Source organism: Dromiciops gliroides, chromosome 1 (genome assembly GCF_019393635.1).
Source record: "Dromiciops gliroides isolate mDroGli1 chromosome 1, mDroGli1.pri, whole genome shotgun sequence".
NCBI lineage: Eukaryota > Metazoa > Chordata > Mammalia > Microbiotheria > Microbiotheriidae > Dromiciops > Dromiciops gliroides.
This window is the reverse complement of record NC_057861.1, coordinates 180,708,825-180,853,003: the sequence shown is the minus strand read 5'-3', so window position 1 is coordinate 180,853,003 and position 144,179 is coordinate 180,708,825. Positions and strand designations below refer to the sequence as shown.

Genomic DNA, 144,179 nt, shown 5'->3' with positions numbered 1-144,179 from the left:
CCGGCTATAGCTTCTTGGAGTAGATGAGTAGCCCTGAAAAGAATTAGGAAAGCTCTTATACCAGAGGTGCTCATTGTCTCTGAACACCCTATACAACCATTTTGGAAAGCAGTTTGGAATTTTAAAAATACACTAAGATGGAACAGTGTGTCCTGGAAGCAGCATTACACTTTAAGAAGGAGTTAAAAGCCAAGAAATAGTAAGCCAGGATGAGTAGGCAGAGAAAGCAGAAGACCATCAAAAACTTCTTTGGGAGAAAGACCACAATACACCCTCAGAAGAAGATAATAACAGGGTCAAAGCTCCAAAATCCAAAGCTTCCAAGAAAAATATGAACTGGTCTCAGGTTCTAAAAGTTCTCAAAAGCAACTTTGAAGAGAAAATAAGAGAGATAGAAGGAAGATGTAGAGACTGGGATGAAAGAATGGAAAGAGAAATGAGAGCGATGCAAGACAGTCATGAGAAAAAAGTCAACAGTTTGAAAAGCCAAATGGAAAAGAAGATTAAAAAACTGTCTAATGAAAATAATTGCCTAAGAATTAGGATTGAACAAATGGAAGCTAGTGACCTTATGAGAAAGCAAGACACAGTAAAGCAAATCCAATTGAATGAAAAAACAGAGGGCAATGTGAAACATCTCCTTGGAAAAACAGCTGACCTGGAAAAGAAATCTAGGAGAGATAATTTGAAAATCATTGGACTGCCTGAAAACCATGACCAAAACAAGAGCTTAGACACCATCTTCTGAGAGATTGTGAGGGAAAATTGCCCTGGTATTCTAGAAACAGAAGCTAAAATAGAAATTGAAAGAATCCACCAATCACCTCCTGAAAGAGATCCCAACAGAAAACCTCCAGGAATATTACAGCCAAATTCCAGAACTCCCAGGTCAAGGAGAAAATATTGCAAGCAGCTAGAAAAACGGAATTCAAATACTGTGGAGCTCCAATAAGGATAAATCAAGATCTAGCAGCTTCTACATTAAAGGACCAGAGGGCATGGGATATGATATTCCAAAGGGCAAAGGAGCTGGGACTACAGCCAAAAATCACATACCCAGCAAAACTAATCATAATCTTTCAGAGGAAAAAATGGAATTTCAATGACAAAGAGGACTTTCAGTCCTCTGAATGGAAAATTTTACTTTCAAATACAAGACCCTGGAGAGGCATAAAAATGTAAAGAGGAAAAAGACTTCATGAGGGATATTAAAAAAAAATCAAACTGTGTACATTCCTACATGGGAAGATAATACTTCGAACTCATAAGAACTATCTCAGTAAGGAATTCACAGAAGACACAGGTCTGAACTGAATATGAAGGGATGATATCTGTAAAGAATTTATGTTTTGTTCTTTGTGGGGCAGACAGGGTGGGGTGTCTTATGTCTGGGGCCAGATTTGGGCTTGGGGCCTCCTGGGTCCAGGGTTGGTGCTTTGTCCACTGTGCCACCTAACTAACCCATGATGATATCTTTAAAATAGGGTTGAGGTGTAGGAGGAATAGACTGGGGGAGGGGGAAGGGGAGAGATGGTCTGGAGAGAGGTAGTCAACATGAAGGAAACAAAAAAGCTTATGGAGGGGAGGGGAAGAGGGGGAAGGAGTTGGGGAGTGAGTGAACCTTAATATCATCAGAATTGGCTCAAAGAAGGACTAACATACATACTCAAGTAGGTATAGTATTATGTTTTTGCCCTGAGGGAGGGGAGGGAGATAAAGGGTGGGAGAGGGGAAGGAGGGAAGGGCAGATTGGGGGAGAGAGCAGTAAAAAGCAAAACACTTTTGAGGAAGGTGAAGATGTTCTGCATTATTGCACCAGTATGACATATTGAATTGCTTGATTTCATAGGGAGGGTTGAGAAGGGAGCGAGGAAGAAAAATTTAGAACACAGAATTAGCTCAAAGACCTTAATCTCATCAGAGTTGGCTCATGGAGAGAATAACTGTTCATATCCAATTGGGAGGAGTAATCTATTTAACCCTACAGGAAAGTAGGAGGGGAAGAGGATAAGGAAGGGTGAAAAAAGGGAGTGCAGAGCGGGACAGAGGACAGTCAGAAGTAAAACACTTTTGAGGAGGAATGGGTTAAAAGATAGAAAATAGTTTCAATATCATGGGAAGAGAATAGAATGGAGGGAAATAGTTATGATGATTGATTATAATGGCAAAACGTATGGTACCTACTTTGCTGGGCTATTATGAAGAAAATTCTCTGTCAAGTTTAAGGTACTATATACAGGTTATGATGAACAGGATACTATCAAAAACCTGGAAAGACCTACATGAACTGAAGCAGAGTGAAATGTACTGTATACAAAATAACAGCAACAGTGTAAGATGATCTGCTAGGAAGCATGTGGTTATTTTCAGCAAGGCAATGATCCAATATAACCCTGAAGGACTTATGAAAATTGCAGCCCATCTACAGAGAAAGAACTGATGGTATCTGAAAACAGATGGAAACACATTTTTTAAAAAGTTTTTTCCCCTTTGACAATTCCTTAATTTGAAATTTGGGGGGGGGGTTGACTGTTTTCTCTCACAACGTAGCTAATGTGGGAATATTTTCCATGACTACTCATGTATAACTTATTTTGAATTGCTTGAGTTCTTGTGGGTGGGGGGTGGGAAGGGAGGGAGGAAGAGAAGTTGGAACACAAAGTTTTAAAAAACTGATGTTAACATTTGTTTTTACATATATTTTGGAAACTAAAATTCTATTCAAGAATAAAAAAAAAAATACACTACAATGGCCATACCCTTTGAACCAGAAACTCCCTTCCTAGTACCCTGAGGAAGCCACTGATAAGAAGAAAGTCCCCATATACACCAAAATATTTATAACAGCACTTATTGTGATAGCAAAGAATTGGAAATACAGTAATGATGATTGGGGAAATGGCTATTCAAATTGTGGCACATAAATGTAATGGAAAACTATTGTGCTGTAAGAAATGATGTATGCGATGAATATAGAGAAGCATGGATCTACATGAACTGATGTAGAATGAAGTAAGCAGAACCAAGAAAACAATACACACAACTACAATCATGTAAATATAAAGAACAACACCCAAAAAATCAATTTAACAAAATTATAAATATCAAGCATGACTTGAATGAAGAGATATGAGAGGACATACCTTAACACACCCTTTGTAGATGTGAGAAGTCTACAGGTTATTATGCATTGCATATGTTTTCAGACTTTTTAAAATGTATTGATCAATTGTGCTGATTTTTTTCCTTTAAAAAATACTGTTTGTGGGGGCAGCTAGGTGGCGCAGTGGATAGAGCACCAGCCCTGGAGTCAGGAGTCCCTGAGTTAAAATCTGGCGTCAGACACTTAACACTTACTAGCTGTGTGACCCTGGGCAAGTCACTTAACCCCAATTGCCTCACTAAAAAAACAAAAAACAAAAAAAACCCTGTTTCTTATATATGAGATGGGTTGATAGGAGGAAATGAGGAAGGGATGCTAAAGATAACTATGATGATGTAAAAAAGCAAAAGACATCAATAAAAACTCATTTTTAAAATAACTAGAAGGGAGCTTGGAGGTCATCTAGATCAACCCCCTACATTTTACAGATGAGGAAACTGAAGCCCAGAGAGGCCATTTGTCCTTGTAATAAGTGTCAAAGCCAGGATCTGAGCCCAGGTCCTCTGTTTTAAAATTTAATGAATGCTATTTCCATTACATCATGTTATTTTACCTAACAAGTGGTTTCATCTAAGCCTTTTTTGAAGTCCCAAGTGAAGAAGTGGCTACACTGTCCCAAGGCAGCCCACTGAAATAATAAATAGCTCTCATACATTTAATAATAGCTCATATTAGATTTACAAAGTGCTTTCCAGTATTAGGTTTGGCAGGATCTTATTGGATCCTGGTAGGTGGTGTTGATCCTCATTCTACAGATTAAGAAACTGAAACCCAAAGGAGTTAATTGAGTTGCGCAGGGTCATATGGCTGATCAATGTCTGAGGCAGAATTTGATTTCATCTTCCTGAAGCCAAGTCCAGTGATGTCTCTCCTACAATACACAGCTACTTCAAGCATGTATATGTTCCCTGATGTATTTTATATGCTCTGGGTCCACTCTTGAAGGGCCAGGCCTGTCCCATCTGCCTCTCAGGATTCCAAGGTTTCCTAAAAGGCTTAGGGAGGCTCTTCCTCTACTACTATCAGCTTGAGTCCTTACTGGCTGTATTCCCATTTGGTTAGGAAGCTCATGATGAACAGCCCAGGTCCATTTAACCATTTAATATCAAGTAGATTTTACAAAGGACTATTTGCTTTCAAGATATACAAAGAAGGGGGCAGCTAGGTGGCGCAGTGGATAGAGCACTGGCCCTGGAGTCACGAGTACCTGAGTTCAAATCCAGCCTCAGACACTTAACACTTACTAGCTGTGTGACCCTGGGCAAGTCACTTAACCCCAATTGCCTCACTAAAAAAAATAAAAATAATAATAAAAAAAAGATATATAAAGAATAAAGTATACACATCATCACCAATTCTTGCAGGGCAGACTCTCCCCTCTACCACTCCCTTGATCTCAGGAGAGTAGGTTCAATATTTAGCTCAGTTCCTACAGTGTTCCCATTTCTTTCCGATGATCTTCCTATGGCATGATCTCCACTCACCTCACCATTCTAAATGTCTCTTCTGGATATTAGCTTGTCCATGTGCCTCTTTTTTTTTTTGGTGGGGCAGGGGTGAGGCAATTGGGGTTAAGTGACTTGTCCAGGGTCACGTAGCTAGTGTCAAGTGTCTGAGGCTAGATTTGAACTCAGGTCCTCCTGAATCCAGGGCCAGTGCCTATCCACTGCTCCACCTAGCTGCCTCCCATGTGCCTCTTAAAATGTGGTCCTCAGAAATTGAAAACATTGACCAGGACACCTATAAGAATACTATGCCTTTATGAACACAGCCCAAGACTGCATTTGCTTTTTGGTTGCTATGATACATTTTTTATTTTCATTTCATTTATACATTTTATAATACACAAAATGGCAGTTACTTTATTTATTTGTTGAGGAGGCAGACAATCAGGGATAAGTGACTAGCTCAAGGTCACACAGCTAGTAAGCATCTGAGGCTGGATTTGAACTCAGGTCCTCCTGACTGTAGGCCCAATGCTCTATTCACTGCGAAACAACAGTTATTTTAAAATGAAATGCTAACCAGCCACGCTTCCCCAATCTTATACTTATGAAGTTGCTTTTCTTTAATGTAAGTATAGGCAAAGGTGATAAAGCTGCCAGGTGGCACCTCTTCCTTTGTGATGCTCTGGGTTGTTGCTTAGTTGTGTCTGACTCTGTCATCCCATGGACTTTGTCCATAGGGTTTTCTTGGCAAAGATCCAGGAGGGATTTTCCATTTCCTTCTCCAATGTGTCCCTATTTTAGATGAGGAACTGCAGCAAAGAGAGGATAGGTGACTTGCTCAGGGTCACATAGGTAGTAAGTGTCTGAGACCAGATTCGAACTCAGATCTTCGTGTCTCCAAGCCCAGCGTTGTATCCACCTAGCTACCTAAGTCTCAAGGTACCCTTGTATAGATCTGAGACTTCATCTTGCACTGGAACACATCCTATTTCTGAGTGCTAGAATACACCATGTGGTAAGCTCCTGGCCTCACCCTGTCCCCAGTGTCTGCAGACCTCTTTGTCTGTCTTCCTGTGTCAACCTGGGTTAGGCATACTGTAACCTTTTTCTGGATTTTTCCATCAAGATTCAGTCTAGGGGCAGCTAGATGGCGCAGTAGATAGAGCACTGGCCCTGGAGTCAGGAGGACCTGAGTTCAAATGCGGCCTCAGACACTTAACACTTACTAGCTGTGTGACCCTGGGCAGGTCACTTAGCCCCAATTGCCTCACTAAAAAAAACAAACAAAAAAAGATTCAGTCTAGTGCATTTTCTAAGTCTGTCTGAAGGAGTTTTGTGGCCATCTTGGCTCCTTTACTTCATTCACTCTTTTTTTTGGTGGGGGAAGGAGTTTTGCAATGCAATTGGGGTTAAGTGACTTGCCCTGGTCACAAAGCTAGTGTTAAATATCTAAGGCCAGATTTTAATTCAGGTCTTCCTGATTCCAGGCCTGGTGTTCCATCTACTGGACCACTCAGCTGCCCCTATTCATTAATTCTTTTTGTTTGTTTGTTTGTTTGTTTTTGTTTGGGTTTTTTTGCAGGCAATGGGGGTTAAGTGACTTGCCCAGGGTCACACAGCTAGTAAGTGTTAAGTGTCTGAGGCCGGATTTGAACTCAGGTACTCCTGAATCCAGGGTTGGTGCTTTAACCACTGTGCCATCTAACTGCCCCCATTCATTAATTCTTGATCTAACCCTAGAACCCTACCAGTAAATCAGTCAGGGTCCGGTAGCACTTAGGTGGGTTTGAAGATAGAATTAGTTAATTGAAGGGCTGTAGTATCTCAGTTATACTATTAAAAAAAAAAAACAACCACAATTCACATAGAGCTTTGTGTTTTATAAAGCAATTTCCCTAAAACAGGCCTGTGAGGTAGGTCATAAGATCACAGAGAGCAGAACTATGCTGGTAAATGTTTAACAACCAGTACTCTGGAAAAAGAATGTAAATGCCACCCGCTTTTAAATTGCATCTGCATTATTAACCTTTTTTCTATCACCTTAATTCTAGAGAATCTACAAAACAATCAATCGAGTTTTGATGAGTAGTTTGCTGATTTCTGAGGTGTAAATGCTTACACTAAAAATCTAGCAGTGTACACATGGGCTCCAACACAACCCTGAATGTAAGAGACCATACAGTTCAATCCGCTTATTTTATAGATGAAAAAAATGAGGCTTTGGATGTTCAGCTTCGGGGATTTTCCATGATGACACAGCTAATAAATGTAAGAGTCGGGTTTTTTTTAACCACTGTTTTCTGACTCACCTAGGACCATATTTCTTAGTTTTCTCCTTGATCTCTGAACACTAAGATTTCAGATGTTTCAGTGATTTCTGGAACCCAACTAGATCCTTCCAATCTATTCTTAATTCTGTCTAAATCTAGGATATTTTACCCCTCTGAAAACTAGTCAATAAGCATTTATTAAGCACTTCCTATGTCCTGGGCACTGTGCTAAGTACTGGGGATACTAAGTGGTATGGGGATGGGTAAGGAAGGAGCACTTTATATGACACAGTCTATGCCACGCTGTGTTAAGCACTTTACAAAATGTTATCATTCCCATTTTACAGTTGAGAAAACTGAGGTAAAAAAACAAAGATTAAAGGACTTGCCCAACTAATCCCTGAGGCCAGATTTGGAATCAGGTTTTCTTCCTTCCAGGGCTAGCACTCCACCCACTGTGCCATCCAGCTGCCTCAGAAGTGAAAGACACTCCTTACTCTGAGAGCTCTAACAGTCTACTGAGGAACACAAGAAGAACATAATAGTCAACATTTATATAGTGCCTGTCATCTGCCAGCCCCTGGACTAAGTGCTTTATAATTGTCATCTCATTGGAGCCTCACAACAGCCCTGGGAGGGAGGTGCTCCTGTTATTCCCATTTTACAGATGAGGAAATTGAGGCAAACAGGGGTTAAAGGACTTGCATAGAGTCACACAGCTAGTAAGTGTCTGAGACCACATTTGAACTCAGATCTTCCTGACTCCAGGCCCAGAGCTCTTTCCACTGCATCACCTAGCTACTTCTGTCAACAATTATGTTCAAATAAGATACATACAGGATAAATCGGATACAATCAATGGAAGGAAGGCACTAGAATTAAGAGAGATTTGGGAGGGGCGGCTAGGTGGCAGAGTGGATTAAGCACTGGCCCTGGATTCAGGAAGACCTGAGTTCAAATTTGACCTCAGACACTTGGCACTTACTAGATGTGTGACCCTGGGCAAGTCACTTAACCCTAATTGCCCTCAAAAACAAAAACAGAGATTTGGGAAAGCTTTTTGTAGAAAGTAGGAGTTTAGCTGGGATTCTTACATGAGAACATTTATTCCCAAGTATTAAAGATCAGACCACTCACTAAAGAATAACCACACTAAATTTACTGCCTGCAACACTCATGGTACTGCTTGGTGTTGTCTTAAAAAAGTAGTTCTAACCTACTTACTTAGTTGTAGAGATGTCACAGTACTGGTTTCTATTAAGTTTACCTAATTAAAACAATCATTAAAATGGAAAACAAGGGGCAGCTAGATGGTGCAGTGGATAGAGCACTGGCCCTGGATTCAGGAGTACCTGAGTTCAAATCCGGCCTCAGACACTTAACATTTACTAGCTGTGTGACCCTGGGCAAGTCACTTAACCCCAATTGCCTCACTTAAAAAACAAACAAACAAACAAAAATGGAAAACATATGTTGAGAGCCATCTGTCCAATACACAAACAATGCATTTGTATCAAAGAGAATTTCTTGGAAAAAGAGCCTTTTTTTAAAAAACGGGAGCCAGGGAAGGGAGGAATGAATTGACCTTTCCATAATCACTCCTCTTAGAAGGGTGCTATTAGGTATCAGTTTTTTATGTAAAAAACCCTTCCCCTTCTCTTCATCAGCTCCTACTCTGAAATAATCCTTCAGGAAAAACAGTCTTGACATAGTCCATATAAACTACGATTAAGGCTACAAATTCAGTATTCTACCTCAGACCCTGACTCTAGTAGAAGAAACAGATGGTCTTCGGCAAATAGCATGTGTTTAAATAGGTGAAGACCTGGATAGGTGTGGGAAAGGTAAAACAAAAGTAATTCTCCAATACACTATATCTGAATGTAGTTTACAATCTATAGAAACATTACCAAGCTATAATAAAAAGCATCTACTTTGCAGGTCTCAGAGAAAAACAAATGACTTAATGATGACAGCTTTTGCAAATGAAAAATGCTATGCAAACATTACCTAGTAACAGTGAGCATCTGTGTTTTACTTCCAATGGATTATTTATTATTCTGTTCATTATTTATTATGCTAGTAAGCAATACTCATGTAGCTTGTTTCATCCAATGTATTAGCTTTTCTTTCCTTCTTTTATTTCACCTCTTTTGAATCCTAGACACTGTGAAGGTAGCCTGAGTTCAGGAGACAGAGCAATGGAGTCTGGATACAGGAAGGGTGAGTTCTGTGTCTGGCATAAAGCAACTGATAGAATTCTGGTTGGGATCTTTTTCAGGGGTTTTACTGAAAGCAATTTGTTGGAATTTTGTTTACCTTCTTGCATTTCGCAGCCTTCCTCTGTTTCCTCTCATACCATTCCTTTTCAAACTTTTGCCTTGCTCTTTTCTCTTATGTCTGATTTGACTATGTCTAAGTACTAAAGGAGGTCTTCAGGTGCTTAAGAAATTTCACTAATGAACAAATAAATAATCTCATTTTGATACAAATGATCTATAATGTGAAACTGGTCACTGTTTTTCCTTTGTGAAGCTGCAATAAAATGTCAACCTACTTCACAAAGTTGTAAGAAACTGCATTATTTTGTTCTAATTGTGCTAATTGTTCAATGTGTTTAAAAGGCCCTGTCTAAAAAATGACTTTACTATGAGAAATAATCATTTTGATCTAGGAAAATCAGAGCAATTTGGGTATCTAAGGAAGCATAACTGTAAAGGACAGCCATCTTTTTTATTAAAGGTAGGTTGGATGATTGAGGAAAAGGTAACAGAGCAGCCCAGCTGGAGTCCATTTGTAATGCCAATATAAAACAGTGCACTTTCTCTCCTGTCATCCAGTCATTTACTCAAAGGGCTCCTTTGGAAGGTTTTAACTTATCACTGTTTCTATCTTCAAGGCCTTGTCCTATAGGTCATTATTGGAGTAAACTGGGTCCTTGGTAATGGTGAAGCTAAAATCTGTCAATGGCTCTGGCTACTACTGTTTAGTTGAAAGGCAATAAGCAGGTACTTCTTGTCTGAGTGCTCAGGAGCTACTGTGATGATTCACAGAAGAGTAATGCCCATAATGACCTGCAAAAGAGGTGGTTAATAGTTTCAAGAACTGTGCCTTTTATTCATAGCTTTGGTTTAAATTAAGATTGAGAGGAAGCTATTCATTACTTTAAGCTATTGTGAGATAATCTTTGTTTATAATTTTTAAAAATTATCTGCCTCATCATGGTAGCTGAAGTTATTCTAGGAGGGTGTATCTACATATGGTAGTGTCCTTCAGCAATTTTCACCATTGGATGTTAATTTCCTGGTCAGTGTTTTAAGTCTACAAAGTTATTCTTTTGAATCTTACACATACATTTTTGTTTGGTGGTGTTTTAATGTTGTATTTACTACTATATGGTTTAATTTGCTCAAATCCACTCATAATCAACTTGTAGAGATCATCTCTATAGATGAAGAGAACTATTTCTTTCTATCACATCTCCAACCTCTGATAGACATTTCTTTTGATGAAACAAAACAAACAAAAAGGCTCAAAACTAGAAAACTGAATTAAGGTCCAAGATTGTTGTACATTAACCAACTACATAATAATGCTAGTAGTTTTGTTCAGTCAATTTAAAATGAACTACATCTCAAGTTACATTCCAGGCAACATATTCAAACTTTTTCCTATCAAGTCTCTGAACAGAACTGCCAATGAAATTTGTTTCATCTCCTCTCCTCCTGATCACTTTGGAGATTTTTAAATGGCTCCCAAATCAAGACAAGGGCAAGTCAGGATCCTTAATTTGTTATTCAGCCCGTAGGCAACTGACCAGTGATCATGGAATGACTATCTAGCAAAGATCTCAAGGCTGTCCCTGGCCTAGAATTTGTTACCTCACCTTGATACTAGAGTTTACATGAGTAAACATGATTGTTTGGCTTGGGGGAGGAGACATGGATGTGAGTCTTCTTTAATGGAGAGCTGCATAATTATGACTCAACTTTCAGGCATCTTAGTTATAGGATTCAATAAAGAGCTTAAACTATCCTGATAAAAGTGCTTTCTGTAACTCCAACTTGCTTTTAGCAAATCTCTAATTCATTGGTCAAATGCATTCTTTTCAAAGTACTTTTTGGACAAAATGCCACTTGTCACAAACCTTTCTCAAAACTCTGGTTGTTTCATGATTAATTTGTTTAATTTTTGCCACGGCTTACAAAATTAGAAACTGCTATTATACTCATGTTATAGATGAGGAAACTCTAGGCTTTGTGTAAAGAAGAAATCCCAAATCTTTTGACTCCTTGACAAATGCTATATACTTGACAATATCACTCCTTCTTATCCTTCCTCATAGTACTTCCCTGTCTTTGTCAAAGTTTTTATTTGAGGACCTCCAGAAGATACATTATGTTTGTTCCAATATTACAAAATTCTTTATGCACAGGTTCACAGGACTATGGGATATTCTATCTGACTCATGCTCACCTTTTTCTATCATCTCAAAAGGTGACTTATTAAACAGATGGCATATTATGAATTAGTTACAAAATAAATAGATATGTCTTTAAAGCAATTATTCTTAACTATTAAGTTGAGGGGTTTTTTGGTTTTTGTGTGTGTGTGAGGCAATTGGGGTTAAGTGACTTGCCCAGGGTCACACAGCTAGTGAGTGTTAAGTGTCTGAGGCCAGATTTGAACTCAGGTACTCCTGACTACAGGGCTGGTACTCTATCCAATGCGCCACCTAGCTGCCCCATGTATTCTAAATAACTTTAAAATAGCCCCTTTTCCCTTTTATATAGTGAACTTTGCAAACATTATTAAGACTAAAATTTTTGTGTATTAAATGTGTAGTGAATCTAGTCTTCTAATTTGAAGTCTAGAAGAATCAATGAAAAAATCAATGAAACAGGACTTGGGAAATCCAAATCTGGTAGAGAAAAAAAAAATTGCAACAAGGGAGAGAAACAAAGGAGGGTGTCTGCATATGTAAGTGCTTAGAGTATAATTTATAGCAATTTGTGAATTAGAAGTACAACTGAGATATCAAATGTAAAGTTTGAGGGAATTAAGGAGGAAAGAAAATAGTAATGCTTACCACCTCCCATTTGGTAATATTTCAAATGCTGAATGGAGGGTGAACTTTTTGTGTAATCGAATTAGACATTTGCAAAGATTGTGGAATTTGATGACTGCTGTGAAAACTCCACCTCAAAATACTATCCCATAGATGCTGAAAATTCTGTTAGTCATATCTCAGAATTGTCATTTATTCATATTTCTTTTTAAAAAGTTTTATTTGTTGTTTTTTTCTTCACCTTCATTTCCAAATACATCACTCATTCATCTGTCCCTTAGCAAGTCATTCTTTATACTGAAGAATTTTTTAAAAACTCAATCAAGTAGGGCAGCTAGGTGGTGCAGTGGATAAAGCACCAGCCCTGGATTCAGGAGGACCTTGAGTTCAAATCTGATCTCAGACACTTGACACTTACTAGCTGTGTGACCCTGGGTAAGTCACTTATCTCTCACTGCCCCATCAAAAAACAAGAAAAAGAAGGAAAATCTTTTTTTAAAAATCAAGTATTGGGGCAGCTAGGTGGTGCAGTGAATAGAGCACCGGCCCTGGAGTCAGGAGTACCTGAGTTCAAATCCAGCCTCAGACACTTGACACTTGCTAGCTGTGTGACCCTGGGCAAGTCACTTAACCCCAGTTGCCTTACTTAAAAAAAAATAAAATAAAATAAAATAAAATAAAAATCAAGTATTGGGGGCAGCTAGGTGGCACAGTAGATAAAGCACTGGCCTTGGATTCAGGAGTACCCGAGTTCAAATCCAGCCTCAGATACTTGACACTTAACTAGCTGTGTGACCCTGGGCAAGTCACTTAACCATCATTGCCCTGCAAAAATTAAAAACAAAACAAAACAAAAAAATTAAGTATTTTCTTGTGTTCACTATGGCACTATGTCAGGTTAGGTGATAGGAGAAAATAAAGGCAAAAATTGCCCCTCTCTTCCAGAAGCTTACATTCCAATGGAAGACTCTATGTGTAAATAAGTATTACAGGAAAGATACAAAGTAGGTGGAAGATAACCTTAGAGGGTGAGGTTCCAGAGTCTAGGGTCAAGCAAGAAGTATAACAGGGATGGCTGGGCCTTTTCCTAAAGCAGTCTAGATGAGGGATTCACCAGTCAGGAGACCTGAATCTTACAGTAGAGGTTTCTCCTGAGTGGGAAGATGATTAATAAGTGAAGAAGTCTGGAGAATGAGTCAGGCTTTGAGTATAGAAATCTTAATGTTTGGAGATGCACCCTTAGAGATGATGTCTACTTGGAAAACCAAGGTCTGGTCCAAGGTGTAAAGGACATCTACCATGATAAAACCCCACATTCAGAGAAGGGGTACTTCCTTTGGTTAACAAATGGACATTTCATCTTTAATTTCTCTCCACTGAATTCTCCTTCAATTATAGTAAAAATTTAACAAAATGGTTTTTAATAGAATTATTAAAGGGCATCTAGTTACTATCCCAATCACTCGAGTAGAGGATCAGAACTCTCTCAGTAGTTAAGAATTTTTTAATATTGCCTCAAGTAATCTCCCTCTTCTCACTTGTTTTGTCCTTCTAGAAACATGACAGTAAAGCAGCAATGACTTACGCTTGAAAAATATCACTGTGAAATCCTCATGAAGAAATATAAACTCCCCCCCCCCCAAAAAAAAGAACAAACAAAAAACAAACCAACTATATCATTGGAAATGGACCTGAGCCATCTCCAGAATGTTCATTTCCTTCCTCCTGTTATTAGAAAGATGATGACAGTTGAGGAGGTCAAATCAGTCAAGACTTCAATAAATTAATTTAGCCTATTCTCTGGAAGGTCAACTACTGACTCAGAAGCTTAAATACTTTGGCCACATAATGACAAGAAGTGACTTATTAGAAAAGACCCTCATATTGGAAGAGATTGAAGGCAAAAGGAAAAGGGGACAGAAAAGGATGAGATGGAGAGATAGTGTCATGGAAATAACAAACATGAGCCTGGACAAAGAGAGAGTGGAGAATAAAAGGGCCTGGCTTGCTATGGTCCGTGGGGTCATGAAGAGTTGGACACAACTGAACAACAGGATATGAACGCTACAATAAAGAAGTTGTACAATGAAGATTTGTACTGAGAGTCTATATGAATCATTAATTTATAGAACTTTGGTTAAATGCTGGAACACACACGTTAGAACACATGGGTATACATAATTTTTATACATTTCTCCTGAGAATTTTCACTGGTTTCAATGAATGACAGAATCAAAGAATTCCAGACTTGGAAAGGATCTTATCTGCTATTTAATCCAACTCATACCTGACAATGAATCCCCAACATAACATACCCAACAAATGATCACCTACCTGGCCATTGTGTGAAGTCTCTGAATTAAGAGGAACCCACTATCTCCTGAGGCAGCTCATTCCAATTTTAGATAGTTCTAATTATCAGGAAGTTTCCTGACATCAAATCTATATTCATCTCTTTTCAAGGTTTACCATTGCTTCTGGCCCTGATAACATGGGTCAAACAAAAGAAATCTAATTTGTCTTCCACAGCATTTTGAATACTTCTAGATATCTACCTTCTCTCCCCATCTTCCCTTTTCAAGGATAAATATTCTAAATTCTTCCAACCTATCCTCATATTCTCCAGCTTATCAGTGTTGCTCTTAAAATGCAGTGTCCAGAACCGAATGCAATACACCAGATGTAGTTTGACTGGGGCAGATACAGCTTCTCCAGTCTACCCCACCCAATGCCCCCAAGATTCTCTCTCAGGGGGCTTGGCTGATTAGCTTCCACCAGCAGGCTGACCTGCCATTGGAATTCCAGGTTCAAACTTTCTTGGTATTTTATCTAAGCCCCACGGAGTATGCCTGAGTCTCTTTAACTAATTCCAACACACTCCCTGTGTCATTTCATTTAATCCAATGGCTTTTGTTCCTTCCAAATTATTAATTTTTTTTTCAGGGCAATGAGGGTTAAGTGATTTGCCCAGAGTCACACAGCTAGTAAGTGTTAAGTGTCTGAGGCTGGATTTGAACTCAGGTACTCCTGAATTCAGGGCCGGTGCTCTATCCACTGTGCCATCTAGCTGCCCCCACCAAATTAATTTTTGATAAAGGTTATCAGGACATCTCTCCCACCATGGGGTGGGAGGAAATTGGTTTATTGATTTAATCAATTCCCACTCTAAGGTATATGTTAGCTCATTTTAGCTTCACAACAAAATATGTTGAATAAGTATTACTATCCACATTTTACCAGATAAAAGCAATTTAGAGAGGTTAAATGATTTGCCCAAGGTCATACAACCATTAGGTATTAGAGGCAGGATATGAACACAGGTCGTCTTGATTCCAGGGCTAGCCCTCTTTCTCCCGATGTTTACCTTTCTTTCCTTAAGATATTATGATACGTTTTTCATTTGCATGCTTTATTCCAGGTCTTTTAAAAAATAACTTTTTATTCATGGATTGTTTTAATATAGCACCATAATTTTTTTTTATTATTGTGGAGGGACTGCAGTAGTCTTATATCTGAAACTCAAGGGGACATAATTGCGGTCCAAAACAGCTAAATACGCAGATCCAAAATAAGAATTATATATTTTTTTAAACTGCTACATTCACTCCAAAGCCCATTTATCTCCTTCAGCATCCCAAAGATTAAGCACATGTTCTGCTCAGCTATATAAGAAAGTGGTAAACATGCTACACCACTGACATCATAGGACAGTTGCCTATAAAACTAGAATTCTGATGCTGGGCTCTAGCTTCAATCTCTTACAGGTCATCATCTTCATTGGGGAGCGCAGTTGTCTGAGCAATCTGTAAATCCTGATCATACTATGCAGCTAGTGTTGTCCATGACAACCTCTGGAGGAGCAAGAGCGGGCGCGGCAACAAACTCCAAATTAGGGTCTCCAATAAGTTTTCTAGCAAGCCAAAGGAAGGGCTTCTCAAAGTTGTAGTTACTTTTGGCTGAAATGTCAGTGTGCCATTATAATGTTTGATGTTACATCAAGAGTTACTTACAAAAATGTACCTAACTGGCATAGAGATCTGCTACAAGCATGTGAAAGTTTCTCCATAGTGTTGTGTGGCAACAAAGTGGATATTATGGACAGAAAAGTCAAGGCAAAATTGTCTTCCATGGGAAGAAGAATCTCCAGTAGCAACATAATTTTCAGTGTCTTTCCCATCTCCCCTCTGAGAGCCATCCCATATAACAAATGGTATTTTTCTTTCTTTTTTTTTTTCTACCCAGGGCAATGGGGGTTAAGTGACTCGCCCAGGGTCACACAGCTAGTGTCAAGTGTCTGAGGCCACATTTGAACTCAGTTCCTCCTGAATCTAGGGCTGACGCTTTATCCACTGCACCACCTAGCTGCCCCAACAAATAGTATTCTTAAAGCCAAAAAGAAAAAAAGAAAATCAGCATAATTGATCAATACATCAAAAAAGTCTGAACATATGTGCAATGTACAATGCTTGTGAATGTCCCACCTCTGCAAAGATGTACAACTATATTTTCATATTTCTTTTTTGAGCCATATTTACTCTTTATAATTTTGCAACATTCATTTTTGATTTCTTTTGGTGGTTGTTCTTTCCATTTTCATTGTTGTAGTAATCATGTATATTGTTTTCTTGGTTCTGCTTACTTCCCTCTTCATCACTTCATACAGATCTTTCCACGATTCTCTGTATTTAACATATCCATCATTTCTTTTCTTTTTTTCCAGGGCAATGAGGGTTAGGTGACTTGCTCAGGGTCACGCTAGCTTGTGTCAAGTGTCTGAGGTCAAATTTGAACTCAGGTCCTCCTGAATCCAGGGCAGGTGCTTTATCCACTTCGCCACCTAACTGCCCCTATATCCATCATTTCTTACAGCATTGTGAGATTGCATTACGTTCGGGTACCACAATTCATATAGTGATTCCCTAATCAATGTTCATTTACTTTGTTTCTAATTTTGTTATTATAAATATTTTGGAGTATATAGGGACTTTTTTCTTATCAGTGGCCATTTTGGGGTATAAGCCTAGTAATAGAATCTCTGGTTGAAAAGATGTGGAAATTTTAGTCATTTTATTTACACAATTCCAAACTGCTTTGCAAAATGGTTGTACCAATTCACAAAAATGCCACCCAAAATACCCTAGTGTGCCTATCTTCTCATAATCCCTCCCATGATGACTATTACTATCTTTTGGCATCTTTGCCAATTTGCTGGGTGTGAGGTTGGAACCTCAGGGTTGTTTCTCTTTTCAGTGATTGGGAGCATTCTTTCATATAACTTAATAATCTGTAATTTTTTTCTGTATTCCATTTCTATTGGTTATATTTTAGGTCAGGAGGCAGCACACTACAGCCTACAAGCCAAACCCAGCTTACTGACTTTTTCTGTACATCTTGTGAGTTGAGTAGTTTTTACATTTTAAAATTAGGATGTATTGGAACACAGTGGTGTCATACTGTCTGGGCTGTTTTCATGCTACAATTGCAGAGCTGAGCAGTTAGAAAAGAGACTATGGTGCTCTCATCACTTTTGCACTGCTCAACTTACTACCAATTGCATTGATAATTACTATTCAACAGTGTTTTGAGTATCATGAATGTCATCTTATGATAACTTTTTTTTTTTTATTACCAGTGCATACCCATCAAGTCAAAACAAGAAAAGATTTGGGGGGAGAAAAGTTTTGTTACAGTTTTTTGAACCTAGGGCTGAGATCAAAATATTTCTGAATAGGGCAGCTAGGTGGCACAGTGGATAAAGCACAGGCCCTGGATTCAGGAGGACCCGAGTTCAAATATGACCCCAGACACTTGACACTTACTAGCTGTGTGACCCCAGGCAAGTCACTTAACCCTCCTTGCCCCACCCAAAAAACCAAAGCCAAAACCAACCAAACAAAATATTTCTGAATAAGAAAAACTGACCTTGACTACTACTATTGAACATTGAATGGCTTTGGAAATTAGCTTTTGCTACAGACTTTTGTGTAATTTAAAATTCTAAATGTGGGTTCTAATCTATTCCCCCAGTTTTGGGGGAAACTTACTAAAATCACTGATAAAACGAGTTTAGGTTTTTAAGGGTTTATTGAAAGATAGAAAGAGAAAGATTGAGAATAGAATTCCAACAGCATGGTAATCCTATCTTTCCTCAATTTTCCTGTGAAGTCCTCTGCCACCGCCACCACCACCACCACCATGAAGTCAGGAATCAAAAAGCAACAGAGCTCTCCACGCAGGCTCTCCTTCCTCCTTCCTGTCCCCTCCCAGAAAATGGGAGGCTCCTCAAGTTGATTGGCTGGTAGCCTTGATAGACACTACCCATGAGCAAACATCACTTCCTGATGCCAAGGAAAAGCCGCATAGCCTTGCCCTCTGAGGCATTCTCCTCATGGTGGAGCTTTCCTATAGTAAGTCTCCAGCAGGTGGCGTCATTCAAATCATTACACTTTATAAAGTTTATTAATGAATTCAAACTAAAATTACAAGGCAAAATAGAGCTTGCAGGTGAAACTTATATTCTTTTAAGGTCAATTTAATGAAAACTGATATTGTCACAAGGAATGTCAAGTTTTTTTATATACTTCCTATTCTGTCAAAAGTTAAAACAAGAAGTGAGATCTCTATTTCCACACAAGTTTAGAGTGGTTCTATTTTCCCTAGCTCAGACTACAGTTCCAACAGTGCTTCTCAGACTCAATGCAATTGCAAAAGCAATTTCCTTATTTTAAAATCCATTTATCTAACTGAGCAGTTGAGGAGTTTCCCCCAACCTTCAATTGAAATGATTATAATGTAATGACATAATAAAATTCTATAAATTCCTTTCAAGTGATGAATATACTCAATCAAAATCATATGTTTGTGGATTAATATCAGTATTTAGTGTGGAAAGATATTTTCAAGATGAAATAAATGAAATCTCATTATATATCAGGAATCAATTTTGATGATAGGATACACTATGAACTCCAACTAAACTAAATGTTATTTACCTTCAGCCCCCAAAAAGGAATCCCATTCTTCTTATTAGTAGACCTGTATTATTATTTTTTTTAATTGTACTTAGTTTTTATTAGACATGTCCAAAACTGAACTCTTTCTTCTTAAACCCTCCCTACCTCCAACCTTCCCTATTAACATAGAGGGCAACATCACCCTCTCAGGCCTTCAGACTTACAACTTAGATGTTATTCTCAACTCCTTAATATCTTTCATCCTCCACATCCAATTTGTTGCCAAGGCCTGTCAATCTCACCTTTGTAATTTCTCTCTAATGATCTCCCTTCTCTCCTGCAACACTGACACCATTCTAGTAAAGGCCCTCATTACCTCATGTCTGGACTCTTGCAATAGTCTATTGGTGGGTCAGCTTGCCTGAAGTCTTTCTCCACTCCAATCCATTCTTTTTTTTTTTTTTTTTGGCAGGACAATGAGGGTTAAGTGACTTGCCCAAGGTCACACAGCTAGTGTCAAGTACCTGAGGTCGGATTTGAACTCAGGTCTTCCTGAATCCAGGGCCAGTTCTTTATCCACTGCACCACCTAGCAGCCCCCCAATCTATTCTTTGTGGTTTGATTTTTTTGTTTGTTTGTTTTGCGGGGCAATGGGGGTTAAGTGACTTGCCCAGGGTCACACATCTAGTAAGTATCAAGTGTCTGAGGCCGGATTTGGACTCAGGTACTCCTGAATCCAGGGCCGGTGCTTTATCCACTGCACCACCTAGCTGCCCCCAATCTATTCTTTAACCACCAAAGTGATTTTCCTAAAGCCCAGGTACATCCACATCGCCCCTCTACTCAATAGTTCCTTATTACTCCCAGGATTCCATACAAAATGCTCTGTTTGGCATTCAAAGTCCTTCATAACCTGGTCCTCTCCTACCTTTCCACTCTTCTTATACCTTACTCCTCCTCTACATGTACTCTTCCATAAAGTAACACTGGCCTTTTTGCTGTTCCACAAACAAGACAGCATCTCTTAGCTCCGTGGATTTTCCCTGTCCCCCATGCTTGGAATGCTCTTCCTCCTAATTTCTACCTCCTGGTTTCTGTGATTTTGTTTAATTCCCATCTAAAATACCATCTTCTAGATGAAGCTTCTCTCATTCTCTCTTATAATTCTGGTGCCTTCCCTCAAAATATAGTTAGTTTGTATTTGTTATCCCTTCCATTAGATGGTGAGCTCCTTGAGGGCAAGTATTGTCTTTTGTCTCTTCTTATATCCCCAGTGCTTAGCACTGTGCCTGGAGCATAGTAGGAACTTAGTAAGTTTTTACTGACTATATATTTAATATGCATGTGTGTGTGTGGGGGGGTGGCAGGCAGACCTGATATCACATCCTTTATACATGGCAGCCTCATTGGAGGGATCCGTTTCTTTATTTCTTTTGGTGGGGCAATGAGAATTAAGTGACTTGCCCAGGGTCACATAGCTAGTGTCAAATGTCTGAGGCCCAATTTAAACTCAGGTCCTCCTGAATCCAGGGCTGGTGTTTTATCCACTGAGCCACCAAGCTGCCCCTGGAGGGGTCCCTTTCTGCTACCACTTGAGTAGCTCATTCCCCATGTTAGCTTGTGTGATGTTTAAAATCTAATTGTGATGTCTACAAAATCTTATGTGTGATCGCCTTAAATTAGAAGCTTTAGCACCAGTCTTTGGGCATTAAGCATTTATTAAAGCATACTAGGTATTAGAATAAAGAGAACACATGGAGTTAAGAAAAAAGGCCTAACTAGCTTAGAGTTCCAGCCTGGTCTGGTTCTTCCTCAAGTCCTCCGACAAGAGCCTGCTTCAACCACAAACTCCCTCAAACTGAGTGTGCAAGCATTTTATAGGTCTGGAGCAAAGGCGGTCCTCACACACTGCTTCAAGTTGATTGGTAGGCGTCATAGAAATCCATTGGTTCACTGGACTTGAAGGTGGTCTCTTGCTGATGTGAGTAGTATATGCCTCTGAGAACAATGTTACTCAGGGCCAGCCAGGTGTGGCCTCCATCCAATCACCCTTAATTAGGTACTTAGTTTCTCATTCTCACCCAATTCAAGCAATACTAAATCAATCAGGTGGGACCCATGGGCATATGCCAAATTCCATTATTTTATCACATTCGAATTATACTAAGGGATCTTATGAAAGATATTTTGGGGTAGAATCTTCCCAATATCTAAAATACTTGAATATTTTCTCCCTAGGAGGTGGGGAAATTTTCCCAAGGTCTAAAGTTCTGAGTTGGAACTCCTACCATTTTTCTATAGAAACAATGTTACAAACTGTGGTCAGATGACCAGTCCACAAAAGACCATTTAGCTGACAATGTAACTGGATACTATTTAAGTAACACACTTACAATTCCATTTCCTTCTACTATGCTGTGACTTTGATACTAAATAGAACATCTGCCTGCAAATTATTAATTATACTGTATTACACTCAAGAGTTAAATAGATGAATTTCCCTTTAGTTGTAAACTAAATGAATTTCCTCTCTAAAATGGAGATAATTTTTCTTAGAAAGAGAGAAGACAGTATTTATCATTAAGGATAAATTTTCATAACATAAAATTCCTACTGTAGGCAGTGCCCAATTTACAAACAGATTGTGTTCCAAAAGTCTGTAAATCAGCTGTTTGGTGCTAAGAATTCAGTACCAGATTAACTCACAAAAACCTATTTGAATCATAATGTTGCAGGTAACTCATAGAAAATTGTTTTTGAAACAATAAGTTGTTTTCCCCCATACCCCACAAATTTTACCTCTTTGCCTTTGTTTTTACTAATACTGACAAAGAATAAAAAAGGGCTTAAAGATATTACATCTTCATAGTATTTCCTTTTCATAACTTCAAGAAATGGTATTAATGAAGGAAATTCAATGGTTCAGGAAGTAACTTCTCTGAGATTTTCAAATCATATTCCTTCATTCACTTAAAAATTTCTCTACTTAAAAAAGAATCGTTACATGTCAGCCCTGTTACTTTCCCTTCCTTCCAGAAAAACGATATAAATTTGCTACTTCAAAAATTGGATTTCTCCTCACATTTCAACATTTAAATAAAATTGCTTCTCAAAATTAGTAACCTAATGGGATTGCCTAACATTTAAGATGCTTAGAGTAGAAATTTTGGTGTGTGATATAGAAGAGAAAGAGGTAGTCTAGGAGTTTAGTATACTTTCAGAAATGGGGGTGGGTGGAATAAACTGATATAGGGATACCCAAAAATCTTTTAACTGCCTAATGATACTTGGTACATACACCTAAAGTCGTAGGAGAGCAACATTCACTTTTCGATTTTGTCTAGCTTTCGAGAAGCTGTTCCATGTGTGATACTGAAAATCAGCTTCTCCTACGGTATCAATGAATGCTAATAAATGTAAAAGTTGGTTATACATTGAATTACTGAGAAATGCCTTAGAGACTGAAGTTGAACGCCCGTAATTACCAGTCTTCCCGCCTACCCCTCCTACAATAAACAAGTGGTCAACTTTTAGTAAATATCAAAAGTAAAATGCGAAAGTCATCTTGATGACGATCATTATTACCTATCAAGTTGGAAAAGACTATCTGGTACAAAGGTATTTAACCTAGGGCCCCGAGAAACTTTTTAAAACATTATCTCTATTTCAATAGAATTCGTGTCCTTTAAAAACCTATGCTTTTTATATTATGCGTTTAAGATTAGTCTTAAGTATCCCTAGGCCCGCTAGAGAGCCAAAGGAGTCCAAAACACCAAAAGAACTCCCCCCCAATCCCAAAACCATCCCCCCCCCCACCGCCCCAACCTCTGATCTCATCCATCCCCCTCATTTTATAAAGGAGGCCAAAAGAGGGAAGGTTACCAGACTAAGGGGTAACAGAGGCTTCAGTCGGCTAACCCAGGGGCTGCTTCCTTCCACCGCCCTTTAAGCCACATGCCCAGAAGTGAGGCGGCCCCAGGCGGTAACGTGTCGGGGAAGTCCACGCCTTTGTTCCCCAGTGGGCAAAGAGACAGTCTGAGAGGGTGGGAGGAAGGGAGGACCCTGCTCTAAGTTAAAAGCACGTGCGTGCTTCTGCTGAGTCGGAGCCACATGGAGAAGACACAGGAAGGTGGCGCCTTATTTTGTCCCAATAAGCCCAGCCCCTTCCCTCTCCGTTTCCCAACTCGGCGTTCCTCCGCCGAACTCTATTTCCCGTCAGGCCTACGCCGCGCGCGGGCTAGTTCAACCTTCTTTCCCTTCTCCTCAGTCACCCCGCCCCTCGGGTTTGGGCGCGGATCGATGATGCGCCGTGGCCGGCGCGGAAGAGTGACGCCACCTTGGCTCGCGACGGCGGCGGTCGCTGCAGCAGCAATAGGAGCAAAAGCGGCAGCGGCGGCAGCGACGACGGTGGCTGAAAAGACTACGACGGCGGCGGCGGCGGCGGCAGCGGAGCGGGCGCTAGGCGCGGGGGGGAGGGGTGGGCGGAAGGCCCAGGCCGCAGTGGCTGAGGCGGCGAGAGCAGCGCAAGGATCACCGCCCGGCGGTCGCGTTAGGCCCTAGCGGCGCCGGGAGCTGCGCGAGAGTCGGGCGCCCGCGCGCGCGCCGGCTTTCCCCCGGAGATCTCCATAGAGACCGTGACACGCACAGAGGCGGGTGCCCGCGGGCGGGCGGGCAGGCGGGCGGGCTGCGGGGCCCGGAGCAGGCGCCGCGGCCCCTTCTCCTCCTCCTCCTTCTCCTTTCCCCCTTCTCTTCCTCCTCTTCCTCCTTCCCCCTCCCCCCTCCCTCCTCCCGCGCGTTCTCTCTCTCTCTCTCTCTCTCTCTCTCTCTCTCTCTCTCTCTCTCTCTCTCTCTCTCTCTCTCTCTCTCTCTCTCTCTCTCTCTCTCGCTTCCCCCTCGCCGGCCGGGCCTCGCGCTCCCTCTGGTGCCCGTGCCCCGGTGAGCGGGCCGGGCGGGCTCTTGGGCCGGGGCCGGGGGGTGGGGGGGCCGCTGAGGCCGCCGCCGCCGCCGCCGCCTCTCCCGCCCCTCCCCGCCCTCCCTCCTTCCCTTCCCCGCCCCGGAGCGGGAAGCGGCCGAGGCTCCGCCATGGCCTCGGGAGCTGGAGGAGGGGGCGGCGGCGGCAAGATCCGGACGCGGCGCTGCCACCAGGGCCCGACCAAGCCCTACCCGCGGGGACGGCAGCAGCAGCAGCAACAGCAGGTAAGGACGGGGTTCGGGGCAGGCCCGGCCTGGGCCGCCGAGCGGCCGCGGCCTAGCCGAGCCCGGGGCCGGGCCGAGGGGCCACGACTCGGCCCCGACATCCACGTTGAGCGCCCCCAGCCTTGCCCCGTCACCACACAAACCGCTGGCTCCCCCCGCCCCCCCCCCCGTCACCCAGGACCCACTCACTGTCCCCACCAACGCCATCCCCGCAACATTCTTCCTTACTCTCTCTCGACACGTTGTGCCCACCTCCTCCCACACGTCTCCACACATGCCATGACCACCGTAGCATCCACGCTGACCATCCAACGCACAGCCCATTGTGCCTCACACACCCCGTGCTCCCCTCTTTACGTCTTCCACAATAGGCACCCCCATTCCCCTCTTCCCCGGGACACTTATGTTTTCCCAGCCTCCTCTTCTCCAGTACATTTCTGTCTTGTTCAACACACACACACTCCCATTGTGCCCCCATTCCCTAATACACCCCACCACTACACAATATACTCCCACTGTGCCCACTTCTCCATACATTTATCTTCCCTAACACGTGCCTGACTTCACCCACCACAGGCCCCCCCCCCAAAACACTTCCCCCTGTACTCCACCCTAAGTTCTCCTCTTGGGACATTTCTGTCCTCCCCCAACACAACCCCATTATGCCCCCCTCTTCCCCAGTGCACTTCTGTTTTCTACAACACTTACTCCCACTCTGACCCCTTCTTTCCCAGGACACTTCTGTCTTCCCCAACACCCTTCCAGTATGTACAAAACTACCCCCAGCACAACACACACAGGCACTGTCACCCATCTTCCCCAATACACATTTATCTGTCTTCCTCAAGATACATAGACACATACCTGACTTCACTCACATATCCCCGACCAAACCCATCTATCTTCCCTTACATACCCATCTTTCCTTAAACACATTTACTTTGCCTTACACACTCACACACTAACACTCTGTCTCTCTCTCTGTACCTTACACAGGCTAGTTTCACTGACTGCCTAGACACTATAACTGCCCCACACACATCTTCCACTTCACACATGCCTCTTCCCTTACACACCCACCTACATCTACCACTGTGCACATCTTCCCTCACTTGTGCACACATCCCCACACTTGTATAACCGGGACATGTATGGGGACCTCTAAAGCCGAGATGGGATGAGCTCATCAGGCTACTGGTGAAATGCACGTGTGTTAGGGCTAAGTCACACCATTTCCTGATATCTATCCTGGTCTGGGTTTTTTCTTAGTGAATAAAGGAATAGTTAATGACTGTATTTCCAGATCTTTTCTTTTTCCTTTTTTGGGGGGGAGGGATGAGGGAAGAGGAGTGTGTGTGGGAGGGTAAGATATTGGGGTGAAATGAGAAGTTTTATCAGGCTTATTATGTCTTTTGTCCTCCTGGCATGGGGAGGGAAGTGGAGGAAAGAACTGGATATATTTGGAGGGATGGTTTTGTTTCATATGTTTGTTTTCTTTGTATTTCTGTCCCCATTCTTTTAAAAGTTCATATTAGAGCTCACAAGAACCCTGGTCCACGTGGCTTACCTTCTGGGGGAAGGGTTATAGTCAACACTGGCTGTGGGTGTATTTTGAAAATCCCTCTTTTTTTATGTGTCCTGTATGGGTTGGCCATTGCTCTGCCTTTACTTTCTTTGGAGATTGGACTTGGCAGTTCTCCAGAGGTGATCAGGACATGTGGTTTTGATTTCCGGTATTCAGATTTTTGTTGGAGATGTTCTCAAACCTTAGGTACTTTGCCGTGTGTGTGTGTGTGTGTGTGTGTGTGTGTGTGTGTGTGTGTGTGTGTGTGTGTGTGTGAGAGAGAGAGAGAGAGAGAGAGAGAGAGAGAGAGAGAGAGAGAGAGAGAGAGAGGCATGTTTTAGAGGCTAAATAATATAACTACTTTGTATACAGTTGCCAGTATTAGGCAACCTTTGTAAAAGAAAATATTATGGTAGCTAAGCTATAGAAATGGCAGCTAGTCGATCCATGAAAAGTTTCAAGATAAGATTCTTTCTTTTTTTTTTTACTGAGAGGAAGTTAATTTGATTTAGTAAGTATTCCACTATTTAAGATAGAAGTGAGTTAACCACATGAAATTTTAAAGGACTTGAGGTATCAGTACCTACTGTTGAAATGATCAGAGAACTATTGGATCACCTTATTCCAAATAATAAAAGTAATTGGTATTTATATATTGCTTGAAAGTTTTCAAAGAAATTTATGTACATTATCCACTTTGTCTCATAACAACCCAGTGAGAGTAGTACAGTAGATTTTTTCCCATCTTACAGAGAAAAATGAGGTTCATAGGTTGTGACTTGCTGAATTCCATCCAAGTCTAGTACTACATAGTATCTTCTCAAATGATTTGGAATATTAAACAGGTTTAAAAGCTACAGATTATGTTCCTAAATATAGGTTTGAAGAAACCATAAATTTGGGTGTATTATCAACTGGAATTTTAGATTATTGCTTCTTTCTAATTAAATATTCACAGGTCTTGGAATTCCTCTTACCTCTAGTTTTTTTCCCCTCAAGCATTTACAGAAAATGCTTGATTGCCAAATATCTTTTGGAAAACCAATGTGCTTGGTCAGGGAGTCTGAATTTTAATCCTCACTCAGAGGCCTCTGACTCACAGTATGAGCATAGACAAATCACTGAAATTTAGCTTTAGTCTCCTGTTCTATAGATCCCATCTTCTTAAACTATGGGTTGGGACCAGAGGTCGTGAAAAATTTGGCAACAATAAAAGGGTATGTATACCTATATACCTTGGGTGATGTAAATATTTATCTGGTGAAAAAGAGGTCATAAGTGAAAAAAGTTTAAGAAGCTCTGCTATAGACTAGGGAAGGGAATGTTTAGATTGTGTTTTGGCCAGAAGGACTGCTGGGGGGACAAAATTAAGCTTCTGCATAGATAAAATACTCATTAATCTGTATTAATATTAATTTAATCAGACTTTTAGGGGAGAAATGACACTACTGTGGCATCAATCTCAAATAGAAATGGAGACCACTAGCCTATTCATAAGGAAACCTGAGGTTACATCCTGATTTAGAAAACCAAATGTGTTTATAGATTTTTTTTAATTGACACATCAACATACTTAAAATCAGATAGGAATTCCTTTTTTAAAAAAATTTTCTGATAAAAGTATTTTATTTTTTTCCAGTTACATGTAAAAATAGTTCTCAACATTTGTTTATACAAGCTTTGCAATTTCAGATTTTTCTCCCTCCCCCCTACCCTAGACAGCCGGTAATCTGATATAGATTATATATATACATAACATTAAACATATTTCTGCATTAGTCATATTATAAGAGAATAAGAGTAATGAGGAAAAACCTCAAAAATAGAAAAACAACACCACCAAAAGCAAAAGAAATAGTATGGTTCAATCAGAATCTCTACTCCACAGTTCTTTTTTTTTTTTTTCCCCTCTGGATTTGGAGATCCCCTTCCATCATGGGTCCCCTGGAACTCTTCTGTACCATTGAATTGGTGAGAAGAATCTAGTCCATCACAGTAGATTAACATATAATGTTGATGATACTGTGTACAATGTTCTTCTGGTTCTGCTCATCGCACTCATCATCAGTTCATGCAAGTCCTTCCAGGTTTCTAGGAATTACTTTTTGAGTTTCATGCACATCGTGTTTGACAACCTCTGCTCTACAACACCAAAACCAAAGATTTTTTATTAGTAAATTTTGTCTTAAAATTGACAAAACCAAACACTTTTATAACTCTGAAAAACAACACAAGATGTGATTGTATAATACTATTGTTCATTTTCGTTATTTAACATTTGTTAAAAGAAAAGGCCGTGTTCTTTTATTCTGACTAGGTAGTACCAGTCTACATACACTGCGTTAAACCTGAGTTTTGTTGTTTTTATTTCTGTAGTTGTAGTCAGTTGATTTTTTTTTTTGGTTTAGTTTTGTTTTATATCAATCCATGTGTCTTTCAATTGTCATAGTGATATTCTAATATATCCCTATACCACAATTTATTTGGCCAGTCCCCAGTTGTTGGGCAAGTTTCCAACTTTTGTTGTTATAAATAGTGCTGCTGTTAATATTTTAATCCAAAGAAAGCATCTTTTCTTCCTTTCATTAACCTAACCTTAAGATAACACCTACTATTGGAATTGCTGTGTCAGATACCTTATTTTAAGGACATTTCAATAAAAATTACAATTCATGGTATTTTGGTACTAGAACAAATATGCATGTACCATGCTGCTTTCGGACAGATCAATTTAAAAAAGTAGCCTTTTTGAAGAATCATGAGTTTAGAGATGGCAGGGACAATTAGGGGTCATCTAATCCAGCCCTTCCTTTTACAGAGGAGGAAACTGGTCTAGAGCAGTTTAATGACTTGTTAAAGGTCACATACGTAGTAGGTGGCAGACCAGGATTCCACCCCAGGTTCTATAATACCATATCTGTACTCTTTTTACTGTACCAAACTACCTCATTTTGAAATCAGATTTTGACTGAAAAATTTGTTTTGTCCAAAAGAAAGGCATATAAGTAATTACTAACAAGACGTGTGTGTGTATACATATATACATATATATGTGTGTGTGTGTGTGTGTATGTATATATATATATATATATACATACACGTATATATACATACACACACATATATATATGATTAAATGAGTTGCTATATAAAATGTCTCGTGCCCCCTCTTTCTCCTCCCCCCCCTTTTCCCCTGAGGTTTTGAATAAAGATAGAGGTAATCTGAGTACTTGGAAAGAGACTTGGGCAAGACCTGAGTTCACATCCTATAGAAACCACTTAATAGCCCTGTGATAGTGACCCAAGTTACTTAACTGAGTGATTTCTTTGTTATGCCCTCATTTGTAAAATGTTAATTTGCCTGCCTTTTAACTGCTTGGGGGTTAAATGAGACTATATATATAAAAGTTTTCTGAAAAAGAATGTGATATTATTAACCAGCTTTACAGAGAAGAAAACATAGTTGCTTAGTATTAAAAATTGGAAGTTCCCAACTTAAAACTCATGGAGTGCAGAAAATGAACAGTGAAGAAATTAGTCGTTCTTCCCCTTTTAGATTATTTGGTACTAAGTGGTAAGTGCTGAATAGTGATTGAAGAAAGGTCATGGGTATTGAATGATTATGTCCATTTTGCCTTAAATTTAGAACACCTGAAGATATTGAGTAGCTTCTTTCTTTGGTCCTAGCTGGGATTTTGTGGATGTGTAAACTACCTGCACTATCTTTTGGGGGCCGGAAACTGTGAATGTGTGGCAGCTGCTGCTGAGTCATCATGAATAGCAAGATGCTTCATGACATGGCATGATTTGTGGAAATTTTTACTCAGTGATGAAATCTAGTTAGGAGTTTGGGGGTTTCTAGGTAGATATGGTTAAGTTTAGTAAATGTCCTGAGTTGAGGTGATGGGATGTCCTGTGAATTCAGTCCATTTAAAGGATATTGTTACTCATTTTCAGTTGTCCTATTAGTTTAGCCCAGTGAATTTCATTCTTATGTTCAGTAGGCACAGCCCAACTACTGTAGAGAATGTGGGGCATTCTTAACACATTTATTTGTAATTTTATTAATTTAAACCATGTCAAAACACCAACCTTTTGCCTAGTCCTACACATATAAACCTTTTTCATTTTGATATTTTCTTCACCACATTTATATAATATTATATTTGTGGGGGGTGGGGCAGTGAGGGTTAAGTGACTTGCCCAGGGTCACACAGCTAGTAAAGCGTCAAGTGTCTGAGGCCAGATTTGAACTCAGGTCCTCCTCAATCCAGGGCCAGTGCTTTATCCACTGGGCCACCTAGCTGCTCCCTAATACTATGATTATTCTATCTTTGATTAAATTGACATTCCCAAGCACTGTCTTTGTTCATTCATGAGCTGAACAAAGTAACTCACATTTTAGGAGCAGAGGTGAGTACAAATTAGTGGACACTTTGTCTACTCTTAAGCATTTGACCACTTCCACGTAAAAGGTGGTGGTGGGTTTTTTTTTTTAATCTCATAAGTTTTTATGAAATGTGTGGTCCATTTTTTCCAAGGTCGTTTTGGTGCAAACTATCAGGTCCCAAAGAGTCCAAACTCAGAACAGTTATTTTTGGATGCCAGGGTACCAAACTATTTAATAATAACTCTAGTACATCTGTAATCTCATTGACATTGTTGCTCCATTGAGGCATATCTAAACCTCTCATGTCTACCCATTCTGTATTATTCTTAAATAAATTCTCCCATAAATCCCTTTTAGGGTGGGGAGGGGTATTTTCTTTGAGGTTTTTTGACATCACCTAGTTGCCCATGGAACTATCCATAGGTTTTCTAAAAGCTATCTCTTAATCTGTTGCTACTTAAAGACCAATTTAATAACAAAATAGTATAGTATAGCAAAACTAGTATTGTACAGCTAAAATTGGAGACCCTAAGGAACAGGGAGGGGGACCCAATTACGTGGTGGTAGAAGGGTGAAATTTGAGTTATTGTCCTTCCTCTGTCATGTTTCAAAGGTCTCATACTACTGCTATTGGGACATCGTGTTCTGGAAGACTTTCTTATCATTTGTGGTTCTAGGATCCCACATATCTCACTAAAAAAAGTCAAGCAGTTAAAGATGGCAGAATTCCAAAGGGGGTGGTCGTAGATTGCTATTATTCTTATGATGCCTCGTATATAAAAAATTAGTATATCCTATATAAATAATATTCCTAGTAGGTAAACATTATTTTTTTAATCTCCAAAGTGAAAAGTTAAGTTGTTTTATGAAGGCAATGTGTGAGGATTGGGAAAACCAAAACTTTTCAGTTCTTACTAAGCAATACAGACAACCCAACATTCTTCTCAGTGAGATATTATCTTAGGGGCAGCTAGCTAGTGCAGTGGATAAAACACCAGCCCTGGATTCAGGAGGACCTGAGTTCAAATCTGTGCTCAGACACTTGACACTTACTAGCTGTGTGACCTTGGGCAAGTCACTTAACCCCCATTGCCCTGGGTGGGGGGGAGATGTTATCTTAAATTTGTCGTCTCTGGTTTTCTTGTTCTTAGATATTAGTAGTTCCTTGGGTAGGAATTGATTTGTCTGTATTTCCTGCACCTACCACTGTGCCTTATGAATAGGTGTTCAATAATTGATTGCTGAATTGCTTTCAGTGGTTACTGAGGAATAACTTAGAAGAGGTTAACATAAAATTGAACTACTTCTGGCCAAATTTGGCTTCCTATTTTTAAAAAGATGCTGTACTAAGCAGATGAGATTTTTGAATTATTTTCTAGATAATCCTTCAAGTTAGTTATGTTGTTTTGTTTTTGTTTCTCTTAAAAGCAGTGTGTTGGAGTTTTAAAGTAGAGGATTCCAGAGTAACTCTCTCATTTGGCAAATACTATTCTAGGTTTGGAGTTTATAAATATATCATACATCCTCCATAACCAACTCTGCTGCTTCACCCAAGCTAGAGAGACCAGGCTCTAATCAAGTGTCTGTTGTCAGAATACTAACCTACCTAATTTTGGGAGACCTTACCTTAAGACTTGAGGGGAGGGGGTCGACACATCAACTCTTGAAGGTTACCTATCTCCTTATGGGAAGGTTGCGGTGAAGGACCCACATTGATGAAATTATAGATTGTTTAAGTATATTTTATGTATACATCCAACATCTGGGTGAAACCCTAAAACACTTGAGCATTAGTAGTTACTTTTCAGCATAAAAATAATTTTTTAAAAATAGCATTCTGAAAATGAACATGACTGTTTTGAAAATGTGTGTGTTTATATATATATGTACATGTATATGTATATATTTTAAAATTAGAAATGCTTCACAGGTTAGAGTGAAGTGGGGAATTCTGATTATTTAATTTTTGTTTTAGAACTTATTTTTAAAGTCTTATATACTTTAAGGGCTTACCATTTGAGTACTAAATTAGGTCATTATATAAATGTAGATATTTGAGAAGATGCTCAAATTCTAGTTTCTTAGTCTTTTTTGTAATTTTCTATCTTTGTGATAGATGTGAGAAAAGACAAGGCTGTAGGGAAAGAAAAGGATGTGATTAAAAATTCTTGGCATAAGGAGACCTTCAAAAATGTAATCTGGGTGAAGAGTAGGGGAGATTTATTTGAAGTTTAGAAGATAGTGAGAAGAGAAGGCTTAGAAAGGACTAAGAAATAAAGGGAGCAGGTAGGGTCTACAGGCCTGGAGAACAAAGGCTGTAAAATGAGTAGAAAGAAATTAGAGCAGCATTGAAGTCCAGGGCATACTGCCCCAAAACCATAAGATGAAGCTAGTATTTGATATGACAGATTGGCTGAATAAATGAAATTATTTGAAAAAAGAGATTTTGTCCCCCCCCAAACAATGATGCCATTTAGTGTAGATGAAATCAAAGAAAAAGGTTTTAAGTAGGAGAAAGTCAAGTGGAGAGAACTGATGATGGACAGAGTAAGCTTTGTATTTAAATATTGGGGAAACTGAGAATAGTATCAAGTTACACCAAGGTTGTAAATTGGGAAACAATTAAAAGGAAACTTATTTCTCATTTCTTACTATATTTAAAGTTGATTTTAGTCTTGGATTTATAGGTAAAGGAAAGTAGGAACAGAAGTAGAACATAGTTAATTAGGGAGTTTCTGGTTCACTCTTTTAAAATTGTCCTTAGTTACTTTATAATTCTTTTTTTTAATTGCTTTTTTATTTTTCAAGTTATAAGGATTTTTTCATTAATTTGTCCTTTCTACTGCCTCTCTACCTCCCAGTCAAACAATTTAAAACAAAAATACCCCCAAACAAATCCCTAAATACATATCTACATAGTCCAACAAAACATTCCCACATTAATTGTCTGAAAATGTCTTTCTGTATTTAAAATATATCACCTTAGTTTATTTAAATATGAAATTCTGGCATTATATATGAAAGTTAAATGACTTTTTTTTTTTGGTAAGGCAATCGGGGTTAAGTGACTTGCCCAGGGTCACACAGCTAGTGTTAAGTGTCTGAGGCCGGATTTGAACTCAGGTACTCCTGAATCCAGGGCCGGTGCTTTATCCACTGCGCCACCTAACTGCCCCAAATGACTATTTTTAAAAATAGTTACTAGTTCATTTTTATTAAGTAATATCAAGAACAAGAGCTAAATACTGTTAATTTAATGGAAAAATTATTCCATTCCTAAAATTTATGCTGGTGAATATTTTAAAAGTTAAGGTATTACTTAAATTTTACCCAAAATGTAGTTTTCCTTGAGAATCTCCAAGAAGTCCTTAAACATTTGAAACCCCTTTTGACAACATAGATGTGCTTTGTAAATAACTAGAATTTAAATAAAGTTGTTAAAATGTTTTGTATAGTGAAGCAACAAAGATAATTTTAAAAATGAAAAAGTTTCAGTGCTATTGTGCTTCGTGTTAGAGTTACCTAGTAAATCTTGTTAAGCAAATGTATTCATGTATTTCTATTTAAGGGATAGATTTGTCCACTGATGACCATTTCTAATTCCTCAAGGTACTTTCAGGACTTTCCTTCATACTTACTCTCTTAGTCTTTGTCAGTTCTTATGCAGTTGTTTTTATTTTATAATTTATGTTGTTATTTGTATCTCTAGCTTATCTCTCTTACTAGATTTTTTTTTCCTGAGGCAATGAGGGTTAAGTGACTTGCCCAGGGTCACACACCTAGTAAGTGTCAAGTGTCTGAGGCTGGATTTGAACTCAGGTCCTCCTGAATCCAAGGCCAGTGCTTTATCCACTGTACCACCTAGCTGCTCCCTCTCTTACTAGATTTTAAAGTCCTTGACGGCACTATTTGTGTTTCGTTCATATGTGTATCCCTGGCACCGAGTTCTGTGACTTCTTTTTAGTAGGTACTTAATACTTATTCGTTGAATGAAATGGTTTCAGACTGATGTGGAGCAGAAAACTGTGAGAAAATAATGGGGTTTGGGGACTCCCCAGAGGGCCCCCCACCCCAGCCAGGCCTGACATTTCTTAAGGTCAGCTCAGAGTCCGGAAGTTACCTCACTTAAAGACCACTCCTACCTGAAAGCCTTGTTCCCGCCAGGGGGTGTGTTCTCTGAACTCTGACCTCTGCAGGGTCTATTCACTGGACTGCCATCAAATCCAGTGAACCAGTAGATTTCAGTGATGCTAGCCAATTAGCTTTGAACTACGTGTGTGGATGGGCTCTGCTCCTGCCCTCAGTGAGCTTGCACAGACACTAGCTCTCTTTGATTCAGAACAGCCGCAGCTCATTAGGGTTCCCCACTTTCTCTCTTCTCTCCCTTCTATTTCCTAGCTAGGCTTTCCTGTCTTTCAGAGCCATGTGCACTCTCTTTACAAATACTTAATATGCTTTAATAGATGCTTAATGCCCCCAAACTGGTGCAGTAGCCCCTTATTTCTAAGTAACAAATATATGATAGACCCCAGCTAAAATTCCCTACACTTGGGACAGAAAAAGGCAACCACATATAGTTTTGCTCACCACAAAACATTGAATTTGGAATGAGAATATCGGAGTTTGAGTTTCAAGTTTAGACATTTCCTAGTTGTGGAACAATGGGCATGCCTTGCATGTATATTAATATGTCACTAGATTTTTATAAGGAAAGCATTTGTAAATCTAAAAGCACTATATACATGTGAACCATATGTTAATCAACAGTCAATCCATAAGCATTTCTTCTCTCCCCCCTCCCCCCACATACACACACATCAGGCATTTTGGATACAAAGATACTAATAACATGTTATGTTATTTTAATTTAGGTCATGCATTGGAAGTCTATTTAATTTTTAACTAATAATAACTGGCATTTAAGTTTGTAAAAGTACGTTACATATAATCTCCTTTGAACAAAAGTCTTGGGAGGCAAGTACACTGGATATTATTCTCCTTTTATAAATGAGGAAATTGAGGCTCGTGTTAAGAGACTTATCTGTAGCCACATAGTTGAAAATTTTCAGGAGCCATATTTGAACCAAGGTTTTCCTGATTTCAGATTCAATACTGTGTAGCCACTCTACTATATAGTATTAGTAACCTGGGCTTAAAGTCTTGAACTTTGAGATCACTTGGGCAGAGTTTTATGAAGTTCACTTGTGATCCCCAGCCCACTTGAACCCCCCCTACAGACTAAAGTTAGTGAGTATTCAGTAATAAACATTTGTTGGTGTATATTTCCAACTGAATTTTTAAAAATCATAATCCCTAATTAGGATCATAGTATCCATTACCTAGTGTAGACTTTGCTTTTATAACTATTGCATATTTTAAATAGTATTTTATTTTTTTCCCAATTACATATACAATTTTTAATGTCCATTTAAAAAAAATTTTGAGTTCCAAATTCTTTTCCCTTTTCTCCTCCCTCTCTGAAACAGCAAGCAATTTGATATAGGTTATATACATGTGCAAACCATTTATACAAAACATTTCCATATTAGTCATATTGTGAAAGGAGATATAGACGAAACAAACCCTAAGGCCCCCCCCCCAAATGATAAAAAATAAAGTTAAAAACTATGCTTCAGTCTGTAATAAGACTCTAAAAGTTCTTTCTCTGGATGTGTAAAGCATTTATCATGAGTCCTTTGGAATTGTCTTATATTGTTGTATTGCTGAGAATAGCTAAGTCATTCACTGTGTTTTTGTTTTTACAGAGCAGTGAGGGTTAAGTGACTTGCACAGAGTCACACAGCTAGTGTCAAGTGTTTGAGGCTGGATTTCAACTCAGGTCCTTCTGAATCTAGGGTTGGTGCTTTATCCACTGCACTATTCACTGCTGATCATCGTACAACATCATTGTTATCATGTATGATGTTCTCTTGGTTCTGCTCACTTCATTTTGTATCACTTTGTGTAAGTTTTTCCAGGTTTTTCTGAAATCAACCTGCTCCTCATTTCTTATAGCACAATAGTATGCCATTACAATCATATGCCCAGGCCAGCGCCCTGGAGAGGACACTCCAGCTACTCCTCATGGGGTAGATACAACAGGGGATGCAGCAGTTACTGGTTATAAGTCACTCAGGAGCTGTGGCTCCCATATCGGACTGCACAGCCACACTGTGGCCTGTGGCTCTTCAAGGCTCTGATCCGTGGTTGTCTGAGACTACTACTACTACTACTACTACTACTACTACTACTACTACTACTACTACTACTACTACTACTACTACTACTACTACTACTACTACTACAACAACCATATGCAGCTATTCCAAATTGATGAGCATCCTTTTATTTTGTATTTCTTAGCCACTACAAAAGACTGCTATAAATATTTTTGTACAAATAAATCCCTCTATATCTGTCTATCTGTCTCTGTCCCTCCCTCACCTCCCCCAATCTCTTTGGGATGTGGACCTAGTAGTGGTTACTGGATCAAAATATTTACTCAGTTTTGTAGCTTTGGGGGCATAGTTCCAAATTGCTTTCCAGAATGGTTATATCAGTCCACAATTCCACCAACAATTGGGGAGTGGCTCTTATAAATTTGACTCAGTTCTCTATATTTTTGAGTAATGAGATCTTTATCAGGGCCACTTGCTGTAAAAATTGTTTCCCAGCTTTCTCCTTTCCTTCTAATCTTGGTTGTATTGGGGTTTTTTGTGAAAATATGATCAAAATTATCCGTTTTACATTTTGTAATGCTCTCTGTCTCTTCTTTGCTCATAAATTCTTCCCTTCTACATAGATCTGACTTGTAAACTATTACTTGCTCTCCTAATTTGTTTATGTTATCCCTCTTTATATTTAAATCATGTACCCATTTTGACTTTATCTTGTTGTACAATGTAAGATGTTGGTCTGTATCTAGTTTCTGTCATATTGTTTTCCAGTTTTCCCAGCAATTTTGGTAAAATAGTGAGTTCTTTTTAGGTTTGGGGGTTTATCAAACACTAGACTACTATGGTCATTTGCTAATGGGTATTGTGTACCTAATCTCTTCCATTCATCCACCACTCTGTTTCTTAGTACCAGATTGTTTTTGATGATTATTGCTTTATAGTACAGGGTTTTTTTTCTCATTAATCCCCTTAATATTCTTGACCTTATATTCTTCCAGATGAATTTTGTTGTTATTTTTTTCTAGCTCTATAAAATTTTTTTGGTAGTTTGTTGGCTCAGCCTACTCATGAGTAATTGATGTTTTTTCCAGTTGTTTAGTTCTGACTTTATTTGTGTGAAAAGTATTTTGTAATTGTGTTTATGGAGTTCCTGGATTTGTCATGGCAGGTAGACTCCCAAGTATTTTGTATTGTCTACGTTTATTTTAAGTGGAATTTCTCTTTCTGTCCCTTGCTGTTGGGCTTTGTTGGTTATATATAGAAATGGTAAAAGTTTATGTGGGTTTATTTTATATCCTGCAACTTTGCTAAAGTTAATTATTTCAAGAAGGTTTTTATTTGATTCTCTAGCATTCTCTACCATCTTTAAAGAGTGATAATGTTTGTTTCTTCATTACTTATTCTAATTTTTGTAATTTCTTCTGTTATTGCTAAAGCTAACATTTCTAGTACAGTATTGAATAATAGTGGTGATGATGGGTATCCTTGTGTCATCCCTGATCTTATTGAGAAGGCTTCTAGTTTATCCCCAGCATTGCTTTTTAATTTTTAAGGCTAAAGCCATGGCAAGCTTTTCATTACTTTTCTTGATCCTCTGACTTTCATTGCTTATAATGTCTGAAATTTTACACATCTGTTGAAAGTATGAGAGTCTTATTTTTCAGCTTTATACCTTATAGTCCTTTTTGGGACCCAGTATTCACTGTATGGCAAATATCATTACCCCTATGGTGAAACTTACTGAAGATGACAAAGATTAATTCTTTTATTTTTGTTTTCTTAGTGCATTCCTTTTTTGCTTGAGTTGTTTCTTTAGCTATCCCTTCCTGCTCTCTTTAGGGTTAAGTAATTTATCTGACAGAAAAAATTGGTTAAGTTGATGTTGCTTGTATTGAACAGCTTTGCATTTTGGGGGGGGCGGTGTTGAGGGATGAGTGGGAGACAGTGTTGTAACCATTAGGACAACAGAAAATGAAGTAGTGCTAAGGTGAAATAACAATAATTTAGTCAGACATTCTACTTCCTACATTCCTAAATGCTTATTTCAGAAATCCATGTCTTATTTTCCATAGAAATAATGTCACAAAAATATTTATCTAAGGGAAACCAATGTGAGTTGAATGTAATATAGATACATATAATAAAAGTATATTGTCATGACAGGTGATTGATCTAACAGATTTGAGTCTTCTATTGATTCTGGTGTGTTCTTGGCCACTCAGAATTTCCCAAGAGTATTTAAATTCTAAAATAATGTTCTCACTTTAGGTTTTTGCTTCATCACTTGCTGTAATAACCTAAAGTGGGATGTGGAACCTTAAACCTTTTATTTTTATCTTTCCTTACTTTCCTGAGCTAAGTATCCTCCCAGGGTGGGATTTCTTTCCCTTATTTTTCAGAGTTTTGTTTTGTTTTGTTTTGTTTTGTTTTTTGGTTCCCTCAGAAGGGAAAGAAGTTGGAAAAATTATTCTCTGACAGTTGGTGGGGGTGGGGCAAGGTGGTAAATAATTCTCACAGAATGCCTAGGCTTTGTTTTCTTCTTTCCTCCTTTTACTTTGACTTCAGGTGCCAACTCTACGCCTGACTTCAGAAGAAGGTTGTGTGGAAGAAGGGACAGGAGAAAGACTTGAGCTCAGTAAGAAAGAGAATGAATTAAAAAAATGATTTGGAAAGCTTTGGAATAGTGAAGAACACCAGATATTGAATTTGTTAATAAGAAATTGGGGAAGATTTAAAGCTAATGCAACTCAGAAGAAAGGAGGATTGGGTGGGGGATTCAGCTTCACAAGCCAAACTCAAATCAAAGTTGTTAGATTTATTGTCATTGTGGCAGGAGGTTCACTAGTGCAGTAGTAGCCCATGAATTTGTACCTGTCCCTGTACTGTTCAACATTTTTGTTGTCTGTGACTTTGGATAAAAGCATAGATGTGATCACATTTACAGATAACATAAAGCTTCAAGAAATAGTTGATATACTGGGTCATAGAGTCAACAGCCAAAAAATTCTATTTAATAAGATAGATTAGGCGTTCTTAACCCAGGTCTGTGAACTTTTTTTTTGGTAGTATTTTTGATAACTGTATTTCAGTGTAATTGTTTTTATTTATAATCCTCTATTTTATTTTATGCACTTAAAAACATTTTGAGGAGTCCATAGGTTCCAAGAGACTGCCAGAGATCCATGACATGAAAAAGATTAAGAATCTCTGTACTAGAGCATTGCACTTCATGTAATAAAATGAAATACAATAGAAATGATTGTAATGAATTTCACAAGTAAAGGATAGACAGCAGTTCTGAAAGAGTTGGAGTATTTTACTGGGAATTGGAAGCATGATGTAGAAGCCAAAAAAAGCTAATACTATACTAAACTTCATGAAGAGAGATGTCTCTTTCTGCCTTTGTCAGACCACCTCTGGAAAATTGTGTTTTGTTTTGGACACCACAGTTTAAGCAGGGCTTTGATAAACTGGGGAAGAGCTGGTTGTGTATAGCCTGAGAAAGAAAAGACTCAGAGGGAACAAAATATCTCTGTTCAAGTATTTGGAGGGCTGTCATATGGAGTAGGGATTAGGCTTCCTTGTTTAGACTCCACGTACAGAACCAGAAGCAATGAATGGAAGTTGCAAAGAGACTCGGTCAGTTTTTTAAAAAAACAACTTTCTAGCAGTTATACTTTTCTGTGGAATGAGTTCCCTTGAGAAGTAGGAGTAGGTTCTTCCCCCTTGGAGGAAGGTTAGATGATCACTTGTTAGGTATGTTTTAGTGGGAATTTCTTTCATATTTGTTTTGGACAAGGGTTTGAGATCCCTTCCAACTCCCAAATTCTATGATTTTGTGACTTAATCCAAAGTAGTAGGGAGAGAAGAGGGAATTTATGGGGTGTGGTTGTCAATGTGCTAGGTAGTGATAGTCTGAGTGTTAGTGGGGTACTAATGTGAGGAAAATAACAACTCCAGAGTTGTAATCACCCAGAAGTATTTTGCTAGCAGTTCTGGGTGGCAGTGCTATTAGAAGGAAATATGAAGACTGAGAATTGTTATCCCCCATTAAGTATGAATATCGGAGTGTGCAGTGACTTGCTTTAAGCTTGCAGTGCTTGTCTTTTTTTCTTAGTTAAGACTGCTTTTTATGCTCAGCATAGGCAGATTTCTTTCCTGTAAGAAAAAGTGAAGGGGATCCAGTTGTACCATCTTCACACATTGTTTATTATCAGGAACAATGAAATGTTTTATTTAAAATAAACAAAGATTGTGGAAACCTAGGAAAAAGGAATCTGAAACCCGAGGTGTGATAGGTCTGTAATTCACAAGGTTGAAGGGTAGAAGGATGTCATGCAGACATTCAGTAAACACTGAACACTTGGGAGCTAAAAAAAAACAAATTTGAGACTTCTGAAGAGTGAATTGGATACTTAAGGGAGCATCAGTTTGTCTTCTAAGGACAAAGGAGATTCATGAGTGCTGTTTGGTAATCCTCCAGTAAAGAGCGGAGGAAAAATAAAGAAAAGTTTATGGAAGTCTCTGATTGACTGGTTAAAGCTACTGAGGTACATATTTGTTAACAACAGTGGGATAAGTCTCTTGTACCCAAGAAATGAAATATGCCTTTCAAGACTTGTCAGGTAGTGAACATTTATTGACTTACTCTGTGTTAGACACTGAACTAAACACTGTCAATACAAATAAAGGCAAAACAGTACCTGCTCTTGAGGGCTCACAGTCTAGTGGAGGACACAACATAAGGCTTCCTAAAGGTGATAAGATTTTAGCTAGGACTTGAAGCTGGGGGTGAAGAGAAGGGGGAAGAGTATTCCAGATATGGAGGACAGCCAGTACAAATGCCTACCTGGGCTTGGTACATGGAGTGTGATCTTTAAGTGTCACTGGATCACAGAGTGGGGTAGGGGTAGGGCCTGGGGAAATTTAAGAAGATGTAAGAAGACTGAAAAGGTAAGAGGAGGCCGGATTAGGAAGGGCTCTGAGTGCCAGAAATGGGTGACAAACTACCCATTTTTAATGAATCATATGGGCACATATACTTTGGTCAGAATGAACATTAGAAAGCCCTGCTAAAGATTATTAATTTTTATTTATTTTTTTTTTTTTGCAGGGCAATGGGGTTAAGTGACTTGCCCAGGGTCACACAGCTAGTGTCAAGTGTCTGAAGCTGAATTTGAACTCAGGTCCTCCTGAATCCAGGGCCGGTGCTTTATCCACTGAGCCACCTAGCTGCCCCCCCTATTTTTTTATTTTTTAAAATCTGACCTCTTCCCTTTTAAAAAATTTATTTATTTATTTATTTTTAGTGAGGCAATTGGGGTTAAGTGACTTGCCCAGGGTCATACAGCTAGTAAGTGTTAAGTATCTGAGGCCAGATTTGAACTCAGGTACTCCTGACTCCAGGGCCGGTGCTCTATCAACTGTGCCACCTAGCTGCCCCGATTATGAATTTTAAAACAAAACAAAACTTTGGAGACCATGGAGGAATGGCTAGTGTTTTCTTCAGAACTGTTAATTGAAGGCACTGAATTTGGACATAAAAAGCACATTTAGGAAATGAACAGCCAATTAATTTAGAAGATAATGTCTGAGAATAAGAATTGAATTTCTGCATGATAGCTATTTTAAGCCATATGAATGACAGGTTTCCTAAGGCAAGAATGTAGTGCACCTAACAGGGACTGGTAAATAGGTGTTTTCATGTCTTTCAAACCATTTAAAAAGGTTTTTTTTTTAATGTTTTTGTTTTTACAACACAGTCATCTTCAACTCCACTCATTTCAGAATGTCTTGCAGATCAAATCAGAAAGCATGTAAACTGAAAAAGGAAGAAAGCTGTCTGTGTATGTCTACCAAGCTAGATAACAAAAAAGTAGCTACAATGTAGAAAGAGGAATAGTAGTTGACACATCCAGGAGCTCATAGAAAACATCTAAAAAAGAAGCCAGCCATTAATATCCCTACCTTCAAATTTCAGTAGAAATGCACAAAGTATGACTAACAAGCAAGATAAACTAGATATCTTAAAGCAGGGAGGCAAATTTGAACTCATGTATATGACTGAACTTTAGTGGGATGAAATAAACAATTAGAAAAATAGTTCTGGAATGCTGTAACTTATTCAGAGTAAACAGAATGGGTAAAAGGATAGGATGGCGGAGTAACACTGTTAAGAAGGTTTACCCATCTGAGAAAATCCAGGAGCCAAAGAAGGATGAAGTATTTGGGTGAAGATTACAGGAAATAAACAAAAATACTATTGTTTTCTGGGTACCCTCCACCTAGAGAGAATAGGAAATAGATGGTTCAGTGAACATCACATTGCTGGCACAAGGGCAATAGAATGTAAGCTCTTTGAGGATAAAGACTATCTTTTGTCAGACACTGGGGTGTTTACTAGATATTTGTTGATTAATGATATAGTAGTGCTTTGATGTGTGTGTGGGGGGTTTTTTTGGTTTTTTTTGTTTTTTTTTAGTGAGGCAATTGGGGTAAGTGACTTGCCCACGGTCACACAGCTAGTAAGTGTCAAGTGTCTGAGGCTGGATTTGAACTCAGGTACTCCTGAATCCAGGGCCGGTGCTTTAACCACTGGACTATCTAGCTGCCCCTGTAGTAGTGCTTTGGGACTGAAAATCTCTTCTCTTTTTTTTCTTTCTTTTTTTCTTTTTTTTTTGGTGGGGCAGTGAGGGTTAAGTGTCTTGCCCATGGTCACACACAGTAAGTGTCAAGTATCTGACTTGGGATTTGAACTCAGGTCCTCCTGAATCCAGGACCAGTGCTTTATCCACTGAGCCACCTAGCTGCCCCCTAGGGACTGGAAATATAATGATAGTTTCTTCATAAAGTACGGAAATCAGCATTGGAAAGTAATTTTTTGAAAGAAGTTTATTTTTTATTCGAAAAAGGACTGTATACAAAACTGAATTTGTTATATACAGCTTGTTTTTCTTTTTAAAATTTAACATGTACTTTTCTTTTTCTTTTCTTTTCTCTTCTCTTCTCTTCTCTTCTCTTCTCTTCTCTTCTCTTCTCTTCTCTTCTCTTCTCTTCTCTTCTCTTCTCTTCTTTTCTTTTCTTTTCTTTTCTTTTCTTTTCTTTTCTAGTGAGGCAATTGGGGTTAAGTGACTTGCCCAGGGTCACACAGCTAGTGTCAAGTGTCTGAGCCCAGATTTGAACTCAGGTACTCCTGACTCCAGGGCCGGTGCTCTATCCACTGCACCACCTAGCTGCCCCAACATGTACTTTTCAAAGCTATTTGGATCTAATTTTTAACTAGAGGGAAGAACTGGGTTCTAATTCTTAACAGAAGAGCAGAAAAAGGAAGAAGTTGGGATGAGGTTCATGAAGAAAGCAGTAGCCCAGGGTGGAGCTTTTACATATATATAGAAAGGTCTTTTACTACTTTCTGTTGGCTATAATGTTCTTATTGTTTCCCCACTTCCAAAATTCATACATAGTGCTCAGGGAGTTAGAGACATATTTAAATCTTAGCTTTCTTAAATTATTTTTTATAGTTCTTGGGCCTGGGTCTGTGTTCATATTCTTCAGACTGGATATCTTATCTTTGGGTTCATTTTGAATTAAGAGGCCAAGTGCAGGAGGTCAAATAAGATAACAATATACCAGATTTGGGGGGGGGGGGTTGAGGCAGTTGGGGTTAAGTGACTTGCCTAGGATCACACAGCTAGTAAGTGTCAAGTGTCTGAGGCCAGATTTGAACTCAGGTCCTCCTAAATCCAGGGCTGGTGCTCTATGCACTGTGCCACCTAGCCACCCCACCAATATACCAGATTCAACTTAATAATTCTTTTTTGAAGGGTTATTAAACTGCGAGATAAAGGGAATGTTCTAGATCTAGTTTTTGTTTTTTTTAGTGAGGCAATTTGGGTCAAGTGACCTGCCCAGGGTCACACAGCTAGCAAGTGTTAAGTGTCTGAGGCCGGATCCGAACTCAGGTACTCCTGACTCCAGGGCCAGTGCTCCATCCACTGTGCCACCCGGCTGCCCCTAGATCTAGTTTTAAGCATTTAAATAGTGCCTATTCTGTGCCAGACATTGTTCTAAGCACTTTTTACCAATTCTCACTTGTTCCTCCTAACAACCCTGGGAGCTAGGTGCTAATAATAGTTAATAATAGCACCTACCTTTCAGTTGTTGTGGGGAACAAATGATATGATATTTGTAAAGTGCTTTGTAAACCTCGATAAGCTTTGTAAGTGCTAGTTATTATTAAGCTAGCCCCAAATTAATGCTTTCTTGTGTTACATTAAGAGAATTAGATTCCAAAAATAAGGCAGTAGTCCTTCTGTATTCTGCCCTGATCACACTAAATCTGGAAAATTTTGTTAGATCCTGGGCATTTTATTTTAGAAGGAATAATCTAAAATGTAGGTCATTCAGGATGGTGAATGACTAAGTTTATGGCATATGAAAATTGGTCAAAGGAACTGCAGTTGCTTAGCTTCAAGAACAGGAACTGGGGGAAGAACAGGCTAGCTGTCAGTATTTGAATGGCTGTTTTGTGGAGGAAGGATTAAATTTGTTTCTGTTTGATCTGAGAAGGCAGAACTAGCAGCAGGTGGAAGTTTCCAAAGGGATGGATTTAGGCCTAGAGTAAAGTGTAACCAGCTGAGTATTAGATTCTTCCTCATCCAGTGTCTCTAAGCAAAGGCCAGATCACCACTTCTAAACTGTGTTTGTAGAAGGGATTCTTTTTCAAGTATGAGTTAGACGAGATGGCCACTGAGGACCTTTCCAATGCTAAAAATCTGTGTTTATATGATTTATTTATATGATTCTCTGATTTTTCTTACATAAGTACATTCTGAGTTACAGCTGGTGTTTGGCAGCCTTCATCACTTTTGGACAGAGGATACTCCTTAATTTTCCGATCTTACATAAGTGCATTTTTTTCTCCCAGTTTAATTTCTACCTCTTTCCTCTCCCTGGAAAATGGGGATAGTACCTTTTTTTCTTCCATAAGAGGGATCCCTACCTTACTCCCTCATTCATCTTAAAGTGGTTGTAGTCTGTCTTTGGCTGTGCCAAACCTTTTCTCTGTTATTAAATTAGAAGATAAGCAAGGTGAGGAACTGAACAATATAGTTTCATCCTGAACTATACAAAGGAATAGGTAGTGGAAAATGGAGAAAAAGGCAAAGATACCTTGATTATAATCTCCTGTGAGAATTGAACTCATTTTAAAGTTGCCACAACTGAGAGATCAAGGCAGTTCAGAAGTCATCCTAGCTAACAAGCACTTGAACTCCTTATCAGATAGAGGGAACCCGCAGCTCAGGGATCACACTAGTTTGGGATACAAATTCATGTGTTAAATACCAGAAAGGAAGGTTGCGAAAAGTAGTGCCTTATGAAACGGTGGAAGCAAACAAATTTTTACAGGCTTGCCACAGTATAAATAAGCAATATTGGCACAATATTTATGAATGAAACTTATCAAGATTAACAACAAATGTCTAGAAATAAAATGAACGAGTTATAATTATTTCTGGAATGCTTTAAAAAGCTTTTTAACATTCTTTTTAAAAATTTTTGAGTTTCAAATTCTCTTCCTCACTTCTAGCCCCACCCCACCCCCCACACCCATTGAGAAGGCAAGTAATATATCAATGATACATGTGAAGTCAGGCAAATTATATTTCTATATTAGCCATGTTGCAAGAGCAGGATGGCAAGAGAAATAAAGGAAGTAAAAAAAAAGTATGCTTCAATCTGCACCCAGAATTCATGAGTTCTCTCTCTGGAAGTAGATAGCAATTTTCATCATGGGTCCTTTGGAATTGTTTTGGAACATTGTATTGTAAAACACTTACTTTTTATAAGCTCCAGAGGAACATTTATTACCTTAACATCTCTGTGCCTTTTATTCAAATTACACATATACATGCATACCAAAAAAGGGTAGAAATGGCACTTCAAAAGATGATAATAATAGTGCTTTAAGATTTGGAAATCATTTTACAATTATTTTCTTATTTTATCCTCATAACAAGCTTGGAAAATAAGCTAATTCAGAGAGATTGTGTCTAGACTAGACAAAGTATGTCCTGAAGTACTATAATCTCTTAAAAGCATAGGGTAGTTTTACATGATTTCCCATGGGAAAGGGAAAAATAGAATTAGGAAAAAATAGCAGTATTACTAACCAAAAAAGGTGATTGAGAGGACAACACTATTGATTTCATCTACTTTCTCAAAATTGGGTGGAATGACATATTTTAATGGTGTCCTTGATAAAAAATGAGAAGGGAACATTTTCTGTTTCAGTCATTTCAATCATGTCCAACTCTTTAGTGACACTGTTTCAGGTTTTCTTTGCAAAGATACTAGAGTGGTTTGCCATTTTCTTCCCTAGATCATTTTACAGATGAGGAAACTGAAGCAAACAGGGTTAAGTGACTTGCCCAGGGTCACCCATCTAGTAAGTGTCTGAGGCCAGCTTTGAATAAGTCTTTCTGACTCCAGGCCCAGCATTCTATCACTATGCCACCTAGCTGCCCACATATTTTCTTGTATAGGTACTAGTAGTACCAAAATTCGTAGTATAAGGACAAGATAAGCTCATATTGCACTGAAGACCATGCTGAAATGCATTGTAGCTAGCCGCATAAGTGTCATAACTCATATTAAGGCCTTTTGGGGATAAGCCCTTTTTATTTTTACTTGGTAAGGATTTATGGCTTGTGTATGATTTGGTTACAAAATAAGATTAATTATTTGTAATACCATAGAGATTTTAAATACACACACACACACACACACACACACACACATACATTTTACCATTTATCAAGATGTAGTTGTGTTTCTCAGCGTTATATTTCCTATTTTTTCATGCTTCTTATGTAGTATTGGAACTAGTTCTTAAAATGTTTGGTAGAATTCACTTAGTCCTGGATTTGTTTTTCTTTGGAAGTTGATTTGTTTAATTTCTTTTTCTTAGAATTATTTAAGTATCCTATTTCCTGTTCTGTTAATCTGGGTATAATCCTGAAATCATGATAAACCTCACTTTATCACAGAAATTTCTACTTAAAATTGCTGATACCTCTCCTTTCCCAAAATTTACTTCCCGCTAATTTTCCTTTGGAATAAAGGAAGCATCAGCATCTCCTTTTTCCCTTTGGGAATTTATTATTGGTTATATTCAGCTCCTGTTCTCTACTTTTCTTTCTTTTTCTTTGCAGGCAGATATACCATTTTAACAAAATTATTTCCTAGCTCTTTCATATGGTCTACTTTTTCTAAGTAGCACTTGTTAACAATTCTTGCCATCAGAAAATAATTCCTTGTATTTGACCTTTAATTTGTTTTTTAAGTCTTGCCTTTTCCACAGTATTTTAAATTTCTCTCTATTCTCAGAATTTAACTTCTAGTTCTTCTTTAAAAATAATTTTTTTTAAAATTCTGAACTTAAACCCCGCTCCTCAAAAGAGCATTTCTATATACACAATAATACAAAAAAAGAGAGAATTGTTTATGAAATTATGAATCTCCACCTAGTACACTGTAATTCATTTTTGTTTTGTTTTGGTTTTTTTGGTGAGGCAATTAGGGTTAAGTGACTTGCCCAGGGTCACACAGCTAGTAAGTGTCAAGTGTCTGAGGTCAAATTTGAACTCAGGTCCTCCTGAATCCAGGGCCAATGCTTTATCCACTGCGCCAACTAGCTGCCCCACTGTAATTCATTTTTATACCATTTTTACCACCTCTTAATAATTGACATGTGGTTTGTGAGAAAAAAGCATACTTATTTCTTCGGAATTATCTTCTGTCAAAGGCTAATAATAATAACATAGTATGACTGTGTATGCACTAACATACTATGACAAATATTTTCCTAAGTTTGACTGTTTCTGTTTAGTCATTTTTAATTAGAAGCTAAGGGGATTAGAGGAAAATGTTAATGGTTTTCTTGTATGTGTACTATATGTGAAGGAGGATGGCTTTATAATAGAACATGTTTTATCTTTATCATGGTTCCGTTAAAAGAAAATGTACTTCAGTGCTTTGGAAAGCACACAGCATTTGAGTCAAAAGACTTGAATCCTTACTCTGCTACTTACTAGCTATGTGATATGGGCTGTCTGTGAGACTTAGCTGCATGTAGACAGCCCCTAAACAAAATATCTAGCCAAGGTCTCTCTGTTGAATTACATTCTTATATTTCAACACATTCAGAATGGAACTAATTATATTTTCTTCCAAACTTATCCTGCCTTCAAACTTCCCCAATTCTTTTGAAGGCACCATCATTCTTTGAGTCATGCTGGTTTCAGCCTTGACTCTATTCTTTCACCTTCTCCACTTTGAGATTCGATAAGTTGGTTTGTCGTTAGTCTCATCTCAACGATTTCTTTTGCATCTGTCCCCTTTCCTTTACTCATATTATTTTTACCTTACCTGTTTTAGGCATCATCATCTATTCACCTCTTTCCAATTTATTCTCTATATAATTGCCAAATTGATATTCCTAAAGCACAAATATAACTTTTGTCTCTCACTTTTCCCTTTATCTACTCTACTCCCTTCTCTCTCATACATGAGCATGCATACACAATCTCATACATCTTCATTAGCCCCCTTTGCTTCTAGGATAAAATACAAACTGCTTAGCCTGGCTTTTAAAACCCCTTTACAGTCTGTGGGCAGCAAGGTGGCATGGTGGACAGTGTGCTGAGTCTGGAGTCAGGAAGATTCATCCTCCCAAGTTCAAATCTGGCCTCAGACATTTACTAGCTTTGTGACCCTGGCAAATCATTTAACCCTATTTGCTGCAGTTTCCTCATCTGTAAAATGAGCTGGAGAAGGAAACAGCAAACCAAACTCCAAATAGGGTCACAAAGAGTCAGACATAACTGAACAATTACAGTCTATAGTTCCCATGTACCTTTCTAGTCATTTCAGTATTAAAGATCCTTCCCTTGCTCTGTTCTATTTAAATTGGCTTATTAGCTGTCCCTAATTCATGACCAATGTTCTAACTCCTGCCTTCATGCCTTCTTAGTATCAGTTTCATGCATGAAATACACTGTCTTCACCTGCTTTGTTGAATCCCTAGCTTTCTTCAAAACACAGCTCAGACATAAGGCTCTTTCCGAGCCATTGTATTTACTTAAGTATATGTTGGATGCTCCCAGTAGCATGTGAGCTTCTTGGGGTCTAGGATGCTTTAATTTTTTTTTCTTAGCATCTCCAGTAGTAGTTTTGCACTTTGCATATAATAGCTGCTTAATAATTGTTTGTGGAATTGAACCTGTAAACTAGAAATAATATGCTCTGTCCTATTTCACACAATGGTTTTGAGAATCTGAATTTTGCCTGGCAATCTGAATTAATGCCTAGCACAATCTGTGGTACATAGTAGAAGTTTAGTACATTTTTATTGATGGCTATTATTGTTTATAAAACATATATAGCTAAGACCCAGAAATTATTGATTTTATGAAACAATATAGGTTGATTTTTAAAATACTTGTAAAAGCTGAAATTTTTAAAATTACATAGTAATTACACAGTAGTGATCATATTAAGGAATTCGATTATTCCTCAGTAGCTTCTTATTGTATATCTGTCTTTAAGATCTATTTGGTGTTGCTATTTTTTTTGAAAATTAAGTTGAAATATATTTTTAATAGCTTTTGGCATTGGTAAACAGCAGTTTTTTGCTTGCTTGTTTTTTGTTTTTTACCTCCAACAGGGGATCCTTAGTAGAGTTACAGAATCTGTTAAGAACATTGTCCCAGCATGGCTACAGAAGTATTTCAACAGAAACGAAACTGCTTATGTATGTTCAGATGACAACAGGGAATCAAGACATTGGCAAGAGAATACACAAAATGATCATCTTTTATATACAGAGGAGGAAAACCCAATTATTAATGATGGGAGAATTACTCCTGACCCAACAGTCAGTCATGCAGAAGGTAAGTGAAGGCATGGGTTATCAGTGCTAACATTCCATTTGTTTTGATTTTTAAATTCTTTATTTAGCCTAATTATTGTTAAAAACCTAACTAATTATTAAAGGAATGGTACCTATGAAAAAAAGAATTATACATAATAGATATACGGGTACAATGACTTTCATAGGTTCTTTTTTATTTGGGTTATTTCATGGGAAATTTCATTTCTTTCTTGGGGAATGGTATTTTGGGGGGGGTCATCCTTTTTTCTTTTCTTTTCTTTCTTTCTTTTTTTTTTTTTTTGGTGAGGCAATTGGGGTTAAGTGATTTGCCCAAGGTCAGACAGATAGTAAGTGTCAAGTGTCTGAGGTCGGATTGGGTCATCTTTTGATTTACAATTAGAGCACTAATAAAATACATTTTCTTTTTGGAATCTTAGCTTGAAAGCTCTAACTATATAAATGCAAAATCAACTGGCTACAATAATTAGCGTTATTATCTGTTCATTTTGGGTGTTCAATGGTGTGGATTCCTATAAAAGTTTGAAAAAGGCCAGAGTGAATAGAACTAATTTCCTTGTAAGAGAAGAAATGCTAAATCTAACCTTTTATTAAGTAACATTAATTCATTTTATAGTTTTTTTAGTATATTTTTATCCTTACTGGAAATAGCAGAATAGATATTATGTACTGTACTTGCTGGGACTTTTATGCCATGAGTGAAAACCTGCTAAAATAGAACAGTTACCTTGCTATCCCAAGGTATAAGGTAAAAAAGTTTACAGTCTAACTTTGTATACCTGAGCTTAACTAGAAACAACTATAATAATCAGAGGGATCACATAGTATAAAAACAGAAGCTCCCATAGGTTTAATTATTATCTCTATTCATATAAATCCTAGATTTATATATCCCATCAAAGTATATTGCAGAGTTCCAGTCCTACATCATGAGCTGCTTTTTGGACATTTCCTTCTTGGATGACTGTTGACATCCAAACTCACCATGTCCAAAACAGAGCTTTTTATCTTTTTCCCAAAATTCACCCTCCTTTTTAAACTTCTCTTATTTCTATTGAGAATATTACCTCAGTTTGAAACCTTGGAATCATCCTTGACTTACTCTCTCACTCTCCTTAAATAGTCAGTTGCCAAGTCACTTCTAGCTTCACAATATCTGACATATTCCCCTTTCTTTTAACTCATTGCTACCATCCTAGTTCAGGCTTCACTGTCCCTCTCCTACACAATTGTAAAGGTCTCTTAATTGGTGCCCCTGTCTCCAGTCTCTCTTCCTCTCCAGCATAACCTCCACACATTTGTTAAAAGTTATCATTTCTGAAGTAAGAGTCTTTCTGGCTCATCTAACTCCCCTGATTCCCTCTTCACCTTCAGACCCCATATCCAGTACTTTTTAATTATTATGCCATTATAGTCAAGAAATGGGACTGGAAAGGAATGGTCAGCTTAAGGAATGTTGTAGAGGTAGAATCTTTAGCATTTGGGAAATGACTGGATGTATGGGCTAAGAAAGAAGAAGGAAGAGTCAGATATGGCTCTGAGGTTACTGGGAGAATGATGTTGATGGCAATAAAAATAAAGAAGTTAGCAGTGAGAGCTTTACAAATTCAGCTTTTTATGTCTTTAACCTCTAGTGATATGAGGGGAATATCTAGGTAGAGATATCTAGCAGTTGGAAATATTGGGTGGAAGCTCATTCAGATGAAGTTTTGAACATTTATATTCTGACCAAACTTATTCTGTCTCTTCTCATTTCTCTCTCTCTCTCTCTCTCTCTCTTTTTGGTGAGGCAATTGGGGTTAAGTGACTTGCCCAGGGTCACACAGCTAGTAAGTGTCAAATGTCTGAGGTTGGATTTGAACTGAGATCCTCTTGATTCCAGGGTCGGTGTTCTATCCACTGCGCCACCTAGCTGCCCCATATTTGTCCTTTTCTATTCTACCTCTGTGCATTTGTTAAAGGCCCCATGCTATCTCTTAACTTCTTTCAGGATTCAGTTCAGGTCCCTGTACCTCCACGTAGCTGTTCCTGATTCTTCTTAGTCAAAAGTGAGCTCTTCCTTCTTAACATTTCTTATAGCATGTTGCCTCGGTTCATTCTTCCCTGTATTATACTTACTTGTGTACCTGGTAGTGTTGAGAGATAGTGGCTAGAATGCTGGACTTGAAGCCAGGACTTTGGATTTAAGTCCTGCTCCTTACACTTACAAATTCTCTGATAGTGGACAAGTAACTTAATCCTTTAAAGGCTCAGTTAAATACTTTATCTATAAAATTGGACTGATAAATACTTTTCACAGGATTTAAGAATGTTTTTTCTAAACTAATGTGTTATATAAATGTGACATTGTATTCTGTCTCTTACTGTATGAATTCTTTCACAAAGTTTATGTCTTTCACATAGTGGCAGAATATTAAGTTGCTTGTCAAAGCAAATATATGCATTTTATCATTTAATATATTTTGAATTTTAAAAACTTGAATAGATGATCTCCAGGGTCCCTGCTAGCCCGAAATTGTGCATCTTTGTTATATTTAGCTCTGGTAGTGTCATTTCATTGTCTCCAAACTTTTACTACCTCTTCAGTACCAAAGGGGGAAAAAAGTTGACCAAACTTTCATTCAGAGCTCTCCTGTAATCTGACTCATACCTGTTTTTCCTGTCTTATTTCATGCTACTCTCCAATATACACTATACTCTGTCCTCCGGACAAATTAAGCTATTTACTGACCCCCAAACACAAGCTGTACTTTGTTTCTATGCCTTTGCTTTCATTGTTTCATATACCTGCTATATCACTTCATCATGGCATCCCTCTGATTAGCCTTCCCTCTGATAGCAACAAGTGATTTCTCTTGATCACCTCACATCAGTTTGCCTTTTTTCTTTTTAACCACTTTGCTTTAATCCTTCCTATACATCCCCTGTTTATCTTTTTATTTTATAGGTACTCAAGTATGTCCTACCTCCCCTGTGATTATAAATTCTTTGAGCAGAGGCTTTGTCTATTTTTGTATCTTCTTCACCACTAAGCACAGGCCTTTGTACCTTGTTCTCTTCTTTCAAATCACTCATGCTGTCCCTTCTTATTTAAGTTTCTGTTCTGTATATTTTTCCCCATCACAGCTAAACACTTAGAAAATGCCCTCTAAACTTGTTGCATCCAGTTTCTCACCTCCACTTCAGTTCTTACCAGTTTGAAATCTGACATTGCCAGTTGGACAATCTCTTAATTTGCTAAATCATTTGACTCTTTTCTGGGCCTCATTTTTCTTGACCTAGCATTTATTCCTAACATATTAGATTGTTGATCAACTATTTCTCCTAGGTATTTTTATCTGATTTTCTGTGACACTGCTATTTTCTAGTTCTTGTCCTACCTTTTCTGAGTACTTACCTAGTCTCCTTTATTGGGTCATCATCCATGGGTTGAATGGATTGGATATCTCCCAGGGCTCTGTATTCTTTGTACTCTTTCTCAGTGGAATCCTTAGTTCCCATGGGTTCAGTTATTTCTAATGGGATGATTGTCAGAAACATGTATACATACTCAAAGAACTGGAGTTTAAGAGAGAATCGGTAGAAACAGAGTCTCAAAATATTTTCTTCAGTTTATATTACCAATTTTATGATCATTGATAGACCCTCAGGGTTAAAAAGAATTATTCAAAAGTAAGAGGTAGCTTGGCTTAGAGAGGCAGTTTGGTATTGGGAATATGATGCTAGATTTAGAGCTCTGAAGACCTGAATTCAAATTCTGACTTTAATTCTTTTTTTTTTTTTTTTTTTTTTGGTGAGGCAATTGGGGCTAAGTGACTTGCCCAGGGTCACACAGCTAGCAAGTGTCAAGGGTCTGAGGCCGGATTTGAACTCAGGTCCTCCCGAATCCAGGGCCAGTGCTCTATCCACTTCACCACCTAGCTTTAATTCTTAATAGCTGTATGAATACAGGCAAGTCACTTAATCTCTTTGACTGTTAGTGATCCTAAATATAAAATGTGAGGGTTAGGCTAGTTGGCCTCTTAGGTCACTTTCAGCCCCCCAGTGCGTACACACACATACCTATAAATGTCTCAATCTCAATATGTCCAACTAAAACTGAGTTCATCTTCTTCCTGAGGTTCACCCTTCTCACCAATTACTTATTTCTGTTGAAGTACCACTGTCCTTCATTCATTTGGGCTTTTAATCTTAGAGTCGTCCTCAACTCTTCCCTCTTCCATATCCAGTCAGTTGTCAGTTATTGTTAGATTTTCCACAACAGAGCTTTCCTCTATCCCTTTCTGTCTGCTCATATGGCCACCATCCTAGTGTAGTCTTTTTATTACCTCTTAACTAAATTACCATAAGTAATCTCTCTGTCTTAAGTCTCTTCACTCTACGTCCTCCACACGTTTGTCAGTGATATTTCTAATGCACACATCTGACCATTTCTCTCTATTCATAAAGCTTTAATAGCTTTCTATTTCTTTTACAATCAAACACAGACACATCTGTGTGGCATTTAAATTCCTTTGCAGTCTTACTCCAGCCCATCTTTTCAGATATGGTTTTTATAATATTTTGTATGCATTCTTCATATTAACCAACTGAACTACTGCTGTTATTTCCTCTGTACCTTTGCACAAGATGTCCCTCATTCTAAGAATGTTTTTGTTCACCTTGAGGCCTCTTTTTCCTAGCTATTCTGAAGGATTTGTCCCTACTCCTAACCTCCAAGTAGTCAGTGTCCTCTATTACTTTATATATAGTTTTCATTGTTATCTGTGTACCTATCATGTCGTGTTCCATGTCCTCTCCCTTCAGCCCCACCTAGTAAAATGTAATTTTCTTGAGGGCTGGTACCATTTCATTTTTGTCTTTCTTTTCCTAAAGCCTAGAATACCACAGTGCCTGTCATTTAACAGGTACTAAACAGATATATGTTGAACTGAATTATATCTCATTAATGCTTAATATTGGTTGAATGAATGTAAAGAAAGACATCTTATTCATAGTTGACTGATAAGGCAGAGGTGGAATTTGACTTATTTCAAGTGTTCATTACATTAGTCCTGTAGGTACATCTTATAAGTGCTTTGAAGTATTCTGATGTGTTATATTTTTGTCATATTGCATATTCATTATATTGATGGTTTCCCTTTAAGAACCTTCAACAAGTAGATCTGCTTTAAATTATCCGGATGTTTTAACAAGGCCTTCTCTTCATCGGAGCCAGTTGAATTTCTCCATGTTGGAATCCCCAACATTACATTGTCAGCCATCCACATCTTCGGCATTCCCAATTGGCAGTTCTGGGTTCTCATTTGTAAAAGAAATCAAAGATTCTACCTCTCAGCATGATGATGATAACATCTCAACTACCAGTGGCTTTTCTTCAAGAGCTTCTGATAAAGGTAATCTTTAGTTGTTTAATGATTGGAATGATGCCACCTGCTGGAGACTTACTGTAGAAAAGCTCCGCCATGAGGTGAAGGTCTCTGAGGGCAAGACTATGTGTCTTTTCTTTGGTGTCAGGAAGTGACGTTTGCTTGTGGGAGGAAGAAGGGGGAGGCTGGTGCTCTGACTCTCTCTTTCCTGTGGACTCTGGTGGAGAGCAGAGCTAGGAATGCTTTCTCCCTTTAAGAGATGAATCAGGCCTTTCTCTCTCTCTTTACCAAATTCTTATTCTCCTTAATAAATGCTTAAAAGTCTAACTCTTGCTAAAGCTTATAATTTATTGGCAACCACTCATTAGATATTTTAGACAGACTGGCTAGAATTTTAGCCCTTACAGTTGCAAGTACTGTAGCAAATTTCATAAGAATCAAAGATTTAGACCTGGAAAGGATTTCAGAGGCCTTCTAGTCTAACCTTTTCATCTTATAGATGAGGAAACTGAGGCCCAGAGAAGTTAGGTAACTAGCTAAAGGTCATACAAGGAATATCAAAGATAGAATTTCAGCAAGCTTCTCTTGACTCTAGAATCAGTGCTTTTTCTGTTGTACCAGGTTGCTTCCCATTTAAATGGTACAATCTGGTAACCATGTGAACTGAGCTCTCTCCTTAAATGGAAGTTTGGAGTTCGTGGCCCCACCCTCCAAACAGAGAAGCATAGATAAGGTAGAGGATCGAGCTTCCTGGGCCATAGTGGGAAAAGTCCCAAAGTAGTGCAGCCAGGGGAGAAATGAACATTTATTCATAAGTATATTTTTTCACTTTTCAGATATAGCTGTTTCAAAGAACACTTCAGGACCACCTCTATGGTCCCCCGAAGCCGAACGTTCTCATTCACTCTCACAGCATACTGCCACCAGCTCAAAGAAACCAGCATTCAACTTGTCTGCCTTTGGAACACTTTCCCCTGTGAGTCCCAAGTAATATGTATTTAATCACATTAGTTTTGTGACTCTTGCTTATAGTCTGTCATTATTTTTCACTGCAGTCACTTGGGAATTCTTCAATCCTTAAAACAAGCCAGCTTGGGGATTCTCCTTTTTACCCTGGTAAAACAACTTATGGTGGTGCAGCAGCAGCTGTTAGACAGTCTAAAATGCGAAGTACACCTTATCAGGTAAAAAAGAATGGTTTGTCATTTGGGGAAAGGTTTTGTGGTAATTTATTTTAAAAAACATCAAAGGATAAGTCAGAAGTGATTATTTTTCTTGAATGCTTCATCTCTAATTCAGGAAGGATCTTTAGTGTGAGAGATACCAGGTTTAACTTGATCTTTCTGTGGATTTTTTTCATAGTAACTAGTACTAGAAGATAGGTCATTATTTATATTTGAACCACTTCCTTCCTCTGTTATTATTTTTGAAAATGGTTTGAGCAAAATAAACTACATATATCATTATTGTGATTTTACCTTTTCACATTTGAGTTTGAAAATTTATTTTCTGTTCAGTGCTGTCTGTCTTGTCTACTTTACAGATTTGTTTTTTAAAAAATAATAATTCATAGATGATAGGAAGCTTTCAGAATTACTACAAAAGGGATATTTGCTAATTTCCTCTTTGACTTTTAAAAATAGTTACTGCTTTTCTAATTAACTCTATTTCCTAAATTTTTATATTGATTATAGGATCACAAGATCTTTAGTGATCACCAAGCCCTACTCCCTTATTTTACAGAGCGGGGAAACTCTCAGAAATGTTAAATGCAAGATTATATAATTAGTAAGTTGCAAAACAAGGATTTGAACCCCACTACTTTGCCTCCAGATATATTGGGTTTTTCTTTCTTATTTTGGTGGGGTAATGAGGGTTAAATGACTTGCCCAGGGTCACACGGTTAGTAAATGTCAAGTGTCTGAGGTCAGATTTGAACTCAGGTCTTCCTGAATCCAGGGCCAGTGCTTTATCCACTGAGCCACCTAGCTGCCACCTACATTGGGTTTTTCTTATAACATCACATAGATGAAACCTTTAAATTCTATAGTTACCTACTGAATTTTTTTAAAAATTATCCACTGGTAGTAAATTTTATTTTTGTATGCCTTTGCATTTTAAGAAGTTAACGTGTTAATGAACTGTGTAAATTTTTGGGACCATGAATAATATGAGTTAATCTTGTTGCTTTAGCTAACAGTATAGTGAGGACTAAAAAAAGTTGTCTTTTATTTTTGTATTAAACTTGTTATCCCCAAGCATTTGTCAATGATAATAGAATCAACTAGAAATATATTCACAATAATAATTGGGGAAACTACTTTTGATGTTATAGATGTTAAAATTTTCACGTTGGCAAAGCATCAATATCCACAAATAAGTTAATGAATATGTGATGATGGAAGTTAGAAAAATAATACTTTTTAAAAGTAATTATGATTTTTTTAAAGTTCCTATGAGCGGTTTGCAAATTATTTGAGAATGGGCTATATTTAAATTATATCTTGACAGTGCAACCTGCTTTATGTTACTCATTACTGAATAGAGAAGAACAAGGTCAGCCAAGCTGTGTTGGTTTTATGGTAGCAACATGATTATTGGAGTGTTGTAATCCACACTTGTATGGAAGTGATCATTAGAATTTATAAAATCCAACAGGATTTTTTGTGATCTGTTGTGAACCAGTTGTTTCAATTCTTTTTTTTTTTAATTGTTTCAGTTCTTAAATGTTTATTTCCTAAACGGTAATACAGGAAGCCTTTATGTAGAGAAAATATACATTTAAAATAGCCTCAATATTCCAAAGGTCTTGGATTTCATTGTGTGCATGTGTAACCCTTCTAGTAATATCGATTATGACCCTTCTATATCTTGAGCACATAGTCCTTTTTTTTTTTTTAAGGCAATTGGGGTTAAGTGACTTGCCCAGGGTCACACAGCTAGCAAGTGTCTAAGGCCGGATTTGAACTCATGTCCTCCTGAATCCAGGGTCGGTACTCTATCCACTGTGCCACCTAGCTGCCCCAACCAACCTCAAAGTTCTTTGAGAATTTCTCTAAGTGATCACTAGCATTTCTAAATTTAGTTAAGGCCTTGCCCATTCCATTACTAGGCAATTGTGAAGCCTTTCCAGCTTGATTGAATTTGTCAGAACTTGTACTTTGCATACGTTTTGAGACAATGCCTATAGTGATATTTGAATATCTTATTGACCTTATTTTTTTGTTACTATAATTGTAGAAAATGATTTGATATGTTCAAACTTATAGTGTCAGCAGGGCATTTGTTTGCAACTTTTGAAAGCATTATCAGGTTCCATTAAATCTTAAGATTTCTTAATTTTTCTGTATTGGAATTTCATCATAACTAGAAAATTATGTAATGCACCTGGCCTAGAGCTTCATATTTGGTCTAACAGTTCAGTTTTCTTTAAATAGTAGTTGAACCTAGATTAAAATTTTAGGAAAATTAAATTACAGCAAAAGATATAAATGTATTGGTGTGTGCATGGGTTCATGCGTGTGTGTGTGTGTGTGTGTGTGTGTGTGTGTGTGTGTGTGTATAAAAAACTAAAAAGATATCACCTAACTCTGTGGAGTGTCAGAAAATGTTGACCCAGGTTATTCTGATTAGTACACAATGCTTAGTATCCTAGATTTTTAATCTACTATACTAATACATTATTCCATGCTTTGTGTTACCAAGTCTTCTTGTTTCTATAGCTTCTTTACTATGCATTTCCCTTTACTCATCCATCCACCCTGGTGCAGGCTTTCATCAACTTGGATGCCTGTCTGTTGTAATCCTCTTTTTGGTTGGTTTCTCTTAAAGCCTCTTCCCACTCTTATCTATCTGCTATTCATTTATCATTACTTTTTTCTAAACCATAGTGATCACATTACTTTTCTAATTCAACAAATTCCATTGACTCCTTATTGTCTTCAGGACAAAATGTAGATTACTCTGTTCAGCATTTGAAGTTCTTCACAAACCTGGCCCTTCTCTATCTTTCTAGTCTTATACTTTATTCCTCTCCATATTCTATGATCCAGTCACACTGACCTTCCTACTTCTCCTTATACATGCTCCATCTTTCAGCTCCTTGCCCTCTAACTGGCAGTCCCCCATACCTGGCATGCTCTCTCCTTACTTCCTCCTTCTGAATTCCTTCAAAATTCAGCTCAAACCCACCTTCTACAGGAGACTCCTCTTACCCCACTTGCTGGTGCTTTTCCTATGAGATTATCTTCCATTCATTCTGTGTATCTTGTACATAAATATGCACACATACATGTATATTTACATACATATACACAGACTTTGGTATGTTGTCTTCCCCATTTAAATGTGAGCTTCTTGAGGACAAGGATCAAGAGGTTTTTCATAGTACCTGGCACTTAGTAAGAGCTTGATGCTTGTTGTTACTGTGTGTCTGTGTGCTTGTGAGGGTGTACAAAATCTTTTTTTGAGTATTTTACTTTGGGTACATTTCAGTTCTATGAGTAACTTGAACCATCTACTTTTCATAAAAATATGTGCTCTGAATTTTGCATTCCAACAAATGACCCAGGATTTTCTTTACAGGCACCAGTCAGAAGACAGATGAAAGCCAAACAAGTTAATTCACAGTCCTATGGAGTAACTAGTTCAACAGCCCGACGTATATTGCAGTCTCTGGAGAAGATGTCAAGTCCTTTAGCGGTAAATAATTTCTCTTCTATTCAAATGCAAGAATATATATATTTTTAATGAAAATATCCGAATTTTTTGTGGAAACATTGTCTTTCATCATTGCTTGATAGGATGCAAAACGGATTCCATCTGCTATTTCTTCTCCACTATCTTCTGTAAGTTGAGTTGACCCAATTTTTTGTTGTTGTTATTAGCAAGAAAAAAGCATTTCAGAGGGATTTCCTGTACTTAATAGTTTCTTATTTTTCAGCCTCTGGATAGGAGTGGGTTAGACATCACAGATATTCAGGCCAAAAGGAAAAAGGTAAGACTTTTTTTTAGCAGTGGCAAGTGATAGCTGTGCATAACTAAATTTTAAGAAGTTGATACTTTATTACTTTATAATACTAAGAAGAAATTTTAAGTATCCTCTAGTGTTGAATTGCAACTCTAGCATACTTTTCAAATATGATAAGCCACATACTTGGTTTAAAGTTTTTAAATATATAGATTTTTGTCTCAGTTTTTGTTCAGATTAGGTTCTCAGTAAATACTTTTGGCATTTGTTTGGGAAGTTTGAATGGGAGCTTTATTATCTTTTGGAAGAAAAATCAGAACAAACAATATTTGGGAAGCTTCTGTAATTAGAAATGAAAGAAGATTGAATTTGGAGTTAGAAGACCTGCATTCAAATACTACTTAATTTTTTAATATAAAAATTATCTAATTTTTTCCATTAACAGGTAATTTTTCTCCCTCTCAACCTCTCCTTTTCCCTTTTTAATGAGAAGGTTGTGCTAAATGATATTTACTAACCTTCTCATCTGGAATAAAATTTAGCATTTCTTGTGAAAGAGTTGGACCTCAAGTTTTTAGCATCTATCTAGAACTTGCCCCCAAGAGATACTATAAGACACCCATACTTCACTGAATAGTGAAATCATTAATATGATGAAATATCTGATGAGATTTTACCAAGATATGAACACTATCCTCAGTAAAATTATGTGTGTACAATATCTGCTGGTAAAAGATGAGTTTCCATTACACTCTTGTAAAGTATTTCATGGTTTTGTCCAGAGTAAACTGTAGTGTTGAGCAGTAGTGTCAAACTTGAATAGAAATGGCCCCACTACACAATTCCCTGTGGGCTGCATAGTAACTTAAAAATCACACATTAACATTATGTTCTTTGTATTTTTATTTATTTTGTTAAATGGTTCCCTTGGACATTTTAACTTGATTTGAAGTTGGGCTGCACTTAGGAGTGTGGTGGGCAGTGGGTTTGATACCTCTGGTGGAGAGTACTTCATTGAGTTAGTCACACTTGTGATGAGGACGTTGCCAAGATGGTATCCTGAAAACTAGAACTGTTTACAGCTGTTGATGAGTGAAAGAAGTCTATTCATAGTATTGCAGTCTTTGGACAGCAAGGGAAGTTCTTGGCTGTGGTGATCTTAAATCAACACACTGTTTTTCTTTCCTTTGATATTGGAAGTGGAATGTTGACAGAACACTTGTGTACTTCAGATACAGCTCGTTCACATAATGCTGGCAGTTTTCTTATTCTGTATGCCAAAATAATTATCATATTTGTAGTTTTTATTCTCGTATTATGGTTTGAATTTGCTAATGAGAAATTCTTTCAGTTAGAGAAGTTGATTACCTCTGGTTTATTTTCACTATCCAGTTTGCATGGGTGGGTGGGGGGGTCCTTAGGACTCCTGAAGTTTTTGGAAGAATAAATATACGTTAATTTGGGCATAGATAAAAGTAAGTCAGTTGGACATTTTTAACAAAAGAACTAAAACCCACTTGTGAGAATTTAAAAAATTTTTTCATTGACCTAAAGTAATGATTTTGACGGAATCTAGTTAGCCTAGCCATAATTGCATCTGTTTGGGGCATGTAGGAAGGGAATCATTAATCTTAGATTTCAGATTATGAATTAGTACCCACCTTGATTATTATTATCAGTGTTCTTTTTCAATGTTCTTTACTGTTGATATTGTTTATAATATATGTACTGTGTTTAGAGATCAAACTGTGCCAATAGCCTTTCTTGTTTGCCTTCAAGCTGTTAGTAAGTTTTTAGATGAAGAAAATTGATCCAAAATCAATGAAAATAAGAGTTTTACTTTTGATTTATGCTTCCATTTAAGATGGAATACCACTATCCTCCTGTTCAAAGACTCATGACCCCAAAGCCAATTTCTATAGCAACCAATCGGTCAGTGTATTTTAAACCATCTTTAACTCCATCTGCCGAAGCAAGAAAGACTAATCAGAGAATCGATAAAAAGCACAATGTAAGCATGCTCCATATTTTTATTTGTTTCTGTTTGGTTTTTGTTATTATGGGAAGTTTGAGTGTTTCATTATTGTGAAGATTATAATAAGTATAAATGCACTAGTGTATTAAACACTGTACTAATACAGTGTTATGCTATGAAATAAGCAGAAACATGTTATAGCTGATTTTCATCATTTAACCTAGATGTGCTATTTACTTGGATCCCTTTTTATTCAGATACATGTCAATACATATAATACTTTTAGCCAAATCGATAAGGGCGTTTTAAGTACTTTATAAGAAGACTTTTTTTGGAATCATTTTCTTATGGATTCATTGAATGGGAATGTATGTAGTATGGTGCCATAGAAAGAATACTTGATTTCAAGACCAAGAACTGGGCTTTGAATCTTGGCTCCACCATTTAATAATTTCATGATCTTGGAAAGATTAGTTAACCTTTATAGAGCTCAGCTTTCTCATCTGCAAAAAATATGGGGTTAGTTCAGAGGATTTTGGGGGGGTGGGGTGGGCAATGAGGGTTAAGTGACTTGCCCAGGGGCACACAGCTAGTAAGTGTGAAGTGTCTGAGACCAGATTTGAACTCAGGTCCTCCTGAATCCAGCGTTGGTGCTTTATCCACTGTGCCACCTAGCTGCCCCTAGTTTGTAGGATTTTAAAGGTTCCTTTCAGTTGTATATCTGTAATCTTATGATCCTAATACAAGTTTAAACTGAAATTATGTATAGTTTTGTGATGTCCTCATTAAGATATTTTCATCTTTCCTTAATTTTCATCATAATTTTAATCACAAATTAGGGAATATAAATTTCCCAATTCCATCTTTTTTTTGTTTGGCCCTAAATTTCACAGTTGACTTCTTGAATATCTGTTACTATACTGATAAAATCTTTTAGTATTAGGGTCATAATGCCTCTATTTAAACTTTCAACCAAGAAATTTAATGGAGAGGTGCATGACCACCTTTGTATACCAGAATTCTTGTTTTTGTATATATGCTGGTATTTTTAAATAATTGCTTAATTGAAATAATACTTTTTTAATATCCAAGTAATGCTTCCTTAAATGAAGCAATAACATTACAGATACTTACGACTAACAATGTAAAGAGAATGAAAAGAGAAAAGAGAGAAAAGCTACACATTGACAGAAACTAAAGGGAGGGCAGCTAGGTGGCGCAGTGGATAGAGCACTGGCCCCGAGTCAGGAGTACCTGAGTTCAAATCCAGCCTCAGACACTTAACACTTACTAGCTGTGTGACCCTGGGCAAGTCACTTAACCCTAATTGCCTCGCTAAAAAAACCCCAAAAAACTAAAGGGGGCAGTCCCTTTTAGGAGCTGAATATTACAACTAGTGTATGCAATGGGAAAAGGAAAACAGGAAAATGTCCATTTAACTCTTTGAAAGTCTTTTCTCTGATTCTTGGGATGCCATCTGGGTGTAGTTGTAGAGTTAAAGTCTTTGAGGTGTGGATGCTGATGATCAGCTAGCAAGTCTCAGCTGGAGAGTTTTGGGTGTGGTTGTAGAGAAGTCTCAGGTGTTTCAGATACTGATGATCAGCAGGAAAGTTTCCTACAAAATTGATCTTAACACAACTTTTAAATAGCTTTGCCGATAACCAAATCAAACAGTGAGAATTCTCAAAGACATATGTCTAAGAAGATTCAGAATCTTTTACAGATATTAGAATTGTATTGTCCAGTTGTTGCATATGAAACAGATATAATAAAGACAATTTTTAAAAAACTTAATATTACTGTAAATCCCTCTGTGGAGAATAAATTGAGAAGGTACAACTTCTAACAAAAGTGGATGTCTCCTTAAGTTACTTGCAAGAGAGTCCATAAGTTATGCTGGTATACCCTTCTTTAATATAGGGCTAAGACAATTGTGATATTAATTAAGAAAAGAATTTTTATCTTTGTTTCATCACTTTTGCGTCATCTGCCTAATCATCCTCATGCCATTATGAGAAAATAAAGAATCTAATATAACTGGTAACAGATCTACCATGACGAGAAGCTAGAAAATAGGCTTTCTTATTTTTCCAGAACACAAGCTTGTGTTTGGTTGCTGTCTCCTTAAACTTACTCCTGGCAATGCTTTTATTTTTAGTTAGCAAGGAAGTAATTAAGGAATTTAGTTTTAAGACTTAGTAGCTAATAACAGGATTTAGAATATACTAAGTAGGGGCAGCTAGGTGGCGCAGTGGTTAGAGCACTACCCCTGAAGTCAGGAGGACCAGGGTTCAAATCCTACCTCAGACACTTAATACTAACTAGCTGTGTGACCCTGGGCAAGTCACTTAACCGCAATTGCCTCACCAAAAAAAAAGAATATACTAAGTAATTTCTCCAAATCATGATTTAAAAAAAATAAATTTAAATGCTGTTTTTGTGCATCATGACACCTATCTTTAGTTCTTAACAATTATTAAGAGGAATATTCTGATAACTATTAAGCAATTAGCTATTAAAGTAAGGCACAGAAGTAAAGGGTAGCTTTAACCAAATGAAAGTTAAATATAAACTAGCTCATAATTCAAGTATATTTTCTTACAGATTGGGCATGAGAAAAATATATCTCCGGGGCAAAAAGTAGAGCAACGTGAGAGGTAAAATCATCCCACATTTTGTGAAATATATATGTTATTTAATTGATCAGGTCTTTTGCTTGATTTATGTACTGTTTTTCGTCTTTGAAAAGTATTTTTAAATCTTTCCCACACAGTTATTACTATTTGAACATTTTTCTAACTTATTTTCGATAGTAGTTTGTCCTTATTTTATATGTCCCAAATCACAGTACAGAGTGAGGTAGCCTTTTGGAGATTAAAAAAAAAATAGTTCCTTATAAAAGCTACTAATAGGATGCTGTCTGCTTTCATTTTTGCCACACATTGAAGAAAGTAATTCTTCATTACACTAATGAAATTCTTTTCCTTTTTAAATTATTATTCTGTAGTATTGGTGACTTAACATGGTATAAAATTTATAAAGAAGTAAGTGATGAGTTAGTTTCTTAAATTTTTTTTCTTTTTGTGCCAGTAATTTTTCATACCCAAACTTCAGTACACCTGCCACCAATGGGCTCTCTTCAGGAGTAGGTGGTGGTGGCAAGATGAGACGGGAAAGAACACACTTTGTGTCTAAGCTTCCTGATCAGGAAGAGGTAAGATTGATATCTCTCTCTCTCTCCCTCTCCCTCCCTTCTTCCCTCCCCTCTTTTTCTCACTGTTTTCCTCCCTCCACCCCCATTCTCTCAAAAACCTGGAGGGATAAGTGAAATGCCTGCTGATGTTATAGTATTAAAATATATGTTTTTGTAACTTAGGGAAATATTTTTTAAATTCAGTCTATATGAAATTTAAGTTATTCCTAGTTAAACATTTTTCATGAGAATTTAATTTTTTGATAATTTAGGCAGAAAAACTAGTTTAACAGGTACAAGATGTTTTTGTGTAAATTGCTGTCACTGTAGTAGAACTGCTAGCACCACCCCTTATTATCTGGCTTCAGACCATATCATTACACTGAAACTACTGTCTTCAAAATTAATTCCTAACTCCAGTGGCCTTTTCTCTTTCCTCAATCTCTTTGACCTCTCTGCAGCCCTTTAACATGAATTTTTAAGAAAAACTTTGAGTTCCAAATTTTCTCTCTCCCTCTCACCCATTAAGAGGGTAAGCAATATGATATTCATTATACATGTGAAATCATGAAAAACACATGTCCACATTAGCCATGCCCCCACTCCCCCAAAACCCCCACACAAACCAGCACTCATAATAAAAATAAATATTATAATAAATAATAATAATAATAAAAAGCAGAAACATAAAGAAAGTAGAAAAAGTATTTCTCAACCTGTACTTATATCAGTTTTTTCTCTGGAGATGGATAGCATTTTTCAACGTGGGCCTTTTGGAATTCTCTTGGATTATTGTCTTGATCAGAGTAGCTAAGTCTTTTATGGTTGATCATTGTTAGAATATTACTGTTACTGTTTATAATGTTATCCTGGTTTTGCTTACTTCATATAAGTCTGAAAGCTTTTTCTGAAACCATCCTTCTTATGGTATTCTATCACAATCATATACCACATCTTATCCAGCTCCCTCAATTGGGATGTCCCCTCAATTTGCAGGGGCTTTTTTTGACACTGCAAAAAGAGCCACTATAAATATTTTAGTAACATAGGTCCTTTTCCCCTTTTCTTTGATCTCTTTGATACATAGACCTAGTAGTGGTATTACTGGGTCAAAGGGTATGTATAGTTTTATAGGCCTTTTGGCATAGTTCCAAATTGTTCTTGAGGATGATTGGACCATTTCATAACTTTGCCAACAGTGCATTAGTGTACCTATTGTTCATATCCTCTCCAGCTTTTGTCATTTTCTTTTTCTGTCATGTTACCAAATCTGATAGTTGGGAGGTGGTACCTCAAAGTTGTTTTAATTTTCATTTCTCTAATTAATAGTGATTTAGGGCATTTTTACTTGTAACTATGACAAATCTCATTTCTTCTTCAGAAAACTGCCTTTTCATATCCTTTGACTATCAGTTGGAATAGCTCTTGGTTTTTATAAATTTGGCTCAGCTCCCTATATTTTTGAGAAGATATTTGAATAATGAGACTTTTATCAGAGAAACTTGCTATAAATACCATACCTTCCCCCCCAACCACACCACACACACTTTGCCTTTTATGTTTGGCTGCATTTATTTTGTTTGTGTAAAACTTTTAAATTTCACATAGTCACAAATATCCATTTTACTTCCTTTCATCTTTTTATTTTTTGTTTGGCCATCCTCTGCAGCCTTTCACACTGTTGATCACCTACCTCTCACACTGCCTTTCAGACATCTCAAACTGGATGTTCAGTTGTCGTCTTAAATTCAACACGTATAAAACTAAGCTTGGGGCAGCTAGGTGGCGCAGTGGATAGAGCACTGGCCCTGGAGTCAGGAGTACCTGAGTTCAAATCCGGCCTCAGACACTTAACACTTACTAGCTGTGTGACCCTGGGCAAGTCACTTAACCCCAATTGCTTCACCAAAAACAAAACAAAACAAAAACTAAGCTCATTATCTTTCCCCCTAAGCTTTCCCCTGTCCTACCTTCCCTAACTATAGAGGTCGGTAGATCTTCCCAGTATTTCAGGCGGACAACCTAGCTTTTAGCTTTGACTTTTCAATGTCTGTCACCCATTCCCCCAAATATCCAATCTCTTGCCAAGGACTGTCGATTTCACCTTTACAACATCTTTTGAATATGCCTCCTTCTCTACTCTGGTGCAGCCCCTTAGCATGTCATGCATGGATTAGTACAATACTCCACTGGTGGGTCTGCCTGCCTCAAGTCTCTTCCAACTTGAATCCCTCCTTCATTCAGCTACTAACCAATTTTACCTTGCTACTCAATAAACTTCAGTACTTCCCTTTCACCTCCAGGATCAAATATTAAATCCTGATTGGTTTTTTAAAGGTCCTTTATAACTTAAACCCATTAAGAAGACTATTTTAATTTTCTTAAACCTTTCTTCCTTCCATGTACTGCTTGATCCAGTGACACTGGCCTCCTGGCTGTTTCATGAACAAAGCACTTCATCTTCCAAATATGCATTTTCACTGACTGTCCCCCATGCTTGGAACTCTCTTCCCTCTTCATCTCCATTTCTTGACTTCCCTGGTTTAAAGCCTTTAAGTCCCAATTAAAATACCACCTTCAGGGGGCGGCTAGATGGCGCAGTGGATAAAGCACTGGCCCTGGAGTCAGGAGGACCTGAGTTCAAATCTGGCCTCAGACACTTGACACTTACTAGCTGTGTGACCCTGGGCAAGTCACTTAGCCCCCACTGCCCCGCAAAACAAAAACAAAATACCACCTTCTACAGGAAGCCTTTTCCAACCCCTTTTAATTTAATACCTTCCCTTTTTTTGGGGGGGGGGGGGCGGGTCAATGGGGGTTAAGTGACTTGCCCAGGGTCACACAGCTAGTAGGTGTCAAGTGTTTGAGGACGGATTTGAATTCAGGTACTCCGGAATCCAGGGCCGGTGCTTTATCCACTGTGCCACCTAACTGTCCCCATAATACCTTCCTTTTATTAATTCTTTCCTGTTCTGTATGCAGTTTGCTTTGTACATATTTCTTTGCATGTTGTTGTTCCTATTAGATTGCAAGCTCCTTGAGGCAATGACTGTCTCTTTTCAATCTTGATAGTATTTTATTTTTTTCCAGTTAAATGTAAAGATAGTTTTCAGCATTTATTTTTTTGATAAGGTTTTGGCTTCCAAATTTTTCTCCCTCCCCAAGATGGCAAGCAATCTGATAGGTTATAAACATACAATGACATTAAACATATTTCCATACTAATCATGTTGTGAAAGAAGAATCAGAACAAAAGGGAAAACCTCAAAAAAGGAAAAACAAAAAAGTAAAAAAATAGTATGTTTCAATATACATTCAGATTCCACAGTTCTTTTTCTGGATGTAGAGAGCATTTTCCAACATGAGTCCTTTGGAATTGTCTTGGATTATTGTATTGCTAAGAAAAGCTATGTCTTTCATAGCTGATCATCAGCAATGACTGTCTTTTGACTCTTTTTTGCTCATGGGACAAGGAATCAATGAAAAACAGCAACACTGATCCACTACCCGCTTAAGATAGTCATGGCTAAAGCAGGTCTAGAAAAAAAAGAAATTTCTGGGCAAGGTAGTGTGATAATAAAGAAAAAACTCAAGAAAATTATAGGGAGAGAAAAGTCTAAAGGAATAAGTCATTCTCTACCAATTATAAGGTCAGGAAGGAGTGTGCATAGAAATAGGAAAATAAAGGCTAAGTAACATTTTGGGAATGAAGGAAAAGAGGAGGAATAGTTAGTTAAATCAAAAACTGGTCAAGGGGGGGCGGCTAGATGTACACAGTGGATAAAGCACCGGCCCTGGATTCAGGAGTACCTGAGTTCAAATCCAGCCTCAGACACTTGACACTTACTAGCTGTGTGACCCTGGGCAAGTCACTTAACCCCCATTGCCCTGCAAAACCAAAACAAAACAAAAAAATCTGGTCAAGATAAGAATTGAACAATACAATTAAAAGTAGGGGGAAAGGGGCAGCTAGGTGGCGAAGTGGATAAACCACTGGCCCTGGATTAGGGAGGACCTGAGTTCAAATCCGGCCTCAGACACTTGTGTGACCCTGGGCAAGTCACTTAACCCTCATTGCCCTGGCTCGCGGCCCCCCCCCCCCCCCAAGAAAAAAAGACAGGAAAAGGCACTATTTGTAGTATAATTTCATTTATATATATACCCTCTGGGGCCTAGAAAAAGAATAAAGATCTAAATAAAATTATATGTCTGAAGAATAAGTTCTGTAAGGAGATCTTTAATCAAAGAAGGATTTTCTCTAGAAAAGTAGTCACCTAAAACTGCTATTTGAGGTCTGGCTGGAAGGTGAATGATACTAAACAAGAAATAGAACAACATTAATTTTATTTACTATAAAGTAAAATAGTTTTGAGCCATAGGTGCTTACTATATCTCTGACACTGAGCAAGTCAATTAACCCTTTTCTGCCTCTGTTTCCTTATCAGTTAAATGGGGATAATAATAGTACCTAACATCCCAGGGTTGTTTTGAAGATAAAATGAGGTAATGTTTGCAAACATTAAAGCACTATATAATTGCTACCTATTTTATTATCATTGTTATTCTCGTGCAAGAATGTAACTAGAATGAAAAAAGATTAAGGCTTAAATAATAGAATTGAAAAGATTCGTCTAGTCCCACTCTTTCATTTTACAGATGAAAAAACTGATACTGGGAGATCAGGTTACTTGTTATCTGGAATATTTGGAAATTTTCCAAAGATTCTGACTCTCTAATATCAGATCTGATGGATTGCAAGTAGGCAGATTAGAATAGAGATATCTTAACCTGAATAGCAGTCCTTCTGTATTCCTGTTTCTTCCAGCATAGCTTAAAAATCCCTTTTGGTTCTTCTTAGCATTTATCACAAGCCTTAGTTTATTTTGGTCCTCCACTCATACATTCTTTATAAGACCTTATAAGATGCTTTTTAGCATCATCAGTTGCTTGTCCTTGCTTACATCTTCTTTTTTAAATGTGGGTTAGTTATTAAATTGCCGATATAAATGTCTCACACTTTTATAATAGCTCCTGCTATTTTTTTTCCAATGTGGTATAGATGATAGAGTGATAATTTTGGAGTCAGTGCTACCTGGATTCAAATTCCACCTCTGATAATTGCTAGCTTCTTGAACACAAACGAATCTCTTAACCTGTCTAAGCCTGATTATCCATTTAAGAAAATAATAAAAGTATTTTATTATTTTCCAGTTACATGTAGAGATAGTTTTCAGCATTTGTTTATATAAGATTTCCAATTTCAAATTTTTCTCCCTCCCCTAGACAGCAGGCAATCCGATATAGGCTTATTTACACACACACACACACACACACACACACACACACGCATATACATATACATAACAACATTAAACATATTTCTGCATCAGTCATGCTATATAAAAACAACAGCACCAAAAAATAAAAGAAATAGTATCGTTCAATCAACATCCATATTCCACAGTTCTTTTTTTTTTTCTGGATTTGGAGAGCCTTCTCCATCATGAGTCCCCTGGAACTTTCTTGTACCATTGTATTGGTGAGAAGAATCCAGTCTATCACAGTTAATCAACACATAATGTTGATGATACTGTGTATAATGTTCTTCTGGTTCTGCTCATCTCACTCCTGATTATCCATTTCTAAAATGGGAATACCCATACTACCCACCTCAAGGTTTAAATGAGATAATGCATTTAAGACCCTTTGAGACCCTTAAAATATTGTATAAATGCCAATTGTTATTCCTCATTTTGGAATTTGTCATGAGAAATTTGCTCTTGAGCTCTTTTTTGAGAGGACTTTTCTTTAAAATTTTAGCCCATGGGATACTACCAATCTAAGTTCTGTTGTGATAGAAGATGGTGCCTTATATGTTTCTATCTTTATCTCAGACTAAGATGGACTAGTATTTTCTTCTCGAGGTTCCTCTCATTTCTGCTAACACTTGATAGTAGTCACTTTTAGTCCTGAACACTTAAAAGCTGTGTTCCCTTGGATAAACTATTCTTTTTGAGTTTTATCATATATAAAATTGGGATAATGTTTTCTTAGCTTCTTTCATAAGATGGTAATAAGGCTTAAATTTTACAATTCTTATTGTTTATCCAAAAATGAGTTGCTGTAATTATAATATCCTCCTAACTTTCACATTAGGAGCTTTTACATAAATTCACACTATTTAAAGTTTGATATAAATAAAAGGATAGTCTTATTATAAAACATAATTGAATTATGTATCATTTTAGGAAGTAGTGGCACCAGTACTACCAAAAATACCCCTGCCAATTACTACTACTTCATTGCCTGTCTTCAGTTTTTGCTCTTCTTTGAGTACTTCTTCCTGTCTATCACCCATTAGTGCTACACAGCCATTGGCAAATAAGGTAAGTTAAAAGAATGTATTTCATAATTCTTTGCTTTATTGTAGGATAAATGCAATCTGATTTTCATTTTGAGTCTGTTGAAGGGTATAGGTAGAGGGGTTGGGAACAGGGAACATTATTTTTTAAATTATTATTATACTTGAGGTTTAACTCATGCGGAGGGTGATCCTATATTCTTCAAGGCTAGACAAATAGTGTGCAAATTGGCGATTTCTGCAAAGAAAATGGGTATGGCTATGCATTATGTCTCATTTGAGAATCTAAATTTAGAGAGACATCACTAGATTTAGCTTCAAGGTGTTGTTTTTCAGCCATAATAATAGTTGTGATCTATTTTATTAGAAGTACTCCTACTGATGAAATTGTTTTCTTGGATTATTATATTGACAAGATAAAGTAATATGATCTGGGAGCCCTGAAAATGTTGCACTGTTATATTTCACTTTTTATTGCCAGGAGAATGGATTAAAGTAGAATAAAATCTATATCAATGATCATTCACACTTAGGATCATGCTTAGAGTTTATTTTCAAACCTGAAGTAATTGTGATGTGATGAACTTTCCAATTTCTCCTTAATTCTTGGCAGTTGTGTAATTATTTTATATTTTTCTTTTTTTGTAAAATTTTTATGCTTTGGAAAACTAGGTACAAGCAGCGTCTCCAAATAATGCTGGCAGTCCTGTGTTCAGATTTTCATCTCCAATTGTAAAATCTACTGAGGCAGACATACTACCTCCTACATCTGTAAGTAGCATTGATTATTGTGTGGTCAGTCACAGAAATACAGAGGGGTAAATGTTTAATCATATGAAATTTTTTTAAAGCATCCCAATGTAATGTATTATTCGAGGTTTCGTATTTTGTTAAAACTGACTATAATCTTTCTTTACAGATTGGATTTACATTTAGTGTGCCTGTTGTGAAATCATCAGAAATTTCTGCCTCCAGTAATATTTCAGAATCAACAATAAGTAGCTCAGGTAAGCAGGGAAAAAAAATTAAACTGAATTCTGAACAGGTTCATATCTCTGCCAGTTATATTTTTTTTTCCTGACCTTCAAACTAGTTTAGAGTGTCTTGAGACAGGATATTGGTTTCATTTATGTTATTCATTTTTTCAGCTTTGGTTGCCACTACAATATTTCTGTAATGTCTTTATTGTTGTTTGGAGGTAATCTTTAGTTCTCATGGGCCAGGTGATAGACATCATACCTTTTGCCCAAGAACAGGACCAGCCTAGCCAAGTTCAGAGAGACTTTTTTCCATGCTCACTATAGGGTAATAAGTTACTTCTAATAGCAACTTATACTCCCTAAACTACAACCTGATTTAAGTGGAAGGGAGAAGTATCCATAATGAAAAAAACTACAGATTCTTGAATTGAGACTTTTGGACTTCTTTGTTGTGAGAACTTTTACTTCTGAATATAATACTGGTATTAAAAGTATAATGAAACACCTTATTTATATTATTTTCATTTCTGTATTAGATATGTGTTATTATGGGATTGGATCATTTTGTAGATAAGGCACTTAGGTCCAAGGAGATTCAGTTACTTGCCCTAGGTCACAGATGTAGCAAAACTGAGTTTCTAACACTGATCCTCTGACTCCAGATACAGTGTTTGTTTTGCTATTCTATGTTGTAACCGTTTAATGTGAATTAATCTACTGATGTAGATAGCAACCTATCTGGCTATCTGACAATGGTCAGTCAGTCAAGTACTGTGCTAAGTGCTGGGGATATAAAGAAAGGCAAAAACATGCACCTTTCCCTTAAGGATCTCACCTTCTAGTGGGGAAAAACAACATGCAAATAACAATGTACGTACAAGATATATACAGTATAAACAGAAGGCAGTCTCGGGGGAAGAAGTTAAAACCAAGAAGGTTCTGCAGCCAGTGAGTTTTGAGCTGTTTAGTAGGGTGCCAAGAGGAAGTTGGAGAAGGGAGAGCATTCCAGGCATGGAGCACAGCCAGTAAAAAGACATGGAGTAAGGAGATAAGAGTGTCACGAGGGACTGCAAGACAGCCTAGTTGGATTATAGAAAAGTTGGAGAGAAAGCGAACTTTGAGGGAAAAGATAAGTTCTCTTTTGGATGTGTTGAGTTTGAAATTGCCTATGTGATAACCATTTTGACATGTCCAAAAGACAATTCATGTTGCAATACTGCAGCTAGGAAGGAAAGACTAGGACTAGTTATAGAGATCTAGGAGTGTTCTGCATAGAGGTGGTAATTCAGTTCATTGGATCTGATAACATTATAGAGGAAGAAAAGAAGGGGACCTATGTTAAAAACTAGGAAAATTCATAGTGGGTATGAAGTAGATTAAGATCCAGCAAAGAAGAGAGAAAACCAGGAGAGATTCGTGCCACAATAACCTAGAGAGGAAAAAATATCCAAAAGAATGCTCTAGATAGATTAAAAAGAACGGGCTGTGGTTATCCTGCATTTCTAAGGATGTGAACATAGAATGATGCTGGTTTGTATAAGGAAACAGTAGGGTGGGATGGCTTGTTTACTTTAAAACTCAAGAAATCATGGAAGTCTGGGATTGAATGCAATCTTAAGAGATAATCCACTAACTATTCACTTTACAGTTAAGGGGGAAAAGGGGAAGAGAAGCACAAAAAAGAAATCTTTAGATTTGGCAATTAAGAGACCATTAGTAATTTTGTAGAGTTTGTCCATGATTGTCTATACATTTGTTATATTTTCCTTTAGTTTTCTCTTTTCCACATCCACGCAGCAAATTGCATATATTGTGAAAATATTGTACTCTATTGGGTTGGGTTTTTTTGAGATTTTTATTTAATTTTTTAATTTTTAATTTATTGATTTATTTTTTTAGATTTGGATGAGGGAAAAATAGTATTAAATGCTCCATATGATTTCGTGAAATACCCATTAGTATTGTCAGTAATATAGGAGAATTGATAATGTACTTTCGTGATATGATACTTGACAAAAAAACAATTTTATGAATTGTTTTCAAGGGACTCAGCCTTTTTAGGTACCTGGAATGTTATACATAAGGAGAGGGAAAAAGCTTTATCAAATACTTAAATTTATAAATAAAATTCTTAAAGAAGCAAAAGGTGAGTGAAGTAAGCTATGCCCAGTAGATTTTGAAAAGAGCACTTAATTGGAATTATGGAGAACTGAGTCCTCATCCCAACTCTGCCATTTGACCTTAAGAAAGTCACATGACTGTCTTCTTTCTCCCCCCCCCCCTTCTCCCTTAACTGTAAAGTGAATAGTTAGTGGATTATCTCTTAAGATTGCATTCAATCCCAGACCTCCATGATTTCTTGAGTTTTAAAGTAAACAAGCCATCCCACCCTACTGTTTCCTTATACAAACCAGCATCATTCTATGTTCACATCCTTAGAAATGCAGGATAACCACAGCTCAACTACTCTATGTCCTTAAATCCAATTAGACTCTCAGCTTCTTATATTGTAAAGATTCTCATTAGACCACAGCATTTAGAAGTGTCAGAAAAAAATATTTCTAAAGCTCTAGATGACAGCAAACTGAAGACTAGCTACTTAACTTTGATGTCAGTAATCCTCAAATTGTCAGCTATGAAATTGTCAGATTTAAGAATTGGCAACCAAAAGGGTTGGTTTTTCTGTCTATTGGCAAAATCTCATTGCAAATAATTTAGAATGTCATATTAGTATAATGATATTTTGTAATGTTGCTTCAAGTGTACCACCAATTAAACATTGGGACTGGAGTTTTTTTACAATTCACATTATTCTCATAATATTTGTTGCATTAGGATTGAACTTATGTTTATACATGTGTCATACTTAATGTAGTTTCAATTTTCACAAGCAGTTTATTTCTCTGAAGTGAAAAGGAAGAAGCACTAATTTTTTATTTATTATTTTTATTGGAACTCTTCCATGCATTTTTTTTTCATTTTTTCATTTTTATTTTTTGCAACAAAAATTTATTTTATTTTTTTCCCAGTTACATGTAAGGGTAGTTTTCAACATTCATTTTCATAAGATTTAGAGTTCCAAATATTTCTTCCTCCCCCCTCCACAAGATAGCAACCAGGTTATATGTGTACAATCCACAAGTGCTCTTCTTATCAGTTCTTTCTATGGGGGTAGATAGTAAGAAGCACTAATTTTTGCCCGATATATTATTTAATGTGGAGTATGCTATGTTTTACTGCTGTGAACATATTTGCATAATAGCATTTTAAGTTTGAAAATCAGTTAAGGTGCTGTTAAACCTACTTGGATTACCAAATTTGTGCCTGTTTATAGGGAAAAATATTTTAAAATATTTCCTTTTTGAAGATTGCTTGAATTTACCTTATGGATGAGTAAGTTATTAGTCAAAACAACTCTATTGTATCATAATTGGAAAATTTCCCAAATTCTTCAGAATCCTTTGTGCATGGCATGTATGCCACTGTACCGTTTTCACTGTTAGGTTTCTTACTGCTTCCATGCTGAGGAGTAGATTAAGATATATGGAAATAGAGACCAGCCAGGATGGCAGAGTAGGGAAAAGCAGTACAAGCTTCAGCTTCCATAAACACTACATGATAGATAGCCCCAGTCCACCTTACAACTCAATTCCTGCAACTCTGTTTATCCTTTCCATATCTCTGAAGAAGCTTAGGACCTTGGACTCGGCCCCTAAAGTCCAACAAGAAAAGGATCTCTTAGTGGTCAAATTACATAGAGAAAGGAAAAGGAGGTGATCTCAAATTAGTTCATCTTGGTGAGAAATGAGGCCTCATTGTGGTTACTTAAATACCCAAGAATGACTATAAACAAACAAAAAAGAAATAAAGGGGTTTTGACTTCATTGATGCCCAATACACATACCCTAAAGAGGAGAATAATTCCCAAACACCATCCTGCCCATAGTGATAATTAGAATTCCTAGAAGAAATGATACAGGTTTTCTTTTCAAATTTTAAAATAATAGCAATGAAATGAGAAGCCTGAAAGAAAAATTGGAAAACAAATGGGGGCTATGGAGAAAAGAGAATTAACAGCTTAGCCCAAGAGGTACAAAAGCTTACCCACATAATAAGACACCCTGAAAATCAGACTGAACCAACAAAAGTTAATGACTTCATGAGAAATAGCTGAAGTAAAAAGATAGGAGAAATGGAAGAAAATAAAACCACTGATCTGGAAAATAGATCCAGTAGTGATAATTTAAGAATTATTTGGGGGCAGCTAGGTGGCACAGTGGATAAAGCACTGGCCCTGGAGTCAGGAGGATCTGAGTTCAAATCCAGCCTCAGACACTTGACACTTACTAGCTATGTGACCCTGGGCAAATCACTTAACCTTCATTGCCCCACAAAAAAAAAAAAGGAAAAAAAAAAGAAAACCAAAAAAGACCCCAAGAATTATTTGACTACCTGAAAGTTATAACTTTAAAAAGAACCACAAAAAGCAGGAGAAATGCAAATTTTTATAGAGGACAGATGGTGGAAGGACCAATAGTGGAGGGACCAATGGGTGATCATCTGACTGTGGAAAGTTCCCCTATAGGGGGTGATCACCTGAGGGAGGACCATGCCCAACTGGTGGTGACTGGGGGAAGTTGGGTGAGAGGTGGCTCCATCCCCCTCATATCACTCAGGTAGCAGCAACACCTAATGGGCTTATATCTTTTGCTTCAAGGTATGTCTCAAGGAGAAGACCCTATCAGCTGGCCAGGTTAAACTTTAATAGTCCTAACCCTGTAAGAGGGAATAATACAGTGGTCTCTTTGGGGTCCTAGTGTCATCAGGGGTCTTTGAGGAAGTTAGGTTGTTTTGTGTTTTGGTGTTGAAAGAAGAATGAAAAGGGAAGGTGGAAAAAATTATTATCCTACATAATCTCTGTGTAAGTAAAAGTCTATACAGATGTGAAAAAGATGGAGAACGTTGGCATCACTTATGCCACAGTTTTCTCTGAACTAACATGAGGAGTGTAAAACGCATGCACACATGTTTAAAGCTTATGTTGTAGAGCTATAGTCACCTCAACAGGAGGAAATAGGGAGAGTGAGAGAGGATAGGTTTAGGGAAGAATTGGTGATTAATAGAACAAACCCTAAGCTTGGGAGGTTGGGTGGAAGGGGGTATTCAGAGAAATTTAAAAGGAAAGCAAGGCTAAAAACCTGTGGTAAAATGGGGTCAGGGAACAGAGTGGAAAAAGAATATGAACATACGATTGCAGGAAATACACTGATAACCACCATAGTTGACATGAACTCACTCAAAAAACAGAAAAGAATAGCAGGGTAGAAACTGATGTTTATAAGAAACACTGGAAACAGACACTCAAGAGTTTTAAAGTAATGGTTTGGGACAAAAATTGTGATGACAGTCTAAATTATTTAATGGTATGCCAAACTACAAAAAGGAATTACTTCATAAAACTAGATGAAAAAAATAATTCATCAGTGAACAAAAGCTAAAGAATATCAAGGAAACACTTTTTATTTTTAATGGGAAGGAAGAGAACCTACCAGTACCAAATCTTAAACTATACTACAAAGAAATAATGGTCTTTAAAAAGTTTGGTGTGGGTTAATAAGGAGAAGTTGACCAGTGGAACATAATAGATATACAGTATACAGAAGCAAACAAGCCTAGTAGCCTAATGTTTGACTACCCCAAAGACCCCAGCTAATAGAGTAAAGACTCACTCTGACAAAATCTACTGGAAAAACTGGACAGAGGTTTGGCAGAAATTAGGGTTAGTTGAACATATTATGCCATATACCAAGATAAGCTTAAATAGAAAAGGTCACATCAAAAACTAACAAGCTTCAGAGAAGAAATGATCTGTCAGATCTGTGGATGGAGGAAGAGTTCATGACCAAATAAGGAATAGAGAGAGTATTATTGAAGATAAAAATGATAATTTTGATTGTATAAAATTAAGAAATCTTTGTATCAACAAAGCTACTATAGCTATGATTAGAATTTTTTTTTTTGCAATTTCTTCTCATTTCCAAGATATATGAATTGCTTGTTCAGATTTACAAGATGATTCATTTTCCAGTTGATAAATGGTTAATGGCATACATAGATCTCAAGGAAAGAAAGCCAAGGTTTCTATTCATGCCCCCCCCCCCAAATGTTCTAAATCAGTAATACTTAGAGAACTCTTGAGATTCCGTATCATACCCATCAGATTGGTAGAGTTGACCAAAAAGGAAAATGACACATATTGGGAGGAGCTGCTGAAAAACAGAATATTGATGGACTGTTGGTGCAGCTGTAAAGTAGCCTGCCCGTTCTGGAAATCAGTTTGGAACTTTGCCCCAAAAGTTATTAACCTGTGCCCTTTAAAACAGCAATATTACTGTCTAGCCTTATCCTACCCACAGATAAAAGCAGAAAAGGCCCCATAGCTACAAAAATGTAGCACTCTTTTTTATAATAGCAAATGCATGAAAACTATTGAGGGTGCCCATCAATTAAGGAATGCTATTAGAAACAAAGAAAGAGATGGTTTCTAAGAAACCTGGAAAACCTTATGTGAATTGATGCAGAAATGAAGTGAGCAGAACCAGAATGATTTTTGCTAGCTATTATATCACTATTATTAAAAATGAACAATTCTGAAGTACTTAAGAATTCAGTGATAATCACCATGATTCCAGATGACCAGTGATAATGAATGCTACCTACCTCTTGACATAGAGGTGATGGACTAATATGCAGAGTGAAACAAATATTTTTGGACATGACCAGTCTGGGGATTTGTTTTTCTTGACTACACTTATTACAAGGGTTTTGTAATTTTTTCCCCCAGTATGGGATGGTGTGGCATAGAAGAACTAAAGTGCTTGATTATTGAAAGATAAGTAAAAGAGGTTTTCAGAAAAGTTTTTCAAATGGTATTTATATTGCCTTTTGTTTTCTTAATATAATCCAATGAATTCCATAATTTAAATTCTTTAAAAAGTATTCAGTGGGGCAGCTAGGTAGCGCATTGGATAGAGCACTGGCCCTGGAGTCAGGAGGATCTGAGTTCAAATCTGGCCTCGGACACTTAACACTTACTAGCTGTGTGACCCTGGGCAAATCACTTAAACCCAATTGCCTCACCAAAAAAATTTTTTTAAAAAAATATTCAGTACATCAGATAATTGTCTTTCTTTAGGAAAGTAGCATAGCACATAACATAAAGGACTGGATTTCTTTTCTTGGATTTACCACAGATACATTAAAAGGGAGAGAAGATTTTAGATGTGATTTTTTTTTTTTTTTATTCATTCATTGTTCTGCTTTTTGATAGTAATTCAGTTTAGTTCAGTATGAGAAATGGCATCCCCTTTTTTCTTTTTTTTTCTTTTTCTTTTTTTTTTTGGCGGGGCAATGGGGGTTAAGTGACTTGCCCAGGGTCACACAGCTAGTAAGTGTCAAGTGTCTGAGGCCAGATTTGAACTCAGGTACTCCTGAATCCAGGGCCGGTGCTTTAACCACTGTGCCATCTAGCTGCTCTGAAACACATAGTATTCTTAAATAAGAATTCTTTAGCAAGGAAACAGGATCAGGTTCCCATTTTAACTTTCTAGATATGTGGATATGAACAGCTTGTTTTAACTTCTTGGCCTTTTAATTCCTTATCTACTACCCATCACACTCTAGTGGTTGTGAGGAAAGAGATATGTAAATGTGAGAGTATGTCAAAAGTTTTAGGATTTTTGGAAAGTTAAATTATTGAAATGAAGATTAGTTTTGAAGATCTGTTAAAAATTATAGCTAAATGTTAAATATAGTTAAACATATAGTTAAATGTTTTAATTTTTTACTTGCATTTATTAATTAGTATACTTCAAATTACAGTTAAAGATTCCACCACTATAAATAACACAAGCAATAATAAGGAGGAAGATGAAGATTATGAGGGGCCTTTCAGGCCTGCAAAAACCCTGAAAGAAGGGAGCGTATTGGATATTCTGAAAAGTCCTGGTAAGATAGTAATTAAGTAATTTTCTCAACAAAGCAGCTTTAAATTCAGATTGTTATTAATACTGTATTAATATTAATCACCTGTCCTGTTCCACATCTTAAAATCATTACTGAATAGATAATGTAGTCTTCAGAAAAAGAGGTAGGTAGACCTGTATTTGTTGCAGAAAGTTAGAGACTTTAAAAAAAAAACAGCCCAGGAATTCAGGAAATGAGTTACAAATCTGAATCTTAGAAAGTAAGTAGGGAATAATTGAAGAAAAATGGTTTGCATAGAAATGATTTGCTGGAGGTTGAATAGTGGAAAGGTGGGGGTGGAGGGAGGGTGGAGGGGCCTAGATTATGATTTTGTTTTTGAAGGCCACTGAAATTTATTATTTATTGAGTAGTTTGATAACATAGTGCTGACTGCATCAATCTCCAGGACCTTATAGAGCCTCCTGCAAAGAGATTATAATTCTTAAAAGAAGTTTGACCAGACCATTCCCTAGGGACAGACCAAGTAGATAAAGAATGTCACCTAGATTATAACATGCATTTGAATGGACAACATAAAGAGCTTTGCCATCAGTATGTATATCTGAGACTGGATATTAGTTGGCTTAGTCAAATTAAATTATGAGTATCCTTAAATTTGCTCTAGAACAGGGGTTGGCAAACTATAGCCCTATTTTGTTTTTAAACAAATTTAGTTGTATTTAAAATTGTCAACACTAGTCTTAACTTGCAAGCTGCACAAAAACAAGCAGCACCAGCCCTCAGGCAGAAGTTTGTTGACTCTTGCTCTATAGAGTTAAGTCTTAGGCCTTAAATTCACATATGAAAATACAGCTTAGCAAGTAAAATCAAAACTCTAGACCCTACCTTCTTAAACTGTGGTTCATGACCCACTGTGGGATTGCATAAGTGAATGTGGGGGTCCCAAAATTTTGGCAACAGTAAAAGTTTATCTATACCTATTTTATATACCTTTATACTCAAGGCCACATAAAAATTTCTTGGGTGAAAAGGGATCTCAAGTGAGAAAAGTTTAAGAAGCTCTGGGCCTAGACCATGACAGTCTATTACGAGAAATCTTTCTGGTGGTTCTTACGGTTCTTTCCCTTACTTCAGGAGAATGATATTTTCATGCCCAAGTAGAATCATACGTCATGGTTTGGTTTAGTACTTCAGTCATTAATTTTTCTTTTTTTTCATCTCTTTTCTGTTACCATCGCCCTCCCTTCCTCACACATACATTAGGTTTCACGTCTCCAAAGACTGGTTCTGCTGCTGCTGTACAGCCTGCTACCACAAGCACGGAAGTTTACACCAGACCTGCAATAAGCACCTTTTCTTCTAGTGGACCAGGGTTTGGTGAAGCTTTGAAAGCTGGAAGTGCTTGGCAGTGTCACACTTGTCAGGTACAGAACAAAGTTACAGACAACAGATGTGTGGCCTGTCACACTGCCAAAGGGCCACCAAGAGACACTGCTAAACAGACTGGAACGGTGACTCAGAGTAACTCTGTACGATCAACTCCCCCCACAGCAGGGACTTTTGGCTTCGGAGACAAATTTAAGCCGGCTGTGGGAACTTGGGATTGTGACACCTGTTTAGTACAAAATAAACCTGAAGCTACAAAATGTGTGGCTTGTGAAACACCAAAACCTGGGACTGGAGTTAAGCAGACCTTGACATTGCCGGTGGCTTCAGAAAACGCAGTCACTCCTACTCCTTCATCTTCCAGTTATACTACAGTCACTGATACCTTGGGATTTGGAGATAAATTCAAAAAACCTAAGGATTCTTGGGAATGTATAGTATGCTTTGTATTGAATAAAGGAGAAGACAGTAAATGTGTGGCCTGTACATCTGAAAAACCAGGTAAGTTTGTCATTCTGTAGCAATTTTCTTCTTGAATAAGATTGCAATTCACCACACTAATAAGGACAATATCATTCATGCTTTTAAGATAATTGGTTTTTTCTTCATCTGCTAATTTTCTATCACTTTAGATCATTATGTCCCAGTGGATTAGTAATGGTGCTTGGAGTTAATTTTCAAAAAAAAGTCTCATTCTTGCAAAAAATCTTTTCACAGGGGTATTTTGATTCCCTCTACTATCCCTTTTAAATATTTCTGGATACAGTCTTCTTGGTTTAAAAAAAAGAGAGAGCAAAGGGAAGATTGGATCTTTGGGAAACGCCTTCATAGCGGTAGTTTTTAGGCTGTCTGATACAGATCCACAAGAGATTTAATACAAATTAATTGCTCTTTTTCTTAGTGGTCCTTTCAGTGAGATGAGCAATACTACAGTGACATTGTATCCACCCTATCAGCTGGCTTGTTTTAAGCTTTCCCTTTACGCATATAGACAAAAAGTGAAGCTGAGCTAGCTAGTGGTCTTTTAGGAAGAGATAGATTTTATTTGTTTGCACATATTGTGGAATGTTTTATGGGACGTTTATGTTTTGATTGTTAGTGGGCATAAGTATCAAACATCAGAAAAAGTAGTGGGGGTGGGGCTGTGTGACTCTGTGTGTGTGTGTGTGTGTGTGTGTGTGTGTGTGTGTATGTGTGTGTATGTACAGCTGAACTACTACATTAATGTCCCTGAATCACTAAAACTTGAGCATTTAGAAGAACTGAATTCAGTGCAAGCTATTTTCAGACCAGAGTTGATAAGAGTTCTTAAAATTCAGACAAGAATGACTCATTAAGTCTATCCATCGTATGGTTTTTATGATGCTATTTAACTGCTGGTATATATTCTTTCAGGTAATATTCAAGATGAATTAAACTATTAAGGATCATTTATTACACCTACTATGTTCTAGGTCTATGGCTACAAAGACAAACCAACTCATGTTCTCCAGGAGGTTCTAGTTCATTAAGAACAGCATGTGTAGGGGCAACTAGGTGGCGCAGTGGATAGAGCACCAGCCCTGGAATCAGGAGTACCTGAGTTCAAATCCAGTCTCAGACACTTAACACTTACTAGCTGTGTGACCCTGGGCAAGTCACTTAACCCCAATTGCCTCACTTAAAAAAAAAAACAGTATGTGCAAATTTTTTTTTTAATATACTAAGTAATTTCTGTCTGTTACACAGAGTAAATGTGTTGGGAGAGAAGTGGATCAGGATAGACTTCTTGTAGGGGCTGAGACCTGAGCTGATCCTTCGAAGGACCTAGGGATTCCATAAGACGTGAATAAGGAGGAAGTGCATTCCATGAATGTTAGACCACTAGTATAAAGTCATGAAGATGGGAGATGGAATATTTGGGGAATAACAAGCAGGCCAGTATTACTGCAACATGAGTACATGAAGGAAAATAATATGCAATAAACCTAGAAAGATAGACTGGAAACAGATTGTGAATGAAGGCCTTTAAATGCCAAACAGAAGAGTTCAGTCTAGCAGCAAGAAAGTGGAATTTTTTTCAAATGCAAGTATTTTTGGGTCAACTCTTTTTTTAGGTCAGACCTGTGTCACTTTGGCAGCTGTGTGGAAGATGGATTCAAGAGGGGAAAGCTGGGTGCTAGGAGACCAATTAGACTATTGCAATAGTTCAGACAAGAGGTTATGAAGACGGACCACTGGTCGCCACATCAGTGGAGAGAAACACATGAGACAGTATGGAGATAGAATTATTAAGACAAGGAGTAAGAGAAATAAAAGTCAAGGATGAATCTAAAGTTGCAAACTTGTGTGACTGGCATAATGGTGGTACTTTCAGCAGAAATATGGAAGTCAAGAAAAGTTTTGAAGGAAAGGTAATTCTGTTTTGGACCTAGTGATTTGGAGATGTCTTATAGTCGATGAAAAAAATCAGAAAATTAGCAAGTATTCCAAAAGGTTGAAACGCTTTTTTCCCTATGGTATTTAGTAAGCAGGTTTTTCCTCTTGAAATCCTGTAACATGATCTTATGGTATGAAACCTGAGGATAAGATAAGAAGATAAAATAGAATAGTTTAGCTTGATTACACTATAGAAAGAGAGCCTTTTAGAACTGTGTAGAGTCTTTAGAACTTTTAATTCAGTAGATAGGGTACTTTGAAATGGGATAGAAAAGAACTCATCAAGACAGTCTTAGGGATTTAAAAAAATTAACTTATAAAACTAGTCTTTGACTATCCTTGTTTATAGCTAGTGAAGGAATGTACTGAAAATAATTTCTCTTGTACAGTGAATAAATCCAAACAGTATGTGACTTGAATGGAGACCGTAGCCCTTTCAAAAGTACATTTTTATTCATGCACAGAATAGTTATATATACTGTATGGGTGGTCACATGGTTTGGAAGGTTTATTTCTGGGAATTTGTGCATATGGCAAAAAACCCAAAGTCTCCTACAATGAATGACCATTTTTCTCTCCAAGGCATAACTGCATGCCATATTAATCTTCTCTTTCTCATTCTCTCTCTACTTCACTACCTACCCTCCACCTCCAATACATCTCTGCTGACAAAAATTAAGAATTGTCCTTTTTGTGTTGCCATCATTGTGTAAATGCATCATTTTCTGCTTTGTCAGAAAAAAGTTGACAGCAGTTTTTTTCAGTTTTTTTAAAATTCTGAATTTAATTGAACAATTAAAATTCCTTGTGGTTCAAAGTAAAAAGAAAAGAATACTTGAAAACACAGTTTTACTTATGTAAACTTTGGGAGGGAAAACATGATATATTCATGTTAGTTTGAAGACTCTCCTGCTTATCTGTTACCTTCTGAATGTTCATTAGTTTTCTCTTCAGTGCATGTTAAAAAAATATTTTTTTGGGCGGGGTGTCCCCTCAAGGAATACAAAAAGAAAAACAATTCTTGTAACAAATAAAAGCATAGTCAAGAAGAACACATCAATATGTTTGCCAGATCCAAAAAATGTCAAGCTGCATATTTCCTTATCAGTTTTCTAGAATCATGGTTGATCATTGCATTGATCAGAGTTCTTGGGCCTTTCAAAGTTGTTTTTCTTTATATTGTTACTGCATAAATTGTTCTTCTGCTTCTGCTTATTTACACTTGACATCAGTTCATACAGTCTTCAGGTTTTTCTGAAGCCATTCCTTTCGTCATTTCTTATGGTACAATTATCCCATTAAAGTAATATATGTTCAGCCATTCCCCAATTGATAAGCACCCTCTTTATTTGTAGTGTTGGCTACAACAAAATGCTGCTATAAATATTTTTTTAATACACGATTCTTTTTCCTCTTTGATCTTTTTGGAATATGGGGCTAGCAGTGATATCACTGGGTTATGTGGTATGCACAGTTTAGTGACTTGCAGAATAGTTCCAAATTGTTTTTCCAGACTAGTGTATAGTTGGACCACTTCACAGTTCCATGAACAATGTATTCCAGTGTTCTTATCTTTCTGTGGTTCTTCTAATAATGACCATTTTCCTTTTTTCCTCATCTTTGCCAATCTTATGGAATCTGAGTGGTTTTTATTTGCATTTCCTCATTAATGATTAATATTAAATTTGTTGTAACTGTTGATAGCTTGGGTTTTTTTCCTTTGCAAGCTGCCTTTTTACCATTGATCTGTTTGGAAATGGCTGTCATTCTTACATATTTAAATCAGTTCCCTATTTCTTTAATAGCAGAACTTTATCAGAGCAGCTTGCTGCATTGAGTTTTTCAGGGTAATTAATCTTAGAGTAACTGTTTTATTATCAGATTACAATATTTGTAGTCAAAGATGCTCTGACAGTCTTCAGAACTTATTGGAGTAGGAGGAATAGTCACCATTTCAATATATTTTATTTGTATTATTTTAAGATATATCTATATGTGTATGTGTAGATAATGTTGATTAAAATACCAAATTACTTTCTAGCAATTTTTAGCACATCAGTTAAACCCTAGTGTACTTCGCATATTTTCTTATTTGAACAGATAGTATACTTTGAAACTCCAGTGTGCAAGGCAATAACCAGGTCCTAAATTTTTATGATATCTTAATTTTTAAATGCATATATTTATTATATGCATTTTATGTGCATGGTACTCACATCATCTTAGGGTTGGGTTGTGAAAGAGCTGGAAGCAACCTTAGAGTTCTACCTATTTATTTTATAGATGAGGAAACTGATGCCTTGAGAAAGTAAACGACTTGTATAAATTCACATAAGTAGCAGAAGAGCTGGGATTCAAACTCTCATTCTCCAAATAAACGTTCTTTTCACTATCGTCTCTTCTCCTAGTTCAGCTCTTACAGAGCAAAGGGGTTAAACGTTAGCCTGTGCTGGAACACTGAGAGGAATAGGAAAATCATTGTCTGTTTGTAAGTGCTGAACAGTATTACTAGGTAGGAGAGTTAACAGTTTTTAATTTTACTGAAACTAATCCAGGTATTTGATGTAAATTGGGTTTATACCTAAAGAACATTTTTTAAGGATTAAAGACTTGTGATCTCTCCTAATACCAGAGAGCTATCATTTTTATAATGATATTTGGGTTTTTTTCCCCTATTTTCATGGATAGCTGTGTCAGAATATAATTTCATTTAGAGAATGGGAGAGGTGGGTGTTTTTGAAAAGATGCTTTTCAAGACTATGTCTTGTAAACATGCAGTATTTGGAGTCCTTATAAAGGACTTTGTATGGGGCTAAAATTCTACCTAGACTGCCTAAAAATCTAATGAGTGGTCACCATAAATTATAAGCTTTAGCAGGAGTTTACACTTTTAAGTATTTATTAAGGAGCATAAGAATTTGGTGAGGAAAGAGAAAGAGGCCAAGATTCCTTCATCCATCCATCTATCCATCTATCCATCCATCTATCTATCTATCTATCTATCCATCCATCCATCTATCATCTATCTATCTATCTATCTATCTATCTATCTATCTATCTATCTATCTATCTATCTATCTATCTATCTATCTATCTATCTCAGGGAGACAGCATCTCAGCTCCACTCAGAACAAGGTCCTGGGCGAAAAGAGATAACCCTCACCCCTTCCTCCTCCCAGAAGCCTCCTCTCCAACAGGAAACAGGGCCGTGTGCGTGTATACACACACACACACACACACACACACACACACACACACACACACACACCCCTCCAAACTAATTGGCTGGTAGCTCTGATTGACAAGTACCACAGGTGTGCTTCTATAGATGTAACTTCCGGATGCTAAAGTCACAACATGGCGTAGCTTCCCTACAGTATCTCTCCAGGAGGGGTGCCATTCCAATTCTCACAACTTACTCTTTTGTTCATGAGTACTAGAATGTTTTAAATTTTATTTGAGGATATTGTTTATAACCTGCTCTGAACACATAGGCAACCATTTTCTTTTGTTTTACAGTAAGTTAGATGTTACTGTATGAAAATTAGCTATAGAAATAAAGCAAACATGTGTTTGAGTTATTATTCATAAAATTGCCAATCACTTGGTTATGTTTTTATGTATGGGATTAGTGTAGAAGTACCTTTTTTGATTTTCTTTTAAAATTTAACTGTTTTTGGATGATCTAACAGAAATTTAAAAATACAGAGTTTCTCAGCAGGGGGTTCAAGCAAGGTTTAAACAAGATGTTAGGCCAAACTTAGTGTATCTTAATTTTTCCTTACCCATATTGAGAATGTTAATCAGCAAGCATTTATTAAATACCTACTGTATGTCAAGGCCTGGGGAATACAAAGACACAAATAAAACAGTCCTTTCTCTGAAGGAACTTACTTTTTTATCAGGGGAGAGATATACATATATAAGTACATTTAGAGTAAACATGTTAATTTATGGGAGAGGGGGCTCTAGTGGGCTTAGGGAATCTGAAACAGTTTCAAATAAGTAGCAAATAGTCTTGAAGGAAATAGAACATTTACTAAGTGAAAGGAATGCTATTTTTAGGCATGGGATAATACAATCACTGCAAAAGCATAGAGACAGGTGATAGTGTGAGGAATGTATAAAAGCCAAACAGGAGTTTATATTTTATTCAGGAGCCAGTAAGAAGCCACTGGGATTTATTGAGTAGGGAAGCATCATGGTTAGATCTGCAATTCAAGAAAATAACTTTGGCAGAATGGGAACCCCATTGAATGCTATCTCTCACCTGTAAATGTTGCCCCAGTAGTCTTTACATTTAACAGATTTGTTCCCCCTCAGTAGAAAAAGCAAACAAAGGTTGAACATGAGCTAAATTGCATTGCTTAAGAGATCTGCTTGTGTGGATTAAAGGAATCCTAATACTTTTTTCTCTTCCTGTGCACTTTTAGGAGGAAGTTCAGTGCCTGTGCCATGTAGTAATACAACTTCTGTTTCCATGCCTTCTGGAGGATTTCTAGGATTGGACAAATTCAAGAAACCTGAGGGAAGTTGGGACTGCAAAATATGCTTAGTGCAGAACAAAGCAGATGACACAAAGTGTGTAGCATGTGAAAATGCAAAGCCAGGCACAAAATCAGAATTTAGAGGTAAGTATTCAGTCAAGATGTTGCTACTCCCTAACTTTCTCTTCCCCCAGCCCCCAGCGTTAATTTTACACTTTTTTTTTTTGGTGGGGCAGTGAGGGTTAAGTGACTTGCTCAGGGTCACGCAGCTAGTAAGTGTCAAGTGTTTGAGGCCAGATTTGAATTCAGGTCCTCCTGAATCCATGGCTGGTGTTTTATCCACTGCGCCACTTAGCTGCCCCAATTTTACTCTCATTTTTAAGTGATATGTCATCAAGTTACCATTGGAATTATTGGTTAAATCTATTGGATTATGTTGTCATCAGAATTTGTGTGTTTTGCACTATAAAGATGATTCCATTATTTAATTTCCCAGTAGAGTACAACAGAACTTAAAAACTTTTCTTGCACATTCTGCCAATTAGATATTTTGTTGGGTTAATTTTTATAATTTAAAAATAAAAATGTATTCTGGTGAAAGTTAACCCTTATTTAGAATTTGTTAAATGACTGGGACCTAAAGAGTAATTATCAGTGTCAGCTTGGAGGGAAACTGCTAAAATAAGAGCACCCTGGGATCTGTTCTTGGCCTGCACTTCTTATTTAACATTTCAATTTATGATGTGCTTGAAAGCAGAAATAGCATACTTATAAAATTTGCAGAAAATAAAATGCTAAGAGGAGTAGCTAATACAGTGTAGATGACAGTAACCAAAATTTTAAAAATCAACTTCACAACTATATTTTCAAAGTTTATTTGAAAAAGAGAACTAATTTGTCATCTTATAAAGTTTTTTTAATGCTTTATATATGCTATCTAATTTGAGCTTCACAACAACCCTATAAGATTGGTACTGTATTATTATGCCCATCTTCCAGATTTGGCAAGCTAAGGCTCAGAGAATAAGTGTAATGAGGTAGGATTTTTTTCTTTTTGGCCAGGGCAATGGGGGTTAAGTGACTTGCCCAGGGTCACACAGCCAGTAAGTGTCAAGTGTCTGAGGTATTTGAGTGTATTTGAACTCAGGTACTCCTGGAATACAGGGCCGGTGCTTTAACCACTGCGCCACCTAGCTGCCCCGAGGTAGGATTTTTTAACCCAAAAGTGCAAGTCTAGTAATACCACATTGCTTCTCTTGGGGTTCTAGTAGACTGTCAACTCATGAGTCACCAGTGCAACATACAGCCAAAAAAGTTCATGTGATCTTGGGCTATGTTTTTTTTAAGCATCATATCTAGAATAGACAAGGTGATAGCCTTACCTTTTTTATACTGTCAGACAACATCTGGATTATTGTTTCCTTATGGGTGCCATGATTTGGGTAGAGCATTGATAAATTAGAGACCCTTGAGGAAGAAAGAGCTAGAACTATAATTCAGAAAAAAAAAGGATAGGAGAAAGAAAAACTACCTGTTTTTGAACTTAGGCCCCTCAGTTAATAACAGTTCACATTTATGTAAGGGCTTTAAGGTTTTTGAAGTATTTTACATATCCTTTGAACCTCACAACAACCTTTAGGTACTCTTATTGCTACTTTTTATAGATAAGGAAATAGGCTGAGAGATGTTAGCTAGCAAATACCTAAGACAGATTATAAGTCAAGAAACCCTGGATTCAAATCCTATCAGTCTCTTCATTATACAATTATTGGTTGAGGTTTTGGAATAACGCAAACTTTAGTTAAATAGTCTCAGTTTAGTGTATTGCAGGGAAGCTAGGTGGCCCAGTGGTTAGTGCACCAGGCCTGGAGTCAGGAAAAACCTATATTCCTGAACTCAAATATGGGCAAGTCACTTAACTTAGTTTGCCTTTGTTTCTTCATCTATAAAATGAGCTGGAGAAGGAAATGGCAAATTGCTCCAGTATCTTTGCCAGGAAAACCCCAAATGGGGTCACAAAGAATTAGAAATGACTTAAACGACTGACCAACAACAAAAAAGTATATTGTAGTGCATCTTGTCCTCTGTACTATTAGTATAATACAGGATAATATTTTTCACCGAGAAATTCTTTTGCAGAGAAAGAAAAATTGCTCTGTATGTTGGTAAGCTTGAGGTTATATAGAATCATTCACAAACGTCTTGACACCCTAAATTTTAAACCTAGCAACTAGAGACTTGACCTCTGTTTTCTTCTAAAGAAGAAGCATGGTTTCTGTTCACTCAACTGTTAGAAGAATTCACAAATGATTTTCTGAATCCCTAGGATGCTACATTTCTTTTTGTGTATTATGAGATGAGCCACTTCTCTCTTTGAGTTGGTCAATTTGGATCACTGATTTTGGACACTTGGTCATTATTGCCTACAAAATAAACCAGTTACAGGGCGGCTAGGTGGCACAGTGGATAAAGCACTGGCCCTGGATTCAGGAGTACCTGAGTTCAAATCCAGCCTCAGACACTTAACACACACTTACTAGCTGTGTGACCCTGGGCAAGTCACTTAACCCCCATAGCCCTGCAAAAAAGAAAAAAGAAAACCGTTATGGCCCAAATATTTGAAGAGTTGGTTCTAAGTAGTTTTATTGTTTTGATTCTTTGGGGATAGTAGCTATAATTCTGCATGATAAATAATTTAATTTTGTTTCTTTTGAAGGTTTTGGCACCCCTTCCTCATCCTCAGACCCTGGAGCCCCATCCTTCAAATTTGGCATTCCAGCATCCACTTCTGAGTCTTCTCAGGCAGTAGCAAGCACAGGAAGTTTTAAATTTGGTGAACAAGGGGGCTTCAAATTAGGCATGTCATCGGATTCTGCATCTTCAAACCCCATGAGTGGAGGCTTTAAGTTTTCTAAGCCTGTAGGGGACTTCAAATTTGGAGTTTCATCTTCTGACTGTAATTCAGAAGAGAATAAAAAAGACAGTAAGAATGATAGCAATTTTAACTTTGGAGTTCCTTCTGGCTTAAGCAATCCATCTCCTTCAGCATCATTTCAGTTTGGGTCAACCAATCCTGGGCCACAAGAAAAGAAAGAGGAGCTCAGTACATCTACAACAGCAGGCTTCACATTTGGTACAAGTGTTACTGCTAGTCTCACCCCTGCTGCTGACACTGTCACCATGACTCCTTCTGAGAATAAGCCTGGAGTGGGTGGCTTCAGCTTTGGATCCACTGAAACAAAAAACATAGCAGTGACTCCTTTTGCATTTAAGAAACCAGAGGAAAATAAGGAAGAAACCCCTGCAGCCAAGGGAGGAGGAGGGTTCAATTTTGGCTGTGTGGAGTCTGCTTGTCTGCCATCTACTTCAGTGTTTGGTTTGGGAAGGACAGAGGAGAAACAGCAGGAGCCTGTCACCTCTGCTACTTCTCTAGTATTTGGGAAGAAAGCTGACAATGAGGAGCCAAAGTCTCAGCAGGTGTTTTCCTTTGGGAATTCTGAGCAAACCAAAGATGAGAGCACAGCAAAACGTGCATTTAGTTTTAACATGACAAAACCAGTGGAGAATCAAACTGAGCAGTCAGCAAAGGTCCCCTTTGCTTTTGGGACTCAGACTAGTACTGCAGCTGGTAAGTTTGGGTAGTGATGGTGCCTTGATTGTAAAATTCAGTAATTGGGGGGTGGGGCAGGCATGAGAGTTAAGTGACTTGCCCAGGGTCACACAAGTGTCAAGTGTCTGAGGCCAGATTTGAAACTCAGGTACTCCTGATTCCAGGGCCAGTGCTCTATCCACTGCCCCACCTAACTGCCTCTCAGTAACTCTTAATTCAAGTCTCTTAACATTGACCTTTCAGAAGTTATAGTTTCCTACTGTTAGATTAAGCATTTTATTCCCATCTTTTATTGACATAATCAGTTCTTTATTATCTGAATAAGGCACAAGTAATTCTTAATTCAGTGATAGAACAAGGATAATCAAATTATGAGAGGCAGGAATTGGGAAAACTAGTCTTTGGAAAGAACAGTATAAAGTGCAATATTTTTACACATTTGCTTCCTTTGAAGTAAAGGGAGTAAAGCTTCAGCTTTCAGCTTATTTTTTATCTGCAGAAACAGTTAAATTACTGGAAAGATAAAACTACTCTTCTGTTTTGGAAATAATGTGTTTTGTAAATGGAAGACGTGGAGGACCAAGGCTGATGAGATCTTAGGGGATGATGAGGTCATTCCAGTAATGAGGGTTTTTTAAAAATTGGTTTTGTTGTTTGTCATTTGTTCTCCAAGAAGACTTTGACATTGAGAGGTGATGTCATGACTTGCAGTGAATTAGATTTAAGTGAGGGAAGGCAGTGCAAAGTCACCAGTCTCACTCTCCACCAGAGCCATCTGGGTCCAGTGGCAAGATATATATCAGGAGGACTGGAGATGGCCTTGGGTCTTTGAGACAGTTGGGGTTAAGCGACTTTCCTAGGGTCGCACGGCTACCAGTGTCAAATGTCTGAGGCTGTATTTGAACTTTAGTCCTCCTGACTCCAGGGCCAGTGCTCTATCCACTGCACCACCTTGCTGCCCCTTGGTACATGATGGAGAAGTCACAAAGTAGTGTAGCTAGAAGTTATTTGCTTGTTGGGTAGTTAAGTGATTCTTTTTTTTTTTTTTTTGGGTGAGGCAATTGGGGTTAAGTGACTTGCCTAGGGTCACACAGCTAGTAAGTGTCAAATGTCTGAGGCCGGATTTGAACTCAGGTACTCCTGACTCCAGGGCCTGTGCTCTTATCCACTGCGCCTCCCAGCTGCCCCAGTTAAGTGATTCTTAATGTTAGTGACTTGATACTTCTCATCTCTGAAAATCAATTTTAGCCTGAATAGGTTTGACCCACAAGCAGGGTTTTCTATAGTATTTGTCTCTTTTGTATTACCTGTAAATTTGCATAGGTGCTTTAAAAGAGATCAGATTTATCACTTTTAAATTCAAACCACATACTTATATGGGTTGTTCTTAATTAGGAAGCTTTCCCACTGACTATAGCTAGACAAATCAACTTTTGGCGGGGGCGGGGCAGTGGGGGTTAAGTGACTTGCCCAGGGTCACACAGCTAGTAAGTGTCAAGTGTCTGAGGTCACATTTGAACTCAGGTCCTCCTGAATCCAGGGCTGGTGCTCTATCCACTGCGCCACCTAGCTGCCCCCAACAAATCAACATTTTAATTATAGAGACTGAGATTGCTAGAGCTACAAGCAAAGCACTCTTTTGCTTTGTATAGCATAAGGCTACCGCTAATACGCTTTTTAAAAATATTGAGAAATTTGTGATAGAAACGACTTAATATGAATCTTTGTTGATGATTTCAGTAGCATCAGAAATGGAAACTTGCTTTGTTTGTAATATGCTTTCTTATAATAGAATAAGCAACCACATACAGAATCAGAATAGATGTTTCAGTATAAGAAAGTGAAAGTGGGAAAGTGAACAGAGCCTGGGGAAATTAAAGTATGGCTTTTGGTATCATTTTATTTAAAATAACCTAAAATAGCCTCCTCTAAGCATGGGAAAACAAATTTTGAGGAGCTCAGGTTTTGCATTGATTTGTAAATTGGCTCATCAGGTATTTTGCTTAGATGACTTAAAGAAATAGACTTCTTTCTAGAAATGGCATCATTCCTTGGCCCTTAAAGCAGTTTCAGTTTCCTGTAAGTTCTTTTTTTGAGGAAAAATTTATCACCCTAAATTCAGGCCTCTGCAAGTCATCCTTTTAGTTTATCTATTTAAAACTGGAGAGTGTGACCCCGGATAAGTCACTTAACCTTCATTGCTCCTCTCCACTCCCAACCACCACCACTACCACCACCCCCACCACCCCCAAAAAAAAAAACCTTGAGAGAAGCAAAATTAGCCAAATTTAAATGGAAATGTTAGCTTTGCCAGAGCAGATAATTTTTCTGATAGTCATACTGTTTGGGAGTAGGAAATGGAAAAGATGTTACCAAATTTCCCCTACTTTTCACAGGAATCTCTTTAGGAATGCTTTATTTTTGTTCTTAAGAAATTAGGAAGAAGCTTTTAGATGCATTGTTGGCATCTAATGATTTGGTCATATGACTGCCAGAGTTTGGGAAGAGATGCATAGAAGAAAGTTTTGCTCTCAGTTGAATTTGTAATAAAATGAGGAAAATAGCCTGAATATTTAAAGATGTTAAGCTGCTCAAATAAATTAGATTGGCATCATCTGAACTCTGCACAGATACTCTGACTGAATATTATAAAAAATAATTCTCAAAGGAAAAAGGTGCATAGTATCAAAGAAAATTTCAGGTTTTTTTTATTATAACACCAGAAAAACTTTAGTTGAAAATTGGTGTTGAAAAGATGATTAAGATGATGGTCTGAACCAGAGAATACTGAATTTTTGTAATACTTGGAATCCATCCTTTTTTGTTGTTCAGTAATTTATTCATGTCTGATTCTATCTGACCCCATGGACATTGTCCTTGGGATTCTTGGCAAAGATCCTGGAGTGGTTGCCATTTCCTTCTCCAGTGTGTCCCCATTTTACAGATGAGGAGCTGAGGTAAATAGAGGTTAAGAGACTAGTAAGTGTCTGAGACTGGATTTGAACTCAAATCTTCCTGACTGAGCATGGCGCTCTATCCAGTGCACTCCCTAGCTACCTTTTATCCTTTTGTAGAATATGGGAAGTCTTTTCTAAACCGTGGCAATCTCTTGAATCCATATCTTCATAACGTCTAAAAATTAGCTTCATTTGTTTGATGTTAATAGTATTTAATAGAGTGTCATAACATCATCTATATAGTAAAAAAAAAAAAACCTACTATATCCCAATACCAACTTGTCCTAACTTGGACACCCCAGTGTAGTTTTCTTTTAATATTCTGAATCTGAAATTCTGTGAAATTACCTTAAATTAGAGAACTCTAGAAAATGAACAGATACCCTGAGACACCTGTTATTTAAATTATCTGTAATAGTTTATGGTTCAACAAAACAGGAAAATTTTCACTTGTGGTGAAGGCTTTATACCTGTGGTAAAGTTAGATAAAAAACGAATACCAATCTCCAGAATTTATTATTGGTTGTACAGGGTACGTTAAGATTTGGTGATCACTAGGCACGTTCAGGATGTTAAATATTTAGAAATTAAAACTTCGGTTGTTGGCATGTCCCTTGAAATTTCCTGGTGGCATTGAAACACACTTCTTTTGGCATTCTGAATAATTGGATTTTAAGAACTTTTCACTGATTTTGTGTTTTGCAGATCAAGGAACATCAAAGACAGTCTTCGATTTCTTGAGCAGTAATTCCTCCAACTCAAATGTAACACCACCAACTACTTCTGCTAGTGGTAGTTTGTTTGGGGGTGTCACCTCTTCCTCCAACCCAACTGTTGCTGCCTTTATGTTTGGACAGGCCAGCAATACTGGGACCAGTTCTGCCTTTGGTAACCCCACAGAATCCAGTGCATCTCAGTCTTTTGTCTTTCCTCAAGAAAGCAAACCAGCCACCACATCTAGCACAGGGGTTGCTGTTGGCCCATTTGTTTTTGGCACAGGAGCCAGTAGCAATAACACTGCAACCTCCAGCTTCAGCTTTGGAGCTACGACTTCATCTGGATCTGCAGGTATATTTAAAGTACAAGGAGTAGGGTGGGTGCTTAGTATTGAAATTGCACCACATCTTTAGGGATTTTCATGCCTATATTTGTATGCCTAGTGTCTGGCATGCAATAAATACTTCTTAAATTATTTTTCATTTATTCAGCTCTGAGACAACTAGGTGGGAACATATAAGGAGCTCTGGGCCTAGAATAAGGAAATCCTGAGTTCAAATCTACATTCTGACATTTAATGTGTGTTATGCCCCTGGGAAAGGCACTTAACCTGTCTGCCTCAGTTTCCTCAACTATAAAATGGGAATAATATAACACCTTCTCAAGGGTTGTTGTGAGGATTGAATGAGTAATATTAGTAAAGCGCTTAACATAGTGATTGGCATATAGTAGGCACTTAATAAATGCTTGTCTCTTTTCTTCCCTCTTTTATTTATGATAGTGGTATCTGTAGATGAGGAGTTCTTAACCTGTAGTCTGTGAACTTTAGTTTTTGGTTTGGTTTGGTTTGGTTTTGCGAGGCAATTTGGGTTAAGTGACTTGCCCAGGGTCACACAGCTAGTAAGTGTCTGCGGGTAGATTTGAACTGGGGTCCTCCTGAATCCAGGGCTGGTGCTTTCTCCACTGCGCCACCTAGCTGCCCTGAACTTTAGTTTTTTAAATACTATTTCAATAAAATTTATTTCCCTATAATTCTTTATATTTTATGTTTATTTAAAATCATTATTTTGAGAAAGGGCTTTATAGTCTCCATCAGACCTGCAAAGGCACAAATAAGTTAAGAACCCCTGTGTCTCACACTTGCCTCAGAAAGTTTATGTAGGCTTTCTACCCTGTGCATTATCAAGTGAGAATTTTGATAATTCCTAATTCTTGTTGATTCTGCCTCTACATCATCTGTTGTATACATCTCCTTTTCATTCACATGATTACTGCCCTAGTTCAGGTCCTCTTCAGCTTCCAGTTTTGGCTCTAATTCATCCTTTATACAACTGTTAAATTGATAATTCCTAGGGCAAATGTCTGACACTTTTGCACAGATGTTTTGCAGAAATACATTTAATGTGATTGTACATATATAACCTATATCAAATTGCTTGCTGTCTTTGGGAGGAAGGGAGAGAGGGAGAAAAATTTGAAACTAGAAATCTTATAAAAACAAATGTTGAAAACTATCTCTGCATGTAACTGGAAAATAATAAAATACTGTTATGAAAAAAAAAACAACAAATATACCTATTAGTTCTAGCATAAAAACAAAACTTCTCCATCTGACATTTAAAGCCCACAACAATCTGGTTCCCACCTATCTTTTAAAATTGTCATTTATGCCTTTTATTTACATATCATCATTTTCTGGTATATATCACACTGTGCACTACCAAAAAACAAAATGATGAGCAAAACCGGCCTTATGTAATCAATTCCCTCTGCCTCTGCTTAGAAGAGGGAAGAGTATTTCATCATCTGTTCTCATGGGCAAAGATTTATCATTGTAGTCACTTAGCGTCATTGTTTTGTGTTTTTTTCCAAGCCTGCCTTTCTTCACTTTACATCATTTTATACAAGTCTTCCCATTTTTCTTTGAATTACTCATTTGTTGTTTTTTATGGCACAATATTTCGTTACATTCATATACTGCAATTTGTTCAGACATTCCCCAGTTGATGGACATTTTGTTTTTTAGGATCATAGATTTAGAAAGGGTCATAGAAGTTATCTAGTCTCTGGCTTCTTAAACTCTGGGTTGTGATCCTGTATGGGCTCATGTAACTCAACATGGGGGATCATGAAAAATTTGGCAACAGTAAAGGTTATGTATACTTATTTTATTACCCAGAGTCACGTAAAAATTTCTCGGACAAAAAAGGGATCACATTTGAAAAAGTTTAACAAGCTCTGATCTAGTCCAACCTCCTTGTTTAATGGATTAGAAAACCAAGGCACAAAAAGGGTTAGATGACTTGCCTAAGGTCACTCAGGTGGTAAGTAGTGATCTATAATCAGAGAACATTTGAGCCTAGGTTTTCCAACTCAAAATCCACTTCTTTTTTCCCAACACTTTTTTTCAACTGCACCATCTTGCTCTTCATAAAAACAACTAGTAAAATAAATAGCAATATCAAAAGGCAATTGAACTGTAATTTATTGTAGTGATCAATCTTGGTTCCAGGGGACAAATGAGTAAACATACTTCTTTCCCTACTCAGCAGAGGAGGGAGGGAGTACAGGTATGCTGTTACATAGAATCTCAGATAAGGTCCCTTTAATTCAGATCTTTTTCTTCATTATAATCAGAAGTCTGGTGAAAGATTGTATCTAGAAATGACTGCTGGGGGGGTGGGGAGAGAAAAGACATCAATAATGTGATTTTCCCCCCTCCCCACCTTCTGGATAGGGGAATAGGTATGAGATAAAGATTGTTGAGTACTAGCATTGCCAAGCTCAGAGTTTTATTTTATCTTAGAGCCAATAGTTAGTCACTGAAGGTATATATAAGGGAATCAACTTGGGTCAAACCTGTGTCCTAGGAATACTAATTCAAATGCTATGTGGAAGACTGATTGGAAGGGACTGGAACCAGGGTTTTTTTAAACATTAAAAGTTTCCTCTGAATATTGTGGGGGGGGGGGTTCTTTTTTTCCCCATCTTTGACCTCCTTGTGGTATATGCTTAATTTGACATTCCTGGGCCTAAAGCCCTTAAGAGTTTAGTGACTTTCCCACATAATTCCAAATTGTTTTCCAGAATAGGTGGAGCATTTTATAGATGGCCTTTTATAATTTTTGATAATTTAATTGTTTTTGAGTGATAACTCATAGTTTTAATTTGCATTTCTCATATCCCACCTACCTTTTTAAACTCACTACATGTACTCTACATTAGAGCGAACTTCTAGGCTCAACTCTCAACTCTAGCCCACATTTCTGTCTGTATAGTCTCCAGTTTTGCACCTTCATTCCTGTGACCTCATTTGATTGTTACTACAATCCAGGTAGACAGGGCAGATATCACCATTTTACAGGTACAGAAGATAAATCCCAAGAGTTGGTTTGCCCAGTTCCTATGTGGTGTACTCTGCTCAGTAGAGCAGAATGGCTTCTGTTTACTTAAAATGAAAATTTGGGGAGCTGTAGCAACCTTTATAGGGTGATAGGTCTAGGTCTGGGGGAACTTGAGGCTCTTATCCAGTCCCCTCATTTTTACATAGGAAAGTGAGGTCAAAGAAGTTAAATGACTTGTCCAGGGTCACACAAATTAGTGAACATCAAGGGCAAGATTTCAACCCAGATTAGTCTGCAGAACCAGTTCTTTCAGCCTTAAGGATCATGTAGTGTCCTACATCTCCTTTTTTCACCTTTTACAATAATGATTGAGGCCCAGGAAGCGTAAAGAAGAACCAAGGTTGCATAGTTGTTGGTGGTAACTAAGAATGAAACTGAGATCCCTTGCCTTCTGGTCACTCTCTTTCTACTATACCATACCCATTCTACAGGACTCAATCTTGGGGCTCAAGATAAAGACTTGAAAACTAAAAGTTTTGAGTTAACAAAAATTCCAGATAATTAGACTTGGTTGCAGAGTTAATTAAAATATTTTTGGCATGTCTAGGTTCTTCTTCCTTTGTATTTGGTGCTGGGTCTTCAACACCTTCTGCCAGTCCTGCATTTGGTACCAGCCAGACCCCAGCATTTGGACAAAGTCAAGGTGCCAGTCAGCCTAGTGCTCCAGGCTTTGGATCCTTACCATCATCAACATTATTTTCAACTGGTTCCCAGCCCCCAGCCCCTGTTTTTGGGTCAGTGTCAAGTAGCAGCCAACCTCCTGTCTTTGGACAACCACCTACTCAGCAGTCTGGATTTGGTTCTGGAACAACTCCTAATTCCAGTAAGTGTGTGTTACTTCAAGAAAACTGTGTGTCTTCATAGTCATGTCCTTGCCTTTAAAAATGGACTTTTCTCAAGCCTTTCCTTTGTAGGTTGTTTTATAAACTATTTTATACTTAGAGGAATGTGTTCCAAACTTTCATTAAAATTGCAGTCTCCAATATTCACCTTAATATCAACTTTCTATGTTAAGAAAAAGTGTGCCAATGCTCATTCAGACACGGATGTTAGTTTTCCTTTTCTGAGGCCTGTCCTTCCCTTTCCCTTCTCCCCCTCCCCCCCCCCCCCCCCCCAAAAAAAAGGTATGCATGAGGGAGGATCTGTATCTTATATAAATGTTAAATAAGGAGATGACATTTCTTCCTTCCTTTTTTAGTGGTTCTAAGCAAAAGGTGAGGCATTTCCTTAAAGCAGTTCTACCTTCTGAGTTCATTCTTTCATATGGTGACAGGACCATTTATTCTATGTCTCATGTTTAAAACGAGTGTCATTTTATATTATATATAATATGTAATGTTATAATACGATATATTATAGCATATTTATGGTATATCTCTTCCCATTCCCCAAGTTGTCTTGATGCTATATAAGATTATCTGTCACATTCCTGCCTTTTCTCCCTATTCACACTGCCATTGCTCTTACACAAGCACCTGACTTGACATTTGCTTAGCTTCCTTAACAGTTTCTTCACATTGCTGCAATCTTCCTTGTGCATAGGTTTGTTTATAACCTTTACTCGGAGGTTTTCTTCAGCACTGCTTCACTCAGTGTATTCTATTCTCCAGCCAAACTAGATTCTCTCTCCTTCCTGTCTCCATTTTCTCAGACTGATTCTGATACCTAAAGTACACCTCACACCATTCCCACCCACCCTCCTCCCCAGCATTACATAATGTTTTGTTTGTACTTTTATATATTTGGGTGTTTTCTTTGTGTCTGTGTTACATCTTTTTACTATTTTTTTTACATTTCATAAGAAACCATACCTCCTCCATTGCCTAGCTCTGCACCTTGTACAAATTTGGTTTTTAATACATCTTATTGAACTGAAGAACATAGTTACAAACTTGAGGTTTTAGTGAGGCTGCCAGTATTCTCTGTAATAGAAGAAAATATTTAATAGTTCTTTTTTTTCCAAACAAATTAGTCAGAAAGGAACATGAATCCTACTCATTTTTCTCTGCAAAGACCTATGACTTTACCTGCCCCTGAAGAAAAAAAAGAATAAAGCATATGAAAAATTAACTTTGCCTTGATAAAATTTGAAAATTTCTCTCTGGAACCTTCTAGGTAATGTGTTCCACTTTGGAAGCAACACTGCAAATTTCAACTTCACAAACAACAATCCATCAGGCGTATTCACCTTTGGTGCAAATGCTGGTACACCTGCAGCTTCAGTCCAGCCTTCAGGATCAGCAGGATTTCCATTTACCCCATCTCCAGCAGCATTTACAGTGGGGTAAGAGGGCTCTTTTTTATTGAGTTGGATGTAATTTATTGGCGTTTTTCATCCCAGGTACAGAAGTATGATAGTTTTTAAAGTCAACATTCATATTTGTTATTTATAATTATTAATACCAGAGAAGTACAATATGTAGGGAAAAGGAAAGCTTTTGGTTTTTTTTTTTAATCACATACAGGCCATGTTCCCCAGTGGATTTGCATTGAAAATTATTTTCTCTTTTTGTTATTACAAGCCACACTTAGGAAGCATACTGAACCTGAATGATTATCATGTCATATGTTGTTAAATTGCTCTACATGACCTCTACATGACCCCATGAACTTTTGTCCATGCAGTTTTCTTGGCAGGGAGTACTAGAGTGGTTTGCCATTTTCTTCTCTGGTGTGCCCCCATTTTACAGATGAAAACCTGGGGCAAATAGGTTGTGCTTTTTCCAGATTCAACAGTTAGTGAGTATCATTAGGCTGGATTTGAACTCGGATCTTCCTGACTCCAAGCGTGGTGCTCCATTCACTGTATACCACCCGGTTGCCCCCATCATGTGATATACTGACCCTTTGTTTTTATTTTTTGGCAGGACGAATGGAAAAAATATGTTTTCTGCTTCTGGCTCTTCAGTTTCTGGTCGGAAGATAAAAACTGCTGTTAGGCGCAAGAAATAAATGTCAGAATGGTGATAGAAACATCCATTTTAACAGCTTGTACTCTGCATTCACTTATTATGCTGGGGTTATTTGAAATCAGTTCTGCTTAAGGACATCTTTAATTTTAAAAATGTTTTTCCTTCTCCCCCTACACCCTTCTGACCCTTCACCAACCACTCTGCCACCTTCCTTTTTCCCTTTTTAAAAAAATAATAGCTACAGCCGGTGACAGGGAGGTTCTTAAGCTAAATTATTTTAGGATCCAGCAACTTCTTTATCCACTGACTTGGCATGGTCTGGCTATATCCATGAGTATAGCCTGCACAGCAAATGGCTTTGTATAATACCTCTTCATCTGCACCATTATGTGCGCTAATGTGCGTTTATGGAACGCATTGAAATTGTAATTATATCAGTGAGGGATTCTGTATAGATTAGAGAATGTTGAAATGAATGATTTCTATGCTGAGTTTGTGCTGGTGTATGTGTGAAGTGAGTGAGTTGGGTGTATTGTGCACTAAAATTTTCTGATAGAGGAAGACTGATTAAAGAATGGTCCATGCTAAGGACTTATTAGATCTAGTTCTCCATTTAATAATTATATGCTATTTCTATATTTTCATTCTTATGGCTCCATCACCTTGTCTCGCCTTTTCATTATTTTATTATGAAACTTGTGTAAATACAATTTGTTTCTGTACGTACATTTTGGCATAACATAAATCTGTGAACTTGAAATTTTAATTTTGTGTGTTAACGACATTTTTTTGTTTAGTATTGTCTCAAGATTTTATTATGTAAATTCCATTATTCAAAGTTGCCTAAATCCATTTAGAAAATCTTTAAAGAAAATTGGGAATTCTTAAAGTGAGTTTATTGGCTTTTCTGATCCATTTTTCTTTGGACCAAAAACCAGTATTGTACAAAGTATTAAGTATATATTTTTATATTTACTGAAATGGACTGTGGTGACTTTGGATAATACGGAAAAGTTTAATATTAAAGCCATGTTTATTACAGTATAATTAACATGTTAAACCATGGGATAAATGCCATCAATAAAAATTATGAAATACTTTTTGTTGTAGTTTTAAATCAAAATGAAGGTATATCATATCACTGGAAAAAACGTTCTGTATAAAAGTTAACAATTGTCTGAATAAGAAGATGGTATACCTCTCCACGTGTTAGCTAAGAAATTCTGAGAGCAGGAGAAATTTAAATACTTTAGTGAATCCCCTAGAGAGTGGGGAATTGCCTACATTTTGTGAAATCCACTTGGCTCCCCTGCAGCTTGTCAGATCCCAGGGGAGCCATGCCTAAATTGCATATAAACTACATAGTTTTTTTTTTAATTGAAAAATAAACATACACAACCATTTCTGCTTGTACTTGTATCTTCCTTAATAGGTGACTAAACAATATTTGAGTTTATGAAACACTGTGTTGAAAATGAAATAATGTACAACTGGTCATGTCCCTTTTACACTATCTTCTTCCCTATTGTGGGAAAGGATCCTACTCCAGCACGATGAACAGAAGGCAGCTTTTCAAAGTCTGTCAACCAGCATTTTGGAGCTGAATTCTGAAAGATGAATGTAGAACAACTGCTTTGTACTCAAATTTTAATTTGATAGATTCATTGTTGGGGTTCTGAATTAGAAAACAGTTGAAATGTTTGTCTTGTAATTTTTTTACTATTCTAGATATTTAAAACAATTTGATTTTATACTTTGGCAGAGCTCTTCCTAAAGGAAATAATTAATATACTTGTGCAATAGAAGACTTTGAATATTTATGTATATGACTTGAAAGCAAGTACTGTAGATAACTGCAGGGTGGACCAAATGTCACACTATTTTAATAACTTTTTGAAAATTATTTTTTCTTTATTTTTCTCCATTTATGAGATCTGATTTTTCTGCACGTAATTTAAATTAATTTTCTACATTTATTGTATATGATGTTTTGGTATTATAAATTAAAAAGAAAATAAAGGGGTTATTAAATATTGAAACTGCTTCATGACTTTTGGTCCACCCTATAGTTTGGTGAGTTCCAGCGGAAATGTGTATGGAAAGAAACAGATTCAAGTATACTTGCTATTTTAATTAAAAGAATTATTTATAAGTTGTAATCAATGCTAAGAACATTTTGTTTCACTCAAATTAAAACACCTTACAGTTTTGGACAGCTTGTAAATTATTACCATTGCAGAAATAATACTTGCACAGGAGTTGATAGAAGAGCTGGGTTCAAATCTTACCTTTCTTTGGGCTTTAAGTTTCCACATCTATGAAATGTAAAAGACTTGGTGTAGTAGATTATCTTGGGTCCTTTTCAACTCTAAAATTCTGTGATTTTTGCAATTGTGTACCATGTTTGCATAAGTATTCTAATGATCTAATTATTCTAAATACTACCCAAATGCTATAGAATTGGGGAGTAGAGGATTGCTTAAATATTATCTATTATGGCCCATAATGCCATAAAAGAATAATAAAAGTAGCTACCTTTTTGAAAAGACTAATTGTATAAAACAGCTAACTGGATCAAAACAGAGGCAAATAAAATTGCCAAAATTAATAATATGAATTCATAATAGAGAGGAAATAGAGCATTGTCAGAAACTTTGCAATTACATGCCAGCAATACAATTCAAAAGAGTTGGATGATATATACAAAATCAGAGTACCCTTATTAAGGTATAGAGAATAAAAATTTTAGCCCATACTTAAGAGAAATCAATCCAATGAGAACATTGTTTTTCTTCCATCTGTAGTTCATTTAAATATGAATTTTATCAAAGAGGAATTCATATGCTACAAAAATTATCCTCCAAAACAGAAAGGTCATCCATCTACCAAACTTTTGTGTGATAAATATGGCCCTGAAGTCTGTCCCAGGAAGTGAAAAGGAGAAATTTTTAAAATTAAAATGTTCAATTCTAAATATTTTAAAACTTAAATTTTGGGAATCAAGTTTTTTAAAAAATGTATATAGATTTAAAGTTTCATATGCAACCATCCTTTTTATTATACTGTAGTTATTATCCTGTTATAGTTAAAAATAAAATTTTAAAAATTTTAAATTAAATGTATATTGACAAAGAGACAGCATTATTCCCATCTGTACACATGATGATTTACTTAACTTCAGATGGCATAGCTTCAGCAAAGCAGTAGAATACAAAGAACCTCCGTAAACATTTTCTATTCAGGCAGTACCACGTATTATGAGGAAAAAATGAAATTTCATTTGAAATAGCCAAAATGCTAACAATATCTAAAAAATCCATGACCTAAGAAATAAAAACAACTACCAAACATTCCTTACAGATATAAATGAAGAATGGTTGGGCCATGCCAATGTAATAAAAATGACTGTACTACCTATTTTAATTTATGTATTAAATGGTATCCCATTCAAAATTAAGACAATTTTTCTAGATCAATAGACCCGGGTTTGAATCCTGACTCTTCTACTTGCTAACTGTGTGACTAGGCAAGTCATTTCAGGACCTCAGTTTATTCAGCTATTAAACTGCATGGTCCTTTTGAACTGTTTGATCCTACGTATGACATAGGTTTGAGGCATTTGTTCTAAAGTGAATGCTCATGGATGGAGAAAGGCTGAACAGTTGTGGAATATGAATGGAACGGAATAAGAAAAAGCAAATAGGATTTCAGAGAAACTTGATAAGATATATGTACTGATAAAGAGCAAAGGCAAGAGAATCGAGAATAATATACACAAAGATCACAATAATGTAAAGAAAACACCAAACGTCATCAAAATTTATGCTGATAGGATTAATCTTGTTTCCTATGAGTTGGTGATTAAATTTAGTAATCTGTAGGAAGTGGACTCCACAGGTGTGAAATTTTCCTAGGTCATCAGACCTGGACTATTTGTTTTGTTTAACTTTTTGTTAAAAGGGAGGCTTCTGTTGGAGACTGTGAAGTAAAAGATCTTTTTAAAAAATACTGTTTTTGGAGACGTGACATGAAATTCAGGGAAGGATGAAAAAATGTGTACTGATATGAGTCCACAAAACCAGGTAAGCAAATCCAGAAAGACAATTCATAATAATAACAGTAGTATAAACGAATAGAACACAAAGTCAGTAGAACTAGGATTAACTGACCATTCTTCATGCCAGAACCCAAGGAAACACTAACCTTTCAATAGACAAGTAATTGCATATGCTATCAGATATGGGGAGGTGAGTTTTGCTTACCTTTGTTACAAGATGGGGACAGGGCAGAGAAGAGTGTGTAGTTAGAAATTACTGTTGAAAAAGATATATATTTTTTTAATTAGAAGAAAGTTATGGGTACATCTGCCTCCATGATTTCAGTTTGAACTATCATAGTGCACCATTAATATGATTTAAAACCAGGGTGGAACTTAAACAGCTTTATAGAGTCCAGATCTTGAAAGTCAATATTTATTTTTCTTTTCTCCAAAATCTGAGCCAGATATAGTGGTGCATGCCAGTAATCCCTGCCCTTGGTGAAGCCCAGTGAAAGGCACCAATAAGACCCAGGGTCGCAGAAAAAAAACAAAAGCAAAAAGCCCCAAACTTAGGATAGTACAGGAACAGAGCCCAACTCATAAAAAGATCAAAGCACAAAAATGAGCAGAAAAAAAAAAACTATTGACAGTTACTATGGTGATAGGGGAAATCAAGACATAAACACAGAGGAGGAGAATAGTAATAAAATGGCTACAGGTGAAGCATCAAAGAAAAATGTAAATTAGTGTCAGGCCCAAAAAGAATTCCTGGAAGAGCTTAAAAAGGACTTAAAAAGCAAATTAGAAAAGTAGAATAAAAACTGAGGAAAGAAATAAAAGTAATGCAAAGAGAACCATGAAAAAGAAATAAAAAATTTACTGAGGAAAATAACTCCCTAAAAAACAAATAGAAAAGGAAGTATAAAAGGTCACTGAAGAAGATAATTCTTTAAAAATTAGAATTGAACAAATGGAAACTAATGACTGAGACACCAAGATACAATAAAACAAAATTTAAAAAAGTAAAAAGATAGAAGAAAATGTGAAATTTCTCATTGGAAAAACAACTGACCTAGAAAATTAATCCAGGAGAGATAATATAAGAATTATTGGACTACCTTGAAAGCCATGACCAAAAAAGCCTGGACAATATTTTTCAAGAAATTATCAAAGAAAACTGCCCTGACATATTAGATCACCACCTGAAAGAGATCCCAAAATGAAAACTCCCTAGAACATCATAGCCAAATTTCAAAGCTCACAGATAGAAAGTATTGTAAGCAGCCAGAAGAAACAATTCAAATACTATGGAGCTAAAGTAAGAATTACACAGGAATTGACAGCTTCCACATTAAAGAGTTGCAGGGCTTGGAATGTAATATACCAGAAATCAAAGGAGTTAGGTTTACAACCAAGAATCACCTACCCAGAAAAATTGAATATATTCTTTCAGGGAGAAAAAATGGACATTTAATGAAATAAGATTTTCAAGCCTTTCTCATTAAAAAGCCAGAGTTGAATAAAAAATTTGAGCTCCAAATACAAGACTCAAGAGAAATATAAAAAAAGAGAAGAAACAAGAAAAACTAAGAAATTCAATAAGGTTAAACTGTTTATAGTTCTATATGATAAGATAATATTTGTAAATCTTAGCTTTATTATAAGAGCAATTAGGAGTTTATGTAGAGAGAGGTTGTGGTAAAAAGGCGATAGTAAGGGGACAATATTTGTAAGTCTTAATTTTATTATAAGAATAATTAGAAGGAATATATGTAGACAGAGGGGTATTTATAAGGTGACATTGATGGGACAACACCCCAAAAATAAAATAAAGGGGAAAGAAAGAAATTGCATGGAAGAAGGAGGAGAGAAATTGAATGGGGGATAAATTGTCCCAAACACTCACATGCACACAAAAGAGGCATGAAAGAACTTTTATAAAGGAAGAGGAAGATTGGGGGGGAGGGAGGGGGGATGGGCAAAGATTAAACCTTATTCTCATCAAAGTTGGCTCAAAGAGGGAATAACAAACACACTCAGTTGGATAAAGAAATCTATGTTACCTTATAAGGAAGTTAAAAAGGAATGGAGATGATAGAAGGAGGAGGGGGGACTAATACAAGGGAAGGGGATATTGGGGAAGGCCATGGTCATTAAGTAAAACACTTGCGAGGAGGAAAGGGTGGGGTGTACGAGTGGGGGGATAAACAGATGAAAAAATAGCATGGAGAGAAATAAAGTTAGTCATCATAACTATAAATGTGAATAGGATAAAGTCACCCATTAAACGGAAGTGGATAGCAGAATGGATTAAAGACCAAAATCCTACAATTTGTTGTTTACAAGAAACACGTTTAAAATAGAGAGATACACATAGGGTACATGTAAGGGGCTGGAACAGAATCATGCTTCAGCTGAAGCAAAGAAATCAGGGGTAGCAATCAGATTTAGTTAAAAGAGATAAAGGAGGAAACTATATCTTTCTGAAAGGTACCATAGACAAGGGAAGTCATATCAATACTTAACATATATGCACCAAATGGTATAGCATCTAAATTTTTGAAGAAGTTGAATGAGTTACAGGAGGAAATAGATAATAAAACTATCCTAGTGGGGAACCTTAACCTTCCCCTTTCAGAACTGTATAAATCTAACCAAAAAAACAATAAGAAAGAAGCTAAGGAAATAAATAAAATTCTTGAAAAGTTAGATATGATAGATCTCTGGAGAAAATTGAATAGGAATAGAAAGTACCTTCTCAGCAGTACATGGGACTTACACAAAAATCAACCATGTATTAGGGCATCAAAACCTTACAACCAGATGTAGGAAATAGTAAACATCATTTTCAGATCATAATGCAATAAAAATATATTCAATAATGGACAATTGAAAGAAAGATTAAAAATCAATTGGAGGGGCAGCTAGGTGACTCAGTGGATAAAACACCAAGCCCTGAATTCAGGAGGACCTGAGTTCAAATCCAGCCTCAGACACTTGACACTTACTAGCTGTGTGACCCTGGGCAAGTCACTTTTTTGCCTTGCCAAAAAAAAAAAAAAAATACCTATTACAGTTCTTTTTGTGGTAGCAAAAAATTGGAAATTAAGGGGATACCCATCAATTAGGCAATGGCTGAACAAGTTATAGTATATGAATGTAATGGAATACTATTTTACTATAAAAATGTTGAACAGGTTGATTTCAGAAAAATCTGGAAAGACTTACATGAACTGATGCTGAGTGAAGTGAGCAGAACCAGGAGAACATTGTACACAGTGACAGTAACATTGTGTGATGATCAACTGTGATGGACTTAGCTCTTCTCAGCAATACAATGATCCAAGATAATTCTAAAAGACTCATGATGGAAAATGCTATTAATATCCAGAGAAAGAATTGTTGGACTCAGAATACAGATCAAAGCTTACTATTTTCATGGTTTTTTCCTTTTGTCCTATTTTTTCTTTCACAACATGACTAATGTGGAAATGTTTTACATGATTGCACATGTATAACCTATATCAGATTGCTTGCCATCTTGGGGAGGGAGGAGGGGAGGGACAGAGGGAAAATTTTTTGGAATTCAAAATCTTTCAAAAATGAATTGAGGGGCAGCTAGGTGGCGCAGTGGATAAAGCACCGGCCCTGGATTCAGGAGTACCTGAGTTCAAATCCGGCCTCAGACACTTGATACTAGCTGTGTGACCCTGGGCAAGTCACTTAGCCCCCATTGCCCCGCAAAAAAAAAAAAAAAATGAATTGGACAAAAATGGCATTAAATTTAAAAAATATTCTTGTCAAGAAGTGATGAGAGCCTAAACTAAAGTGCTAATTGTGTCAGATGGGAGAGATGTTGTAAAGGTAAGAATGACAATATTCAGCAATATGTCGTACATGTAAGGAGAGGGAGAGTCCAAGACAATTCCAGGTTATGAATAGGGAAGATTGAAAGGATGGTGGTACCTCTGATAGAAATAAGGAAATTTGGAAGAGGAAAGAGTTTAAGGTGAAAGATAATGACTTATGGGAAGATGGCAAGGTGAGAAGTCTCAAGTATGTTTGGATCATTCTTTGTTTTCAGGAAACCAGTCTTTTCTGGTTTTCCTCCTATCTATCTGACCACTCGTCTGTCTCCTTTGCTAGATCCTTTTCCAGAAAGTGCCTGCTAACCTAGGCATCCCTCCGGGTTCTGTCCTGGGCCTGCTTCTCTTCTCCCTCTAAACTAAACTGGCTGAACAAGTTATAGTATATGAATGTAATGTAATACTATTGTACTATCTCATCATTTCCCATAGATTTGATTATGCTGATGTTTCTTAAATCTACCTATCCTGCCCCACATATTTTCTTGACCTCTAACCTCACATCTCTAACTGCCTTTCAGACATCTTAAAGTAGATATCCAGTAGACATTTTGAACTCAATATATCCTAAATGGAATTCATTATCCACTCTCCCCAACCCCAACCTTCCTCGTCTACCTTAAGTATTATTATAGAAGGCAACATCACTCTCCCAGGCCTTTTAAGAGTATCAAGACACTGGGAGCAGCTAGGTGGCACAGTGGATAAAGCACCAGCCCTGGATTCAGGAGGACCTGAGTTCAGATCCAGCCTCAGACACTTGACACCTACTAGCTGTGTGACCCTGGGCAAGTCACTTAACCCTCATTGCCCTGCAAAAAAAAAAGAAAAGAAAATATTCTAAAATGTTTTTCTTTATACATAGCATGAATTTCCTGGCACTTGATGTGGGTTAATAGCTCCTTAATTGATCATGATACTTAATATGCTATTATGTAAATATAATATTTTTGTTTGCATCTTTAAAACATAGTATATTCCACTTTAATAAAATTTTACATAATCATCAACTGGCTAAAATGAGTCCTTTTTTCCTTTTCATTTCACAGAATTAATTTATTTGTGAAAAATGAAACTACATATATATGGCATATTTGCATAAACATAAAGGTTGAATACTAATGCAACAGATATCATGCAGAATAATCTTCATCAAGCTGGGCCTGGAGTCAGGAAGACAAGTCAAAATGCTGCCTCAGTTACTAGCTATGTGACTCTGGACAAATCATTTAACCTCCGTTTACCTCAGTTTCTTCAACTATAAAATGGGAATAATAATAGCACCTACCTCAATGGATTGTTGTGAGAATCAAATGAGATAATAATTGTAAAGTGTTTAGCACAGTGCTTGACAAATAGTATATAAATACTAATTCCCATCCTCTCCTCCATCACAACTTAAAAACAAAAATACTCCAAGTTCATCTGAAACAACATTACAAAATATCATTACTACTATAATATTCTGAATTATTTGCGATGAGATTTTGCTAATAGCCAGAAGAAACAGCTCTTTTGGTTATCAATCCTTTTTCTTTTTCTTTTTTTTGCATGGCAGTGAGGATTAAATGACTTGCCCAGGGTCACACAGCTAGTAAGTGTCAAGTGTCTGAGGCCGGATTTGAACTCAGGTCCTCCTGAATCCAGGGCCAGTGCTTCATCTACTGTGCCACCTAACTGCCCCTGAACTCACTCTGGATAATAATATCAGGGATAGTGTACCCCCAGTTGTTAAGGGAAATGTTTGATTCTTTCCTGGCTATATTTTCATAGTAAACATCTCTTAATAAAAATTAAATTGTATTAATTAGTTAGATGGAACTGAGTTTCTAATCACTAGTGGCTAACAGTGAGAGAAACACACTAGAATAAGGGCTTGATCAGATGGTATTAAAGAAAGACATTCCAACTTTTCAGGGATGTCCCTAAATCTAAGAAATTATGGGGGAAGATAGAGCTGGCTTCACTTTAAAGTCAATCTCTAACTGCTCAGACAACCCAATTTCTACATAGCATTTGCCCCACAAAGTTCACTATCAAATACAACATGATTGATAGAGAAATAAATCTATCACTGCTACTGCTGGACAAGGTTGGCCAGGCCCATTGGGTCTTTACTTTTCATTGTCTGGCTTCTGACAAATCTTGACAGGAACTTCACCTCCCAGACTCTAGTGGCTTACTCTCCTGACCTCTTGAAGCTTAGAAGATTATAGTCATCTTGTTTCCTTCACCTAAAACAGGAAAGAGTGAACCCAGAAAAAAACAGAGCCCTGTCTTCCCAGCCCACATGCCAGCCTTGGCTGGGAAGAGCCCTCATCCCCACTAGCATGAAGACAGGCAGAAAAAAAGATCAAAGGTCTTGTACATATATAACCTATATCATTACTTGCTGTCTCAGGGAGGGGGGAGGGAGGAAGAAGAATTTGAAACTAGAAATATTATAAAAACAAATGTTGAAAACTATTTCTAAATGTAAATGGAAAAAATAAAATATTTATATGGGAAAAAAAGATCAAAGGTCAAGCACTATATTGTGTATTTGATCCTTGAGGTGATAGTGAGACACAGAATTTTTAGAGTATTGAGGTGACATGGTTGAACCTGTGCCTTAGTAAAATCACTTTGACAGCTAAATGTAATATAGATTTGTTGTAGGCAGATCAATTGCAATAGTTCAGGTGTGAGGAGATAAGAGCCTGCACCAGGGTGGTGACTATTGGAGGATTGGGAGGATGGTGGTACTTTCAAAAGTAATAAGAACATTTGGAAGCAGGGTGGGCTTGGGAGAAAGATAATTCAGTTTTGCACATGTTGAGTTCACGATGTCCCACTGGACATTCAGTTTGAGGTATCTGGTTGGTAGCTGGAGTTGCAACATTGGAGGTCAGAAGAGAGGTTAGGGCTAGCTTTGAGAATCATCAGTATAGAGGTAACAATTAAATCCATGGCAACTACTGAGATCACCAAGTAAAATAGTATAGAGGGAGAAGAAAAGAAGGACCAGAACAAAACTTTCTTGGATACCTAGGGTTAATAGGTGTGTGACTTGGATGAAGATCCAGCAAAAGAGACTGAGGAGCAATCAGATAGGAAGAGAACCCTGAGAGAGTAGTGTCCTGGCAACCTAGAGAGGAATATCTTTCAAGAGAAGACCTGCATTCAGAGAACTTACATTCTTTTTAGTATTTTATTTTATTTTCCAATTACCTGTGAAGATTGTTTTCAACATTTTTTTTCCAGGCAATGAGGGTTAAGTGATTTGCCCAGGGTCACACAGCTAGTAAGTGTCAAGTGTCTGAGGCCAGATTTGAACTCAGGTCCTCCTGAATTCAGGGCCAGTGCTTCATCCACTGTGCCACCTCAACATTCGTTTTTGTAAGATTTTGAGTCCAAATTTTTCTCCCTTTCTCCTCCCCAAGATGGCAAGCAATCAGATATAGGCTATATATATGTACAATCGTGTTATACTTATTTTCATATTAGTCATGTTGTAAAAAGAATCAGAACAAAAGAGAAAAACCACAAAAAAGGAAAAAGAACAAATAAAGTGAAAATAGTATACTTTGATCTGCTTTCAGACTCTATGAGCATTTTCTGTCGAAGTCTTTTGGAATTTCCCTGGATCACTGTATTGCTGAGAAGAACCAAGTCCTTTACAGTTGTTGCTGTTACTGTGTACAGTGTTCTGGTTCTGCTCACTTCAGTCAGCATCAGTTCGTGTAAGTCTTCAGAAGTTTTTCTGAAATCCACCTGCTCAAGGGAGCTTACATTCTAATCAGAGGAAACAACACAAATAAGAGAATGGTGGCCAAAGAGGAATGGTTTTGTTTGGAAAACTATAGAGATGGTGAATGGAACCATAAAAGGCCCCATTTTATGAGTAATAACAGAGCTAATTTGATTTGAGAAAAAGCCAAGGTGAGCACACATGCAAGATGGTTAAGGGACACATACCCAATGGCATGGTTGTTGCTGAGGAGGTGGCTGGGGAGTGAAGCAGGGAACCACGGGCAGGAACAATGCCTAGATGTAGTAGTAGGTACCTGAAGAAACCATCGAACAAGACTGGGATTCTGGGGCTGTAATTCTGGCTGTGAAAGGGTTAAGTACTTCAGGACTTGGTTTCTGCCTCAGAGAAAGAGGATGCTAGTTAGTGGCTGATGAGAAGGCCAGGGAGCGAAGTGTCATTGTTCTTTCCTTTTAAATTGTTGTAGTCATTTTTTTATGTTGTTTTCCTAGGGTCGTTTACTTCATTTTGGATCAGTTTATATAGCTTCTCATGTTTCTCTGCATTCACTACATTCATCATTCTTGCATCATTCTTTTTTTTTTTTTCTGCATCATTCTTACAGTAATAGTCTATTACATTCCTGTATCACAACTTGTTTAGCCATTTCTTAATTGATGAGTATCTACTTTGTTTCCAATTCTTTCCTGCTACAACTATTATGGCATATTAGGGAGCTTTTTGTATGTGGACTTCTGAATGTAGTTTGAATGAGGTTTAGGATTCCAAAGTGCAGTACAAAGTGTGGCACTATTAGACTGTGAGCTTTTATTTTTCTCCAGAGTTTAGCACAGTTCTTGGCACATAGTAGGCCCTTAATAAATGCTTGCCAATTTGACAAAACAAAAAAAAAATAGACTGGACAGGAGTCAACAAAGAAAAAGTAAAGCAAGCCAACTTTACTGAGGAGAAATACTTATACTCAGCATGTTAGTCAAGGGGAACAGAAACAGGTCAAGTATCAGTGGGATGTCTAGTGGATAGGGGTACTAAAACTGGTCAAACTCAGTGGGTTTTTTGGGTTTTTTTGCAGGGCAATGAAGGTTAAGTGACTTGCCCAGGGTTACACAGCTAGTGTCAAGTGTCTGAGTCTGGATTTGAACTCAGGTCATCCTGAATCCAAGGCCAGTGCTTTATCCACTGTGCCACCTAGCTGCCCCCTCAAACTCAGTGGGTTTTTATAAGTTCTTATCTGGGTCAAGCAGGACCAACCATGCAAAATGTGAATGGAGAGTGTGGAGAGCCTGGACTTAATGTTGAGGTCAAGGCTTGGGAACTGATGCTGACTCTTTGCTGGGAAGAGGCGAGAGAAAGGAAGAACTCCTAGAGAACTGTTAGTTTGTTGATATTCAAATTTTCCTCATTGGGAAAGGAGCCTTTGTCTATTACTACAGGCTGGGCGACATGGGACTTTGCAGAGAGGTTACTGAGGTCCTTACAACCTCCTGCAAGTATGTGCCTAGGAATAGACTCTCTGGGACCAGGTTTATGAACTTGTTAGTCACTTTCTTTGGATAGTTCCAAATTGTTGTGCAGAATGGTTGGACCAGTTCATAGCACCACTAATAGTGCATTAGTGTGCCTGTTTTTCCACAACCCTTCCAGCATAACTATTCCTCCTTTGTTATTTTTGCCAATTTGTAGAAATGTGAGGTAAAAATCTGTTTTGATTTGCATTTCTCTTATTTGTTATTTGGAAAATTCTTTCATATTGTTATTAATAATTTGAAATTCTTTTGAGAATATTTTGTGTAAATCCTTTGATATGAACTTATATTAGAAAATGGCTTTTGGTTTAATGTATTTAATGTTGTCTATATATTGTTTTCCCACTTGGCTGCTTCCCTTCTTATCCTACTTGCATTAATTTTGTTCACATAAGACCAGTTCAATTTAATGATTTATTTTATATCTTGTATTGCCTCTATCTCACTTAGTTAAGAACTTGTCTTTAGTTATGGCTATAAAATGTTTCTGATCTGGCCTTTACCTTTTTATGATATGACCTTTAATAGTCAGGTCTTGCATCCCTTTTTGAGTTTACTGTATATTTCTGATAGTGCTTTAAACCTAGTACTGATCTAATATTTTATAAATTTAGGTTCAGTTAAATGACATCCCAGGAAACTGAAGTTGCAGGTGTGATTACTGTGCCAAAATTGATATTATATGAAAAATCATAGAGAATGGGAGATATTGTATCATAGGACTGGAGATAAACAAATGTTCTGACATTCATAAAGTTTTTAAGAGGTAAATGTTTTTTCTTTCTTTTTTTTTTTTTTAGTAAGGCAATTGGGGTTAAGTGACTTGCCCAGGGTCACACAGCCAGCAAGTGTTAAGTGTCTGAGGCCAGATTTGAACTCAGGTATTCCTGAATCCAGGGCCGGTGCTCTATCCACAGAGGTAAATGTTTTAAACTATAGCTTGACTAATCCTTGGCAAAACTAGACTATGCTGTTAAAGGGGTGACTAAGCATCTGGACAGGGAAAGTGGCAATTATTAATAACTAAGATGGCTTCAACAAAAACTGGTCATACCAGACTAACCTAATTTCCTTTTATCATAGGGGTATTACATTAGGACATAGGCAAGGAGTGCCTCAATTTCAATAAGACATTCAACAAAGTTTCTCATCATATCCTGGTGGAGGAGTTATGGATATTAGGTGATTTCTGGATGGATTAAAACACCCTAAAGACTAGAGATTAGAGGAATGATGTCAAACTAGACATTTTCTAGTGGTGTTCCAGGGGCAGCTAGGTGGCACAATTGATAGCATAACAAATAGTGTTGGACCTGGAATCAGAAGACCTGAGTTCAAATCTGATCTCAACCTTAGTAACTGTACAGCACATCAGTGGCTTGAAGACACAGGATATACTTAGAATTTTTCCAAAGACACAAGACTGGAAGAGATTGCTAACATGTTGGATAACAAAAAGGATCTAAAAAGATATCCATATACTAGAATGATTGGTCAAATCTAATAAAAGGAAATAGGAGAAAATAGAAAACCCAACAACTGGATCTTTAAAAAATCAACTGTACAATATAGAATGGGGTATGCATTCTGAGACATGTCTCTGTGTAAAAGATCTGGGGGTTTCAGTAGACTCTAAGCATTGTATGTAATATACGTAATGTATCATAGCTTCCAAAAACATTTTGCTTTTTTTTTTTTTGTGGGGCAATGAGGGTTAAGTGACTTGCCTAGGGTCACACAGCTACTGTCAAGTGTCTGAGGCTGGACTTGAACACAGGTCCTCCTGAATCCAGGGCTGGTGCTTTATCCACTGCACCACCTAGCTGCCCCCATTAATTTGATCTTAAGGTGAACCAAGACACAGTGAACTAGACCCAAGGAGCGAATAATTCCCTGGTCTTGTTCAGTTCTGGGAACATTTTAGGAAGGATACTAATGGATTTAAGAATAGCCAGAGGACCGCAACCTGGATGGTCAGATGATTGAAAACCATGCTATACAAGGATCAGGTAAAATAACTGAAAACGTTTACCCTTGAGAGTACTTATGGGTAAATGATTGAAAGAGCAATCACATAGAACAAATATATTATCCGCTGTCACTCCAGGGGGCAAACCTAGGGCTAAGAATTGGAAGGTGGTGCAAGGCCATTTCAGTACAAGGTAAGGAGAGCTTCCTAACTCCAGGAACGTCATCCTAGATCAGTTTTACCTGGAATACATATCTTGGAAGTATCTTTTGTACTTCTAGCTCCTCCCAGAATCTCCATTTGAGGGTAGCCAGGTCAGCCTTCTCATTTCTCATCGGACTGCACTCTGGAAGCTTCATCCTACCCCTGGAGGTACCTTCCCACCCCCACGCTCCTTTCGCATGCTGTCATTTCACATCAGAATGCAATCTCTTATACAGTCAGACTGTTTATATTGTATTTACAGCACTTATGCCTGTGCCTGGCATAGTTAGCAGTAAATACTTGCTGACTGACTAAAAAGAACTATCCTGAGGTGGAAAGGGCAGCTTTGGTTGGTGGCAAGTTATCCTTTAATGGAGGTCTTCAAATTCACACTTCTTAGAAAGGGGTAGAGGGATTTCCTTTAGAGATAAGGTGGTAGTAGGGTTTCAGGTATGGGCTGAACTGGAGAATGTCTAAAGTCTCTTTTGACTCAGATTTTGTAAGATTATCAGAGGCTAAATGTAAATACTTCCTCCATAGGAATAGATCTACAGCAAAGGTGGAGATCCTAGTAAGGGCCCACACCATTTTTTGAAACTCAAACCAAACATTTCCAATTAGAGACAATGCATAAACACAATGAAGACTGTAATAAAGATTTTATTAAGACAGGATACTATACAAATTGGCAATTTACAAACTGAATACCATGATTTGTTACAAAACAACGATGCAGGTCATTTTCTATGACAACGAACTCCTCTGGCCTTTCTGTATTTTTATGCTATATTAGTAGATGCTGTTACAAGCAAATACTTCTTGAAGAATGCCCTTGACTGAGCTGGGAATATATCTATTAAAGATATTGTTGTAATACTTGTGTTGTAACAGAACTTGAACTATATATTTTTCTGATGTGGAAATTTGTATAACACTTCTTACATTTTTCTATGGTGGTTCAATCTCATGAATACTATTATATTAAAAGCATTTGGGAATTATGTTTGAAAACAAACTAACCTTAACATTATCCAAGATAAATAACAATATAAATGGTCTTTAACAGGGACAGGTATGTCACAAATGAAAAGGATTTATTTAGAAATTTGGTAATCTGGGGCAGCTAGGTGGTGCAGTGGATAGAGCACTGGCCCTGAAGTCAGGAGGACCTGAGTTCAAATCTGGCCTTAAGACACTTAACATGTACTAGCTGTGTGACCCTGGGCAAGTCACTTAACCCCAATTGCCTCACCAAAAAAAAAAAAGAAAAAGAAATTTTGTAATCCCCAAACCTAATTTTGCCCAACAGATTCAATCTCCTCCCCAGCCAAATTCTTAAAATTAACAAGTAGCAGATAAATAGGTCTCAATTCCTGTCTCTCCCTACCCAAAGAAAAGTACTCAAATTAGCAAGGAATTGAAAGAAAATGTGGGAAACTTTATCTGAAAAAAGTAATTATATGCCAATATAGTTTCCTATACCTGTACTGAGTTAATAATAGTAAAATACCTATGTTGTCATTGGAAATATATGGTATAACAAAACCACAGAAATGGCCAATTAATTTGTATTTTATGTACAAGTTGGTCTAGCAAAAGAGGTGTATATTCCTTTCATAATAAATTTTTTCATTTATAAATGTAGTAATGTAATTTAGAAGAGAAATGTGTATTTTTGGAAGAAATCAGAATACTAAGAAAATAATGTTTAGACAGTATATTAGTTTAATAATATTCAACTAGACATATACAAATGGTCTCCTCCAATAGAATTTAAGACCCTTAAGGGCAAGAGCTGCTTCATTTTTGTTTGTTTTATCCCCAGTATCTATATATGCATGATACATATATTGTAGGTAGTTAAAAGCTTGATTAGTAAATTTCAATTGTGAAATAGACTATCATGAAATTTTATGCTAGAGTCCTTTCATAATACTGGGGGGTAAATGCTTAAAATGGACTTTAAGATGTCAGAAAATTGAGCATTATTTATCAGGTCATAATTTAACTCCACTTTATAACCGAGTAATCTGATCAAATAGGCTTTATTTAACAAAATGCTGCAGAATGAATCTGCATGATCATTAACTATAACAATATATTTCAGGCTACCTCTTCCACAGCACACAGGGCTATTCATTACAATTTTAGTTATGAATTTTTGTACAGTTTATAAAATAATGATACTAGACTCCAGTAATAAATATGTGAAGTTAATTTTGCACTCTCAGAAACAGTGGGTATACTCAAGAGAACTCTCACTGAAATAATATCACAATTAAATTTCTCCCCCATTAAAATTTCCTTTTATGATTTGCTTATATATCTTACATATTACATTTAAAATTTAAAATATACAAATACTAAAAAATACACAAATGTGAAGGTAGTAACTTTTAAAAATACCTTTTTCTTTCTTAAGCTTGAACTTTACACTTTAGGGCACTGTAATTTCATGACAAAAAAGGGGAATCAGATTCATATTAATAAGCTAGAATGTAGAGCTTTGATGAGAAGATACTCCTATTGGTATGGTGCCACTTGAGGTGTTGTTACAATACCAGAATCCAACTTTCCCAAGGGCCTTAAATCATTTCTCTAGTAGTTTAAAAAAGTGATAATGTCCAAGTTACAATCAAATAGTGACAATGATGAAATATAGAACAACAAATAGTACTGGTAATTTAGCATTATAGATATTAGCTGTATTTCTGCCTTATTTCCTACCCTGTCCTGCAAAAATAATAATTCAAATTTATAGAATTCTTTAAGGTTTAAAAAGTTAATTTAATTACTGGGTCATTTATTTTTCTGTGATGAGTCATGTTAGTTTAAATAATAACCAAATATAGCATAGCATTTCTAAGAGTTCTTAATGAAACTGAATTTAACACCAGTTTTGAAAATTAAATGTAGCTTGTGAAGTTGTAAAATATACATCAAAAAGAGTTCATTGTTCAAGTTCTGTAAACACTAATTATAAAAGCAATATTCCAAATAATTTTCATAGTAAATAGTGAAATTAATTTTAAAAATTCTATGACAGTATTAACAGGGAGTCTATTTTTTGTTGCTTGTCATGTAGCAATATGTTATGTTTAAAAGCCATGAATATCAAAGGCTATTTTGTTTCACTACACAATTCATTCACATATTGTTTGTTTATGTAAGAAACTTTTCTAAGATCATAAATTTTAGACCTGCAAGGAAATTAGATCATTTAGTCCAGAGGTGTCAAACTCACCTGCTACAAATGAAGGGAACTAGATTAAAATTTAATTGGGAAATGTTTAACAAAATAAATAAAATTACAATACAACATGAATAATGTGCATTTGTGGTTTTCTGAGCCAATATGTAGTCTACAGAGATCTGATTCTATTTGAGTTTGAAACCACCGAACCAAGCAAGCAGTGGTGAAGAAACATGTCTACAATCAAATGAGTAGTAGTATAACTGGGGTTTGAATTCAGATTGCTCGATTCCAAATCCAGTGCTCTTTCCATTATACCACACTATTTTCCTTTGAAATAAATGGAGATGCTTGCCATAACATGGTTAAAAAAATCAAACAAAACCAGAAAAACTTGTTTATTTGACTCAGAAATATCTCAACAGTGCTAACTGGGGCATCTCTTCACAAAAGAAACAAAAAGACAGCTTTGTTTTAGCAGTGGAATGAATAAAATGGCAACACATAGAATTACCATTCTTCCTAGCTCCTTAAATACTGTACTCCCTGCAACCAGCAGCATAGTCAATAGTAAACTGAGTAAATGAAACTGTGGAATTCTTTTTGGCCCACTGGTAATAAATAAGTAGGATTAAGGAATTCCAGTGCAACTAAAGAACACTTTCAAACTCTGATTAATATCTGAAGACAACACTTCCTTTACAAGTTATTTTCAAATGATTATTTCATATTGGGAAAAATACAAACATTTTATAGCATAATGGGATATAAATATATCAGGAAATACTGAGGTTCTTTATTCAACAGATTGATGCAATTCACTCCAACTATGTAAATATAAAGGATACAATATGAGGACTGATTATTGAGTGAAAATCCTATTTGTAAAGATGTTACATCCAACTTCAGAACACTGAGATAATACACTAATACTTTCTTCATGCTGCAAACACAATTAGAATAGTTTCATACTGTACTGTTTATATGCAACAACTTGATGAAAGTAACCATTTTTACCATCAAAAGGAAGTGATTATTTCTCTCTATTTATAGTCCACAGTGTTCCCTTTAGAGCACTGAAACATTTGCACATCAATATAAAGTTCGATTTATGGTGGAAATTTTACTTTTGATTTATTTATAAAAAGGAATCACTAACTTACCTTCCTTTAAAAAAACATTGATAATATAGTAATAGACTTAATACTTGCGATCATCATCATGCAAGACTTGTCACAAAATACACATTTGGATTAAACATTTAGAATAGTGGTAAAGTTGCACCATTCTTTAAAAGCACAATGCAATATATATTAAAAAGCTTTAGGTAAGAGAGAACCAACAACCTTAGCCTCCACTGTCCAATTGACATCTCATGTAACCAATGAATAAGATGGCAGAGTTATATTTAATTTCATCACCTAGGAGAAAATAAAGGTTGCAATCTTCCTAAGAGGTGTTACCTAGAAGGTGGATTATGCAGGTGTTTACAAAACACAACTGGACATTCTGCATCCTTTTGTGTGAAACACAAAAAGCTGTAGAAATTTCATTTGGAGACTCAAGGCTGAAATTACTCCCAGCAAATCATCATGCTTTAGAATGTAAGAAAGTATATATCCATGGTTGACTGTGACACTACATGCCTTCTTTTCAATTGAAAAATTTGACACTTTTTCATTGAATAAGTACTGTTTCTTTTCTGGTAAAGTTCTTTGGCATTCAAGTAAAGTCAATACTTTCGGGATAGTCATCTGCATCACACGGGAGTGATAGTTTAATTTCCGAATCACCAGTTAATCTAATCCAAGGATACTGATGGCCTCAAAACATAATTTTAGTCTTGTCATTATTATAGACAGTGTGGAACTCAGGACTTTTTCTTGGCATCATCTAACCCCATTTCTTTTTACCACAATGGTTCCCGCTACAATGTCGTAGGCTGTTCGATTATGCTGAAAAAACAGCAGTGTGATGAAAGCAGGAAAAAAAGAAGCAATGGAAAAATTCTTGATCAAGGCTCGAATAATGGACCTAAATATTTAAAGGACAAAAAAAAGAAATCAGGTAATACACATTTTTAATATAAAATCATTTTCCAAAGTCCAAAATAGTTAACATTAATGAAAATCATACATATAGTCCATATTCACCCACAAGATAAATTTTGCTTCTAATATTCAGTGATTTTTGAATAGCAGATATTGATCAAATTCCATAGCCCTTTCATTACTTTCAAAGACTTTGATAATGTGCAACTGTAACTTCAGTGTAACACAGGAAAAAAGAAATAAAAGATTAGAATGTGTTAGAGAATTAATGGCATTTAAAGTGTTTTTCCAATAACACAAGAAAAACACTTTATAAAAGAATAAATATTTTATTGATTGCTTTTTCTACAATCACTAATTAAAGTGTACTTCTGGCATCATCTCCCCCTTAAACTAAGCAGTTTTGTAATACTCCCAGTTTTTATCATATATGAAGCCCTAACGGTTAAGTTATCTTTCAGCTTTCCTTTCTTTTTGAAATTGGGCAGTTAAATAAGCAAAGCTTCAAAAACAAGTTCAAATTCAGACTGGAAAATAATCTGCAAATATTGGATTTCTACCTTCTATTTTTTTTTTTTTTACTTATTACTAGTTGGCAATTTAAAGAAGCCTGTGGAATTTCAAATTGCAACAAGGACCAGTATTCCATTCCCTCTTTCTTTGTGATGAATACAGGAATTGTAGCACCTTAGCTTGAATGACTAAGACAAGGCCTACCAACAGGGATACGGAGCCTCAGAGAAACAAAGGTACTAGAGAAGATTTATGCTACTATGAAATCAGAGACTGAGAACCAATCTATTTGCTCCAAGTATAAAGTGACTCTGGGGGTATATCATCCCTATCATCTTGGGATGAATATATAGTATTGCCACTGAGCCTGAAATGGTTGTTTGAAGACTTTTAATAAAAATTTTTAAAAAACCTTTATTTAAAAAAAGGGGGCAGCTAGGTGGTGCAGTGGATAAAGCACGGGCCTTGGATTCAGGAGGACCTGAGTTCAAATCCAGCCTCAGTCATTTGACACTTACCCCTCATTGCCCCACCAAAAAATCCCACAACAAAAACCAAAAACCATTATAAAGACTTTTAATAAAGCAGAACATCCTACTCTTTCTTTCTTTCTCCCCTCCACCCCCGAAATCCATTCCACTTCTGGATAGCTCTAATTTTAAAAGTTTTTCATTATATCAAGTTAAAATGTCTTTCGGCAACTTCCACCCGCTTCTATTTCTGCCTTTTAGAGTCGAGCACAATAAGTGGAATGCTACTTCCATGGCAACCTTTTAAAGACTTGAAAATAACCTCCTGTCTTATCATCTCCAGGTTTAATATCCCCTGTTTCTTCAATTCATTCTCTTGTGGTATGATCCTGAAACTTTTCATTATATTGGTTCCCTTCTTTTTAAAAGAACATTATACATTTTTTTAATCTGCAAAAATATGCTTTCCCACTGACCTCTCCCAAATAAGAATGAAAAAAATCAAGAGACTCTTGTTACAAACATGTATAATAAAAACGAATTTTTGTCCTGCCATGTTAAAATATTTCTCAAGTTATGCTGAGTCCTTTCCCTTTCTATCAGGAGGTGGGCGGTATGTTTCATCATTAGTACACACACACAGAGTAATTGTGGCTGGTCACTATGCCGATCAGAGTTCCTAGGACTTTCAAAGTTGATTATCTTTACAATATTGATATTACTGTGTAAATTGTTCTTCTGGTTCTGTTTACTTCACTTTGCATCAGTTCATATTGGTCTTCCTGGGTTTCTCTGGATCAATTCACTTCATCATTTCTTACAGAGCAATAGTATTCCATTATATTCACATACCATAACTTGTTCAACCATTTACCAAATGATAGGCATACCGTAAGTTCCAAATTCTTTGCAATAGCAAAACAAGTATACACATCCTTAGAATTTGTTTTGCTTCGGACAAATCTTTCCCTTAACCTTCCCTCTAATTCTCCCTTCTCTCTTTCCCTATTTCCCTCCTGAGTGCAATATATTTGTTTCCAACTCTGTGTGTATTTGTATATATTCTTCCCTCTTTTGACCAGTGCAGATGAGTGAAATTTAAGTCAGTTGTGCCCCAAACTCCCTTTCCTCTTTGTATAGATTTCAACTTGACTGCCTCACTTATGAGATAATTTTCCCTAACCATTCTCACCTTCTCATCCCCTCTATCCAGTAAATTCCTTTTACCCTCCCTTTTCACTCTTAAGAACATCAAGACAAAACAGAACTATTACCAGGTCTATTTAACTAGATTCCTCTGATGACCCTAGTTCAGAGAGCACACATTTTTCTTTTTGCAACATTAGAATATAATTAGTTTATTCTTTAGTCCCCTGTGATTCTTCATTAGTGTTTACCTTTTTATATTTCTTGTTATGACTCCTCTGTTTACAGAACTTCAAAGTTTCTATACAGCTTTTGTCTTTCCATAGGGAATACTTGAGGGTCTTCTATTTCATTAAAGATCCATTTTCCCCTCAGTTCTGCTGGGTAAGTTATTCTTAGCTGTAGGCTTATTATGTATCCTTTACCTTCTGGAATATTGTACTCCAAGCTCTATGCTTTATTATAGTGGTGGTGGCTAAGTCATGTGTGATTCTAACTGTGGCTCCTTGGCACTTAAATTTCTTCTTTTTGTGGTATTTCTTCTTTGACCTAGAAGCTCTAGATTTTGGCTATAATGTTCCTGAGAGTTTTCATTTGGGAGTTACCTTACTTTCAGGAGGTGACTAGTGGTTTCTTTCTATTTTGCTGATTCTAGGAGACATGGGCAGTTTTCTTTTATGATTTCTTGAAATGGGATATGTAGGCGGTTTTGTTTTGTTTTTTTATCATGGCTTTCAGTTAATCCAAAGATACTTAAATGTACCCTCCTTGATCCGTTTTCCAGGTTAGCTGTTTCTGCTTTAAGATACCTTACAAAAAGAAAAAAAAGAGATACCTTACATTTTCTTCTATTTTTTTTTCTTTTGGTTGTTTGAATATTTCTTGTTTTCTCATGAAATTGTGATTCCTATTTGGCCCATTCTAATTTTCAGGGAGTTTGTTGTTTGGGAAAGGTTTTTTTATGTTCTGTGTCAAGACACTGATTCTTTTCCCAAATTGTTCTCCCATGGTTCTCATTTATTTTCTGATTTTTTTCTCCAGTGCTCTCATTTAATTTATAAGAACATTTAAAAAATTCTTATTTCATTGCTTTTCAAGAATTCTAGTTGAATTTGTGCCTAAGCTCTGTTTTACTTTCAGGTTTTGCTTGTAGATGTGTTGTAGCCCTTCTCTTCTGGGTCTGTGTCTTGAGCATCCCTCTTACTATGATAATTTTTTATGGTAGGAGTTTGCTCATTCTTCCACCCTACTTTCTGACTTCTGCCTTTAAGTTGGGGCCAGACTCTGCATATTTCTAGACGGAAGTCTGGGCAGGAACAGTTGCTGCTTTTTTGAATACTGAGTTTTATGTAACTTCAGGATCTCAGGGACAACTCAGGCTGACCTCTGCCACCCTATGCAGACCTCAGATGGAAATATGACTCACTGAGACTTTTTTCTTACATTTCCCCATCAGGATTCAGTCTGGTGCATTTTCTAGATCTGTTTGGAAAAGTTTTGTCAGGGGGAACTTACTGTACTTCTTCCTGCTACTCTACCAGATCATTCCACTTCAACACTGTCTAATCATTAGAAAGTATTTTCTTACTTCCACACACAGTTCTGAGTTTGTCCCTCTGAAGCCAAGAACATCTAAATCTTCTTCCACATGATATCCCTTTTAATATTTGAAGACTGCTATTATCTTCTCTGCTAAGTTTTTTCTTATTCAGACTAAGCAAGCTTTTAATGATATAATCTTGAATATCTGCAATAGTACAATTTAATAATAATTTACTAATTGTTTTACATTTCTAAGTTTTCATAATAATAAAAATAATGGATATCTAATTTTAATGTAGAGAAAGTAAGAAGTATTAGTCAAACATAAAGAATAGAAGAGGTGTGGATTTTTTTGGAAGGGGAGGGTGGGGAAGAGAATAAAAACACTATTAAATTTTATAACTTGTGGATTACACATAAATAATTATTCTTAAAAGTTCATTGTTAGTTTTATCAGTATAGAGCAGGTCCAAAAATAAAAACCTAGAACTTACGTTGTTATATTAACATTTGAGGAGGGAATCACTAAAACACGGCTTGGTGCAATGAGCACTGATGTATCACATGTCACAACACGAAGTCCCAGCAAAAATTTTCCTGGAGTGGCTCCACCTGCTCCCCATATACAAATTATCTGTAAAGAGAGATTAAAAAATATCTAATTTGAAAAAAATAAATTATTTAAAAATTAATTTTGTTGGTTAATAAAGTTTTCCTCCGTTATTCTACTGTTTGCTTAATACTTGCTGAAAACTTTAAAGAGGAAGGAAAGCATTTTATATAACATTACAGTTATAGTTTATTGTGAGAAATCCATCATTGTACAGCTAAGCAAGGAATAGATCTAATATGTTTAAATATGTCTCATTCATTGTCAATTCCAGAGACAGGTATTCTGCAGCTTCTCTTAGTGACCTGATATAATCTGTCTACTTCTGTTCCCAAACTGGCTTCAAACCAAGCTCCCTCAGGGGAGGATACTATATCTTATATTGTTAGATCCTCTATATAAACTAACATAGGTATTGGACATATGTAGGGGTTTAATAATAACAACAAAAATACCCACATTTACATAGTGCTTTAAGGTTTATGAAGTGTTTTCTTTACAAAAACTCTGCAAATTAGATAATTTATCATTATTACTATTTTACAGATGAAAAAACCTGACATCAATAAAGTGACTTGTCCATAGCCAAACGAATAGTCATTATTGAAGTTGTAATTCAAACCCAGGTGTTCTAACTCCAAGTCCTGTAGAACTTTCTACTATATCCTATTAGCTTTCAGTCAGCAAATCCTAATCAATTTACTATTGATAAAGTTTTGACCGAGAATGAATGGATTAAAAAAGATAACATTTCTTTGTCTATTAGCATTTAATAATAAGTATTTGTATGTATCTAAAACAGTTCTTATAAGCTACAAAATGCCCGAGATTATAGGCACATGGTACAGTGGAAAAGTATGGTGGCTTAGGAAAATCCTGGGGTCTAGTCCTTAACTCTACTACTATGAATTTGAGAAAAATCAGTTTATTTCTCTAGATCTCTGTTTGTTATAAAATGAGGAGCTTGGGATAGATTATCTCCAAGTTCTCTACTGTAATGATTGGAATGACGCCACCTGCTGGAGACTTACTGTAGAAGAGTTCCGCCCATGAAACGAAGGTCTTTGAGGACAAGACCAGGAGTCTTTTCTTTGGCGTCAGGAAGTGACGCGGACTAGTGGGGGGAGGAAGGAAGAGACTGGCGCTCGCTCTCGCTCTCTTTCCTTTGGACTCTGGTGGAGAGCGGAGCTAGAAATGTGCTCTCCATTTAATAGATAGGAATCTAGGCCTTTCTTTCTCTTTACCAAATTCTTATTCTCCTTAATAAATGCTTAAAAGTCTAACTCTTGCTAAAGCTTATAATTTATTGGCGACCACTCATTAGATATTTTAGACAGACTAGCTAGAATATTAGCCCTTAACACTACCTAGTCTAAGACTCTGGGATTGTCAAAAGCTAAAATGTCCAATTTTGCCATGTATTAATATCTATCTGCAAAACAGCTAAATAATGTTCTAAAGAATTTCTTGAAATAACAGGATCTTACCTCATAGACACAAACTAATAACCTGTATATAAGAGCAACAATCATCATTTTCTGCAGGTCTTCCATTGATGTGTCTTCATCTATTTCTTCTATTATATAATGCATAGCAAACTTAGAAATATCCCTATAGAGAACAAAAGGCAGCATTATAAAGAATGAATTATTAGAACAGTTGAATAAATGACAGATTACCATCTTCCATTAGAGCACGCCAATATTTAAAAGAAACTCTAAAAACGAATAGTAATCTGGAGCAAGTACTTCCCACTCGGTTTCATATGCCAGATTTCACATTACTTAAGAATTTCTTCAGTTATTCCTCCCTGCCTTGTTTTAAAAATAAAATTCCATCAGCTTACTCACGGATTGGCAACTGTACATCTACACATGCCATCCTAACCACTGGCATCCCTTATAGCTGTCTCATCTGAATCTATACCTAAAGTTCATCTACTCACACAATTTAGCTTGTGTGAGTCTCAAGAAAATCTTTCCAAAATTTAAGAAAGTATTTGGATAAGGACAGAAAATGAAATAAAGATTTTCAAAGTGAAATACTTTGGAATACTTCAATATGGAATATAAGAGGCAAAAATAAGAGAGATTACAGGGAAGAAGAGTGAAATAGGGCATAGCAAGTAGTCCAGTTTTGCTAAAGCATAATACATGCACAAGGGAGAAATATTAAATAAGATTACATTTTTAAAGGTATTCAACAAATATGAGATAACATTTGATACTAGAATCACTAGGGGGCCAATGTAATTTACTGAGTAGGGAAGTGACATGTTTAGACCTGTGCTTCAGGAAAATCTTCTTAGTGGCTGTGTGGAGAACGGATTAGAGTTGGGAAAAATTTGAAGTAGGGAGACTGATTAGAAGGTTGGTGAAATAGTCTGGGTGAGAAGTACTAAGAACCTGAACTAGGGTGGTGGCTATATGAGTGGAGAGGTGAGAGCCATGAGAAATGGAGAAGCAGAATGGATATGTGGATTCAGAATGAGGCAGGGGGGGCAGTTAGGTGGCACAGTGGATACAGCACTGGAGTTCAAATCTGGCCTCAGACACTTGTCACTTACTAGTTGTGTGACCTTGGATAAATCACTTAACCCTCACTGCCCTGCCCCCCCCCCCCAAAAAAAAAGAAAAAGGAAAAATGAGGGAGAGGAAAAAGTCAAAGATGACAGTTGTGAAAACCTGAGTGATTGGAAGGATGGTTGTGACCTCAACAATAACAGGGTTGGAGTAAAAATATGTAATGATATCTGTGATCAGGATCACAATCTAGCCATGCCCTACACATCATGTGACTATGTCTCCCATAAAATGAAAAATGGGGAGAGGTGGTTCTATTCCCCAACTGCAGACAACAAAACTCCTGCCATAATCATGAGGTGATCTAGTAGCAAGGGATGAGGTAGAATTTTCTCAATTACACCTGCACAGCTGCAGTAGATAGCAGTTAGTTTAAGTTATAATTGCAATGAGGGGGCAATGCCTGACTCAGAAGGGTTGGGGGGAAATGGGAAGCTTGCAGAGCAGAGGAAGGGAAAAGGTGGGAGGAGTGTTTGGGGGATAAAGGTAGGTGTGACTGTGTTGGAGACAAGCCTCTTGACTAGCTATTAGAGCAAGAGTGGAATGAGAGCACCAGTGTGCTGATAAATGTTTAAGAATCAGATTTCAGAAAAGAAAAATGGACATATGACACACTTTTAAGTTTAAGTTGCATTATTATTATTTTCTTCATTTTATTAAGTCTAGACAATCAAACAATAAATAAAACCCTGAAGTGAACGAAACGTTTGCTGAGTTCCAAGATGAAAATGCTCATGCTGAAACTGAACAATTGTAAGCTGGCTCCAGTATATTCTTAAATGTAAGCAATGATTCTCCCTTAAGGACTGATTATGGACCTGTAGCATAATGCCATGTTCCCCATTTGGGAGACCATTGGTTTAGCCTTCTAATAGTATCATTATGATTCAGGAAGCAGTCTGATAGATTCAAAGGTTTCAGAGCAATGACTTTGTGAGATTCTTCAACCTCAATAGCTTTCCAGAGGCTATGTTCAAATTAACTTTATGGTAAGAGGCCAGAAAGAGAGAAAGAAGAAAGATCAGGTAGCAAAAAGGTATAATGTGATCCTATGTTTCATTTTCTCTCAGATCCTCCAAATGCTAGGTAATTTTTCACAGAAGCTTAGAATTTTGAAGGATGAGAAAGGTCAGTTAGGAAATATTTAGAAATATTTGGAAAGATAAATTGGAAATAAGTTTTCAAAGAAATCTTCATTAAGTTATGATTTTAAAAAACATATCTACCTTACACGATTTAGACATAAGAGGTGATACCATAGGTAAATTAGCAGAGAAAGGAATAGTCTACCTATCAGATCTTTGGAAAGGAAAACAGTTCATGAACAAACAAGAGATAGAGTATATTATAAAATGCAAAATGGAAGATTTTGATTACATTAAATTAAAAAATTTTTGTACAAACAGAAGCAATGCCTCCAAAATTAGAAGGGAGGCAGAAAGCTGGGAAACAATTTTTGAGGCCAGTACTTCTGATAAAGGCCTCATTTCTAAAATATATAGGAAACTAAATCAAATTTATAAGAACCCAAGTCATTCCCCAATTGAGAAATGGTCAAAGGATATGAACAGGCAGTTTTCTGATGAAGAAACCAAAGCTATCTATTCCCATATGAAAAAATGCTCTAAATCTCTAATGATTAGAGAGATGCAAATAAAAACAACTCCGAGGTACCACCTGACACCTATCAGATTGGCTAAAATGACAAAAAAGGAAAATAATAAATGTTGGAGAAGCTGTGGGAAAATTGGAACACTAATCCTTTGTTGGTGGAGCTGTGAACTGATCCAACCATTCTGGAGAGCAATTTGGAATTATGCCCAAAGGGTGATAAAGATGTGCATACCCTTTGACCCAGCAATACCACTTTTGGGTCTTTTTTCCCAAAGAAATCATGGAAAGGGGAGAGGGACCCACATGTACAAAAATATTTATAGCTGCTCTTTACGTGGTGGCAAGGAATTGGAAGTTGAGAGGGTGCCCATCAATTGGAGAATGGCTGGACAAGTTGTGGTATATGAATACAATGGAATACTATTGTGCTGTAAGAAATGATGAGCAGGAGGAGTTCAGAGAAACCTGGAGGGTCTTACGTGAGCTGATGATGAGTGAGATGAGCAGAACCAGGAGAACATTGTACACAGTATCATCAACATTGAGTGTTGATCTACTGTGATGGACTATATTCTTCTCACCAATGCAATGGCACAGAAGAGTTCCAGGGAACTCGTGATAGAAGAGGATCTCCAAATCCAAGGGAAAAAAAAAAAAAAAGAACTGCGGAGTATAGATGCTGAATGAACCATACTATTTCTTTTGTTTTTGATGCTGTTTTTTTTTCTGTTTTGAGGTTTTTCATCATTGCTCTGATTTTTTCTCTTATAACATGACTAATGCAGAAAGAGGATTAATGTTATTATGTGTATATATATATGTAACCTATATCAGATTACCTGCTGTCTAGGGGAGGGGGGGAGGGAGGGAGAAAAAATCTGAAATTGTAAAGCTTGTATGGTCAAAAGTTGAGAACTATCTTTACATGTAATGGAAAAAAATAAAATACTTTATTAATTAAAAAAACATATCTACCTCATAGAGAAAAGAAAAAATGGATAATGAATTTCTCCTCTTCCACTAGTCTTATTATATCTTGTCACTACATATGTCATGAGGATTTGATAGTCAAATCCAGGATACTTTTCTCCTAGAAATTATTATTTTAAAAATTATTATCATCAGGTTGGACATTTAAGTCTAAATGATTATGGACAGGGAAAGTTCTGCTGTACCAAATGATAAATATATAACATATGTTAATCACTGGTATAAATTTAAATTATGAGAACTAAGAAGCCAAACATTGCCAAGAATCTCCTAGAGTCCTTCTACCATTAGGACATGGAAAGTACACACCAGTTACTGTATATTGAACCCCTCTTTCTGAGAGACAAGTATTTCAAGGACAGTTTGGTCTGTAAGCTTCTAATTTTGTTTTTCCTTTTGAGACAGTGTAATTTCAAAATAGCAGCAGAAAAAATAAGTACTTATTTTAAAATACAGCTACATTTCACTAAAAGGAATGCTTGCTACCAGGTATATACGCAATTCTGAAATATATTAAACTATAGTAAATAAATCATATAAAACTATGGTAAATATATACTGCCAGCTCATATTACCAAAATCTTATTCAAAAAGCAAAAACAAACTCTTTTTTTAAAAAAGGGAAAGATAGCTTTAAAAGAGACATGAACCGAATTAAAATAAGTTTATGTTATACTCCAAAGAAGTGAAAAACAAAAAGGTCCCATTTATACCAAAATAGTTAGAGCAATACTTTGTGTTAGCAAAGAACTAGAAACAAATATTCCTATTAACTGGGGAATGTCTAAACAAAGTGTAAATGAATGTGATGAAATACTACTTTGCTACAAGAACTATGAAAAATTCAGAGAAGTACAGGAAGACTTATATGAACAGATGTAGGAGTAAGCAAGCAAAACCAGGAGGACAATATATACAATGACTACAACAATGAATATGGGATGGAAAATGTATTTTAATTACAATTAATTGAGCTAGTTAATTAAAATGAAATATAATCATAACGACCAACCTTGCACCTAAGGAATAGACGAAAAAAAATGTACCTCCCTTCACTGGAGAGGTGGAGGACAACTATAGAACATTTCACCAACTGTCAGACACAGCTGATGTGTTAATTAGCTTTGCTTTTTCTTTCTTTTTTTTTATTAGAAGGATGAAGGGAGGAGGACAGAACATATTCAGAAATTAAAATAATATAATAAATTTGGATAATTTGTTGTATCATTAAAAACAGGTAATTCAGGTACCTTTATAACAACCTTAGAAAATAACTAGCTCCTATTTACTTGCTTTAACATCAGCTAGGATCTTGCAGTATCCAAATACGTGGTCCATTTAATAAAGTATTGTTGCTATAATTTTTTAGCCACAGGGATGACTAAGATGGTGATAGCACTTGAATTTAGATCATTAAAAAATAACAGGAAAAGGGCAATGAGTTATTGACTACTTAACTAACATATTATTTTATAATCTTATTTTTCTTCCTAAAAGGAAGGGCCATTGAGGAGCAACTGATTAAATCATTATTCATGGCTTAAATATTTTTTATTTTTACACATCCAGAAGTTTCAGTGTGAATGGACCACAGTAGTCTCTAGAATTGCAAGAGCAATATTGTTTCCCAAAGATAGAAAAACAATCAAGCTCAGAAACAGAAACAGACCCTTGAGTTTGAGGTTCCCTATCCCTACTCTAAACACAGGCCAAGATTTCACTATATTAACTTTTGTTCTCTTTTGTAAGGAAATAAACTTGAAACCAGTAAGGAAATAAACTTGAAAGGGCACATCAAAAACAAACCCAAAGTATACCAATGACAAGCCTGTCTCCTGAGAGATGTTCACATATATTCATATACTTTCAGCTAAACAAAATTTCTTTAAAAAGGAAAGAAGTAAAGCCTTTTTACTAATTTAACTTACTTTATTCCACTGACATGCATAATAGTTAAGACCATGGTTGCTTTTATAAAAAACAGAATAAAGAAATCCACCATCTCTGCCATAAACCTGTGTGCCAAGGATGGAATAGCATATTCTCTACCTGAAATAAGAAAAATACAAGTTAGAAAAATTGATTATTAGAGTAAATTCAATGTCTAACTTACTTGAGTATGGCTTAGCATACTAGCTAGGTAGGTTAGGAATAAGGAAGGTAAGGGAGAAGAAAAATTACTTTAAAATTCTTGTTAGTAACTCATAACATTAATAAAATACAAAAATAACATCTAGTACTTGTCATGCACTATTGTGCTATGTTATATTTATATAATCTAATGAATTTAAATTCCATATGAATACTCAAATCCATGTGGTTATTGCATTTTATCACCTTATCATTATTATTATTTTTGTGTGTGTGAGGCAAGTGAGGTTAAGTGACTTGCCCAGGGTCATACAGCTAATAAGTGTTAAGTGTCTGAGGCCGGATTTGAACTCAGGTCCTCCTGACTCCAGGGCCAGTGCTCTATCCACTGTGCCACCTAGCTACCCCCATCACCTTATTATATAAAGGGTATCACAGATATATCTCTTAATAGTGTAATCAGAATACTGTATTTCAACAACAACAAAAACTGAATGAGGGAAAGAATTTAACTGAGTTTATGCTTGAAAGAAATCATAATCCTATGACACACAGAGATGAAAAATCAACTGCCAAGTAAAAGATGGAAGATAAATTGCTAGACAACAGAAAAAGACTTGGAGGTTTGGTGGACTGTAAGCTCAATGTGAATCAATGAGATATGTAGGCCATAAAAGCGGATTCAAATTTTAGTCCACATGAATTAAAAATAAAGGGTCCAGAAGGAGGGAGACAACAGCCTGATCTGATCTAACCTGACAGAACACATGTATAAGATTAGTGTTCAGTTCAATTAAAATTTTTTTAAAAAAGTATGTTTTAGAACATTTTAGAAAGGACATCTGGAGCTCATCTAGGAGCTGACCAGATTGGTAAAGGGACTTGAAATCATGTTATTCAAGAATGAGTTGAAAGCACTAAGGATGTTTAGCGTGGGGAAGGACAGGGAACAAGACAGCCATATTTAAATATCTGAAATGCTGTCATGTAGAAGAGGAATTAACCTAGTTTTGCTTGGTGTAAGAGAACAAAACAAAGAAATGAAGAGGCAGATTTCAATTCAATATGAGGGAAAAAAAACCCCTTTTTAACAATGAGAATTGTTAAATATGCTACCTCAGGAGTTAGGTGAATTAATTACTCATTATAACTCATCATGGAGGTTTTAAAATAGAAGTTAAACAATTACTTATTATTGGGGATGTTGTAATAGGGGATTCATGCTTCATGAGGGGATTAGATAAGATAACCTCAATGGAACAGTCCAGACATAAAACCATGATTCCACAAAACTATGTATGTACCTTATAGTAAAACCAAAGGGAAGCACATACATACATATACATATATACATTTTGTTGTTGTTGTTTTTGCGGGGAAATGAAGGACTTGCCCAGGGTCACACAGTTGGTAAGTGTTAAGTGTCTGAGGTCAGATTTGAACTCAGGTCCTCCCGAATCCAGGGCCGATGCTTTATCTACTGTGCCACCTAGTTGCCCCCCTCCCTAAACATTTAGGATCTCAAATTCCTATGTCCAACATTATCTCACAAGATTTACACCAATTATTAGATTAGCTAATCATACTGACAACCAGGTTGTAAATGTGTTGTATATATCACATTAACTTGCTATTTTGCTGACTACTCACAAAGATAAACATCAGAGTACAACTGGTTCCTCTCCTAGATATAAGCAGCAGTGTCATTAAAAAAAATTCCAATAAATCTGGAAAATTTAATTGAAATTCTAAGTAGCATTAAAGATTAAATATAATTTTTAGTCAATATTCAATTTGTATCAGACTCCTGTAATTTCTATTTGATACACATTTATTAAGAGACTACATTATACCATCAGCCTAATATAGTGAAAAAAATGCTGGCCTAAGAGTCTGGAAGACCTGGGTTCAATTCCTACCTCTGATACACACTGACTGTGTAACCATCTCAGTGGTATAACTATCACTGTCTCAGTGCTCTAGAAACTCTCTAGAACTATAAGATACAGAGCAAATGCATGCACTGGTATATGCACTGGTAAAGAGGGTTTCCTATATCAATGAAATCACAAGTCTTGGTTCTTTTCCTTCCCTGTTCTACATACCATGGCCCCCTCTCCAAACAAAACACTGTAGAACTTTCTGGCAGGATAAGGAGATAGAGAGGTAAAGAAAGGTAAACAAAAGAGGGCCCTTTGCTTTCAACTGAGCAGCTCATTTTTCTTTCAATGAACAACTTGTTTTTGTCCTACTTTCAATGTATCATTTAAAAATAGGTTTTGCTGCTACTTTGTTTCTTTACAACATGGTAATTTCCCAATATATCCTCCATTTTAAACAACCAATTAAGTATCATTACTGAATTGGAAACAATAAAACAAAAATGCCAGACATATAGTTGATAGCCAACATAAAGGAGATAGCATTTAGATGTCTCTGATGAATTCAAAAGAACTGGCATATATGATTGCCAAGTTGTTGTCTAGATATTTTAAAAATTGTGGAAACTGGGAAAGGCACTACAAGATCGAAGAAGGACAAATTCTGTCCTAATTTTGAAAAAAGGGATGAGAACAGAACATACAAACTATAGGTCAATGAGCTTAACCTTGGTTCCTGGAAAAATCCAAAACGAGGTAGCTAAAAATAGGGTTAGTGAATACCTACAAAGGAAGAATTGGTGATTACAAAGTGCCAAAATGGCTCCGTCCATAATAGATTATGCCAGACTAACTTCCTTTCCTTTTTTGATAGGATTACTCAACTAGTAGATATGGGGAATGCTGAGGATATAGTTTGCTTAGATTTTGGCAAAGCTTTTGATAATGATCTCATACTATTCCTATGAGAATATGGAGAGATACTCCATATTCTCCATATTCCATATTAAACAATAAAATCAGATAGATCTATTAACTGGTTGGGTGTCCAGATGTCTTCAGTGGAGTCACTTAGTCAATAAACATTTATTTATTAAGTGCTATATACTAGGCATGGGCTAAGCACAGGGGAGCCAAAAAAAGGTAAAAAAAGAGTCCCTGCTCTCAGGGAGCTCACAAGTATAATGAGGGAGATAATATGCAACCAATTGTGTACAAACAAGCTATATGCAAAACAAAATGAAAATAATCAACAGAGTAATTAACATTAGAATTAAAGGGGATAGAGAAAGACTCTGAAGAAGGTAGGATTTTAGCTAGGATTTGAAGGAAGCCAGGGAAGCTAGAAAGTAGAGATGAAGGAGAATATTTCATGCATGGAGAACAGAGAGCAAAAATGCCTGGTGTCAGAAAGTAGATTATTTTGTTCAGGGAATAACAAGGAGGCTAAGGTCACTGGATCCCAAAGTAATGAACTGAAAGGAAAAAGAAGACTGGAAAGGTGGGGTTATGAAAAGCTTTGAATACTAAACAGTATTTCATATTTGATCCTAGAGGTAATAGGGAGTCATTGGAGTTTATTGAAGGAGGGGGTGGGTGGGATGGGTCTGTGACATGGTCAACCCTTTGTTTTAGGAAGATCAATGTCAGCTGAGTGGAATATAGACTGGAGAAGGGAGAGACTTGGGGCAGGCAGACCAATCATCAGGCTACTGCTATAGTCCAGACATAAGGTGATGAGGGACTGAACCAGGTTGGTAGTAGTGTCAGAGGACAGAAGACGTGAGATATTTAGGAAGGTAAAAATAACAGACTTGGCAGCTGACTGAATAAGGAAGGGGGAAGTAAAAGAGTGAAGAGTCAAGGATCATAGCTAGGTTTTGAGTCTGGGAGAATGGAAGGATGGTGGTACCTTGGCCAGTAACAGGGAAATTTCAAATAGGGGAGTAATGAAGGGAAAGATAATGAGTTCAGTCTTGGATATGGTGAGTTTAGGACATCCAGTTTGACATGTGAGTCTGGATGTCAGCAGAAAGATTATGAACATATTTGAGAATCATCAGCATATAGATAATGTATAGGGACTAAAATTCTAGCTAGTCTGTCTAAAATATCTAATGAGTGGTCGCCAATAAATTATAAGCTTTAGCAAGAATTAGGCTTTTAAGCATTTATTAAGGAGAATAAGAATTTGGTAAAGAGAGAGAGAAAAGGCCTAGATTCATCTATCTATTAAAGGGAGAGCGCATTTCTAGCTCCCTTCTCCACCAGAGTCCTCAGGAAAGAGAGTGAGTCAGAGCACCAGGCTCCCCCTTCTTCCTCCCACAAGCAAACGTCACTTCCTGACGCCAAAGGCAAGATGCCCTCATGGCAGAGCTTTTCTACAGTAAGTCTCCAGCAGATGGCATCATTCCAATCATTCCAATGATAAACGAATCCATAACAAGATGTGATTGAAGATTATGAGATCACCAAGTGAGGAGTAAAGAGGAAGAATATAAGAGGGCCCAGGACAGAAAGCCCTGTGGAACACCCAAGATTAGTGGACATTATTTGGATGAAGATCCAGCAAAGGACAATGAGAATGAGTAATCAAATAGGTAAAGGGTAGTGTCCCCAAAACACAGAAAAAAAGAGAATATCAAGGAGAAGAGGGTGATTGACAGTTTCAAAGGCTGTAGAGAGGTCAAGAAGGATGAAGATAGATTTGGCATTAGATTTGGCAATTAAGAGATCATTGGTAATTTTGAAGAAAAGAGTTTCAGTTGAATGAAGATCCTGGAACCTAGACTGTGAGAGAATTAAAAAGAGAATAAGAGGAGAGGAAGTAGAGGAACCTTCTATATATGGCCTCAAGGAGTTTAGCTGCAAAAGGGAGGAAAGATATGGAATAATAGCAAGTGGGGATGGATGGAACACTGGAGGGTTTTTTAAGAATGGGGTAGATGTGGGCATGTCTGCAGGCAGTAGAGAAGCAGCCAATGGACAATAAGAGATTGCAGATAAGAGAGTGGGAATAATTCTGCTGGAGAAGAATCATCTCATTATGTGAGGAAGGTGAAGGCTGAGAGAGTGGTAGAAGGAATCGGGATGAAGAAGGGGGAGAAAAGGGAGCTTTCAGTGAATGGTCTCAAATTTTTTTCACTAAAGCATAAGGAAAGATGTTCAGTTGAGAGTGGGGAGGGGTAGCTGTGGGAGGTCTGAAGAGGGAAGGAAGAATCATTGTGATTGAGTACTCCAGGGATCTTTGCTTGGCCCTATGCTGTTTCATATTTTTATAACTGATATAAGAGCATAGATGACATGTTCATCAAATGTGTAGGTAACACAAAGTTGAGCATGATAGCTAACACATTAGATGACGGAGTTGGGATCCCAGAGATCTTTACAGATTATAGATAAATCAAAGATGAAATTCAATAGGGATAAATATAAAGTTGTCTTACTTGGGCACCAAAAAAATAATTTCTCTAAGTACAAAAGTCATAGTCAGCTGTTGTTTTGAAAAAGATCTGGGGGTTTCAGTGGACATCAAGCTTGATGAATCAGTAGCATAATGTTGTAGCCAAAAAAGCTAATGTGATATTGAACTGTATTAAGAAGAGCTTAACTTCTAGGAATAAGGTGACAGACCCACTGTACTCTGCCCTATATCAGACTTGAAGTACTATCTTCAGCTCAGGGTACCATAGTTTAAAAAGAAAGCTGTAAAAGTATTTAGAATAGTGAAGGGCTCAGGTCATACAAGGATCTGTTGAAAGAATTGAGCATGTTTAACCTGGAGAAGACTCAGGAAGTACATGAAGAGTTGTCATGGTAAGGAAAGCTTGCATTTGGTCTGTTTGGTTCCAGAAGACAGAGCAAATAGCAATGAGGGTGGGAGGGAAGGGAAAGAAGGAGGAGGGGAAGTTGAAAAGATGCAAATTTTGGCTTGATGTCAGGAAGCACATCCTAATGATTATGTTGTCCAAAAGTATAATGGACTGCCTGGAGAGGTAGGTTCCCCCTCTTTGGAGGTCTTCAAGAACAAGTCGGACAGTTGCTTGTTGGGTATGTTATAGTTGAGATTCCTATTGTTTGTGAATTGGTCTAGAGACTCACTTAGGTACCTTCTGAGAACTCTGAAGAAAAGAATTCACTACTTCTGATAGTGTACACAACACTTTTTTTTTTTTTTTGCGGGCTAATGGGGGTTAAGTGACTTGCCCAGGGTCACACAGCTAGTAAGTGTCAAGTGTCTGAGGCCGGATTTGAACTCAGGTACTCCTGAATCCAGGGCCGGTGCTTTATCCAACTGCGCCACCTAGCCGCGTCTCCCCCAACCCCCCCATAACATTCTTGTTTTTGTTTTTTTGTAGGGCAATGAGGGTTAAGTGACTTGCCCAAAGTCACACAGCTAGTAAGTGTCAAGTGTCTGAGGCTGGATTTGAACTCAGGTCCTCCTGAATCCAAGGCCAGTGCTTTATCCACTGCACCACCTAGCTGCCCCCCCCCCAACATTCTTAATCAAAAATTTGCACATCTCTACAGAGGAAAGGGTTTTTTGTTCTGTCCTCAAGAACCAAGATTGTACCTTTTTGTGTCACTTTTATTTATATTATTTCTTATAATTAATCATGTGTGGCATTCCCCTGGTTGTACTTTTTTTCTGGTCAACATATATTTTTCCATGTTTCTCTGACTTCCTCATGTTCTTGACTTTTATTAGAGAGGCTATGTGGCCTATTAAATAGAGAATTGGCCTCAGAGCCAAGAAGCTCTGGGTTCAAGTCCCCTCTTTGGAACATTAGCTGTGACCCTGAGCAACTCATTTAACTCTGGGCAGTTCTAAAAGACTACAAGTTGCATAGAAGGCACCAACCTGTATTAGTAGCTTTTCTGGGAGCTTACTATACTAATGAAATCAGTTTCTACTTCTATTTATATCCTTATTTTTTTCAGAACAGTAATTGATCATTATATTCATATACCATTTTGGTTTAAAAAAAAAACAGTTTTATTAATGCCATTTCTTTTCACACTACAGTAATTTCCTGATACAACTTCCCAAGAAAATGAATCCTCTCCTCTAACAACAAAAACAATTAAAGAAGCTTAATAATTACAAGAAATATGCACATAATCTTATCGGTAGCAGTATATAGTCAAATCACACTGACAAGTTCATAGGTATATTTGCCCATGGTCACCTAATCACCTGTAGTGATCAAATATGAACATCGGTCTGACTCTATATCCCCAAACTCTTATCTACTTTGCCATATTGCCTCTGGTCCAGCATAAAATACAAAAACAATTCCTTCCCGGGGATTGGGGGGGTGGTGGTGGGGGGAGGACGGGACGGTGGCGTTGCAGAAAAAGTCAGGTGGCAAAGAGAGCTCCCCTAATGTGGAATTTAATGGACCAAAGGAGAAAGAGAACAGTGGTGCACATGCGTGAAGAGGGCCAAAAATCTAGTCGTGCCCTTTGCAAATTGCAGCCTACGTCCACCTCAAGGAAAAAATCGAGGTCCGAAAGGTGCAAGAATTTCGGCGCTTTAAAAAAAACCACGAGTATATAAGGAAATATTTGAATAAATAACGGTAGGCCCTGAAGCTTCCCCATGAGCCTTACCCCTCCCGCACAGACTCAGACGCAGACAGACACACCCACCCGCCGCCTCTCACCTGCAGGACGCCCATTTTCGTTCTGCTGCCGGGGCGCGGAGACCCCTCCAGACCTGGTCGCCGGGGCTAATCTAGCCGATCCCTGCCAGTTGGGAGGCCGGTTCCCCGGGGAGGGGGAGGTTGGGGCTGGAGCTGGGGCTGGGGCTGGGGCCGGGGCCGGGGCCGGGGCCGGGGCCGGGGCCGGGGCCGGGGCTGGGGCAGGGGCCGCGGCTGCGGCAGGTGGGGCAGGGGTCGCAGCCACCGCTGGTTCGGCCGCGGGAGGGGTAGGCAGACAGTAGAAGGGGTTATAGTAGCCCAGCGGGGGAAGCGGGGGCCCGGCCGCCGGGCCGTTGGCGGGGCTGCCGCTTCCCGGGGCGCAGGACGACGGCGGCGGGGGCTGCGGCTGCGGGCTGCCGTAGGCGGGGAAGGCCAGGAGGCCGCTCTGCCAGGTCAGGTAGCCGCAGTACGACTGCCACAGCCACTCGTGCACCTGCCGGGAGTACTCGCGCGCCGTCGGCTTCTCCGGCTGCGCCCCGCCGCCGCTGCCGGGGTCAGTCTCGCTCTCGGGTGGCCCGGGCTCGCGCTCCGGACCCGGCTCGGAGGCCGAGGCCGGTGTGAAGCTCTTCGCCTCGGGCTTCCCGGGGGCCCGTGACTGGCCCTGTTGCTCGTCCCGGGAAGAGACGACGGCCAACGAGCTCGAAGTGGAGGCTTCGGAGTCGCGGCCCCCGCCTCGATTCTCCCGCTTGCCGCGATGCCTGGGAAGGCGGACCTGGGCTTTTTCCGGCCCCTCCGCCATCGTGGCCACAGCCCCAGCTGCAGCTGTATCTGACACTGCGGCGGTCGCCTTCTCGACTGACCCTTCCCTTCTGAGCTGCGGCCCCAACGCCGCCGCAGTCACCGTCGTCAACAATCCGCAGCCGGAAGCGGAAACCCCGCCCCTTCCGAACGTCACCGCCCCTTTTCCAGCCGCAGGGTCCGAGTGGGCCTGCGTAACTGCAGTCTTGGTGCGTTACTGCGGCGCCACATTCCTCAAGCTAGAGGTCTCCAAGTTCGCCTCTTAGGAGCCCAGCTTGGGCCTGGCATCCTTAGGTTGCAGCTCCCCTAAGCGCTGCAGAAGGCTACATACCTCCTTCCCTGCCATTCAACTCTATTTAAATTAGGGACGTTTGTGTGGAAGAAAGGGTACCCCCCCCCAACCTTTTTTTTTATTTTGGTAACCCTACCCAAAGAAATGGTCAAGTAGCCCGCTTATCTCAACAGGGATTGGGACTTTGACAATAAGGAGAGGGAGTCCAGGTTTAAAAACTTTGAAGGAAGCCTGGAAAGAATACTAAACCCCTAACATGGTCAATTAATAGTAATCCATAAACATTGATTAAGGGCCATCTTGCCATACACTGTGCTAAGCGAGTGCACACACACGCACACGAATCCCTGCTTTTAAGGAGTTTACAATCTAAATGGGGGAAGACACCAAAAGAGAAGCTGAGGGGCAGCTAGGTGGCACAGTAGATAAAGCACTGGCCTTGGATTCAGGAGGACCCGAGTTCAAATCCAGCCTCAGACACTTGACACATACTAGCTGTGTGACCCT

At 37.3% G+C, this 144,179-nt stretch overlaps 2 protein-coding genes across 3 annotated transcripts; one reads left to right on the top strand and one right to left on the bottom strand.

The window, feature by feature from the left end:
• The first annotated feature begins 23,896 nt into the window (after nt 1-23,896).
• NUP153 (nucleoporin 153) lies at nt 23,897-104,306 on the top strand. 2 transcript variants are annotated; one of them, XM_043975005.1, is made up of 23 exons: nt 24,008-24,098; nt 38,794-38,863; nt 49,955-50,180; nt 55,327-55,575; nt 56,385-56,524; nt 56,604-56,732; nt 60,133-60,249; nt 60,351-60,395; nt 60,491-60,544; nt 62,382-62,528; nt 65,097-65,149; nt 65,583-65,706; nt 71,934-72,071; nt 72,719-72,817; nt 72,966-73,053; nt 80,908-81,033; nt 82,276-82,899; nt 89,250-89,447; nt 92,020-92,931; nt 96,576-96,938; nt 100,539-100,814; nt 102,107-102,275; nt 102,859-104,306. In XM_043975005.1, the coding sequence occupies exons 4-23, from the start codon at nt 55,410-55,412 to the stop codon at nt 102,941-102,943; spliced, it is 4,053 nt and encodes a 1,350-aa protein (XP_043830940.1). In that variant the 5' UTR covers nt 24,008-24,098; nt 38,794-38,863; nt 49,955-50,180; nt 55,327-55,409; the 3' UTR covers nt 102,944-104,306. The 2 variants fall into 2 exon arrangements, with proteins under 2 accessions (XP_043830939.1, XP_043830940.1); XM_043975004.1 differs by lacking the exon at nt 38,794-38,863 and having other exon boundaries at nt 23,897-24,098.
• Nucleotides 104,307-118,902: 14,596 nt separating this feature from the next.
• On the bottom strand, nt 118,903-143,515 carry FAM8A1 (family with sequence similarity 8 member A1). The gene is made up of 5 exons (XM_043962641.1): nt 142,607-143,515; nt 134,898-135,018; nt 129,271-129,394; nt 127,668-127,807; nt 118,903-123,485 (listed from the first exon to the last, which is right to left on the bottom strand). The coding sequence occupies exons 1-5, from the start codon at nt 143,379-143,381 to the stop codon at nt 123,341-123,343; spliced, it is 1,305 nt and encodes a 434-aa protein (XP_043818576.1). The 5' UTR covers nt 143,382-143,515; the 3' UTR covers nt 118,903-123,340.
• Between the last annotated feature and the right edge of the window lie 664 nt (nt 143,516-144,179).

What these genes read in the sequence shown, in the direction of transcription:
- FAM8A1 (XM_043962641.1), bottom strand. Translation starts at nt 143,381, where the DNA reads ATGGCGGAGGGGCCGGAAAAAGCCCAGGTCCGCCTTCCCAGGCATCGC. An exon ending in ATGCATGTCAGTGGAATAAA is followed by an intron (nt 129,395 to 134,897) that starts GTAAGTTAAATT and finishes TGTTCTCTATAG; the next exon opens with GGATATTTCTAAGTTTGCTA. An exon ending in TATTAGTTTGTGTCTATGAG is followed by an intron (nt 127,808 to 129,270) that starts GTAAGATCCTGT and finishes CTCTCTTTACAG; the next exon opens with ATAATTTGTATATGGGGAGC.
- NUP153 (XM_043975004.1), top strand. Translation starts at nt 23,985, where the DNA reads ATGGCCTCGGGAGCTGGAGGAGGGGGCGGCGGCGGCAAGATCCGGACG. An exon ending in TGCGAAGTACACCTTATCAG is followed by an intron (nt 56,733 to 60,132) that starts GTAAAAAAGAAT and finishes TTTTCTTTACAG; the next exon opens with GCACCAGTCAGAAGACAGAT. An exon ending in ATCAACAATAAGTAGCTCAG is followed by an intron (nt 73,054 to 80,907) that starts GTAAGCAGGGAA and finishes TTCAAATTACAG; the next exon opens with TTAAAGATTCCACCACTATA.